Source organism: Lobosporangium transversale, assembly GCF_002105155.1.
Source record: "Lobosporangium transversale strain NRRL 3116 chromosome Unknown BCR41scaffold_4, whole genome shotgun sequence".
Lineage (NCBI taxonomy): Eukaryota > Fungi > Mortierellomycota > Mortierellomycetes > Mortierellales > Mortierellaceae > Lobosporangium > Lobosporangium transversale.
Window position 1 is genome coordinate 739,710 of NW_019028982.1, and position 111,314 is coordinate 851,023.

Below are 111,314 nucleotides of genomic sequence, written 5' to 3' on the forward strand. Positions count from 1 at the left end.
TATCGTCAGCAAAAATGCCTCCTTCAAGAAAATAGGGTTTGTTTGTTTGTATGTGCACTCTCAGGGAGTTGATGGTTGAATCTCTATGTACTCTCGCATGCACGCACACATCCCTAAGATAACCCTTAGATAGTCATCTGTTGAAACGTCGATCTTGACTCGAAAATTGTATAAATACCCTGCAACCTCACCTCCAATCCCCCTTTTTTTTATTCCTCATTCACATCCACATCTTCTCAACTCAACTCAGCTTTTCAACAAAAGAAAAAAAAATAAAAAATAAAAAAAAACAAACCCCTTCACAAACACACAACACATTCTTAAACTCCTTTCACTATGAAGTTCACCATTGTTATCGCTGCTGTCATTGCCGTGGTCCAGGCTGCTCCCCTCATCCGCAACGGAGGCAAGCCCATCCCTGACTCTTACATTGTCGTCCTCAAGGACGGCACCACTGTTGATTCCTTTGTTCCCAAGTTCGATGACATTGCTCGCCGTCAGAACGGCCGTGGTCGCAAGCCCACCATCCACCGCAAGTACAACAAGATCTCCGGTTTCGCTGCCAATGTCAACAAGGCTGCCTTGAAGGAGCTTTTGGCTTCTCCTGAGGTTGCATACATTGAACAGGATGCCATCTACACCATCCAGGGCTCTCAGACCTCCCCTCCATCCTGGGGCCTCACCCGCGTCTCTCAGCAGGCCCTCGACTTGACCCTTCCCTATGTCTATAACGATGCTGCTGGTGAGGGTGTCACTGCCTATGTTGTTGACACTGGTGTCTACATTGAGCACGAGGACTTTGAGGGCCGTGCTACCTGGGGCGCCAACTTTATTGACGGCTCAGATGACACTGACGAGAACGGACACGGTACCCACGTCGCTGGTACGATCGGTGGTACCTCCTACGGTATTGCCAAGAAGGTCAACATTGTTGGTGTCAAGGTCCTTGATGGTGAAGGATCTGGCTCAACTTCGGGTGTTGTTGCTGGTATGGACTGGGTTGCTGAGAACGCCACTGCTGGAAAGTCGGTCGTCAACATGTCGCTCGGTGGTACAAAGTCCAAGGCTATTGATGATGCTGCTGCTCGTCTTTTCAAGGCCAACATCCCCTTGATTGTTGCTGCTGGTAACAGCGCCACCACCGATGCCTGCACTGGCTCTCCCTCTGGTGCTGTCAACGCCTTCACTGTTGCTGCCTCAGACAAGGCTGACAAGGTTGCCTCATTCACCTCTTACGGAAAGTGCGTTGAGATCTTTGCTCCCGGTGTTGGCATTACCTCTGCCTGGATCGGCTCCCCCAGCGCCAAGAACACTATTTCGGGTACCTCGATGGCCACTCCCCACGTCGCTGGTGTTGCTGCTCTCTACCTCTCTATCAACAGCATCCCCACTGCCCAGGGTGTCTTTGACCAGCTCCTCTCCACCTCCACTGCTGGCAAGATCACCGGTAACTTGAAGGGTTCTCCCAACAAGCTCCTCTTCAACGGCGCTCTCAATGCCTCCGTCTCTGCTTAAGTGAAGAGTGATTGCGGAGAAAGATCATGGATTTGTCCTTTTCATGTATATTCATTTGTTTTGTAGATTCTTAAGGATGATTGATTCATTCGCCTTTTCTTTTCAATTCAAAATTTCTTACTTTCAGATGTAGTTTTTACGATTGATTCGTAATAATAACAACAACAACAACGACAACAACAACAACAACAAAAAAAGATAGATTCATTTATCTCATAATAAAAAAAAACTATGGGCGTTGATCGTCCGTTAGTTATCCTTAAAAAAAAACCCACCTTCATCTTTTTAAACACCTGATGATAAAAATATACTACTACAATTTCATTGTTCTTCTCCTTTCCTTTGAAAAAAAAAAAAAAAAAAAAAAAAAAAGACTATCCAACATTTTCCAATGCATGCCAGTGTTTGCGCTTGAACACAAAAAAAAAAAAAAGGGGGAGAAGGAGGACAGGTACAAGGGAAAGAATGAAAAGATCTTATTGGAAGGCTAACCATCAACGTGTCATGATTGTTAGTCATTAATCCGGTAGACCAAAGAGCTAAAATGGCATTGGCTTTTTCATTTTCATCCTTTGCAGTTTCAATGTCCGTGTCATTTTTATGCTATTCCTCCGTTTAATTAAAAAAAAAAAAAACTCTGTCCACCTGTGGGGAAGATCTCCACATTGTTTGTCTTTTGAATATAAAATACTCAGCCGCCCAAATCCTTAACGAAGAGGAGGGAAGGGGCTTAGCAATCCACGTGACATTCATTTTTTATAGATGTAAAAAAAATACATGACGTTTTCTTTTGTGGAAATACAACCAATCAATGAAGCCAATTAAAATTACGTCTGATAAAAATACTTTTTTTTTTTTTTTTTTTCTTTTTTTTGATCAAGCGAGTGGAGTGAGAAAATCTGTTAGGCCAATGATCAAAAGGTGTCGAGTCACTTCTGTAGTCCTGTAGTCTATCATTAACCAACAGACTTTAATTTTCCTGCACAATTGTACATCATCAATTGCTATTATGATTTTTACCTGTTTTGTCGTGATAAACTATGAATGTAATTTACATTCTGCTGCACCCTAGTCTGCGTACGTCTTGCACCGAACAAAGTAAGAGGGTTTGACCTCATTTTTACATACACACACATGCACACATAGACTAAACAGCTAAACAACCACTGATCATTATTTATCCATTCAAGGAATACATTCTACAGGTAATGGTAATAATAATAACAATAATAATAGCATTGGGTATAAGGTGGCAGCTTAGGAAAGTATGGACACACCAGGGATACTCACAATGGAAATATTATTTCAGGTCAAATAAAGGGAAATAGAGAACACTGTAGAGTCAGAATAAAGTAAATGGAATAAAGTCTCCCTGAATCCAAATGAGCTTCAGTTGAGGAAGAAAAGTAGGGCAGCTGTGTGGAGTGGAGCGAGTGGAGTAAGCAAAGAATGATTTTGGACAATGCTTTGGGTAGATGTAATTGCCTTTTCGGCTGGTAACAGCTTTTTTTTTTTATTTTTATTTTTTATTTTACTAAGGTATGGTATATGTTTATGTATAAATATATAATTTACATGTAATAATTATTAATGTTAGTTAAGAGTCTTTGCTGAAGTGAAGTACGGGCAAATTGCCTCTCTGGTCACACCTCCGTCCTTTTTTCGTTCTCTTTTTTTTTCTCACTTGGAATCCTTTTTTCTTTCTTTTTCTCTCACTGTTCCTTCCTTTTGATTTTTTTTTTTTTTTAATCACTTCCTCAGTGATCTCTTCTTTTCCTTCCTTCCTTCATTGTCCATTCTGGTTTTGTTAAAGAGACATCATCTTTATTGCTTTTGCTCATTCATACCCTCTCCCTCTCCCTCTTTCCCCCTCTTCCTCCTATCTCTCTCTATCTCTCTTCTCCCTCCAATTCGTTCTCTCCTCTGCTCTATACGCCGCTTCTCTTGTCTCTCGCTATCATCCCCGCAGCTCTTAAAATCATACCCAACTTTACAACACTTTGCATTTTTGTTCATTTGCAGGTTTACATTGTCTATCTATTATCCCTTTCTTCTTTGATATCATTATCATTATTATTATCATCATTATTATCTTGTTGAGCATTCGCAAGCACTTCGGCCATCATTTCAGTTACTGTTTCCTCCCTTTCTGCTCACTCTCATTTGCTATCTCACTTTCTATCACTCTTTCCTTTGCTCCTCACAGCCCGTACTATGTCCTTCTGTTGACCCATAGCGTTCTTCTTTCATTCCTCTTAATAATCGATCGAAAAAAGAAAACCTAGTCTTGAAGCAAAAAGGAAATATCACCCAAGCCATAAAGGAACCAACCATTCTTCCTTCTGCCTTCCATCATTTTCTCTCGGCTGTCCTTGCTTAACTCTTTGGACTTTTTTTTTTTTTTTTTTTTTTTTTTTTGGGCAATACTCGTCTTTACCTTTCCTTTTTCCCTCTTATTTCTTTCGGTATTACGCTGCTAAAATCGCCCATGGATTGGTCTCCTTCCGTGTCGATTGACGACAGCCAAGTATTTGCCACGACGACCGACTTGACACTCAGCAGCTCATCTTCTACTTCCAATACGAGTGTCAATGTCAACGTCAATGTCAATGTCAATGTCAATTCCAACAGTCTCATCGACATCTATTGTTCACAACAACGTCGTGAATATGTGGATCCTCATCTGACAGAGCACATCGCTGACCTATGTCTGCTAAAGCTGCAGCAAGCATCCTCCGGTCGGCATCATTCCCTGTTACGCCAGGTGCAGCTCACTTGGTAAGGGTGACCAACATGATATTCATACATCTGTTGTCTAAGCTTTCTGTCTTTGTTTTGTTTTTCTCTTTCTTTTTTTTTTTTTTTTTTGTTTTTTTTTTAAAAATGTGTGTGCTGCTGCTTGTGTTGTCTTTAATGTGACATGTTTGCTGCTGAGGTTTCTTTCTCTCTCTCTTTCTCTCTCATTGTACTGTACAAGCGATAATATTATATGATTGAGAGCAGGCTGTCGACACATTACTGCTGTGCGTCAATATCTTTATGAAATGTTCTCTATACTGTCTATCGGTGTATCTGTCTGTCTTGTCCTTTCTTGTCTTGTCTGTCATGGATAATTCTCATGATGAAAAAAGAAAGAAAGAAAAAAAAAAAAAAAAACAAAAAAAACTAACTTTTTATTTGTTTTTTTTTTTTTATTTTTTTTTTTTTTTTGCTTCTCTCTGCATGTAATGCTCCATTAATATCTACAAAGTATGCTGCATCGGATCAGAATGCAGGCATTCATGCGCCCAGTCATGACTGGCTATCTGCATCAACAGTTGCAGCATCATCCACATCTTGTACACGACCAACAGCAGCAGTTAGCTTTTGAGCAAAGCATATCCATGGCTCATCAGCCTTCAGGTTATGAATGGAGTCAGGATCCATCTCTTAGTTCCAATCAATTGGCTTCTGCCCTGTCGTTCGATATGTTGCTTAGTATGGGATCTTCCGCCTCCACAGTATCTACTTCCTCATCAGTTCCTGGTGTCTCAGCATCGTCGGAACTTACAGAGGCTGACCAGGACATGTTTGGCCTTGGACAGCCTCAGCAACATCATTCACTGTCTTCCATTCCCCTCGTGTCCTTCTCTAACGATTATTCTGCATCATCAACGAATAACTCCTTTCCACAAGATCAGATCTTGTCGTCGCAAGAACTTTCGAACCCCACAGCTATTTCTCTTTCTTCCATACCATCATCACCATCAATAACACCACTTTCACATCATCAGCCATCTTTGGTATCTGTTACAGCTCTTCCACAACAGACGTATTATGAGCTGTTGATGGCAGCTAACCCCAATGAGCCACTATCGCAGCTTCTATCGACGAATGCCACAGCTATGACATCTTCATCTTTTACTGTCACTTCATCATCGTCTTCTCTTGTCTCTTCAGAAGCGACTTCGTCTTATACAGTACTAGACGTCTCACTTTCTGATGCTATGGCGAGCAATGCATCATCATCGTCTGATTCTGTAACGGTAGACATTCCTCGCGCTGAACAGATCCTAAAGTCGGTCACCAGCACATTCTCCATGTCGAACTTTTCAGTAGAACCTAGTTCCGAAACCGAACCTGGACTTGGACCTGAACCTGAGCCGGAGCTTGAATCAAGAACAGAATCTTCACCGCATGTGCCTCAGCAGACTGTTCCATTGACAACCAAAGAGATTATGGATGCACTTTCTGGTCAGTTCCCAATTCAACCAATAGCATCTTTACCTACATCTTCCGAGTTAAACACGGAAGCTGTAGTGTCTTTGTCTACTTCGGCTACAATTGCAACGGAGACCCTTCCTTTGAAACAGAATGAGTTGTCTGTTGAGAAGGCTGTAGTAGATATATTGCCTTGTACTCTGTCCTCCACAAATACCATAGCTACCTTGGAAAGCTCTGTGTCCGAACTGACATGTGCACGATCTATGGACTCTTTAGAGTATCTGAGCACTGCTGATACTACTGCAGTACCTACCGACTCTGCTGATACTACTGCAGTACCTACCGACTCTGCTGATACTACTGCAGTACCTACCGACTCTGCTGAAGAGACATGTAAAAAGCACAGCGCTTCCGAATCACAGTCTCTAGCGGCGTCGTCGTCGTTTTCAGAGCCAAGGTCGGATGAATCATGGGACAGTGACTGCGATATGCTGAGCCCACCACCGCTTTGTCACCAGGACACAGACGCCGAGGATAGCATAGCCGCAACCGAAGTAGAAAAGGCTCTTGACAATGAAGACATGCATCGAGAATCGAGCGTAGATATTGATATGGGGGAGATTTCCCTTTCCTCACCTCCATCCTCACCATCAAGGAGCACACGTTCGCCAAAGCGAACCAAGAGCTCGCCAACGGGCAAGCGATTGTCCAGACCTCAGACTCGTCGATCTAGAGCAAAATCAGAACAAGAATCCTTGTCAGCTCAACTTTTAGCTGTAGAAGAGCCAGTTTTTGCTCTAGAGAGTGTGCAAGAGAGTGCTGTTCGTACGTCAAAACGTAGACGAGCAAGCGATGATGATGCATCGTCTTCATCCTGCTCCAGTCCTGAATCTTCACCTCCATCACCTAGGACCCCACCACCCCTTACGGAGCAAGCTATTCAGACTGGGGATGGTTCTGAAGACCACACATTCATGCAGCACCATCCTCATCATCAGCATAATGAGCATGGGCATGAAGAAGATCTATCGAAGCGTGCAAAGACTGAAGACGGCAAGGTTTGTGATGCAAGCACTGACATTGTTGTCCAGGAGGATACCGTTTCGGAGGCGAGTCAAGGGGATGCTGGCGTTCTCTCGTCTTCGCTTCTGACACGATATCCGACCCGTCAGTCCATGCGTATCCTTCGACGAACCACCAGCCGTATGCAAGCAGCAGCAACATCCTGCGGCGTCAATACGCATCATCCTCACCCCAACGGGAGTGAGCCTACCCTTTTGAGCAGTTCCAACAAGGTCACTGCAGCATAATTGCTTTTTTTTTTGTTCTCTTTTTCTTTTTTACTTTTAATAATTGTATAACGCATACCTGACTTATAATTTACGTCTGTAGTACCAGCCTGGTGCATTGGTGCGATCTTTTTGAATATCGCACCATGTCTCCTTTTTCGCGTTCATTTTACTCGTATATCCTATTGATTTTCTGTATCATTTATTCTTAATATTTTTAACTTTTTTTTTTTTTTTTTTTTTTGTTGTTGTTACTCGGACTGTGATCAAATCAGTCAACGTAGCATTTTTGTTTTTTTTGAGGTTTGTTTTTGTACATATACATCCTGATGCTCATCATTATTCTCATACATGCGCTCTCTCCGCCTGGGTGTATATCCATACCCAAACAATTTTTTTTTTTGCTTTTTTTTTTTTTTTTTGTTTTGTAGTAACGCTTTTTAGTTTTGTTCTTAGTGAATTCAAATAATTATTAATAAAAAAAAAAAAAAAAAAAAAAAAAAAGATACGGTGTTTAGTTGCACGTGCCATGTTTGACAACAAAGTTAAAAAGATCACTTTATATAGACATGCACTTACTTAACAGGCATGTTTGAGTAGATCCATCCAGCTCCGACTTGTCCAAGTCTATTTATTGGTCTGTTCTCTGTAACCTTGAAATGATACCACACAAAAGGCATCAGACTGTCTCTTTCACGTGTGCTTTGAGATGTGACACCAAAGCAGCCTATGGCTTTGTCTCATCCAATCTTATTTATAGGATTTTTTTTTAAACTTTTTCAGATAGTGGCGGCAGCCGCAATCTCAGGACAGTAACATCCTGGGAGAACAAGGAGACGCATGAGAAACTCTTTTTTTTTTTTTTTTTTTTTTTTTTCTTTTCTTTCGAATGCAACTTATTACGCAAGTACCACGTCGTCTCTACACCTTCTATCACGTACATCAACTTGCATTAATTTACACGATACTCTAGCAAAAAAAAAAAAAAAAAAAAAAAAAAAAAAAAAAAAAATATAGACAAGATCATTGGTAGTCAATCCGTTTCTTATTGATGAAGTTAAAACCATTTCAGAAAACCTTTCAATCTTAAGCTACATGCATATCAAATGGGCACATAGGGGAAAGGAGGAGGGGGGGGGGAGTGGAGGGAGTGGAGGGAGAGAAAGACTGATAGGACTCATTAGGAGATGAAAGGATGCAATACATTTATCAAAGGGAGGAGGGAAGACAAAATATATGTTGGCTGATGATGTCGAGGGCCGAAGAATAAGAATGTTGTGAAGAAGAGAAAACACAAACGAGAAGGGGAAGGGGTATATATATATCAGGAGGACGGCATCGACGGCGGCGAACGATCATAACCATAACCATAACCATAACCATGACTATGTCAACGATAAGGAGGATGGAGAAGATGAAGGCGATCACAAAGGGCAGCTAGTTCAGCCAATGTAGTATACGCATGTCTCTCCTCAAATAAAACATTTTTCCCAATAGGATTAGGAGAACTCATAGTGACTTTAAATGTCAGTGGCAATCGGTCGTATGTCTCTTGACGCGTTCGTGTAACATCTTTTCTCCTCACTGTTTCAGTTGATTTTGTGACCGCAGGTGTTCGCTTACCTTACTTAGTGCTGCGCCTGAAGCCATGAAGATTACGAGTATTGATATGCATTCGTTAATATACCTCACATTCCTCTTTGGAAGGGTACGAGAAAGCTAAAAGTTTTGGGCCTCATGTCCCACAAAAAGTTGTCGTGCGAAAATGCGAAAATGAAAAAAGCATTATATAAAAGACTATGATTGGTAGGCCAAAACAAGAATTGATGCTTGAGCAAAACTTTAAAGGGGAGAGGATCAGGGGGCACAAGCATTTGCTCTACAGCCTAAATATGTCATGTATTCGCGTAATGTCCTAATACGCTTGCATATGAGAGGTTTCCTAAATCTTATCTGGCATAAGCGATTGTTGTCATGAACAAGCCCATCGATGAACGCCCAGGAACCAAAAAATAAAATAAAAAAAAAAATAAAGATAAAAAAAATTCATAAAAAGTCGAGGGAATGGATGAAACGGGAATAGGATTAATACAGCCTGTGCTGCCTGTCCATTTACAGCAATGCCTTTTTTTTTTTTTTTTTTTTTTTTTTTTTTTTTTTTTCAAAACGAAGGAGTCTGCGATGACATGAAGTGTTGTGGTCTTTTGTTATTTGCGTCCAATGGGGCAGTTGCCCCAACAACAGTTTTCTTATTATTTTTTTTTTTTTTTTTAAGGAGTGGTTTACAAAAAAGCATATCGCACGGGACTCCTATTAGGTTTTGTGGTAAAGCTAACCACTGCAAGGAGACCGGAGTAGCTGACAAGGAGCCAGTAGTTACAAAAGCAAATAACTAGTTATATTAAGTAATGGTTAGTCCACAATGTCATTGGACTTTAGTCGCACCATCACTTTTTTTTTTTTTTTTTTTTTTTTTTTTTTCTATGAAGTAGGCAGTGCTCTGGAAAGAGCCAGGAAAACGAGGAGAGTCTATGTGAAGTATGGGCGTCTTAAACGTGATGTGCAACTACTATACATAAAAGCTAGAAATGGCGCATTGTGCAACTTTTTTTATTTTTTTTTTATTTTTTTTTTATTTTTTTATCTTTCTTTCCAACTCTCCTTGTTTATTTGCCTTCTTTTAACTGTTCAAGTTTTTAAAACCACATTATCAATCTATTTTCTGTAGAGAACACTACTACCTCGTCCACTATGACTCCAAAAGACATAAGCATAAGCAAAACAAAAGAAGCCCAGCTTAAAAGCAACGATGCCGTGAAGAAAGAAACGAAAGAGCAGCAGTACACATTTACAAACTGGGCAGGCAATCAACGAGCATGCCCAGCTCAGATTTTTCATCCTCAGACAGCAAATGAATTGGTCGATATCGTCCATTTGGCTAATGTAGAAGGCAAGAAGATCCGATGTACTGCCTTTGGATGTACATGGTCGTCCTCTTCTGTGGTAAATGAAGAAGGGTATCTAGTCAACATCACAAAAATGAATAGGATTTTTGACCCGGTGCACGTGGAAGGGAATGGCTGGACGGTCGAGATTGAGGCAGGGGTTGCCGTCAAGGACCTTGATGACGCCCTTAGGAAGCATGAACCACCGCTGGCATTGACTTCTAGCGTCGTTCTGAATTCCATAAGCTTCGGCGGTATCATTTCCCTTGGATGCCATGGCGCTGCTAGTCACGAATCAACTATGTCAGACCTTGTCACCAAGGTTAAGATCATTGATGCCTCTGGGGTCATGAACACCTTTAGCAAGGCGGCAGACCCACACGAGTTTTCTGCCGCTGCAGTGAGCCTTGGTCTTCTAGGCATCACATATAGTTATACCATTCGTGTGGAGCCTATGTTCAAGCTGAGGATGGTTAGCTCGAATGTCATTATATTGTTTTTACATTGTGAGTGTGAGAAAGAAGTGAGGTTCTGTCTAACTTTTTTTTTTTTTTTTTTTTTTTTTTTTTCTACACTTCTGATCTTTTTATATTTCTATAACTGGGCCTGTACTGGCTATTTGCCTTAAACCACTCAAGCGAGATTCATCACCCCCTCTAGTATACTATTTTGGGAGCCCCAAGACCTGTGGGCCGAGGTTGAAGGCCATGGTGCTTGGAAATGATCAAACAGAGATTTTTTATTGGCCATTCCATGCCAATGGGAAAGGTATGGAGTACGAACGTATCTGGCTAAAGGAATGGCAGCGCACGAGTTTACCTTGTTCAGGATCACGTACTGAGGCCAAGATCAAGAAATGGGCAGAAAATATTGGAATGAAGCTTGGTAATACCATTTACCGAGTAATGCTCCAGCGCCCAAGCATAGCGCCTCTGGTGATTCGAACCCTATACAAGGCCATTAACATGAATAAGGAGAGAGTACTGTATGCACCAGATGCTATTCATTATCAGTCGGGCATTGAGCATGTTCAAAGTGTGTGTACAGAGATGGGTATTAAAGCGGACGAAAATTTTGAAAACGTTATACATGCTTGGAACAAAGTCATTGAATTAGTAAGTGGGTATCTGGATGCTAGCTCTACTTTTTTTAAATCTCCCTAATTCTCGAAGACTAATTTTTATTTTATTTTATTTTATTTATTATTATTATTTTATTTTTATTTTTTATTTTTTAAAAAAAAAAAAAAAAAAATCATAATCCGTTAGATAGAGGTGTATCAACGCAAAGGCTCATTTCCTCTCAACATTGCAGTAGAGATGCGGTTTGTCAAGGCATCTCAAATGTTGATGTCAAATTTATACGATACAGATCCCAATGCAATTTATGCCGCAATTGAAATCATCACTGCTTCAGACACAAGTGACTTTGAGCATTTCGCCACCGAGATATCACAATACTGGATGGACAATTTTAAGGCTCAGTAAGTGCTTGAAAGAAGAAATAAACTGACTACTTTGATGTTTATGTTAAATGTAACGGAAAACTGGAAACAGTAGTCCTATGGTTGCCTTTGGTTAACTTTTTTTTTTTTTTTTTTTTCTATTCCTTGAATTGACTTACTGGTAGGCCACATTGGGCTAAACTGTGGGAGTTTTTACCAGGAATTGTTCCATATCTCCGCAGGGAGGCTGGTGAGCGGTATGATCAGTTTGAGGCCATCCGCAAGAAATATGACCCGCAAGGCATATTCATGAACCGTACATTTGCTGGACTTGTAGGACACTAGCTAATGAAGACGATAAATAATACATATATATATATATATTTTATTAAATTATAGCTAATAGTACACAAATCTTGAAGAACGCTCTCTCAGTTGCACCATGTTTTCAAGAGTGAAGAAAGTGGTGGATCTCGAATGATTAACTGATCACGAGGGACAATGTAGGATCAAGATGTTCTTAGTAGTAGGTGACAAGTGGGCGATGAGCCTCAATGCATTGCTTGGCTCTTCGCTCGTTGCAGCTTATAAGGGAGGCAGAGTAGGCTTTCCAGCGCTGTTATTTCTGTCCCACAGGAGGAATATATTAGCATTGTTGTCATTGTGACAGCCACCACAGTAACAGTCCTCTCTGGATTTCAGCTTTAGTTTGGGACTAAGTGATGGTGTTGATGGTTCTCCTGTTCCAATAGCCTCTTTTCTGCTCCAGCAAAGATACATCGGTTACTCATCTTTAAACTCTTAAGCTAATCTTAAATACCATTAACTTTAACTTAACTTTATCCTACCATATGCTTACCTTTGCTCACGTGTTATTTCCCTCATACACCACTTAGAAAAAAATACTCAAGCGTACAAAACTTCAAATATGCAGCCTGTGGCCTCATTTTCCCACTAGGTAAGGGCCCCCAAGATATTAACCGCATCGCTATAGAATTTAAGTAGCCGAAGAATCTCCCTTACGTTCGTATTCCGCATCAATCCAGTTTTACTATCATCGCTATCAGTAATATGATGATTGTCAAGAGAAAAGGTCATATATTCATCCAGTACAAAATAGATTTCCTGTAACTTGGATCTCAACGTTGAATTGTGTCTTCGGGGGTATTGTAACTTAATGACTATTCAGTACAGATCCCATGTAACCATAGGGTTTACAAGAGTTATGATGATCAATTAAGGCTTACAAGAGTTTTCCTGATATCTCTCACAGGCGCGCTGAACGATCCTTCCGCTTGTCATTTCTTAATGCCTTGAAGGCTAGGTGATAAACTAATAAGCGATTAGCACACAGAGCTTGTCCTTATCTGAGCAGGAGCAGGTTTATGTTGGTTAACAGTTGTCGTCCAATACGTTGAGGCACCATATGACAGACTGTGCTTTTATTTGTTCGTTAACCCAGGTGGATCTCAAGTATAGAAAAAATATACGCATCAATCAATCAATGATGTTATATCTATACAAGGCTATTGGGTTGTCACTTAATGAACTTGAAGTCCTCGGCCTTGATGTACATGGTAATCCTGTTATTAGTTTGCAGCTAACTTATAAGCCAGTCAGTCCCTTGACCTCTACTTTATTTCTTTATGTATTAGGCTTAGTTGGGACAATGTTTTCAGTTAAACTATTTCGAAGAGATTTCACCTCAGACCTTGCGTCCAAGCATGTTCTTCGCTTTCCAAACTCGCGACCTACATGGAAAGAATTCTTACTAGGAGATACAATTAACTTTCTTATCACCTTTGTGGTAAGCTCGAGTTTGATGGGATCTGGTAATACAGGCTGAACATATTTTATTCCCTTGCTCCATTAGAACTATATTATAAACTGTCGTGAACGTGTACTAGAACAGATAATTGAGCACTAAGATAGATAACATTAAAATTTCAGGAAAACATTTAAGGCCTTCTCTCCAGATTTCGGAATTTACTTCTTTCAATCCTTCCAAAAAAAAGTTGACAGAACAGCAAATATCAGAGATTTCAGGTGGCGACAAGCACCCCTAGCCCCCTCATTGCCAGTTTCGGAAAGGAGGGAAATTGATGAACATGTGGAATCCGAGGATGAATTATTTGACTTCAGTGAACACGTTGGAGCCTGAGGACGAGCCATTTAGTTTTAATGCAAAAGTTCAAAAACAAATAAAAATTTGAAGTGTATGATGATCAATCCTCAATTTCGATCGGCCGATATAAGAATTGGCCCCTGTATCCTAGTTGGGTCCATGACTTCATCTGGAGCCAACTGTCGCGCTCAGATTGAAAGGAAGGTTTAAAAAAGCGCTAATATGGTTTTCGTACAATGTGAATCTGAAATGTTCTAAAATTCTGAAAACTAGATGAAAGCAGAACAGTGTTTACATAAATTATGGACAGAATGAAAGAGAGAGAGAGAGAGAGAGAGAGAGAGAGAGAGAGAGGGAGAGGGAGAGAGAGAGAGAGAGACAGAGAGAGAGTCAGAGGTAATGGCGTAACTAAGCTCTTTGCCACAGGATGTGTATGCAAATGTGGCACTAGATGTCAAAGATCAGCGATCCCACTGTTTTTGCCACTGGGTATGGTAACCTCGAAACAGTAATGTAAGTGGTAAGAACGCCACCAATCTTACTGGAAGAGAATAAAAGTAGAGACTCTCTAGATAAAAGCATCCGTGTTTGCACCTTTAATAAATTACAAGCATGAGACAAAGAGCTATAGCGCGTAAATATATAGTATATATAGTAAGTCTATGAAGGCTTTTTTTAATTTTTTTATTCACGATCTTTTACAAAAACCAAGTCGAAATGCTATGCAAAAAGCATATTGGTTTGTCAAGCGTGTTGCCTTTACCATAGCAATCCTTCGCCCAGTAGTAAATGAAAAAAAAAGGAAGAAAACAATCTCGGTCCATGAGCTATAAAACTGGTGTTTGGTTTGCATTCTATTGCTTCTTTACCTCGCTGTCTTCTCTCTTTCCGCTGGTTCTTTCTCCTCTATACCATACCACTGCAATCCTTTTTTGCAAACATATATCAGAACACAGACGCTTCAGCTTCCACATCGCGTTCAAGAGTAAGAGCAGCACTTTACAGTTCATGTCAAACGTTAGTCCACTGGACAATTTTGGCTCTTTTCACATCCTAATATACACATACGTATACATACACGCAATCACCTTATATTAGATGAACCCTAACCAGGCCTCCCGTAGAATTATTGGTTCGTTCTACAGCGCGCTTTTGCAGCTAGGCAAGTATGATTTGAACCATTTGCCGATGCAAGACTATCCAACTTGGGCAAGACGAGTAGTTCATGCTGAACGCAAACGGCGTAAAGACAAAGGAGTAGAAATGCCAACAAGGTCTGAAAGGAGAAATATCCTAGATTTCGGCGAGGGGATTATTTCACAACCAAATGGCGATCAGCAAGGGTCAGTTGGCGATGACCAACAGCAGCTCACTAAGCAGAAAAAGGGGAAAGCCCCAAAACCGACTCCGGAGGAGTTTGATGGTGAATACCTTCATACTTACGTTATTGATGAAGTAACGTACGACGTCGTCTATGATAAAACCCTCAGTAGGACTGATGGGACACTTACTAAGAGAAACAGCAATGTCTGGGGACACTTTGTCTGCAAAACAGAGGATTGCGGGGAACGTAAATGGGACTCATCCGTTATCGCCACCAACCTGAGGTTTTGCAGGCCTCGCAAAGCTTACAAAGTCACGCTCCATGCTCAGAAGTGCAACCAATGCGAGCAGTATGCGGAGCCTATTGTGGAAGTGACGACCTTAGTTAAAAGAGTAGTTTATGTGTTGGACTTGTGGATGGGCTTCAGAGCCAAAGAGCCTCGTAAAGATAAGGAAATCAAATCCGATGGCCCTCATGATACTGAACGCTGCCATGGATGTGAAGTAAATGAGTGTCCATATGCAGAAAGGGAATGAGTTATGATATATCTAGGCCCTTTCATATTTGTGGACATTTACAAAATAAAAGAAGGAAAAAAGAAGAAAAAAAAAGCTTTCCTGGTGTCATTTCAATGCAGAGCTATGGCGCGTAGGCCAATCCGGGATGAGATAATTGTTGACTGAATGATCTTGCCAAGCAATTTGGAAATAATCCGTTGAGGTTAGGTAGAAGACAAATCTGCTTAATAATTAAGTGACCTTACTATCAATCCCCTTGATTATGAAACTGAGCAGGAAAAAAAAAAAAAAAAAAAAAAAAAAAAAAGAAAGAAGGAAAAAACTAGTTTGAGCCTACGTTAGGGTCCTCGCCAAAAGTATTCTTTCATTGTTTTTAAATTGGCTTTTTTAGAGTTCGAGATACCGTCCTACGATGGGTGAATCATGCATATTAGAAAATTTCGAGGAGTGCATGCCCCCTGATTGGCGAAGGCCCTTTTTTTCTTGTTTGTTGACAAGGCACAGAGCGCAAAATAAAATCGTTTGATGGCTTAAAATGGAAACAGGTGATTTTATTTTATCACAAAGTACAGCCCTCAAGGTATAAACTATGGCCACCATTTAAGTCTCTCTTTCGCAATATTGACCAAAAGAGTATATGAACCCGCTCCCCTATTAAAAGCCAATCCATCCAATGGCTTGAAGTGGATGTGGGGCGAACGTTAGAAAATAATATACAGCCTTTTTTACGCACTGCAGCATAATTTCGCATAATGGGAGTTCTTTTGTCCTTGTGTGTGGTTATAGTATTTGTATTTTTAAGATAATCATATGCCTGACAAGTAGCGCAAGTGGTGCGGTTGCTACCTTGCCTCTGTTTGCTTATTTGTTTATTTGATCAGCTCTTGATGGTTTGTTGTCGCGCTTAGTTGTTTCACACATTGTGGTGTATTGTTTCGAAGAAGATGATGTTTGAGACGCTTAGGAGGAAAGGTTATTCAAAAGATCGGATTGTTTGTTGCAGCAAAAAGGTGCTTCTTTTTGGTCACGACATAATTCATTTGTTATATTTTAGAATAACCTGTGCCTCTGAATGAGAATATAACATAGTGATATAGATTAACAAATGAATTGTGCTGTGACCAAACGAACCGGACAATATATCAGTCACATGTTATTAATACCGATTACCAAGGCAGATCCCCCGCGGGATGATCGATTCCCAATTTCACACGCACAGGTCCATGGTATCTGGTGATTATGTGTGGCAGTAAGTGGAGGCACAACTTTTTTTTTTTTTTTTTTTTTTTTTTTGTTGAGATCTAGTATATAAAGAGTGCTGTTTAACTTTATGAAAAACTAACCTTCAACTTCATTGATCCATTCCATACACCATGTTCGAGAAAACAGAATATCAAAACTTCATTGACAAAGTCAATAAGATCCGAAGCTATGGATTGAACAAGATGCTGACTATACCACAGATCGCTATCCTAGGCGATCAGTCGAGTGGTAAGTCAAGTGTCCTGGAAGCCCTGACAAGGCTCTCATTCCCTCGAAATATCGAAACATGGTAAGATTTACGCTCTTGGTTATCTTTTTGTACATGTTTAGTTTTGACATGTACATCTTTACATTTACCTAACGAACGCTTTCCTTCGTCTTTAGTACACGCTTCGCCACACAAGTAAGCTTGCGCCAAAGTCCGCGAAAAGAAATGTCCGCTCATATCGATGGCGAAGCTGCATTCAACAAGCAATACCAGGCGCAAGAGGCGGATTGGAATATCCATACAATTATTAGCGATGCAAATAGAATTCTATGCTCCTATGTAGAGATTAGCGAAAAAGTGCTTGAGATCACCATCTCTGGTCCTACATTGTCACCTCTCACTGTCATTGATCTTCCCGGTTATATCAATACAACCGTCGATGGGCAGGACAAAAGCATAGTGGAGACCATCCGCACAATCAACACCAAGTACATCAAAGACAGTCGCACTATCATCCTGGCAGTAGTTCCTGCTAATGTGGACCTGAACAATATTTTCGTGCTCGGTGAAGCAGAACGCTACGATCCAAAAAACGAGCGTACAATCCCCATTGTGACAAAGCCCGATACCGTAGAGCCAGACCTGCTTCCCAATTTGATCCAAACAGTGCTTAACAAACGCAAGCAAATGCGCCTAGGATACCTCGTCATGAAGAATTCAAGCTACAAAGACATTGACATTCCTTGGGAAGAGGCCAAAAAACGAGAGGACGAATTTTTTAAGTCGTCGGAGCTGTGGAATCAGGTGCCGGTTACAAGAAGAGGCCGAGTCCATGTGAAGGAGTTCTTGGGTGATCTCTTATATACCCATATCAAGAAGGAATTGCCGTTCCTGAGAAAGGATATTCTTGATATGATCAAGGAATGCGAAGATGAAATCACCAGCATGGGCCCACCAGTGTCGAGCATCGCCACAGCTAAGATTAAATACATTGACAATGTCATGAAGCTCAAGTCCTCGCTCATCGCACTTCTCGACGGCAACTACACCTTCGAGTACATCAACCAGAACAAACCAAGTCTGGAAAACCAAGATTCAGTGAGCACTGGCCACGGCGATAGTGAAGATGACATGGTGCCCCTTTCTCTCGAAGAGAGTAGCCATACCTTCCTTCGCTCGTCGTTACAAACCCTGTACCAGCGATACAATGCTGTGATGAACAAGGACAAGTATATACTTGAAAAGGACAAAATTAGTGAGCTGGTTCTTCGTTACAAGGGAAAAGAGCTACCCGGATTTATCTCGTTCACCACTTTCACACAGATTTACATGGAAACATTAGTTCGATGGAGCGACATGACCAAAGTCCATATCGCCAATATGCACCAGTATTTGTACAAGGCCATCTCTAGGTTCATAGCATTCACCGCAGACCCTCTTATCAAAGACACACTTCTAATAGAATTCGACAGATTCTATAGCTTACAGATAACAAAAATTGAGAGCGAGATTGAGAGCATCTTCATAGACGAGGACACACCTTTCACGATGAACAAGTATTATTACGATAACATCCTCAAAAGCAGGAAAGCAAAGGCGGAGCAGAAGATAGCAGAACTGGCGAAATTAGGCACTACACCCGACGAATACACCGCCGAGTATATCAAAAAACTTTTAGAACAACAATTGGAGTCGTATGGCAATCCCTCACAAATATCTGATGTGAACTATAACGAGGAACTTGCAGTTGAGGACCTACAAGAGCAATTGCGGTCTTACTGCAAGGTGGTCCGCAAGCGAATTGTTGATGTAGTTCTTCAACAAACTATTGAGCGGCATATGATAAAGCGAATTAACCTCTATTTTGAAATGTTAATCGCTGTCGACGAAGATACAATTTCGAGCCGACTCGTGGAGCCACCAGCAAAGCAAGAACGTCGGCAAGAACTACAAGACAAAGTAGCGGTCTTACGCAAGAGTCTGCTTGCATTATAGTATTTTATGCAGCATCCATTGAGTCAGAGCCATTTGTGTATTGATTCTTCAAATAAAGTTGTGGAAAAAAAACACTTGCGTGGGCAATTGGCCTGACCAAATTGAACCGGGCAATGTTACATAAGCTTTTTTATTTTTTTTATTTTTTTATTTGGAGCCTTGGAAGATTTAGTCTTCGCCTCTTGAAGTCGAGAGGGCGCTGAACATGGGGGGCAGGTCCACGTGATATTGTGCTGTCCAATGATATGTTTGGCTAGCACAGCAGTAGACTAGAGTCACTAGACTATCTTTTTAGTCTTTTCGGTACCGAGGACCGTGCAAACAATTCTCTTTAAATAATGCACTTCCCGTGTCGCAACTGGACTACTATCCCTTGTCCTTCTTTACTACCATCATTTTGATTTTAATCCAGGACACATTTTTTGTATCCTATCAATCAACTCTTCCCTTATCATTCTTTTTTTTTTATATATATTTAAATGGAAGCAAATGAAGATCACAATCTCGAACATACCAAAGTCACACCTGATGATGTGGTGGTCATAGAAGCGCCCCAAGGAAAAGGAGGACGGAGTTCTTTGCCAATCATCGGAATCTTCAATAAGAACAGCATCATGGAAGACAACGCGGTACTTCGACAATTTAATGACGCTCAGGGTGGCTGCAGTGAGCAGACTAATTACTTATTATCGAGACAGACAGCAGAGGGTCCGTGGTTGTGGGAGGACGAATTGCTTTCGTCCCTTGGCCTTATCCCTAGCTTTACAGCGCAGTCGATGGAGGTCCAAGATACCAAATCGTTGTCAGGAACAATTGCGGCAACTGCATTGGTCCTAAAGTACTTTGATAAGCAGTTGAAAGACGATTTAGAGCTATGGACAGATAAGTTCGCAAAGGGAGGAGCTTGGTTGCTCGGACAAGTGGGACCAAATAGGCTGGTGGAGCTTTTAGGACAAGCTGAGGAATTGATTTGTTGAATTTTTTTTAAAATCTTTCTAAATGTTTCATTCTAAAGTCAATAAACAGTCAGATTTTTCGTGGATACCATCTCGCGTGCTTACGCGAAGTTTCATGCTGCTTCGACACAAAAGCTCCGCCGTTTCTGTTATTTTTTTATTTTTTTATTTTTTATTTCTCAGCGGGCGCTCTTCCTAAATAGCATCAGTGTTTCCAGCTGTAGTAAAAATGACTTTTATTTAGAGGCACCGGACAACAGATCTTACACAATACTTCGATTCAAACTGCCATTAAGGCTTTCAGGTTTTGTAATGTCTCTGTTCTGAATTTACATTAATGCCTCTAATACTAACATAGATGGTGTTTTATACATATATGCAAAAATCGTTTTATCCTTCGTTTTACGTCAGTTATGTTTTACATAAAAACCGCATTATCACGAACACGAAAAAGAATAAAATGGGTTGTTACTTGTCGACATTAGCAAGGAAGGCTTCTAGGAAGGAAAGAGGCGTTTGATCACTCCTAGCGTTATTGGGAGCTGGTTCGCCTTCTACATTCAGGCAAAAGGAGTGAGTCGTAGCGATAGCGATTTATTTACTTATTTTTTTATAGCTGTTATTAATCTATGTGTGCAACCGAGAGAGGATGGTGGCCCTTTGTAAAGTAGCCGTTGTAATAGCCGCTTTGGGATCCAATGTGGCTCCAAGCCGCAAGGATGTTAACCTTTTGCTTGTGCGCCCTGCTTCATTGCGTAGGCTGATCTATCCCATCTCTGAAGCAAATGAGAGTCAAGTCTGTTAAGCTTATTCTCCGTGCCGTAACACCAAAGTTTATGAGAAGTAAGTTATTTCTTTTACCTTGTCTCTTTATAAATGGATACCTGCACTTGCCCACTTTGCATCCATAACAACGACTAGACTGATGAGGGCCGAGGGTTATAAATGGGCCGCGATCGCAGATAATCTTGTCCCTTACATCCTTCCACAAATCTAACGCAGAACAAACCCGTTTACAGTAGCTTTCTGCATCAACAGCGGGCACCATGTATCTTTCACATTTTCTGCAACTTTGGGCATAGAGCGTGACCTTGTAGGAGTTGCTGCTTTTAGAAAACCTTAGATAGGTGGCGATACAGGCTGATTGCCAACTGTGTCCGTTGCATGTTGATGTTTTACAATTGAATTTTCCGAAGATACCGAGGTTCCTTTTAAGCAGATGTTCATCGTCATCAATGGGATCTTTAGCGTAGAAAATCTGGTATGTTACTATTTTGATCAAATGAGTATGAAGGTGCTCACCGTCAACCTCTTTAATCTCTTCAAATTCTTCAACCTCTTTTGGAGTAAGTGCCTCAGGCTTTTTCTTTTCCTCTTTGGCGAGTATCTTCTTTGCTGATTCTGGCTCATCTTTGGTAGACCTCCGGTCCTTAGCTGCTCTTTGTTGGCTAACATCAGTTTTGTCGTCGCTATCACCCCTAGGCTTTAAGTGCTTCGAATGGACGGCGTTTGCAGAACCAAGGCTTGTTTTTGCAACATCAATATCTACTGTTTGTTTAGTCCCTTGATCATCAGATCTATCGTCTTTAGTATTAACCTTTCGTCCGACTATGACTGTATAGTAGTTTTGTAGCGGCCAACAGTTCAAATCATTCTTATTTCGGCTCCTCAGATTGTTGAGGGTTGGACCGAAAAGACTACGGTTAGGGCGGTGAAGCCAACGTAAGGAGTTCATCTAAAGTAGTTTAGATTTAACGAGTTTATAAAACCTAGTTTAGCCAGCGAACTTTGCAGCGTGATCGGCAAATATTCTTATAGAATGTTGGTTACAGAGGTTTCTTTCAATACAGCGGTTGTTTCTGGCAATAATGAGGGAGCTCTTTTTTTCTTTTTTTTTTTTTTGTCTTTCCTGATTAGCGAAGAAAAGCTGGTTTTTTTTAAAAAAAAAAAAATAAAAAAAAAAAATAAAAAACTACAGGCAGTGAGTGAGATGCACTGATGAAAACGGTGCTTCAAGTGATTAATCATTCTCGCGCCGTGGGAAACTGATATTCACCATACTTCTGATGTAGCATTATGCATTTCAGGCGACAAGGCCTTGAAGTCCGATAGCGATATTAGCAGTGAATTCTCTCTCTCTTTTTTTTTTTTTTTTTTTTTTACTTGTGAAACCAAGATGCCCAACCGATCCCATGCGCGCAAGACCATCGATGGAGCATTTCTCCATGCCTATATTATGGGACAAGATTCTTACCCTATTTCCTACGACCAGCATATCCGCGCTACAAAGTATAGAGCACTAGCCATCTATGGCTCATTCACTTGCCAGTCACTTAGTTGCGCTAGTCGCACTTGGACCTCAGGCATCATCGCCACTGAACTCAAATTTTCGAATGTTGACAACTCGTACCACACGACTATCCATTCACAGAGATGTAAGGACTGTGAGCAATATGTAGAGCCATCGGTCAATATAGACGATTATACAGAGAAGATACTGTGGGTCTTGGATTTGTGGAGAGGCCACAGGAAAGCGATAAAACAGACTGATAATAGAAGTTCGGATGGGCCTCATGGCGATGAACGCTGTCATGCATGTGTCGTTGGTTCGTGTCCTTGGAAGACCAGAAGACGCTGAAAGCCGGCGGTTGAGGAACCAATAATAGATATCTTCGCATCAACTTCAAAACAATAGCACATCCAAGAAAGCCATCTTTGGAGGAAAGATCAATATTGCAACAACATGGTCAATAAATTGTAAATTTCACGTCAATGAAGGCATTGAATACCTATTTTCATGTTGCACGAAGCGTTTATTCACAGCATACGATAATATTTTACAATAAAAAAAGCAAGGGGATCATTCTTCCTCATTATTGTTGGACCCCCTGCTTCTCATTAAAGGCCGCTTCCGTAGCGGCAGTGGCGGGCCTTTGCGACGATACAGGTGCATTAATTCCGTTAGTATCACCTAGTTTCATCGCTGCTGCCTGCTCCTTGGCCTCTTGCGCTGCCTTCTCGTCTGCACCAGAGCCGCTGCCCATGGCATCAAGTTTTTTAAGACCGTCTTTTCCTTCCCCTTCTACCTCTTCATACTCTCTCTTTTCCTGCTCCTTGCGATGGAACTCTTCAGGATCCTCAATCGTCTGCCCTTCGCCCTTAGGTACTTCATTCAACGCCTCCAGGGCCTTCAACTTCAAGATAATTTCTCGAATATGATCAATGCTATTCCAAACACGTTCCTGTTGGATTTTGCGAGCTTTTTTCTCTGCTAGCTTTTTCCTGCGTGCTGGTGTGCGGACCACTGCAGCTGTCAATTCAAACGACCAGATCTTGAACAGTTGGACCTTGACCACATCCAAAGCGATAAAGTAGGCAAAGGAGATGAGAAGAACTACGATTGCCTGAGAGAAAGGGATCTTGGGTGTCAGCCCTCCAAACACAACCATCAGTAGGGCAATGATCTGGGTGCCGATAATTACAGCCGCGAACAGAGGGGATGGAAGGTTTTCCCAAAAGTAGCCAGCGAGGCGGGTTGAAAAAATCACAAAGTGAGGCGCAGACGAGATGTGCAGATACATCACCGACTCGAGCTTCCTGTATTCCTCTGGCTCACTCTCGTGGACCGGTGCATAGCCAAAGTGCTTCCAGAAAGTAAAAAAGTGTGCAAACGATAGGGCCGTGAGGCAAATACCAAGGACTATGGACATTGTGATCAGTTGGCCAATACGCCATTTGTCAGGATGCGGCGAGAGCTGAGCATTGTCAACTGCAATCACCAATGTCGCCAAATCGTTCAAGATACAAATCAAAATCAGCAGGCGTGCAGGCAACGACCAATCATAAGCCATGACGACAATAAAGAAGAACATCAAGAAATGGACCGTAGATGTGATACGATAAAGAGCATAAGATCGCATGCGCTGAAAAATGGCACGAGACGTTAGCAAACCATCAACAATTGTTGATAGACCTGGAGCCAGCAAAACAATGTCTGCAGCAGAACGTGCTGCATCCGTGCATCCATGGACAGCGATACCAACGTTGGCTTTTTTGAGAGCAGGAGCATCATTAACACCGTCTCCGGTCATACCGACAATGATGCCGCGCTTCTGAAGTAGCTCCACTACACGATACTTGTGTTCTGGAATGACCTGTGCAAATCCATCGGCGCGGATACAGTGCTCTGTCACCTCTTCCTCAGACTTGTCAGGATCGGCCAAATGGTTAGCATCAAGAATAACACGGGTAAGACCCAGGCGATGAGCGACTTCTTTGGCAATAATCAATTGGTCGCCAGTCACCATCTTGACATCTACGCCCATATGGCGGCAGCGGGCAATGGTCTCTGCAGAATCAGGACGAGGAGGATCAATTAGCGAAATCATACCGATCAACTCGAATTCCTCAGCCGATCCCTTGCGAGTACGGGCAACGCCGAGTGCACGGAGGCCGCGCTTGGCTAGAGCATTAACAGCTCTAACGGCATCATCATCTCCTCCAACGAGGCGAATAATGACTTGAGGAGCCCCTTTGGCAACCTTGAATGTCTCGTTAGTCTCCTTGTTGATGACCGTAGCCTGCGTGAGTTTGGTATCAGGGTTGAAAGGCAGGAAAGAAGTGATCTTGTATCCAGGAATATCATGCTTATGAGTACGGTTCTGTAAGAGGGGCAGTTGTTCTTCAGCAGCAGTACGGACAGCGAGCTCGATCGGATCATTAGCACCAGCCTCAGCAGCAAGGTATGAGTACAAAAGGATATCCTCAGCAGTATAGTTGTTAGTCAGATATGGCTCGTCGAATGTGAGTTCGTTTAGGGTGAGAGTCCCAGTCTTGTCGGAGCAAAGAACAGAAACAGAAGCCATTTCCTCGACGGCAGTCAGGCGCTTTACAATAACCTGTTTGGCAGCGAGCTGCTTTGCCCCAACGGCCATGGTCACAGACATGACTGTGGGTAACCCAACAGGGATGGCAGCGACCGTCAGGACCAGGACACGGCCGAGTACAGTAAGGAAAGCACCGTCAGGTGTGCCACGGAAATGTACTAGCTGGTAAACCAGGATAATGCCAACAAGGACAACAGTAATGAGGATCAAAAAGTTTCCAATGCGATTAATAATTTTTTGAAAGTGGCCTTCTTCTGTGGTGATGGAGATCAGGTTGGCAGCACGGCCGATAAAGGTGTCAGCTCCAGTTTTAGTCACTATGGCCATCTGTTGGCCTTGCTTCACGATTGATGATGAGTAGACGACATCACCTTTCTTCTTGGCTACAGGTAGCGATTCCCCTGTCAATGCAGACTGGTCGATCATCAACTCAGCGTTTGTCTCTTCACCTGAGGCACCCATGCCAAGAAGACGTCCGTCAGCGGGGACAATGTCGCCTAGGCGCAAGACAATGACATCGCCTGGTACCAACTCAGTAGTATCAAGTTCAACCAAGTGACCATTACGCCAACATCGAGTCTTGAGAGCTAGTGTCTGGCGTAGTGCATCCAGAGCAGACTCAGCTTTGGACTCTTCAATGAACCCAATGCAGGCATTAACGAGTAAAAGTGCCAAGATGATGCCAAAGTCAAGCCAATCCTACATAGTCATGTTCACAGAAGGGCACGATTGTCAGCTGTCAACCCACTGAAAAAAAGTGCATATCGTTGCTTCAACGCGCTCCAAAGCCTTCGAAAGCCCCCCCCCCCCCTCCAAACTCTCAATGAACCTTACCTTAACAACAGCCGAAATGATGCAGGCGACCTCGATCAAGTAAGCGATAGCACCAGTAAAGTATCCTAAAAACTTGAGGATAGGGTTCTTTTTGACTTCTTTAAGTTCGTTTGGGCCGAACTCAGCCTTGCGTTTACCGACTTCTTCATCTGATAGGCCCTGCGTAGGATCAGTATGAAGTAGTGCCTCGAGTTCTGGAGAAATCTGGTCCGTATGCTCATGATGCTCATGCTCTTCCACCTGGAGGTTGCCACCTTTGCCATTTTTTTCGACCATTGTGTTAGTGGGCCCTGAGGGTGCAGCAGGCACAGCTTCTGATTTAACTGGCGCATCGTTTTTCACTGGCTGGACATTCTCTAGGTTAGCAGGTCTATCCTCTGTTGAAGCAATTAAAAGTTAGTTGTGTGGCACAGACCAACTGTGGCGAAGCACTACGAAACCCGTGACTGCAATATTATTCATACCCTGTGTCTTTGATTCTTCAGACACAATATGTCCGTGCTTGTCTGCCATGCTTGACTAGAATGTTCAGTAAGTTGACATACAGTCCTGTCTAGTTAGGAGAAGATAGAAATATAACTGTTATTAGTGATTGCTTTCTTTAGTATAAAGATTATCGAATCAATCATGTCGGGGCACTTGATGAAGGCGTACAAGCACACGTATACACAATCCCTCCTCATTCCTAGATGTCAAATGTAGCTACAGAATTGATAATAGAAGGCATAGGAATCCATAGGCTGCAGCATCTTGCAATGAGCAGCAGAATTCATAAAGATGTAGTTGTTTTTTCATATTTATTATTGAAGAACGAATACTCCAAAACTCATGTGAACATTTTAATTTCCAACTGAGAAACCAGATGAATTGAAGTACTCTCAGGATAAAAAAATGGACAATCAATGTCTTGGTTTGCATAAATGTTGGATATGAGCTCAAAACCTCACGTACAATGCAATGCAAGTTGTGTTGCTGTAAGAGTGTAAGAGGGCAAAAAAAAAAAAAAAAAAAAAAAAAAAAAAAGAAAGCAAGAAAAAGAAAAAGAAAAAGAATATGGGTGAATGAGTGTATGGTATAAATGTATTGGAGTATTCGATTTGGGGTATAGTGACAAGCAAGCAGGCAGGCGAACAAATGGTGGCACGAATTATGAATATGTGGATTGTCAAGAGAGAGAAGAGAATAAGCAAACAGTGTGCTTTAAATATGTTTTTTTTTATGATCAAACTGCACAGATGAGCATATTTTAAAAATGATGCATGTGGACAATGAAACCGATACACTAACTAATTTACTTTGTCTATCAACCTGCAGTAGTCGTTAAATCTTTACATTTTTCCGTTTGATGACTTGAGGACTGCCAAATCTTACACTCGTTAGACTAAAGAATATTGAACGGATGAATTAACTAACTGTCCAGAAGACTTTTATCATCCATAAGTTTCCTTCAAGAGTATAAAAGGGATCATCAAACATTTGAGTGGTTTACTTCTGACACACATTGCCAGGAACGAAAAAAAGAAGGGCAAGAAAAAAAAAAAAAAAAAAAAAAAAAAAAAAAGACGCGATCTTTCATAAAAGATGACTATTGTCCACCATCATCATGATCCATTTTTTTTTTTTTTTTTCCTTTTTTTAATCATAAATAGTGAAATATGGGCCTTGCACATCGTAAGGTGTGTCTTTATAGCTTGTGCAATGGGCGTAGTATGTGTAATGGGCGTTGTCTGTGGATCGGGTAAACATAAATCTTCCCTTTCGTCATGATTACCTGGATAGACAATGCAATGCTGTTAATGTTATTTCGAACAAAGTTGTCTGGTGTCTGTGAAAGTAAATGATTGTGTGTGACATCAAACCATCCTCTTTTGGAACAATTGTGCAATAAGCTCGGTGAGCACAATTGATGGACATAAAGCATTGATTATATAAAAAAAGAATGGCAATACAGCCTATCCATGCGAAAATAAGAGGCGTGGGCAAAGTGGCGAACAACAACTTTTCACTCAATGTAATGAAATATTACATATTAAACATCCCCACCCTAGTGTAACTTGTTGGTCATGTCATGTCATGTCTTGACAGACATTGGTCACTTGTTCAGACATGTTGTGATACTGCTCTAACAATCACAATTGTCATGCTGCAGAGGTTGGATTGTCTGTCAACTATCCATGTCACATCAAAGATGTGGCAACATTTGATCCGGTACTGAAGTGATATTTCGCATAAATAAATATATCCCTGCTACAAACTACCATTGCCTTTGAGATAGGGGGAACCAAGAGAAAGAAAGAGACGGTGTAAAGGCGCGTAAAGACTTTATTAAATGATTTATGTAGTAAAAATAATTATAAAACTTATAGTAGGCTACCACCTTCTAATTTCTGTTTCTCTTTCAAGAGCAAGCCAACCTGCCAATCTGGCATTCCACCACTATGAAGCCTATCAAATCCCTGGCATGCTTCGCGAAACAAAGTTGCATCGTGCTCTCGCTCTGCTTTTGCTAGGCTTTTGAGCACTCTCAAACCCTGGGACGCTCCAAAGTCAGGACAAGCCTCTTCAAAGTGCTCAATATCTGTCTCAAACACTATCCAGTCGCCCTGAGTAGCGCCCAGATGCGCAATAATAGCATTCAGGATATGATCTCGCGTTGTATATCGAAGGATCTCTTGCGACATGGTCTCTGGAATGATAGTTTCCTTGTAGAGCGAAAATGCTTGTGCATAGTTATGTAGAACACAAAGTTGCTCTGCTAGTCGTATCGTTGCATGCAGAGCTCGCCTATAGCAAAGTTTTGTGTAAGCTAAATATTTTGTAATATGAAAACCAGCCCAAAAGTTTAAGCATCACTGCAAATGTCGCTTACCCATCGCCAGCGCTTTGAAATAGCTCTGCTGCTTCGCGATACATCTCTGCCGCCTTCTTGGGATCTTGTGACTTAAGGAGGTCACCTAACTGATTGTAAATCTTGGCAGCTCTGGAGGCACCTCGATCATTCGATCGGAACAGCCTGGCAGCGTTCTCTAGACATTGAAGGGCAGGCCCTTAAAAAAAAAAAAAAAAAAGATAAGAGATCACAGCTCCTTGTCCGAGAGTCATCGCAGTGTCATAAACTCCGACTTCGTGGTACCTGTTTGCTTAACCATTTGGTACGCTTTGAACGCATCTTCATAGGCTCCTGCTGCTTCCATAAAATTAAACTGTGATCCGCTCTTTTCGTATAGCTTTGCTGCATCAACATACGCTCTGGCTGTCTCATGGTCTTGATATATATTGATTGAAAGCATACATATATATATATGTTTGTCCAGCCATGCAAAACATTCAAAAAGTGCCAAGAATGAGACAAATCATAGCTTATGGATGTTCTACACAGAAACTTACAGTCTTTATTGATTTTAGCTTGGACGGCCTTCTGTTTCCGGTCTTCCGCTTGAGAGGTCACTTGGGAAGTGCCTGCTTCTGAGAGCTCCTGTAACTCGGAGATGACAAACCATTGGTGAAATATGCCCAAGTACTGTCCTGAATCGTCATTGAGCGTCGCAAGGAGGAAGAAGTAGTAGTCAGTGATTGTATGATCAGGGACAGTAGGCCCTACCAAAGGCTCGAGGATATTCCTTGTAAACCATCCAGATCGCGTTGATGAAGACGCTGTGGAAGTGGAAGCAACCTTGGACTTGCGTCGGGTGGTGATGAATGGTGCAAATGTCTCTGACTTTGGTTTTGTCTGATTTGCGACTACGGCTGTTAAAATAACGAATATTATGGCCAACATCTTGTTCAGGCACGGACAAATTGCGGTCGAGGTAACGAGTTATTGAATTCCTTTGTCTAAATTGATAATCGCAATGTCCGTTATTGGCTTCTCATTTCCCTTCGTGAGAAAATGTCTTGGTAGATCAAGTAATGGAAATAGAGAAAAGTGAATTTGGTCGTTCTTTCACAGCCACTGAATTATTTATTGCATTATTAATGTTGCATAAAATGAGAAACCATGCTTTCTTGGATGAACAAAGAAATCGGTCGACTTCTTTCCTCCTCTCGCTTTACTATCTACTTCCTGCGCATCTTGACTTCATTTTTTTATTTTATTTTTTATTTATTCATTGCGCTCCTTGAAATTCGTCTCTTTGCTGCCCGCTCCTTGCATTGCTTGGAGTGGGCCTGATATATCTACCATCATTCTTATTCATGCCATGCTCCACCAATTGGAATTGTGCAATTTTACTTCAGGCATTACAGAGCAATGTAAAAAGGTCAGGGCCGAGCTATTAGGAGAGACTATCATACATAGGATTAAGATCCTTTGAGTTTTTATAAGTTTATTTATCATTCCGATTCAGGCCAGTTATATGTAAGAAATTGTTTCACGGCAATCGCGTCGCAAAAGTCCAGACTAGCATGAGTACCTTCTAACAGACGCTTTTTTAAGTTTAGGTCCTGTCCGTGATAGATGGCATGAAGCCTAACAAAGGTAAATGATAGTGTAAATGTAGAATAGCATTTGCTACCCTTGACTGGTATTGATGTCTTCAATTATTGAAAGATGAATTATTGTATTCTTTGACTCGGTTCACTGTTAGATCACACTTCTCACGGATGAGTTCAAGGGCTGCAAACATCCAAGCAATATAATCACTCACACCGCAAAAAAAAAAAAAAAAAAAAAAATTAGATGTATCAATATTTCAGTCAATCAAGAACATTTATATAATCGCAATCGAAGCTTCAAGAACGCCAGGAATTATATTTCATTCTTGAAAGCAATCAATACAGATACAAGGCACCAGGGTCGAGAGCTGATCCAATATATACCATTCAACAACTTTTTGCATTTTTTTTTTTTCCGATGAAGTTTCTGTTCTCAATCTCCCCTGTTCCTTTCGTCAGAACCATCAAAAAAAAAAAAAAAAAAAAAAAAAAAAAGGAAAATCCCTAACACAACAGTCCATACATTTTTCTATTACAGGTTTTTGTTTTGTTTGTTTTTGGGTTCTAAATGCAAGCAATTGAAGACATGGAATTATATACTTGATTGGCTTTTATATATATAATTGTGCACCACTACGATGTAAGTCCTCTTCATGAGACTTCTCTGTTGCTAAAGCTCTTCACTTATAATATCCATTGTTCTTCATGCTCTTTATTGAAGAATGAATTCTTCAGATTTTGTCCCATTCTATGTACATATCTATCGCGCTTGTATATACTACTGATAGAGGACATAATAAATATGTAATTTTTTTAAAAGGTTGTGGACCTATATCACATGTCTAATTTGCATGATGGCTGTTGACGGAGCTGGAAGTATTGGACAATCAAGGTTATCTCGTCGCTATCCACTTCATGGGTTCTTTTTTTAAAAAAAAAAAAAAAAAAAAAAAAAAGGAAAAAAAAAGCGTATAACAGGTACATGTACATACTTTTTAAGAAAACAAAGGAAGATTTCAAAAAAGCGGAAGGAGTGGCAGTTTTTTGGGGAATAAGAAAAGCTGAGCTGTCATTGGCCGAATTGGAGCATATTTAGCACGTATTTTTGCGTGATGTGATTGATTACATGTTTATGGGTATGAAGGATTAAATTTTCAATAATTGGGGAACATGCGGCGTTATAGTAGACCCATGGGGCGTTCCTTCAGAGCGGGAAGGTGAATTGATGAAACAATATTAGTTTTTTTCCCATCGAGAGGCAAAACACGCAGCTTGTTTGTACACATTTATTCGACTGCAGTGTGTGGTGCGTGAGCATTTGGGTAAGATAGAAAAAAAGAATAGGACCTCTGGCTTTTCTCCACGGAGACGAAAAAAAATAAAAATGTACATGTACGCCTCAGACACGCGTCCCATTGTGAATAGGGATTAAAAACAACAAAATGGTAGAAAAACACATATTTTCTACATGGTGTCTGGTATAGTTACAAGACAGAGGGCTAGGTTTATATGATGGTATATGACTATGTTCGTAGCATAAGACCAGGATCAATTCACATCTATGATGGATCTGATTGTTGTCAATGGTCTTGCTCATGAACAATGCATCCACCATAAAGTCTGTTTGATTATGCATCATCTGACACGCTTTCCAAATGATGAATTTCGATTTTCATTTTCATCATTTTTATGATTTTTAAAAAAATATTGACCCAAAATATTTTTTCGCGTAATGATCTTTTTGACGCGACTCTTTTTTTTTTTTTTTTTCTTTTTTTGTTGAATGAGTTCTTTATAAGCCGATGCATCTCGATTCCTTCTAATCTTTTTCCCTTCTTTTTTTTTCTTTTTCTTTCTTTTCTCTCTTTCCTCTTTTTTTCTTCACTCAACCGCCCGCTCACATTCACTCTTGTTTATACACCCGCTTCCAAAGCACACTTCCAACTAAACCTCTCTCCCTTATACATATACATATACTGTCAACATGGCCAAGGAAAAGAGTGCCAAGAAGTCCCCTGCCTCTGGCACCAAGAAGCTCTCCCCTTACAACAAGTTCATGAAGGCTGAGCTTGCCAAGCTCAAGGCTGAGAAGCCCGATCTCGGACACAAGGAGGCCTTCAAGGAGGTTGCTGCCCGCTGGAAGGATGCCGCCGAGAACCCCAAGAATGCCAAGTAAAAAAAATGCAGGAAGGGACTCTTTGTGAGCAGATGGCAATAGTAGGGAAGGGAAGGAGGATGAAAAAGTGGTGACAATGGTCCACACCTGTACCATAATCAACCCATCAGAAAAGTTTAAAAAAAAAAAAAAATTCAACGGCGGGAGGACCTTTGATAGAGGGCTCTATTATTCTCAGTCGTTTTGATGTTCCTCAAGTTTTCTTCTAGTGTAGACTTCAAGACTCCGAGATGATGGCTAGCAATCTATTCCTTTTTTTTCCTTCCTTACCAAACTTTTAAGTTGCCTTTTTTTTTCCTTTCTGTTATTTTTTTTTTTTCCTTTGAACAAATGTACCATTATTAAAGCCTTTTATATTTCCCCTTGTTCAAATACAAATCAGTTTGTCTTATTTATCGGTACTTGTGCCAATAGTACATAGTGTTATTAGGGGAACAAGCGTAAAAAAGAAAACTATGGATTAGAAGATGAACAAGAACTGTGCGACCAGTGCGTTGAGTTGGTCAGAGTCCTCCCTTTTTTTTCTTCTGATACTTGTGTATCCCTTTTTCCAAAGGAATGAAGGCGTGTATCGTATATAGATTTATACATATCAGCCGACAGAATGGTATTATGCGGCCTTATGCGATTATCAACGATGCAAGCATCTTTTGTGTTAAGGGAGAGCCTTTGTGCAAGCAAAAAAAAAAAAAAAAAAAAAAAAGCAAAACAAAAAAAAAAGGCGTACTTTGGAAACTACTTTACTATACTCAAGTAATTACCAACAGATGGGCTTCCATGAATCAGCATGGTAATGGATGTTCAATAATGAACCAGTTGACCCATCCGACCCACACTCGCTCCGCCTCTTTGTTTTTTACCGTTTTGGCTTTAACCACTGACAAGAAAAGTCAGGTGAATTATGTGGTAGGAAGATGCACGTGCGCTCAGCCACCGATCTATATCATAATATTGATGTTGGTTCGGACATTCAAATCAGTGTTTGAATTCTAATATCCCTCAAAAAGTTGGTTACCATTCAAATTCATTCATGTATCTGTAAATTTCTGTATATTACATTTGAGCAAGCATACATCCCATATTCAGGAAAGCTCTTTGCTGTGTACTCTTTATTTATGAATGGAGTATTCATTAGTTTGTAATGTATAAATGTATATGAATATTTATATAAATGAATATAAACATGAATATATAAAATTATGAACTGTCAGAATCAAAGTTGTCAATGTGGCGTGTGTCTATTTTTGTCCCTGGAGGTCACAGCAACCTTGCAGCTCAAGTTTCTTTCTCTTCATTCACTACTGCATTTTCACTCCATTCACCATGAGCATCTTCAATAGACATAGGGCTATGCTGGGTGCACTGCTTATATTTTGCATAGGGTCTCTACTCACCATGTCTGTACATCATCCAGTTTCTACTCACATATCTGACAACAGCAGTAGTAGCGGCAGTAGCAGTAGCAGTAGTAGTAACATAAAGGAAAACATAGGATGGACAGTTGTCAAATCACCATCTGGTTCTTCATCGTCATCGTTGCACGATCCAATACAGGAAGACAAGCTCGGTACTGGTGCACCGGGAACAGATCTTGAGAACAATAGTGAGCTCGACAAGGCACCTATAGACTACTCTTCCATGTCCGTTGATGCTCTCAAGCGACTCCTCCGTGGCACTATTATGGAAACAACTGAAAATTTACTCGATCCTGATCGACCCATTCGACCTAGGAGTCCAGATTATCCTTCAAGGCCACAATTGTCGCAGGAAGAAGAAGCGATTGAGGAAGAGCTACAACAGGAAAGCGAAATTGACTATGAGGAGGGAGAGTTGGAGCAAAGTGATTCTAGTACAGGTGATGAAGGGCAAGAAGAGTACTTGGAGGAGACGGAAGAGGACCAAGGGGAGGTAGCAGACGGAATTGAGGAAGGGCTAGAGGATGGCATTACTGATGACACAGATTCTTTACAGGATGAAGAGGAAGCAGAATTAGAGTCAGCAATTCCAGATCCTCAATATGAAGGGAGCGACCCAAAGTCAACCAACGAAAAACATCTACTCTCTGATTTTGATGTCAACAATGTACTATCAAGTACAGACAGCTATCTTTTATTTATTCCTTCTGGAAAGACCATTGAGGCTCAATTCTTCTCATTAATCACTTCACTCTGGATTGCAAGGCATTCAAATCGTACATTGATCATCCCACCGCCGATGATGGCGCCTCCTTCTCTCAATCACATCTATCCCTTTTTCGCAGGACCCAAGGGTAGAAAGCGACAACGCTGGAGCACGCTTTTTGATTTAAGAGTCATCTCTAACTTGCAGCCGATAGTTTTGATCGACAATACACGGCCAGTATTGCAGACGCCCTTCACTGCAGAGATGGCCCAGGAGGAAGAGACGCCAACAGTTAATCACCAGTCGGTTCCATATGAATCGCCTGAGGATGCAGTTGAGTTGGATGGAACTATAGACGCAACAACAATAAAGTGCCATGGTCCTCCTACTTCGAGCTCATGGAAAGCGTTGGATTTCGCCGGTCGACACTTTTTGAATCGATATAACCTTGTCGCCAACTTTGAGGTCCTTGATGATTCTTATTGGAATTTGAAGCCAGAGGCCATCCAGAGGAACTGGCAGGCACGGTTACAATCTCAGCCTAATAGTTTTGACATGGATGGTCGCCATCAACAGCTGGCATGTATCTCAGGCGCTGATCTTATCGGAATGGAGGACCCTGCTATGGAGCAAATGATTTGGCAAGAGATTGGTCTACAAATTCCGTATGCCGCAGGGATTCGGCAGTTGGGATTCCAAAGCGTAGCGCAAGCGCTGAGGGGGATTGAGAAGGATGGCAAATCCAGAGGCTATATCGGCGTCCATATCGACAAATTACCTTCTGAAGAATCCTGTCGCCTCAAAACAACTCCCAGCTGGGCCTCATCATGTCAATGGACGGTCAATCAGATCGCCAAGCGGATTGCTCTTCTCCAGCGGACTGAGGCAGGACCAAGACCTGTGGTCGTAACCACGACAGAGACAGATCCAGATGTGCTGACCAGGATCGATCAGCAACCAGGATGGTTTCGTATCAGCGAGGAAGATAATGTCGATGGCCTGTTTGATATGTCAAATGATGATTTGGGAGGATATGCGGCTGCAGTAGCACGATCCCATGTGATAGCCAACAGTGCTGTGTTTGTGGGTAGTCGTGAATCAGCGACCTCAGTCCACGTCGCGTTCCGGATCAAGAATGAAGGTCGTTTCAAGCAAACAATCCCACGGTGGGAACTGTATTAAACTCAGTTTTAATTGTAATAAAATTTATAGAAGACAAGCATCATGGAATTAAAAGAAAAAGCTGTGGACGTCATCGAATGGTGACGTAAATACGGCTACAAATGTGTTATGTCTACATCCACCCCAACCAGCACAAACTCTCTGCGACTGGCACAGAATGCATGCAGCTTTTCCTAATCAATTCTATTTTCAAAATTCATTGCAAGACATCATCTATTTCTTTCACCTTCGCCATCATCAACTTCGTATTTTATCACTTCCATCTTTATCGCTCATCTTCATTTCCCAATAATATAGCATTTGAATGCACTCCATGTACATGCAGCAAGCTGGGGCAAGGACTGGTCCAAATGACCGGTTCTATGCAGGAGGAATCAATGGCATGAGCAACAGCCAAATTGCTATGCAGCTTCAGCAGCAACAGTTGCATCAACAACAGCAACAGCAGCAACAACAGTTACACCAACAACAACAACATCAACAGCAGCAGGCTCAGGCCCAAGCTCAGGCTCAAGCTCAGGCTCAAGCTCAAGCTCAAGCTCAGGCTCAGGCTCAGGCTCAGGCTCAGGCTCAGGCCCAAGCTCAGGCCCAGCAACAAGTTCAGCAGCAACAAGCACAACAGCAACAAGTTCAGCAGCAGTATCGCTTGGCAAGCATTGAGGATGAGAAGATTTATCATCTTGTTCTGGAACTGATCCACCCTGTCAACCGTGAGCAAGCCCTTTTGGAGCTTAGCAAGAAACGCGAGCAATTCGAAGAGCTTGCATTGGTTCTGTGGCACTCCTATGGTACGTCGAAACACAAAATTATCAAGAATTATATTAATTGTTGCCACTGATCTGATGCTTGTCTAAATTCTGCTATGCTTCATAATCAGATCGTGTGATCCAAGTAAATGTCCTTTTCACCAAAAAAAATTAAATGGGAAATCACTAACCTCTCACTGCCTTTTTTTATTTTATTTTATTTTATTTTATTTTTAATCATATTAGGTGTGATGGCTGCTCTTCTTCAGGAGATTGTTGCAGTGTATCCATTGTTGGCGCCCTCAGGATTGACGGCTCATGCCTCGAACCGTGTTTGCAACGCGTTGGCGCTTCTGCAATGCGTCGCTAGCCACCCAGAGACTAGGGGACTGTTCCTAAATGGTGCGATATTTCAAATATAAAGCAGTATACTAATAGTAAAGCTTGAGATGAAGTATTCATTTCCGTGTATCTATTATGTTTCTAATCTTTACTGGTTTCCTTCTTTTAACATTTTTAGCCCATATTCCGCTGTTTCTCTACCCTTTCTTGAACACCACCAGTAAGACTCGGCCTTTTGAATACCTTCGGTTGACTAGCTTGGGTGTGATTGGCGCTCTTGTCAAGGTTAGAATATATATTTCTAAGGTGCATTATTTATATGCCAAAGGAACTTTGTTCCCTCGCTAACCGATATTCTCTTCATAAATGTAATGATTTTTTTTTTTTTAGAACGATAACACGGAGGTTATTACTTTTTTGCTTTCGACTGAAATTATCCCGCTGTGTCTACGCATCATGGAAACAGGAAGCGAACTTTCGAAAACTGTATGTTTTCAAAAATTGAAGGAAGCTTTTTATTATTATTATTATTACTATTATTATTATTTATTTATTTATCCAACAGGACTGATGGTATTGGTACTGAAAACTCATTGGGGTTCTCTTTTTTTTCCCCTGGCTTATTTTATTTTCCTAGGTTGCAATCTTTATTGTGCAGCGAATCCTTCTGGATGACATGGGACTTGCCTACATTTGTCAGACATACGAACGATTCTATGCAGTAGGCACTGTTTTAAGCAATATGGTTCATCAGCTTGTCGACACCCTTGCTGTGCGCCTACTTAAACATGTTGTTAAATGCTATCTTCGACTCTCGGACAACCCAAGGTACAATAACAAGAGTCAGCAATATTTTGATGTCCTTTAATCTGGAATGGGTTAAGTATGGCTTTTCAAATAACGCATGTTGCTAATATCAATCTTCTATGGCTTACAATTACAGAGCCCGTGAAGCATTGCGTCAATGCCTACCTGAGCCTTTGCGTGATGGGACCTTCGCTCAGTCCCTGAAGGATGATCTTGCCACCAAACGATGCCTGACGCAACTGCTGATCAACTTGTCAGAAAATGCGCCCGCAAACTAAAGTGTTTTTGTGGTGTGCCTGACTATATATATTGCGTTAATTAATACCCAACTCCTTAATGCTGCCTCTAACAACTGGTGAACCCGTGGACTTGTTCTTCTTTTTACTTTTATTTGTATCCTCAACTTTTTTTTTTTTTTTTTTTTTTTTTTTTTTGGCTGTACCGCATCTATTTTTTTTTATCCTTTTATTACATTTTTTTTTTCGTTTTTCTGTCCTCACTTTGCTTAACCTCTTAAAATGTACATATAAATGCATCAAGGGACCATTTGTTTAAAAAGATACTCATTTAATTAATAAATAGACGTTATTTGTTTCTCACGTTAGTATAATTGTATCAAATGTGATAAATAGTAAAAAAAAATATAAAAATAAAAAAAGGGTCATCTTCAGTGGTCAGTATGGAGGATATCACTGTTGTCTCTATGAATTTTGTTGACGCCAATGGACTTCTTGAGAGCTTTTTTAATTTGTTCCTTAAAGTTATCGGAGCAGCCGTTCAAGACATTGTGGAGACCATTTTTAAAGACGTCGGCTGCAAGGTCTTGATAGCTCTTGTGATCACGGATCATGGGATAGAGGCACTCACAGATACTAGTGAGGGCACCGCCAGAGACAGCATTGATACCCGCTTTGACTGCCTTTACAATCCAGTTATCCTTCTCGCACCATGAGCCTGAATTCTTGAGCTGGTTAAAAATGCCCTCACCAAACTTGCCTTGGAAAATCAGCTTTAAGTTTTCCCAATAGGAGACAAAGTAATTCTTGATGTCCGAGAAGAGACCATTCTGACGAAGGAGCAGGTTCTGGCGCTGCTGTTGACGACGTGTAGCTACAGTAGCAGTGGCCATCTTGTTGTCCTGCTTGGAGCCAGGGTTGGTCAAAGGAATGTCGGCAAAGATGTCCTCTATTATCTGGTTCAACTTGGCTTGGGGCTCGTCACAGAAGATCTGAAGGTCAGGATCAGCCGCTACACAGGCTGCTTTTCCAGAGCCATGATCTTTTCTGGCTGCTTCAACTTGATAGATACAGAGAATCGCGATCGCACAGGCGAATATAGTAAAGTGCTGGATGAATGAGGATTTCATTTTTTTTTTTAAAAAAAAAAAGGAAGTTGCAAGGGATTAAGAGGGTAGAGGGATAAGGAAAGTGAAAAAGTCCTTGAGAGGCCAGTCGTTATGCGATGGTGAAAAATCAATGATAAGGGAGAGAGGATTAGGGTCATTTTATACATCAATTGGTTCTCGCACTGGTTCTTGTATCTAAGGTAAAAAAAAAAAAAAAAGAAAAAACACTCGTGTGGATGCTCTCCTCTCTCTTCATGACAGGAGTACTAGAGCTGTCTTGTAGTCCTATGAAATTTCAATGGCACTCGATTCTTTTTTGTAGAACGGTTGGTGAATGTGCTAGTGTATTATATTGTTCTTCGACATTGCAGCATGCAGTATGCAGCATGAGCCCCATGATAAGCGCGAAATAACGGGTCGGTAAGTGAAATCAATGTATTACCATGTGTACCTGAATAAGGGTCAGGTACCAGATATAATGTATCCAGCCTTCCCTGTTTTACGTGTTTTGAGCAAATCATCACATTTTTTTCTCACATCTACTTTGCTTTACTTTCCTTTTTTTTTTGAGAGAGAGAGAGAGATGTACACTATCGAATACTTACTATAAGTCAAACTCCGGAAGGCGTCAGAGAGCGTAAAACCAAGGAATCACCAAGATTAAAGCCAACCTAAATATAGGGCATCTGAATGTAGTCGAAGAAAGGAAGCGTCAACTTTTCTCTCGTACAACACGTAGATACTTTCTGAACGACCCTATTTTCAGTCCCTTTCAGGCGCAAATCGTCATCTCTATTCTATCTTCCATCCCTCCCAAAGTGTTTTTCGTGTCTTTTAAAAAAAAAAAAAACTGCTGATCTAATGTTGTACATCGTAATACATAGTATATTCTTTTTAGTGAAGAGGGCAAATTGCCTCTTCCGAGTTTGTGCTCATTTCTTTTTTGACAAGGTAGGATGGAGGGCGTCTCGAATGTTTGGTTATACCGTAGGCAAGGCCAAGCACTAGAATATACAAAGTAAGAGCTTTTTTTTTTTTTTTTTTTTTTTTTGGAAAAATCCATGAGAAGGTTAACGCGTGGGAAGTACCTGAATGAACTTTATTTTTTGAAATAACCTTAGTTCGTGATTATCTCTATAAAACACATTGCTTTTTTTTTTTTTTTTTTTTTTTTTTTTTTTTATCAGGGAGTTATGTTGGTTACTCCGTTCGATACAAGAATAACCATTGATCCTTAAATGGTATATGACCAGCTCATTTTACTTGTTATACATTTTTATAGGCATAGCTGCGGTTAAATTATATTATGTATTTTATGTATATTACTATGCGTCAAGGCGACTTCAAGATAAAAAATACCTCAGAATCGACCCATGGGCACATTAATCACTCCATGATCAAAGAATGCGCCAACCACCACTGTGCCATCCTCTCGACTTTGAGGAACACTCTCACGTAGTCGCTCCACAAACGCAACGGCTGGTCGGATGACTACGCTGATGTGCGCTGGGTCTGATCGTACTAACGATTGATGCCCGCTGGCAGAAGTTTGTAATGCATTATTAGTCGCACTCGGATTTGGAGGAGGGATCTTCCAGCCAGTGAGGCCCGCTCCTCCATTCTGAGCACCCTTGAGGTATCCAGGAATGAGTGGCACAGAGTTGGCCGTCGCTGCCGCTGCCTTCTTACTCCTGCTCCCACTTGAGCTACTACTTGAGCCTCCTGTAGCCCCATTACTGCCCTGGGATGAAATAGGTGTCCCATCAGGATTCAAAGCAGGCAATGGGTTGTTGGCAGGTGTGCCTGCAAGCACTTGAGCATATTTGTCTTGGATCAGACCAGAGAACGCGACTGAGGGGCTCTGTTCCGTCATTTGCGCATATACTTGAGGTAGCGCTTTACGAAGTGGATCAAACGTTTTCGTGCCGACTTCATCGTTGTAAAGTCCACATAGCGTCGATGATCCAATAGAATCTGTAAACTTAAATAGCTGCCTGTTCTTATCACGGTTGTTCTTACGAGAACGCAATAAATCTGAACCAGTATCCTGTCCAGGGCCGCCCAAGAAACTATCAGGACCATCCATAGATTGATTGGTGTCCATCAGATAATCTGAAAGTAAGCAGCGAATCTCTGTCAGCATTGGTGTCCAGACATCAGCAAATGTGTACATCTTGACACCAACGAGCCCCATCTGCTGTTGCTTTAGATGGTCCCCTTCAAGACGCTAAAAATAAAATAAATCAAAAATAAATAAATAATGGGGAACATCGGCTATTTAGCGTTGTGTTAGTTTGAGATAGGAAGGTTGGCAAAGATATAGTTACAACATACTCTCAACAAGCGTTGCCCTGCGACAAGTACTGTGCTGTGGCCTTGCGTGACACATTCCAGTTTTGAAAAGAGGGTCCAGAACAGATCTCTCAAAATTTCGTTCTCATTATTCTTCGTTGCTAAATATTTTTCATCATCTTCATCGTCATAATCGGAGTCTCTAGTATTGATTGTCTTAAGAGCTGATGCGTTCCGTCTAGAGATTTTTTTTTTTTAAGAAAAGAAAAGTGAGCCTCTGTGAGCAGGACTACATTTCTGAAATGTTTATGGTGACTGCATTCAAATGCGATGGTTAAAAACCATTAAATATGATTCCCTACCTCTCGTTCACCTCACTGATGGTTTTATCAATCATTTGGTATGTCTCGAGTGGGACACGCTGGAGAATAGTCTAATAGAGCAGAGCACAAACGTGAAACAAGATTGGTTAGTATTGTCGAGCATTATAAATAAAAACCCGCAATCATGCAAATTCAAAGAGGTATGATTTTGTTATGTACCACTATGGCATCCTTGAACTTTCCAAGTAGTCCCAGAGACTCAACCAAAATTTCCAGATAATATGTAGAATCAACTTCTGGGTTAATTTCAAGATCCTCTGTGATCTATATAAGCAATTAAGAAAGAAAGAAAGAAAAAAAAATGAATGTCGATCATCGGAAAATAATGGACGAAATAGCTGTATGTATCCGGTTCGTCCAAATGTGAGCTAGTGTACCATTTCGTCGTCCAACCGCACTTCATTGCCGGGTTTGGATTTAGGCTGGAATCCAGCATTGCGTTTGAGTCGATCGTTGCCCAATTTGGAGAGGTCTTTGCTGATTCTGAAAGGATAGTTATAAAAAAAAAAAAAAAAAAAAAAAAACCAAGTCAGTTTTACATGCCTCAAGGTTAATTCACATTGATAATGACAGTTGAATACATCTTATGAAATGAAATGTCATACCCATCGAATATTCCCCTTTCCGTTGATGGTACTACATGAAGGAAAACGAATTGTGTTGGATCCCAATGTTAGTTGGTTGCTTCCGAAAAAGTAAAACGCAAAGTGATATCAAAACTCCTTATTCTCTCGGAGAAGCCAATGTACATGCTTCCTGCCCAGTGGTATATGCGGCCCATCGACTGTCGCAGTAAGGGCTCTTCAAGTAAAGGTGATTATGAAGTTCTTCCATGAGAATCTCTGCCAACGACTATCATGAAAGAAGGGATAAAATAAATAGCCACTGATTAGTTAAAATACTTCCAGCAGAAATGGCCTTATTCATACGCTGCAATGCTTTTAGCCTCCTGTCCTTGGACACATCCTGTTACCTCATATTGCTCGTTAAAGAATCGTGTTAGATCTGATAAAGCCCCCACCGAAGTCATTTCTGGTTTAGATATTGTCTTTGAACATGAAACTAGTAACTTGACCGCCGCTAAGAAATGCTTTTCGCGGATAAAAGTCTCCAGTTTAGCGGGTGCCTGCTTCAATTCTTCACTAATGGCTCGAAACAAAGTAAAGTAACGGAAACGGTTTATATGAACATACAAGGTTATGGAAATAGATAATGCGCAAGTCAAGTAAAGATAGCGGTGACCTTAACTGCCTTACATTTCATCCAACATTTCAATCATGTCTTTATACTGCTGACTCTTGTTGTACAATTGCACCAAATCTGCATGTCGTAGCCGAAGGGATTCTTTAGAATTTTTGAGATCCATGCGCAATTCTTTAACACGGCTTTGGGAGTCTGAAATACTGTCAATTACTCCACCATATGTTCCAATGGATGCATTGAACCCCTGATATGATCCTAATGACGTTTCGTGATCAACGAATGGCAAATGAAGACATTGTGTCAACAACATACAGTCGTTCGTCTTTTAAACTGCGCTGAAGTGCCATTGCTAGAATAGCATCCATATCTGAAATACCATTGACGACATCCTTCAGTGCTCGTTCGATATTTCGAAGGATTAACATGAACATATCATAGTCCTTTCCGAGTGAACTCCCGTCCATGAGCTCCAATGCCAATGGTACAGGATTAAACTATTAGGATGTCACGAAGCAGTTAAAAAGTTAGTTAGTAAAAGTTAAATTAACCAAATTGAAAATGGCTATTCCCTAAACAATCTTTTGCATACATCTGGCTTTGTCATGAACTCCCATTCATCGTTCAAGAGATCTAACAGAGTAAAATAAAAAATACATCAGATGAAGTCCTTCCATGTGTCTGCAGCAAAAAAATTATGAGGAAATTCTTTTCACCTCGAATATCAATGGTGCTTGGGTCTATGATTGGTTCGACATATTGGTCATGGAATCGGTATTCATCTCGATGTGCCATTGTTGAGTTTTAGTGTTTATTAATGATGTAAAGAGAATTAGGAGTTCTTTTCAACTCGAGCTCTTGTGCCGAAATTGTCACATGACTATTCATCATGGTCGCACGAGTGCAGAGGGACCCAGACCTTTGAGGCGAAGGTATTGGCACAACAACCTGGGCGAGGGGAGAACTTCCTTCTTCTTTCTCTCTCTTCCCTACACTATCCATACTCACGCTTCCTTGCCAAAAAGATATACAGTTCATGAATAATCAACCTCACACTAAGAAACCCAATCAAACAGAGGATGTCTTTCATAGTCAAGGTTCAAGGCATGCACCCGCTCTGACGAGTCACGTACCTGGGCCACCAGTAAATATCTATCCTACCATAGTTCCTGGTCGGCACCAACCAACGTTACCACATACACAGTCAGAGTATCTAAAATCCATACCAATGATGCATGCTCATGGAATGCCTTCGTTCGTGCAGACTTCATATTATCAATCCATGGATGCTGGCTCTAATATCAATCCACCGTATAGAGACACTGATGCCGATACGATCAATGTCCAGCAACAACAGATGTGGTATGCAGCTTCCCAGCACATACAGTCAGCCGAACACCATTCCGATACTGCACTGTCCCATCCGCAATACGAGGTGAGCTTACAGGACTAAGATCTTTCTCACTAAAGGAGATTACTGTAAACAACAGCCTAACTTGTTTGTGGTATTTGGGGTATTGTACCCCAATCTTAAAACTCTAATGACCAACATAATTTCGTTCCGCCGAATACATGATCCTTTAGCCACATGGAAGTCCCGAAGTTGATTTCTTAAACGATCTCCTCTTTAATAGCCCAAGAATAGCCTCGTCTCGATTCGCCCATCAATCATTGCAGCAACAGCAGCAGTTTCATGATGTTTCCTCCATGTCTTACATCCCGGTAGCGGTTTCGACTGCTACAAACCGGCAACAGCAGGTGCGCCAGGGCCATCAGACGACCCACATCGCTACATCTAACTCAGCTCCTCCTCTTGCTGTTTCACACTCGATTCCAGAATATATCACACAGCAAGTCGAGCAACAAGGAGGAGCACATCTTCTCATCGATTCATTGTTTACCCCAAGAACCCGGCCAGCGGTCTTGAGCCATATCAATGTACTTCATCAAAGGCCAGATTCTATTGCTCAACAAGATGGTCCTCTAGGAGAGGTATGTATGTTATTGCTGAAAACCTGTCTGCTGTCATGTTTCTGTAAAAAAAAAAAAAAAAAAAAAAAAAAAAAAAAGAGTGCAAGGGGCAGACTCAGTAAGAACTATATCATTTTGTAACTTAGAGCCCTCATCGGCAGACGAGGACACAGTGGGAAATGGCATATAGAGGGTCACCTGATCAAAGCTCTCCTGAGTGGGAGCGGGTCGAAATTGGGTTTTCGGACTGGGAAAAGGTATCTCATGGGTCGTCACCGGGCTTCTCTGAATGGGAGCAAGTGGATTTTGGCGCTTCTCCGAGGAGTCCGGACACGCTATCTGGATCCCCAGAAGATAGGCGGAGTACGCACTACATCCCAGCAGGCAACCAGCAGCATCCTAGTCCGCCCTATATGATTCCCGATGCCGCGTACTTCCCCCCGACACCGTCCACTAGACCAACCGAAACAATTAAATCTGTTGCTAAAAGCAAGCAAACTGCAGGAACCAAGAAACGAAAAAAGTTTGATATTCAGGAAAAGCTAAAGATCATTGAGTTCGTTGAGAACAATCCAGAAATGACATTAAGTGAATATGCCACGCACTTTGGTATAGCCAGAGGCACTTTAGATGGCATCATTAAATCCAAAGATAACCTCAAAGCAAGCCTCAATCAACTACCACGAACAGATGCAGTGCTAAATGCACGCAACCGCACTGAGCCGCGAAGCCGATTTGTAGAGGAGCTTCTACTGTCCTGGATCACGCATATTAGATCTCAGCATATCCCTATTCAACGTAAGAATATTGTCGCACAGGCAATTGCTATCCATCGGATGCTCTCAGGCTTGTTCCAAGCACCACTCGCAAATATAAAGTTTTCTGATGGATGGTACCAAGAGTTTTCGAAACGGCGATCCATCACTTCCTATGAAGCTGTCAATGCCAACAGGAATTATGCACTGGAGGAGGAGGAGACGGCTCGCTTCAGACAGATACTTGAACAGTACAGGATGGATGACATTTATGCATGTGATGCAACTAGTATGTTTTCTGTCCCGGTATGCACCTCGACGGTACATCCTAATACAGCATGCAAGCTGCTGAGTGCTGAAGACAGAGACCAGGAGAGAACGAGCTGCGTTTTTGGGCAAGCAGTTTCAATTGTACTCTTTTGCAACGCAACCGGCACAGGAAGGCTTGACCCTGTCATGCTTGGTAAGCAAACAGCATTTTGATAGGAGAAGCTAAGGGTGCTTGCTTGACTTTAATTTTATACTTTATTTTTGTTTGTGTTTTTTGAAAAAGAAGAAAGACTTGAATAGCAGATTCTAACATCCTTCGTCTCTGTGCAATGTTGCAAATCAAATAGATCGACTATATCAGTATGTCCCTGGTCACTATGGCGTTAGGGTCTTGCGAGATCAAGATGTAAACAGGATGCCATTTACTGAGTGGTTGCTCGCTTTTGATAGCGTGCTTGAGCGCAACGCGTTGCTTCTTCTGAGCCAGGAGGTGTATGATCAAGTCAAAAGTGCCTTGCCTGCCTTCCGTTACCTCAAAGTCATTCCTGCTCCTGCACACCTCAACGCGCTGCTACCTATGCGGGCAGGAATTTCAAAGCATTTCAAGGCTTACATCAACATCATACAATTTGAAAGAACTCTACGACGCCGTGACACTTATGGAGACACCTACAGCATTGCGTGGGGAATGGTGGGGAATGCAGCTATTAAACAATCTTTCTCAGTTCTTCTGAGAGAAGTTGGCTATTTGGAGCCACAGAGTCCCTTGGTAATTCATGAGTTGGATGAACTCCAGGCCACGAAAGATAAGTTGGACAACATACTGAGCCATGCTCATAAGAATATGCATAAGAGCATTCGTCAGTATTATTTCAATCAGGACAACGATATTGGTCCATCTGCATTCCTGTATGAAGAAATCATGAAGATGCACAAAAGCTCGGATGCTAGTCGATACCTGCTTGGAATTGAAAACAATACCCGGCCGTGGGAAGAATGGTGGAAACATGTTGTGATCTGTTCCGGATCGCCTCTGTAAGATAAAAAGTTGATTAAAATATGAGTATTGCAAAGTCAGAAAAATTGCTGAGTGATGAGTGGGTACATGAAGGAAAGTACAACCAAGCTGCTGTGCACTTTTGAAATAAAAAAAAATGACAGTGCCACTAGGTTAAAACAGTGTTCATCACAATTTACTATCGAGGCGAAAACGAGGGACGCGCTCCGAGTGTAGTGGCCAAAATTGACACTTTATCTCGTTCCCTCTTCGTTACATTTAGTTTTGTACCCAAGTTTTACTGAGACCATTATGCATGTGAGGAAGGCCATCATGACGATATTTAGAGGAATGAAGGCTGAATTCAATTGCAGAGTCCCCAAGTTTTCCATTCAAAGTAACCGAGCAACCCCTGAACACATTCTTAGTTAACTATCACCGAAATCTTTTAGCCTCAAAGTACTAGCGTCTATGCCCGCAATCGGAAATGAAGTGCACCTTTTTATGTATGTGCAAGTAGAAGGAATACAGACCCATGGTTCTGGCCAGAGCAAAAGAATTGACTGTTCTTGACGTATTCATTTATCGTTGCTTCTTTCTCCACATCGGACAAGGCTCAACTACTGCACTGGACTGGGCCAAACCAGACACAAAATACACTCCTAAGAGAAAATGCGCCTGAGAGAAAGAAGGTATTTGACAGCATCTTTATTGCTGAGGAGCAATGACCTACAAACTCATTAATGCAGATTGATTGAGTGATCATTATTCATTCACATCTGCTTAACACTGTACAAAATAAATTGTAAAAAAAAATGACGTTCAGTTGAGCAAATAAAAAAAATAAAAAAAAAAATGAATTGCTGTCAATAAAACAATCAACAACGCGAGTAAACAAATACAATGGATGACGAGGGTAGGGTCATTTTAAACAAAGACAGGGTTGGGATGCCTTCCTTCTCGTTCAATGGATCAAAGGCGATGCAGGATAAAATAGTTTAGATTATTCCATCGCCACACACTCCAACTTTCCAACGACATCATCCAAAAAATCTAGCAACTATGCTAAAGCATGTTATGCTTTGCTTAGTATGCGTTGTACGCTTCCAAAAAAGAGTTAATGTTCCTGTTAAACCATATAAAGGCAGGGCGTGAATCCTTATTTCTATCACTCTCACGCCCTTATTCTGTCTCTATTCTCTTTGCTTCTCATTGTTCATTTCTCTCCTTACTGCAACATAGCACAAATAACAAAATTCCCCTTCCCCAAATCTATTGCCATGTCAGCAAAGTACAGGCTGTTGAATAATGTGTACTTCCTTGGTGGATTCGCAACCATCGGCGGGTAAGCTACTATACTGTTTCAAGAAAAAAAAAAAAAAAAAAAAGAGAGAAAAATTGCTTCGTTCGTCGAACTCGTTCTTACACATTATTAATAATGTATTTTTTCTGCTATGGCTTATTTAGCATGCTGTTTGGTTTCGACATCTCATCCATGTCTGGTGTCGTAGGAACGCAGCGGTACCAGGAGTACTTCAATCACCCATCGTCATCACTGCAGGGCGGAATTGTCGCTTCCATGGCCGCAGGCTCCTTCTTGGGTGCTCTCCTGGCTGGTCCATTGGGCGACAAGATTTCACGCAAGCGCACCATCATGCTTGCTGCCTCTATCTGGATTGTTGGCTCCATTATCCAATGTGCAACTGTCAATGTTGGTATGCTCATTGTCGGTCGTATCATCAACGGTATTGCTGTTGGCCTGGCTTCCATGATCGTCCCTGTGTACCAATCTGAGATTGCACCCAAAAATATCCGTGGGCGTATTGTATCGTTGCAACAATGGGCTATCACTTGGGGTATTCTCATCCAATACTTCATCCAGTACGGCTGTTCCTTTATCAATTCCGAAGCTGCGTTCCGAATCCCCTGGGGTGTACAAATCATCCCAGGTATCATTCTCCTTGCTGGAATCAGCTTCTTCCCTTACTCTCCTCGCTGGTTAGCAGACCATGGACGTGGCGAAGAAGCTCTTGAAGTGCTCGCCATGTTACGAGCAAAGGGTAATAAGAATGATCCTCTGGTCATGGCGGAATACAAAGAGATTGAGGATGCTATTAAATTCGACAGGACTCAGGCTGCGCGTTCGTATGCAGAGCTTTTCCGCAAGCCAAATGCTCGTCGCGTCTTCCTTGGTATGAGTCTCCAGTCCTGGTCTCAACTTACGGGCATGAATGTGGCCATGTATTATATTGTTTTCATCTTCCAGGGCGCAGGCATCACTGGCCAGAACGCCAATCTACAGGCATCTTCTATCCAATATATTCTTAATGTCATTATGACCATTCCTGCGATCCTGTTTATTGATAAATGGGGTCGTCGTCCTGTTCTTTTAGTTGGATCCACCTTTATGGCTCTCTGGATGTTCCTCATCGGAGGTTTGATGGGTCGTTTTGGTGGCCCCTCTAACTTTGAAGGTAACGAGACCACAACATGGGCTATTCAAGACAATGATGCTGCATCCAAGGCAGTAATTGCTTGCTCTTATCTCTTTGTCTGCTCATTTGCCATCTCTTGGGGCCCTGTTTCATGGACATATCCAGCCGAGATCTACCCACTCCGGATCCGTTCCAAAGCAGTCTCGCTCTCAACAGCATCAAACTGGGCATTCAACTTTATTTTAGCTTATGCAGTTCCCCCACTGCTGGAAAATATCCAATACAAGACCTATTTTATCTTTGGAGCCTTCTGTGTGGCCATGACGATCCATGTCTTCTTCATGTTTCCAGAGACCAAGGGTCATACATTGGAGGAGATGGATGAGCTCTTCAATTCAGATGTTCCTGCATGGAAGACTCGAGCGCAACCCCAGTCGCGCTTGGATAGTGATATTGAAGAACTCCGAGCACAACAAGCGAATGAGAAATCAGAGGTCGAGGAAACAGATATTCGCCGCTCAAATGATCATCAATTGCCAGCATCGCACCATGATGAGCCTGTACAGCCTTTGCATCAGCTTCAGCCTGGCAACCCTGTCACAGAGACGAAGTAAAAAAAAAAAAAAAAAAAAAAAAAAAAGTCGTGGCACATTGAAGTCAATTCTCTCCAATGCTACATTAAATGACTTTTCCAATAGCAGACAGCCCTTATCCTACATTTATTATTTTATATTTTAGTATTTTACAATATTAATTAAAGTATTATTAAACTTTCTCTTTGCTTGATACAATGATACAAAGCATCAGTGGCAATGACAAAAAAAAAAAATTGGAAGTCCTATTTGTGAGAGCAGTCATTAAGATTAAATCAGGCCTTAAATTTTTGGCCCGGTTTGAAAATAAAAAATAGTGTCCCATATGCGCAGATGAGCTTTATGAGACTGTGAAATATGGGTATATATTCAGAGCACTCCCTGCAGCCATAGGAGGTTCTTTAGTTAGTCGGACGTGAATCAATATTAAGTATTGATTTACCTTCAACATATTCCAAGCTGGTAATCATCCGTTGTGGATTGTCAAATATGTGAAACCATCGGTTCATTCCAGGCGAGAGTAATAATATTGAAGGCACTCTGAGCAGCCCTTGGTTTAATTCAATCCAGTGTGCTGCATTAGTTGCGTCAACATTTTTCTTTCCTTCATTTAGGAAAATAAGTAATTTGAGATTATATTCTCTATTTGTCTTTATTATTGTTGGTATTGTTTGAGTGCTGTGTCAAATCAGCTTTTAGTCTTTCTCAGAAAGAACGATTGCAAATGAAAATGGTTCAAATGCATATCCCGTACCCTAAGAACCAAAAATATCCAAAACATCCTAGTTAATATCTTAATAATGGAGACAGAGAATTGATATGCAATATAAAGAGACTGATCTGTGAAGACTAACCAGGTAAAACTTGTTATTAAACTCGACCCAGTGCAATCGCAGAGCATGAAGGAATGCAGAAAGTCCCTCCATGCCTATCAGAATAAAGACCGTCAATGTGAACCATACTGCGAACATTATAACAGTCATGATTGCTCCTAGGGTTCCCGTAAAACCCCATGCCATACCCAAAGTCATCGTCCATAGAACTTCAGACAGCTGTGCATGGGCCAAAGATAGTGCCCACAATCGTAAGTACGATGCCGTGTTGGATATACAGCCCAGACAAAAGTCAATTGTGTGAATCACTTGGTGAATCAATTCTTCTGAAAACTCAAACTCTTCCTCGTCATGTTCTTGACTACCATTGGTCGTGTCTTCCTCTGTCACAATAGTACTATTACCATTGTCCCCTTCATCCGAACGGTCGCTATCAGCACTGACACGGGCATTGTTCTCAGAAGGTTGATGGTAACCCATTGCACGGGCTCGATTGTGCTCATGCTTTAGGTAATAAGGCTTCAAAAAGAGCATCCACGGAATGCATACAAATGCGGTAAATACAAGCAACGCTTGTATGAAGCCCTAGAAAGCGAAAATGCAAGTATACGCGGTCTTTGTTGGTGAGAACATTCAATGTTTTTATAAGCCCTAACTTGTTCTTTCGTTAGACGTTACCTGCCCGGAATATAGCTTGTCACCTTCGTTGACGGATCCTGGACTTAGAAACATATAGATCATTGTGTTGAGCAAACTGGGTGGCGAGTTATGCAGCGGTTGGCCAGCAGCATCTGTTTCAAACCAATTGACAGTCCACTTGTATAAGATCATGATTACCAAGTATCCAAAGAGGCATTGCATAAATAACATTTGAGGAATGAAGCCTCCAATGATATCGATTGGCTTGCGGTAAAATTTAGCATTGTAATACACCATACAGATGCCAAAGGACATATGAATAACGCCCAAGATGACTGACATCTTCATTTTGTAGGAATTTGTGAACAAGAGGTAGTTTTCAGCTCCATGCCACACATAGTCAATACCAAATGGATAGGTATACTCAGTAGGCTCTGCCACCAAAAGAGTTTTACCGTCATAGTCTTCAGGTACATCGAGACGCCAGCCGGACTGGAACAGTGGAAGAGCACGGGAAAAGATGTCATTATACATCATCCCCGTAAAAATAGAAAATACACCCATCAACAAGACAATGTAACGTCCCCCATAGACCATTTGAAACATCTGGAATGCGATAAGAAAGCTCATGGTAGTCAGTTGAGATTATTCTCGCTGTGACATTTATTATTGAGATAATAAAAAAAGTGTCACCTACCTCGCCTTCAACGTTGGCAAGCTTGCGTTCATTCAGAACTAGGAACAATCCCGCCAAAACCACCAAGATGGCGTGGCCTACATCTCCAAACATCACTGCAAATAAAAAGGGGAAGGAGATGATGGTAAATAGGCCTGGATTCACCTCGCGATATTTGGCCATACCGTATGCATCCACAATCGCTTGAAATCCAGCAGTAAACTTGTTGGTTTTGTGATAGGTTGGAGGTTCTTTGTGAGTACGCAGTTCAGTTAGAATGGGTCGAACTGTCGATCCAGAACGTTGACTCACTGTTCGCAGAGCTGCCTGGATAGTGCCAATCTCATTTGTTGGGCACCATCCCTCCGCAACCAGACATTTGCGATTGATATCGTGGTTGAATTTATTCATAGTATGGTACGTCGCCTTTTCCTTCTTCACAATTGTTATCCACGCCGCCAAGTCAGCTGAAATACGGATAAGTTCCTGACGACGAGCTTGTGTTGTATTGGTGATGACAGAGTTGAACTCTTCAATATGTCTTAAAGTGCCCGACAACGCTTCCCTTCTCTGCTCTGTAGATGAATCAATAGCATATAAAGTTGCTCCCATTGACTCTGCAATCTTTTTAATCTTAGCCAGGATCTCGCGCCCATGAGCAAAGATGATGAATACGCTTTTCAGCGCTGCCACATCCGTTGCAGGATCTATAATTGATTCCTTGATGTCTACCGTATTCATGTACAAGTTACCGCGAAGAGAACGCCACAGGATACGTTCAAAAGTCTGCAATCTGTTTCGAGGAATAACACCAGTGACATTGCCAAGGGTGAGACCCAAGCCTTGCGCCTCCTGTGAAGGGCCCGTTTCCAAATCATCTAGGAGTCGCGCACTTGGCTCCTCCAGTGAACGACGAATCTCATCCTGATTTGAGACAGCCTAGAAAGTGACATTTACAAACGTACAAATGCTTAAATTCTTTAGTTAAAGGGACTTGACAGCTCCTCCATCCCTATATGAATGCACAGCTTTGGAGAGGCATCCTTTTACCTCCTCAAAAAAGACTGCAGCTTCTTGCAAGACATGCCTAAGTTCAATCAACTCCCAGTGTCGTCGCTGCATATTCTCATATGAGGCATTCATTTGCAACAAACGACTCTCGTGTGCTGACAATCGTCTCACAATGTCATCCAGCTCTTGACGCGAAGGTGCGTGTGCCACATACGACGAAGTCGTTGTCGATTGAATCGGGATCTCTGCCTTCTCGATCTGTGATGCGAAAAAGCCTATTATAGTAGATCATGACGACGATCAGAGTAAAAGTCAGTCTTTGCTGCTATTTATGGGTATTTAAAGTCAGTCTCGAAGGAGCGCAAGTAGAATAACCAGGCATTTAAACTTACGCAACTGTCTCTCCATCTCATCGAATTGCCGAATTTCATTCACGAAAGCTCGTTGAAAGACATTTACACCATCATTTAACTGTTTCAAATCAAATGTTAATTAAAACACCTTGTCGATCAATAGAGTAGAAAGATATATTGTTACTGTAATTGCGGAGTGAATTAATTAGACGAGTCGCTTACATCCCGGAATTGGATCATTCCTATCTCTCCCAGCTCTGCGACCGTAGGCTGTGCTATTTCTGATGGAATATACAGCTGGATCAGTGACATCTCCTCGGACCGAAAGAGAGCAGATTCTGTCATTCTGCCTTGAGAATTGACCCCACTACCACCTCGATAAAGGTTGCGTCGATCTTCCTGATCCTCAAAATGGTTGCGCCCTCGCCTTTCTCGGCGTGGGAAACCAGTTGATGAAGGAGAAGGTCGCGCTCGAGGATCCGGCTCCTGTTCGTCCATAGCAGAATCAGGCTCTCTATAGCTACTACTACTGCTGTTGTTGACAGGCGATCGCAAACGATTTATGAGGGCCCCAGGTGCACCAAAGCCGCCAGTCGTCAGCGCTGTGGCGATAGAGGTCGAAGCCGAGGTATCGAGGGCATCGTCATCGTCATCTGGTGGCCGACTGTAGCCGTTGTTGATGATGCCACTGTTGCCGCTAGACCCTTGAGGAGGAGGAGGGTTCCGTTGGAGCGAGTCCAAGGGCAGGTATTCGCCGCCGATGGGCTTGAGGAAGTTGGAGATGCGCTGAATGATGGAAAGTAGATGAAATGAAAGAAGGGGAGATGAAAGAGTGATGAAGTAGAATGCAATAACGTTAATGAAAAAAAAGGCGGGAGATGGTGTTGTATGCTATGCTTGTGCTTCGAGTGAAAGCATTTTAAGACAAAGTGTAACAAAACAGAGGGAAATGAAATTCTTGGACAAGCCGTGTGGAATCACAGAAATAGCTCAAATTACATCAACAATTTCCCAGTGACAAGCAAGGAGAACAAGGTTCGTTGGCGCCATATTCGCTTTAGATACTGACAGGATGGCCCTTATTTTTAATTGAGTTTATTATGATGGGCCTAGTTTTGGCTGGTCATCGATTTGCTGCTGACAAAACCAGTTTCAAGGCTACGTTCAACAAACAGCATTTTTTATTCTAGGAGTGACATCGGCAGCGTGCACATAAATGTGCGCTTTGTCCAATGCATTGGAACAAATCAGCATTTTTAGTGTTTGGAGGGTATGTTTGCAATAGTGCTATAAGTAGGTACACAATCCAACATACTTGGGTAGAACCATTGTTTCAATGGCTCCTCTACTTGGCTCAATCTAATTGATCCAAACCAAAGTGTCCTGTTAGATTTTCTGTGTGTTACACAAAAAAGGTGTCGACTTATGCAAGAACATCGCAAAATATAATGCTGCGCCACAAGCAAGCAGCCTGTTAAATATCGCTCACGCCTCCAACCATTTTCTTTACCCCTTTTTTTCACCATCATTCCCTTTTCTCTTTCCTCTTTCCTCTTTCCTCTTTCAACTCTCTCTCTTTTAATTTAAGCAACAAAAAAGAAAATGCAAATATTCATTTGTGGACTTTCTTCTGTGGGCAATCATAACAAATATCTGCCCTTAGTTGACATCAAAGCCCACACAGAGATCCTGGCCCTCAACTCTCGCACGAAACTCACTCAAACTTTCATCAATCCGTCTAATGACACCATTCCTGAATTACAATACACTTTCCCTCTTTACGATGGTGTCAGTGTCGTCAGTTTCAATTGCCAAATTGGTGATAGGTTCATTAAAGGTCAAGTTAAGGAACGATTCCAGGCCAGAACTGAATTTAATGACGCTGTCGGCCAGGGCAAGGCTGCCGCGCTTTTGGAGCAGCTTCCCGATGCGTCGGATGTCTTCACTAGCTCGGTTGGTAATGCGCCTCCAGGGTCGACCATTCTTGTCGAGATCACGTTCATTGGTGAGCTCAAACACGATGCGGAAATCGATGGTACTCGTTTCACTATCCCCACGAAAATCATGCCGCGGTATGGCCATTATCCAGTTGAGCTCTACACGGGTGCCCATGCCCAAAAGGCTACAGGGGGTGGCCTTCAGGTCACAGTTGATATTATCATGCCCGACCAAAAACCTATTCAACAAATCCAATCACCTAGTCACCCTATTGCTGTTTCTATCGGCACCACTTCTATCGCTCCCAACGCCACGCCCACCATGTCTAAAGCATCAGCAACACTCAGTCTTGGTACAGCAGAACTGGATAAAGATTTCGTCATTCATGTCTTGGCCAAGGACACAGGCGATCCTAGTGCTATCCTTGAAACCCATCCTTCTATTCCTAACCAGCGGGCTCTGATGACCACGCTTGTCCCTCGGTTTCAACTTCCTCCAGAGAAACCAGAAATTATCTTTGTCTGCGACCGCAGCGGTAGTATGCACGGAACAGCAATGTCATTAGCAAGATCAGCATTAAATGTCTTCTTGAAGAGCTTGCCTGTCGGTGTAAAGTTCAACATTTGCTCTTTCGGCAGCAACTACTCCTTCCTCTGGGATAAAAGCCAGATATATTCTCAAAACACATTAGATCAAGCTATCAATTATGTAAAGGAGATGGAGGCCAACATGGGGGGCACGGAGATGTTTCCGTGTATCAAAGCGACAGTGGAAAAACGAAGCCAGGATATGCCTCTGGAGATCATGTTGCTTACCGATGGTGAGATATGGAACCAAGATCAGCTCTTTTCGTACTTGAATAAAGAGGTTATGGAGAGCAAGATGCCAATCCGCGTCTTTACTTTGGGTGTTGGTAATGGTGTCTCTCATGCACTGATCGAAGGTGTTGCCAAGGCTGGAAATGGGTTCTCGCAGACTGTGGGCGAAGGCGAAATGATGGACAAGAAGGTGGTTCGCATGCTCAAGGGTGCACTCTCACCTCACTTTACCAATTACACACTGGAGGTGAAGTACGGCGATGCTACCGAAGAGAACAGCGGCAAGGTAGATGAGGATGACGAAGGGTTTGAGATGGTTGAAAGAGTGACAGACAGCCTTGAAGTCAAACTAAATATTACGAAGGAAAAGAAGCCGATTTCTCTCTTTGACAAGTCTATTGACCTTGATAAGACCCCCTCCGATGGCGATGAGGATCTGCCACAATTGGCTCCTCCAAAGCTGCTGCAGGCGCCACATGTCATTCCTCCACTCTACGCTTTCAACCGAACAACTGTATACCTCCTCATGGGCCCTGGATCCAACCCAAGGACTCCAAAATCTGTAATCCTTCGCGGAGAGTCATGGAGAGGCCCACTTGAGCTTGAAATCCCCATCCAAGTCCTTGATACTCCTGGAGAAACCATTCACCAGATGGCTGCCAAGAAGGCTATTGCAGAACTTGAACAGGGCCGTGGCTGGGTTACTCAGGCCAAGGACGACAAGGGCACTTTAATCAAGGCCAAATTTGGTGGAGCGGTTTTTGAACGCTTGGTTGAAAAAGAGGCAGTTCGCTTAGGTATTCAATTCCAAATTCAAAGTGAATGGTGTTCATTCGTTGGAGTCGAAAATACGCCCCAGAGTGAAGCAGCAAACAATAATAGCAACAGAAACTGGGATATTTTCTCTCCGCCGGCCTGCAGGGACATTGATCAGAATTTAATCCAAGCCAGAGGAGTAGGATCAGGCTTGGGTCATTTTCAGAGCTTTGGCTACTCTGCAAATGGTTCAGTGGGGTTAGCTTATCCTAGACTTAGAGGCGGTGCCCTGCCTATGGCATATACGGCACCCATGGCTCAGGCTCAACAACAGGCTCAACAGCCTCAAATATCATACAGAGGTAGCGATTTCGTGACAGGCTTTGGCGCCGCAGCTTGTCAACCTCCACCCCCACCGCCAGCTCCAGGGTCTGGAATGACATTTGGTTCGGCACCAACCACTTTTGGAAGTTTTGGTTCGGCTCCAGCCACTTTTGGATCAGGCTTCGGTTCAGCCTCAATCGCTTTTGGAGCAACAACATCAGCCGCTTCTGGAGTACCACCAACCACGTTTGACGCAGCCCCAGCTGCTTTTGGATCGGCCTCAACCGCTTTTGGAGCATCACCAATCACGTTTGGCGCAGCCCCAACTGCTTTTGGATCGGCCTCAACTACTTTTGGAAAAGGTTTTGGTGCGGCTAAAACAATAGTTACAACAACTTCATTTTCTCCAGTTGCTGCTACTGCAGAGAACCATTTGGAAACGTTACTCTCCTTACAAACATTTGAGGGGTCCTGGGAATGGAAACCTGAGCTGTTTTCGTGCCTTGGCCTTAAACCTGATGATGTTTCACAAAACTTGATAGCCAAGGGCATTAGAGATAATAGCTCTTCTTTATTGGCGACATTTGTGGCTACTGCTCTATCAATCAAGTTCTTTGAGAAAAAGTTGGGTAAGGAGAAGGATGTCTGGGATTTGGTTGTTCAAAAGGCAAGATCATGGATAGAGTCTCATATAGGAGAGACTCACACAGAAGAACTCTTGAACAATGTCGATGAACTGATTGAGTAAGAATGGCAATAGCAATAATAGTAATAACGAGACTAATAATATGATAGTACGTTAAATAATATTCATCTGAACAATAAATCCCAATGGGCTAGTTATGGTCACAGAAATCATTTGATGATAATTCTCCATGACGACAAAAGCAAGTTTAGAAAAATTCTCGACCATCCTAGGTTGTTAAAATCTGGCGTGGACACTATTCCTGAAGTTTGCCTGTACAATGTCCTCGGCGATCCTAGTCACTTCTCCCGGTATGATCTTCCTCCAGAGGAACCATCCAAGCATCGGATAAATAGACAAAGTGAGACACTTAAAACTGAGCAGTCCTTGTATGACACAAACAGTAATTTTGAGTTTTGTAGCCAATACAAGTGTTCCTTCCATTCACAGAATCATTTTCCTCACTTGTTCATGATGTTGGTGTATAATGATCACTACTTTATGCATCATGGATTCAAAATCATTAAACACTTTGCAAATGAGTCTTAGTCTAGAATCAACAAAAACTTTTTTTTATTCGATCTTTTGATCATGGTATTTCAATTCTTCCTCTGTCAAAACAATACCAAAGTATTTCTCTAGTGCATCCAATCGATCCTGCTCCTTGGTGAAGACGATTGTTTCTACGTTGCCTGTAGCTGTCCGGATCTTGAATTGCTTGTCCAGCAGCATATATATCTTGCCATCCAATGTGGCCTGAACACACCAGAATGAAGAGTAGAATACGGATTTGGGTGAATGACAGGTATAAAAGTTGCCCATCTCGCAATCAATCTCATAAAATTGATCCTCCGTAAACGCATAGCATGGAACCCACTTGTCCTCACCCAAGTATTCTTCCATCAACCAAAGCTGCTGAGGAGGATTTCCTAACAATTCCGGTTGTGCCTCATTATGGACGGTCTTGCTCATACGACGCTTATGTCCAAAATATTCGACTACAGCACCTTCTTTCAACGGGATTGGGTAGAATGAAGTATTGCCGAAGCCAATGTCGAACAGGTATTTGGATCCATCCTTCAATCGCACGATGGACACTCGATGAGAGAGCATCTGGAAACGAATGGGATCACCGTAATTCAAAGGCTTACAGACACGAGCTATCGTGAACTGAACTGTAAATCCAAGGCCCCGAAGGAGTTCATACGCAAGTTTGTTGAGAGAAAAACACCATCCACCACGGTGCTGATTGATGATGCGATCGTAAATCCCTTGAAGAGTGATATCTACTTCACGAGCCTTTGTTAACCGTAAACTCAAAGTTTCAAATGGGATTGATGTGACGCATCGGTATTCCAGTTCACGAAGGGTCTCATATGTTGGCTTGGGTAATTCATCCGGATTTTCTAGTGGGTAATTAATGTGTCGAAGAATATTGAAGAGTTGCTCACGGGTGAACTGTTCCTGACTCACTGCAACTGTCATGGAGGCTGTAATTATGAAAGATATAGAGGATAAAGATGAAAATGAGTGAAGAGAAAAAAAAAGAAAATGAAAAAAGAAAGATAATTTTTGACGAAATGAAATGAGCTTGAACTGAACTTGGGAGATTCTGCGATCTTTTTAACGTGTTCTAGTCTTATCGATCAGCGCCGTGAAATCTTACAAATGTCAAATGTTTAATTAGAGTTGCACTGAGGCTTAGCACGATTCCGCAGTTTTTTTTTTTTTTTTTTTTTTTTTTTGATAACAAGGACCCTCAGGGTAGCACGATTCCGCAGTTTTATGTCAGCAAGAGGAACATTTTTTTTTTCTCTCTCTCTGGGGAAACGACTACGCAGCTCCCTTTTGACAAAAAACTTCAACGGACTGTGACTCAATCCACAAATATTGGCAGGAACATCGTCAATTGACAATCTATCTCTTTCCAGGAACACAGAAAAACCCTATTTAAGGCATCAAGTGGATCAGTCTCTTTTTTTCCTTTTCATTATTATTTGTTTCCCACGCTCTTCCCTGATACCAAAGCACTTTCAAATACACATACCAAAGAAAAATAAACCCCTCCCACCTAGAAACCATGTCTCCTTCTGATCAAAACGCCGTTGCTACTCACTTCCGCGCTCTTCACAAGCCTGGAAACCCCTTGATCCTCGGCAATGTCTATGATGCTGCCACTGCATCCATCATAGTTTCTGTCCCTTCAGCTAAGGCTGTTGCCACTGCCAGTTTTGCTATTGCTGCAGCAGAGGGCGTTAATGACGAAGATCTGACGCGTGAGCAGAACTTTGCTGCTATCAAAAAGATTGCTGCTGTAGTTGTTCCCAAGAACTTGCCCTTGACCGCAGACCTATAAGATGGATATGACGATGTCAAAGCCACGATCAAGGAGGCCATCGCACTAGGCGTTGTAGGATGCAATTTGGAGGATGTTGACAATAAGACCCATACGTTGAGGACTTCGGAGGATGCAGTCCATCGAATCAAGTTGGCGCTTGAGGCCGCTAAAGAGGCTGGTGTACCTGAATTTGCTGTCAATGCCAGGACAGATGTCTTGGGCTATGGTGGTTCAGTTGAAGATGCGATTGAGAGAGGGAAAGCTTTTTTGGCTGCTGGGGCCAACACAGTCTTCGTATGGGGTGGGCCTCGTGGTCGTGGCGTCTCACGAGAGGAAGTCAAGGAGCTTGCCACCGCATTGGATGGGCGATTGAATGTCCTTCTACGTTTCGGTGAGGGCTACTTGACGGTCCAAGAGCTGAGGGAGATTGGCGTTGCTCGTATTAGTGTGGGACCAGGTCTTTTCAGAATTGCCACGAATGCGTACAGGGAAGCAGCCGAGTCACTCCTTGGAGCCTAAGTAGTCATAATCGACACATATAAGGGTGTGACAAGTAGTCCTCTGCTAACAAAAGAATAAAATTTATAATTTAGTCAATCGCACTTTGTCGTTGGCGGGTATAGAAATTTGGTTAGCACCGTGGCTCTATAATATTCATGGATGCTGGCATGCATCTTTTGACGAGCCTCGAACAGAATATTGCCTAGTCAGGCTTATGTAGCTTTGATTCCATAAAACTCATGAACCCTCAGCTGTACCGTGGCCCTAAGTGAACTTACTTCCTTTAGGGAGCCGAGAAACACTATTTAATAGCAATGCTTCTCATTATCTGCTATGCGATATTGTAGCCATTCCCACTGGCTTCAGGAAAATTCAGGGTTCTTTCAAAATGGATGGTAGTGTAGCCCTTGAACTACTTCGAGATTCCTATCCTCAAAGGCAGTATCTGTGCTAAGGTGTGCAGGCAATGGCGCCTTTGAGTCATCAAAAGTCGCTCGATTTGGTCATAAACTGCATTACTCAAAATAAAACTGTACATTGCGTTCAAACCTCTATTCAAAAGCAAATTACTCCTCGGCAAGCGTCTTGTACATGCCTTGATTTGTAAGGTCATTGTGATATAATGGCTAGGAAACAACGTATTGGCATGACATACCTACTCATATCATCACAATAGCATAAGATTCAGGATAAAATGAAGTTGAAATGTGTTGTCTCATCTCCCGTACAGTGAATAATAATAAAAACTGCACTTAAAAACCTGCAGTTTCTTTTGTCACAACATCACTTGCATGGTGGAAGAGTATGATCGAAACTGTGGAGCCAAAAACCACGCTTTGGTCTTTTCTTCAGTACTAAACAATATGCATGCCAAGGACATGATACTGTATGTAATGTCGGTAATGCCGGGGGAAAAACAGAGAGTGTGAGTGTCAAGCCATTTCAACCAATCAAAGAAACAGTAGTATAATTTTATCATGGTTTAACTGAGGCATGTTCTGATCGCAAAATAACTATTGCACTTACTCCTCTGAACAATGATCGAAGTTATATACTTACTTTATTTGCCTTCGTAACCTTAGCTGTCAAGCTAGTAGATACGCTGTGTTTTTTCATCCCCTTGTCTTTCTCAAAAATGAAGGGAAAAAAATCAGGGGAAATGATATGGATCGATTATTTTTTATTATCTTTATTATTATCTTATTTTTCATATCCTTTTAACCACTCACAATGGACTTAATGTTACTTCGCCAAATAGCAAAACAACCAATGTAATCTACCGCATGCCCCGTAGCTTCCTTTTTTTCTTTTTTCTAGTGATTCATGCAAGACCTACGCGTAGAAAGTTTGTTTGAAAAAAAAAAAAAAAAAAAAAAAAAAAAAAAAAAAAAAAACCAATGATTATTGCCATGCGTTATCCATGCTGGTATGCTCATGAGGTGGTGCTTTTTTTTTTTTTTTTTTCCTTTCCACTATCCTTTGTGTAACAAATCTTATCACATTCTTTGTGCAGAGAAGCATGGACCATTACACGCACAATAACAGGATTTTGGCAAAGCTTTTCTTTTTTTCCTTCAAGTAAGGGGTGGAAATGTAGGAAGCTAGAGTTGGCCAATGGAAAATAACCGTGCTTCGCCTTGCTGTGCCGAATTCGCCTTTCGTAGAACTATTGCAACATAGGCAATAGAGCTCTAGGCGCTACATCTTTAACTTTCCTGAAAAGTAACAAACTGACCTGTCTTGGCATTTTCATACCCCCTCCCCTGGATAAATGTGCTACAACATACCAATAAGGAAGGTAAAGAGTCAATGTAGCTATATGCATTTATATACTACAAACAACATCATTTTTACTGAGAATATAAGAACTGCTTCTTTGTGTTTTTGAATCTTGTCTCTCACAAATAAGCAATCCATTAAAAAAAGAAAAAGAAAAAAAATGGCCCTTTCTTCTCCCATTCCTCTCTCCCCTCTTCACGAAATGATGGAAAAAGAATCCACCACTAAATTCATTCCAGATGTCGAAAAAGAGCTGGAGGAAATCAAGGTCTTCCTAGTCGAATCACTTAAAGAGGTTGAGGACTATCTTAACAAGCTCACCGTTTCTCTTTATAGAAGCACCACTTGTGAGTTACAGGTCTTGACAAAAGACCTCTTGGATATTGTGGAACGATATTACAACCGTACACTCCCAGATCTTTGCAAAATCGTTGATCAGATCCGAGCTTTGATGACCCGGTACGAGCACGCTTTCGAAGTCTTCGTCGATGAAGCCAAAGACACCATTTCGTCCTTACAAGACCTGATCAATATGGTCCCACCTTTACAGAGAGCCCACGAAGAAGCCGCGAACGGCTTTCAAATCATTTCTTTCAGGGCGCAAGATCTGATTGACAAATACAACGAGGCCTCTCGCGGTCATACTGAGACTCCACCCGACATAAAATTGTTTCATTTGGGTTAGGTACTCTTGCTTTTGTGGCCGTACCCTGTTTACCCTTGGCCCCCGTCGCAGGGACGATCAAATTGGCTGGTACCATTGCAGTGATGGCCGCAAGTAGCGGAAGTGGTGTCTCTGGGTTGGTAGCCAAGTATGACCAAGACTGAGATCTATAGCCAGGGCGTTGCCTACTTGCTGAAGCTGGAAGACTGTAATAGAGGGATCAAAGAACCCATTGCTGAAATTGGGAACAAGCTCTATGCTTGCAAGAATTTATTAGAAGAGGTGAAGAGCCACAGCAACCTAATCATGGTCGACAAGTATGCAGTGGATGTTCGGAAAAAAGAATACGAATGCGCGAAATGGAAGGCAGTGGCGATGAAGGAACTCTGTAATAGCATAATGTGCCATACGTATCAGATTTCCAAGCTTGGAATGACAGCTGAGTTTAAGAGGAAGCAAATCACCGAAGCAGCCTCTGCTGCTATCTGATATGGTGAATTAGCTATTCTTCTTTGTATATAGTTGTGTACAGGGACAAGCGTTTATAGGTTTGTTGCCCATATAGTGTCCAATGTGTCGAGGGAATAAAAAGCAAATGATGGCCCTATTGCTCTCCAGAAGCTTTTTTTTTTTTTTTTTTTTTTTTTTTTTTTTTCAATGCACCTTTGTATAACAAACCCTTTCACGAATTCCTGTGCGAACAATAAACTGGGGCTTCATTTTTATTTTTTTCCCTCATATCATGGGTAAAATGTAGGAAGTTGCAATACATGTATGGACTGCATTTTGCAGCATCTCCCAAATAGAGTTGAGCAATGAAAAAAATCATTTGCATATACCATTGGCTTTCACTATCTGCTTCCTTGAATGGTAGTGTTACATGGAAGGCAATGTGTCAATGTAGCTTTATTTATACTACAAACAACATCATTTTTACCTATTCCTTCTTTGTCATTTTGATTCTTGTCCCTCACAAATAAGCAATCCATTTTTTTTTTTAAAAAAAAAAAAAGTTCTTCTCCCTGCTTCCATTCCTCTCCCCCTTCTTCACGAGATGAAGGAAAGAGACTTTAGCTCTACATCTATTCTGGCTATCAAAGAAGAGTTAGAGGTAATCAAGGTTTCCCTTGGCGAAATCCGTAGATCGGTTGGTGACCATCTTAACGAGCCCGTTGTTTCTCTCCATGGTGCCTCCATTAGTGAAGCAAAGGCCTTGACGATTGGGTTCTTGGATTGTCTAGTACAATATTCCACGGAAACGCTTCCAGATCTCTACAGGGCCGTTTATCAAATCCAGGCTTTGACGACGCGTTATGAGCACCCCTTCGAAGTCTTCATTGGTAACGTCAATGACACCATTTCGCCCTTACAAGATCTAATCGATTTGGTTTATTTTTACGGCAAGGTCATAATAAAGCCGTGGGGCACTTTTTTAACATTTCTCTCAGGGCACAAAGGCTTATTTACAAATACAAGACGGCCTCTCACGGTCACACTTGGAGCGCTAAGGAATACGGAATTACTGCCGCTGCGCTGGGCGCCCTTACCATTGGAGTTACAACGCGTCCGCTTGCCATCGCTACACGGACGGTCAAAGTTGCTGCTTACAGCGACGGTCGCTGGTGTCAGAGGTATTGGTGGTATTTAATGTTTATTGGCATCCGATAATGACGAAGCCATGGATAGGATCTATAACCTGGAAGCCACCAACGTGCAGGAGCTGGTAAGATGTAGCATTGAGGTCGAAAGGCCTACTGTTGAAATTGGGATCAAACTCGATGCTTGTAGGGAATTACTAGAAGAGATGAAGAGATACAACAAGTCGATCACTGCCGGCAAGCATTTGGAAGATAGGCAGAAAGTAGAATACAGGCTCGCGAAAGGTGAGGCACTGAATGTGAGGGAACTCTGTGATAGCATAATGTATTGTGCGCATCAGATTACCGAGCTCAGAAGTTGTTTGATGTGACAAAATAACTATCTTTATTTGTGTAAGCTGTGTAAAGGAACAAGCGTTTATCGGTTTTGTTGGCCCTATTGCTCTCCAGAAGTCTTTTTTTTTTTATACAAACTGGGGTTTTATTGTTTATTTTTCCTTCATATCAGGGGTGAATGTTGAAAACCACATGTTTATACACTCCAGTCTCACTGTTTTGCAAAATGTGCAAAAAAGTGGATTTTATATACGTTCTGCGATGCTCATTGGCTAAATTCACATTTAATTCAAAATATTTATTCTAAAACCACAATTCAATTGGCTGATTTTTTGCTTGTCTTTCTCCTCTTACCCTTTGCCAGCCAATTTAAAATAAAAATTTTTGAATTAAATGTGAATCTAGCCAATGAGCATCGCAGAACGTATATAAAATCCACTTTTTTGCACATTTTGCAAAACAGTGAGACTGGAGTGTACTTTATTGCATAATCTAAATAGAGTTGACCAATGAAAAAAAACCGTGCTTCGCCTTACCACCGAGTGCTTTTCATGGTAATCATTTGTGTCTACCATAGAATCTCATAATGGGCACTTCATATCTATCTTTCGCAGAAAGTAACTGCTTTGGCATTTTTTTATTTTTATTTTTTTGTGCGCAGGTGCTTCATGCCCCTTTCCTGGATCAATGTGTTATAGCATGCCAATAAGGAGGGTAAGGAGTTTGTAGCTGTATATATAACAACACCTTTTTTACTGACAATATAAAAACTGCTTCTTTGTACTTTTCTTATCTCATAAACCAGCAATCCATTAAAAAAAATCAAAAAAATAACCCTTGTCCCTTCTTCCACCTCTCTCTTCCCTCTTCACAAAAAGATGGAAAAACAGCCTACCCCTAATTTCATTCCAGATGTCGAAATAGAGTTGAAGATAATCGAGTTCTTTATTGTCGAAGCTCCTGACTATTACGAGATCTATCTTGGCAAGCTCCCCAATTCGCATTATGAAGCCCCCGATTGCGAACTAAAGTCTTTGATAAAAAAATCCCTGAGTACTATGAGAAAATATCTCAATGATACGCTCCCAAAACTTTGCAACTTCGTTAATGACATCCGGGGTTTGATGACTTGTTACGAGCACACCTTTGGGATATTTGTCGGTGAGATCGAAGGCACCATTTCATCCTTACAAGGCCTGATCGATAGAGCTGGGCCTTTACAAAAAGTTCATGAAGAAGCCGCGACAGACCTTTATGAAATTTTGCTCAAGGCAGGCGATCTGACTCAAAAATACAAAGAGGACTTTGATAAGCATACTAGGAGCCGTAAACTATTCGAAGCTGCTTCTTTTGGATTAGCCATCTTTGCCTGTCTGGCCATACCTAGTCCGGCTGTGCTCCCCGTTTCAGGCGTGATAAAGATGCTTGCCACTGCTACTGTAACGATACCCACTGGTTACGCGAGTTATTTCCTTTGGGGAAAAGCCAAGAATCACCAGACCGTGGCTACCGAGTATGACCAGAAAGTCATCAAGTTGAAGGACCTGCTGAGCACCAACGATAAGTTTAGAAAACCTATTGACGTTATTGGCGGCAAGTTTGCTGATTGTATGGAAACACTAGGATATCTGATGACCCTCAGCAAGCCGATGGCCAAAATATATGAAGAGGATGAGAAGAAAGAACAGTATGTGGAAATACAAGCCAAGGCGAAGGCGATAAGAAATCTCTGTGATAGCATGAAACGTCATCCGTATCGGATTTCCAAGCTTAAAATCACAATTGAGTTTAAGATGAAGCAAATCACTGAGATATAGCTATTCGTTTATAACCAAATAGTGTTCATAGTGGCAGAATAATAAAAGCAAATGATGATCCTATTGCTCTCCAGAATTATATTTTTCTCCCATATCATGGGTAAAAATTAGGAAACTTCATGTGCATGTACAGTACTCTGTTGCATAATGTAAATAGAGTTGACCAATGAAAAAATCGTGCTTCGCCTTGCTACCGAGCGCCTTCATGTCCCCCCTTGGATGACTGTGCTACAACATGCTAAAGGAAGGCAAAGAGTCAAAGTAAAGCTATATTTATGCTAAACAACACCCATACTTATTGGCAATATAAAACTGCTTCTTTGTATTTTGATTCTTGCTCCATTTAAAAAAAATTCTTTCCTCTCTTCCACTCCCCCCTCCGCCTCTCTTCACGAAATGAAGGAAAAAGAGCCTACCATTAAACTCATCCAAGATATCAAAGAAGGGTTGGAAAGAATCAAGGTCTTTCTTGACCAATCCCTTAAATGGGTCGATGACTATCTCAACAAGTCCGTCGTTTCTCATTATGCAATCACCACTAGTGAACTAAAGGCCCCAACAACAGATTTCTTGGGCATTGTAGCACACTTTTTCAAGGAAGAGCTCCCAGGCCTTTACAAGGTCGTTGATCAAATTCGGGATTTGATGACTTGTTACGAGCATACCTTTGAAGTCTTCGTCGGTGAGGCTGAAACCATTTTGTCCTTGCAAGGTTTGACCAACATGGCCCAATCTTTACAAAGAGCCCATGAAGAAGCCGCGAACGGCTATACTGCCATTTGCCACAAGGCAAAAGAGCTTATGGACAAGTACGAGGCGGCCTCTCGTGGGTATACTGCCACCCATAAACTATTCAAACTTGCTTCTTTTGGGCTAACCATCTGTTCCTGTGCGACCGTACTTCGTTTGGCTTTGCCCGAACGTGCGGCTAACATGCTTATTGGTTCTACTGTAGTGCTATCCGCTGGCGTCGGGAGGCAATTCTGTGAGTTGAAAGCCGAGGTTTGCCAGACCAAGGCTACGGCCTATGACCAGGAAGTCACCAAATTGCAGAAACTGATAGACAACAACAAGGAGTTCGAAAAACCTATTAGTGCAATTAGCGAGGAGTCCGATGCTTGTATGGTGTCGCTAGCGGAGTTGAGGCACCTCAGTAAACCGCTAATTGGCGAAAAGTATGAAGAGGGTGACAAGAAAGAAGAATACGAGGCTGCGAAAAGCAAGGCAAAGGCGATAAAACAACTCTGTGATAGCATAAGGTGTCATCCGTATCAGATTTCCAAGCTTAAAATGACAGCTGAGTTTAAGATGAAGCAAATAGCCGAAGCAGCCTCTGTTGCTATTTGATGTGATGAGTTATCTGTACAGAAACAAGCGTTTATAGGCTTTATTGGCCATATAGTACCCATAGTGTCAGAAGAATAAAAGTAATTGATGGCTCCATTGCTCTCCAGAAGTTTTTTTTTTTTTTTTTTTTTTTTTTTCTTAACTATCCTTTGAATAACAAAGTCTTTCACGGATCCCTGCGCGAACAATAAACTGGGGGTTTATTTTTTATTTTTTTTTCTCTCAGATCAGGGGCGGAAGTGTAGGAAACTACATGGACTGTACATGTACTTTGTTGTATAATCTAAATAGAGTTAACCAATGAAAAAAACCATGCTTCGCCTTGCTACCGAGCGCATTTCATGGTAATCATTTGCATATACCATTGGCTTTCACAATGGGTACTACAAACCTCTATCTTTCCCGAAAAGAAACAAACTGACCTGCCTTGGCATATTCTTGTGCGTAGCCACTCTATGCCCACTCCCCTGGATGGTGGTGTTACAACATGCCAATACGGAAGGCAATGGGCCAATGTGGCTTTATTTATACTAACAGCAGCACTATTTTTGCTGACAATATAAGAACTGCTTCTTTGTCAATTTGATTCTTGTTTTTTAAATAAGCAATCCTTTTAAAAAAAGAAAAAAAATGGCTCTTTGCCTTCCCTCCATCCCTCTCCCCCTTCTTCACGAAATGAAGGGAAAAGATCTCAGCACAACACTCATTCCAGATATCAAAGAGGACTTGATGAAAATTAAGGTCTCCCTTGACGAATTCCGTAGTTGGGTCGATGGCTATCTTAGCAAGCTCGAGATTTCTCTTTGTGGTACCCCCATTGGTGAAGCAAAGACCTTGACAATTGAATTCTTGGTTTGTCTAGTACGATATTGCACGGGAACACTCCCAGATCTTTACATGGTCGTTGATCGAATCCGGACTTTGATGACTCGTTACGACCACGTCTTCAGAGTCTTCGCCAGTGAAGCCAAAGACACAATTTTGTTTTTAGAAGACCTGATCGAGTCGGTTCCAAATTTTCGACAAGAGCATATAGAAACGGCGAAGATGTTTTTTAGCATTTCTCTCAGGGCACAAAAGCTTATTGGCGAATACAACGAGGCCTCTAGTAGTCACAATAAGAGCGCTAAGAAATACACCGCTGCTGAGGGTACTGCGTTGAGGGTTGCTAGCGCTGGGCTAGGCGTCCTTGCCCTTGTGGCTATACCCTGTCCGCCTTTGGCCATCATTACGAGGGTGGGCCATGCTGCTGCCCTTACAACCGTGGTCGCTGGTGCCGGGGTCGCTTGCTGTTATACGGCAGCCACCCATAACTCGGGCAAGGCTAGGGTCTATAGCCTGGGAGCTACCAACATGGGGGAGCTGGATAGGTGTAGCAATGTAATGAAAGAGTCCGCTTTTAATATTGGGGACAAACTCTACGATTGTAAGAATTTACTAAAAGGGGTGAAGGACCACAGCAAGCCGACCACTGCCGGCATGTATACAGCTGATATCCAGGAAGAAGAATATAGGCTCGCGAAAGGCAAGGCAGAGGAGATGAAGAAACTCTGTGATATCATAATGTATAGTGCGAATCAGATTACCCAGCTCGGAATGACAGCTGAGTTCAAGATGAGCCTGCTTAAGTGACGAATTAACTATCTTTATTTGTGTATAGTTGTGTACAGGAACAAGTGCTGATAGGTTTTGTTGACCATGTAGTGTCCATAGTGTCCAGAGTGTCAGAAGAATAAAAAACAAAATGATGGCCCTATTGCTCTCCAGAAGATTTTTTTTTTTTTTTTTTTTTTTTTTCACTATCCCTTTGTATTACAAACCTTTCGCGGATCTCTGCATGAACAATAGACTGGGATGGTTTCTTTTTTGTTATTTCCCTCAATCAGGGGTAAAAGTAGTGTACAGTGCGCCCTTGACATAGTGTCGAAAATCGACATTATATCAAGTTTTCATTCCTATTCATTTCAATTCAATAAATATATCAAACTCCATTTTTTACTTTTTTTTTCACCAGTATGAATGAGGTAGTAAAAATGGAGTTTGATATATTTATTGAATTGAAATGAATAGAAAAGAAAATTTGAAAGATGAAGCAAATAATCGAAGCAGCCTCTGTTGCTATCTGATGTGCTGAATCAGCTGTTCTCACTTGTATATAGCTGTGTACAGGAACAAGCGTTTATAGGTTTTGTTGGCCATATAGTGTCCATAGTTTCAGAAGAATAAAAAACAACATGACGATCCTATTGCTCTCCAGAACTTTTTTTTTTTTTTTCTTTTTCTTCACTGTACCTTTGTATAACAAACCCTTTCACGGATCGATCCTGCGCGAACGATAAACTGGGGTTTGTTTTGTATTTTTTATTTTTATCCTCATATCAGGCGTGAAAGTGTAGGAAGCTGTAATACATGTGTGGACTGCACTTTGTTGCATATCCCAAATAGAGTTGACCAATGAAATAAAATCGTGCTTCGCCTTGCTACCGAGCGCTACAAATCTCTATCTTTCCCGGAAAGAAACAAACTGACCTGTCTTGGCATCCTTTTGTACGTAGCTACTTCATGCTCTCCCCCTTGGATGATTGTGTTACAACATGACAATAAGGAAGGCAATGAGTTAATGTAGCTGTATATATGCTACAAATAACACCATTTTTACTGACAATATAAGAACTGCTTTGTTATTTTGATTCTTGTCTCTCGCAAATAAGCAATCCTTTTTTTTTTTTTTTTTTTTTTTTTTTTTTTTTTAAAAAAAAAATAAGGCTCTTCCCCTTCCTTCAATTCCTCTCCCCTTCTTCACGAAATGAAGGGAAAAGGCCTTAGCACAATACCCATTCCAGATATCAAAGAAGAGTTGGAGAAAATCAAGGTCTTCCTTGACGAATTTCATAGATGGATCGATGACTATCTTAGCAAGCTCGTCATTTCTCCTCACGGTACCTCTATTAATGAAGCAAAGACCTTAACAATTGAATTCTTGGGTTGTCTGGTACGATATTCCACGGAAACGCTCCCAGATTTTTACATGGTCGTTGATCAAATCCGGGCTTTGATGATTCGTTACGAGCACACCTTGGAGGTCTTCATCAGTGGAGCTAATGATACTATTTCATCCTTACAAGTCCTAATCGATTTGGTTTCGTTTTTTCGGCAAGAACATATAGAAACGGCGAAGGTGTTTCTTAACATTTCTCTGAGGGCACAAAGGCTTATTGACAAATACAAGGCGGCCTCTCATGATCACACTCAGAGCACTAAGAAATATGGAATTGCTGGCGCTACTGGGCTGGGGATTGCTAGCGCTGGGCTGGGCGCCTTTGCCTTTGTGACTATGCCCTACTCGCCTTTGGCCATCGTTTTAGGCGCGACCCGTCCTGTCCTTACAGGGACGACCCATACTACCCTTACAGGGGCGATCCATGCTGCCCTTACAGGGACAACCCAAGCTGCTGTCCTTGCAGCGGTGTTCGCTGGTGCCGGGAGTATCTGCTCTTTATCGGTATCCGCGCACAACCGGGACGAGGCTAGGGTTTATAGCCTGGGAGCCACCAATATGCAAGAGCTGGACAGGTGTAGCAAGGAGATCAAAGAGTCCATTTTTGAAATCGGGAACAAACTCTCTGCTTGTAAGAACTTACTAGAAGGGGTGAAAAGCCAAAGCAAGCCGATCACCGCCGGCATGTATTCGGAGGATACCCAGAGAGAAGAATACAGGCTTGCGAAAGGCAAGACAGTGGAGATGAAAGAGCTCTGTGATAGCGTAATGTACAGCGCGCACCAGATTACCGAGCTCGGGATGACAATTGAGTTTAAGATGAAGTTGTTGATGTAACGAAATAGCTATGTTTATTTTTGTATTGTAATGTACAGAAACAAGCGGTTATCGCTATCTATTGTTGGCCAAATAATGTTAATAGTGTCGGAAGAATAAAAGCAAATGACGACCCTATTGCTTTCCAGAGGATTTTTGTTTATTATAGTTATTATTATTATTATATTTCACAATCCTCTGTATAAACTGTAGGAACCTACATGGACTTTACTTTTTGTTGCAAATTCTAAATAGGGCTGGACAATAAAAAAATCGTGCTTTGCCCTTGCCACTGAGCGCATTTCATGGCAATCATTTGTATATACCATTGGCTTTCACAATGGACGCTACCTGCTTCATGCTCCCCTTCCTTGGATGACTGTGTTGCATGCCAATAAGGCAAAGAGTCCATGTAGTTATATATACTACAAACAGCACCATTTTTTTGCTGACAATAAAAGAATTACCTCTTTTTTATTTTGATTCTTGTTTCTCACAAATAAGCAATCCATTTTTTATTAAATAAAAAGGTTCTTCCGCTTCCTTCCATTCCTCTCCCCCTTCTTCACGGAATGAAGGAAAGAGACTTTAGCACTACATTCATTCCAGGTATCCAAGGGAACTTGGAGGAAATCAAGATCTTCCTTGATGGATTCCTTAGATAGGTCGATGGCCATCTTAACGAGCCGGTAGTTTCTCTTTATGCAACCACCACTAGTGAAGTAAAAGTCTTAATGAATGATTTCTTGGGTTTTCTGGTAAAATACCCCACGGAAACAGTCCCAGATCTTTACAGGGTCCTTGATCGAATCCAAGCTTTGATGACTCGTCATAAGGACACCTTCGTAGTCTTCATCGATGAGGCCGAAAACACCATTTCACCCTTACATGGCTTGATCGATTTGGTTCCATTTTTACGGCAAGAGCATACAAATCCGTAAGGGACTTTCAAATCATTTCTCTCAAGGCACGAAGTCTTATTGAAAAATACAAGGATGCCCTTCACGACCACACTGAGAGCGCTAAGGAATACAGAATTGCTGCCGCTGCGGTGGGTACCCTTGCCTTTGTTGTTACAAACCGTCCACTGGCCATCGCTACATGGACGATCAAAGTTGCTGTCCTTACAGCGGCAGCAGCTGGTGTCGGAGGTATTGGAGGTAATTGCTGTTTGTTGGCATATAATGACGAAACCATGGATAGGATCTATAACCTGGGAGCCATCAACATGCAGGAGCTGGACAGGTGTAGCAAGGAGATCGAAGAGTCCATTTTTGAAATTGGGATCAAACTCGATGCTTGTAGGGAATTACTAGAAGGAGTGAAGAACCACAGCAAGCTGAGCACTGCCGGTATGTATTCCGAGGATATCCAGAAAGAAGAATACAAGGTCGCAAAAGGCAAGGCAGTGGAGATGAAAGAACTCTGTAGTAGCATAATGTATTGTGCGCATCAGATTATTGAGCTCAGAATGACAGCCGAGTTAAGGAGAAGTTGCTTGGTGTGGCGAAATAACTATCTTTACTTGCGTATAGCCGTCTATAGGAATAAGCGTTTATCGCTATCTATTGTTGGCCAAATAGTGTTAATAGTGTCGGAAGAATAAAAAGCAAATGATGGCCCTATTGCCCTCCAGAAGTTTTTTTTTTTTTTTTTGAAAGTTAGGAAGTAATGATACATGAATGGACAGCACATTCTAAATTTGACCAATGAAAAAAATCGAGCGCTACAAATCTCTATCTTTCCCGGAAAGAAACAAACTGACCTGTCTTGGCATCCTTTTGTATGTAGCTACTTCATGCTCCCTCCCTTGGATGGTCGTGTTACAACATAGCAATAGGGAAGACAATGAGCTAATGTAGCTATATATACTACAAAAAATACCGTTTTTACTGACAATATAAGAACTGCCTCTTTGTCACTTTGATTCTTGTCTCTCACAAATAAGCAATCCATTTAAAAAAAAAAAAAATGGCTCTTTCCCCTCCTCCCACTCCTCTCTCCCTCCTTCACGGAATGAAGGGAAAAGACCTTAGCACAATACCCATTCCAGATATCAAACAAGACTTGGAGAGAATCAAGGCCTTTTTGGACGATTTCCTTAAATGGGTTGGTGACTATCTTAACAACCTCACTTCTCTTTATGCAGCCGCCACTCGTGAAAAGAAGGCCCTGATAAATGAGTTCTTGGATTTGGTGGAGCAATATTGCGATAAAACACTCCCAGCCCTTTACGGAATCATTGATCAAATCCGAGTTTTGATGAATTACTATGAGTACATCTTCAAAATCTTCATTGGTGAAGCCGATAAAATTATTTTGGCCTTAGAACGCCTGCTCAACGAGGTCCTGCCTTTACAGGAAGCTCATGAAGCTGCCATTAAGGGCTTTGTAGGCATTTCTCTCAAGGCAGAACAACATGCTGAAAAATGGACGAGAGCCTTCGATGACCACACTAAGATTGCCGAGAAATGCGAAGATGTCGGAGTTACCGGGCTGGGAATTACTGCCGCTAGCCTAGGAATTACTTTCGCTGGTTGGGCCGCCTATACCCTTGCAACTATATCCTTTCCGCCTTTGGCCCTCGTTACAGGGGCGACCCAAGCTTTTTTCCTTGCAGGTGCGACCCAAGCTGCTGCCACTGCAGGCACGACCCAAGCTGCTTTACTTACAATGATGACCAATGCTGCTGCCCTCACAGGAGCGACCAATGCTGCTGTCCTTGCAGGGGCGACCAATGCTACTCTCCTTACAGGGGTTAAAGCTGCTGCCGTTTCAGCGGTGGCCACTGGCGCTGGGGGTATTTGCTCTTTGTCGGTAGCCGCTCATAACTCTAACAAGGCTAAGGCCTATTTCTTGGGAGCCACCCATATGCTGGATCTGGTCAATTGTTGCGAGAACCTCATCGGACCCATTGTTAAAATTAAGGGGGAGTTCAATGACTGTAAGGATTCACTAGAACAGATGAAGGACCAGAGTATACTGATCGCTTTTGGCAAGTATCCAGAGGGAAACCGGAGAGAACAATACAAGACCGCAAAAGGCATGGCAATACAGATGAAAGAACTCTGTAAGACCATAGCAGCTGGTGCGGATCAGGTTACCGCGCTCAGAATGTCAGCTGAGTTAAGGAAGAAATCCCTTGGTATGGCGAAATAGCTATCTTTACGTGTATAGCTGTGTACTGGAACAAGCATTTATAGCTATTGTTGGCCATACAATGTCCATAGTGTCAGAAGAATAAAAACAAAATAATGACCTTATTGCTCTCCAGAAGTATTTCCTTTATTTTTGTTTTGCTCTTTCATTTCATTTTTACACTTTTCAATTATTTTTTCGATTTTCTTCCTCCGGTCACCGCAGACTTGTTCTCAATCCTTGGGATTTTGACCAACGATCTCGGAGGCTGCCTCGAGGAATTTGCTGAGGCCCCACGCCCTCTGCCACTTGAACGAGTAGGACGAGCGGTTTGGGCAGAAGCAGAGGAAGCGTTACCCTTGCTATTACCAGCGTATTCTTCGTCGGTTTGGTAGCCTTGATCCTCATTGTCATCGCCCAGTCCTCGGCCCCCCTCTATGGTTTCTTCCTCTGTATCATCTGCAAATGCGGTTCGAGCATTTCGCTTCGTACCTCTTGTAGGTGCTTTTGTGTTCTGGATAGAGCCAGAAGGTTTTTCGTCTTTTATGGATGACCGAGTAGGCCTAGGACGAGAAGAGGAGCTTGGAGTAGTGCCGGCTGTAGCAACACTATTTGAAGATTGCGAAGCCTTCCCAGAAGGCTTTGGCTTCCTGGCAGGTGCTTTTCTTCTTACAGCTGCCTTTATTGTCGGGTCGGAAGGGGTAATGGCATCAGATGCTTCAGACTTGCCCTTGCCCTTACCCTTTGGTGTTGGTTTGGCAGCGGCAGAAGCCTTGGTTGGGGCTGAAGTAGCAGGTGCCTGTTCTGAGGTTGATGACAGCGCCTTATCTTTGCCTTTGCCTTTGCCTTTGCCTTTGCCCTTGGTGCTAGGTGCAGCCTTGGCGCTTTGGCCGCCCTTGTTACCGCGTCCGACGGCCGCTGTAGTGGCCGAGCTCTTTGGCTCCGCAGCTTTCTTCGTCGTTTTCTTAGTCCCCGAAGGCGCGGATGGGGATGTGGATGGAGGCGCAGCTCCTTCAGAAATCGGGGAGACAAACGCAATACGAGCATAATTGCTGTTCCTGTAACCGAAGATCCCGGAGTCCATTCCTTGTCGAACAGCCTGTTTGAAATGTGGCTCTTGAGAAGCCTGAGGGATGTCGAACGAGCATTCGATGTAGCGCTTGAGAAACGCTCGTGTAGATCCCTCCTTTTTATTTTCCGTTCTGATGCCGCGCTGCATAAACAAACAAATTGAAATAGGGAACCCAAGGTGTTAATGAGGGCCTTGGGTTTCATATAGACCATACACTTTTCTTACATCGGTCAGAGCAAGTTACTTACGCTGATCATGTTAATATAGTTCGACACAATGTCGCTGTCGGCTTGGGCCGCATTTTGAGCAGCACGAGCCCTAGTGATGCGCGTGGCTACTGCGGTGCCCTTGCTCTTGGCTTTAGATGAAGTTGGCTTTGAAGGAGGAGCAGGATTCGTAGCTTTGGCTTCATTCGCTTTGGTCTGTTCTTCGCCATCTTCTGCATCCTCACCATCTTGGTCATCTTCATCCTCGGCTTCCTCGGCATTATCATCTTCTTGTTCATTTTCGCCCTGCTCTTCCTCTTCCTCTTCATCCTCTTCCTCTACTTCTTCTTCTTCCTCCTCTTCTTTTCCTTCTTCCACCTCTTCCTCTTCGTCATCGTCCCCTCCTTCGTCTTTGTACTCCTCATCATCTTCATTTTCTTCGGCCTGCCCTTCATCTCTTTGGTCTTGGCCATTATTGCCATCCTTACCATCATTGGCATCCGCCCCTTCTTCTTCAGCTCCATCCTCTTCACTTGCTACTTTTCTACCTTCATCGCCATCGTTACCTGCTCCTCCATACTCCTCTTCATTATTCTCGGTTTTGAGCGCCTCCTGATCAACAGCTGAGCTGTGCGTAGCTTTGGACTTTGACTTTGACTTTGATCTAGACTTGGGTTTGGGTTTGGGTTTAGGCTTGGGTTTGGGATCTGGGATTTGATGAGCGTTGTTATTGTTGTCATCATCAAAGGGAACCACAGTTGTTTCTCGGCTAAAGAGATAGTCTTCTAGGCTTGGATTCAACTTCTCTGTCTCGGCTTCAGTGTCTGCTTCTTCCTCAGTCTGTGGAGCCCTTGGACCAAGCTGTGCTGTCATCTTCATTTTGCTTGAACTGCTGCCACTTGCCGTCATTTGGTCCGAATACCGGCCATCGTAATTGGGATGGCTCTTCACGCGTATTAAAGCCCGTTCGAGGCCTTCGATTACATCCTCGAGACTCTCTATTTCCCCTGGCCCTTGCGAGAGTAAAGGTGTTTTGGCAGTAACGACTACTTGTATAGAAAAAAAAAAAAAAAAAAAAAAAGTAAAGCAAGACAAAAGCAAATATGAAAATTGAGGTTAACGGAGACAAGTTTTCTTAGTAAATTATTCTTACAACAAAAAAAAAAAAAAAAAAAAAAAAAAAAAAGTATTTTGAAATTATTACACTTACTGTCTTGGGTAGAAGAGGACACGTCGTACGACGGATCGTTGATGGTGGCGTCCTGCGGAGTTGTAATTTCCAAAGGCTCGGATCCAAGATCTAGATCCGCGCGAGATTTGGCGCAGTTGCCCATGATTTGATGGCAAGCGGTAAAGTAATGTGAAGGAATGTTGGAAGACTTTTATTTTATTTTATTTTTTTTATTTTTTAATTTTTATTTTATTTTTTTTTTTTAAAAAAAGATGGTTTCAAGGTTGTTACACTGATTAGGTGAAAGCTGATTCTTTTTTTTTTTTTTTATGTTTTTATTTCTTCCTTTGCATTTATTAGAAAAAGAGAAAAGGGTCTTAAAAGGAAAGGAACCAATGTTTATATCAGACATCAGACATCAGACAGCAGACATCAGATGATGGCTTTTTTTACTTTTGATATTTACTGGAGAACATCTTCGAAGCATCACTGTGGATACGTTTTTTTTTTTTTTTTTTTTTTTTTTCTTTCTCTTTTTCCCAAGACTAATTAATTATATATTGAATCCTGACATGCGCGGGGAATTAAAAAGACGGAAGAGAACTCGCTGTGGTATACAGTGTACATGTGCACTGTGTATATAAAAAATGATATTACAAGTGTGTTGAGAGAGGACATTTTGCACATTCGTTCAGAGCAACGCAACAGTATCATCAGCAAATAATAATAATAATAATAATATCCGATGGTCGCTTCTTAAAGAAAGAAATTGTGGTCTTTTTTTTTTTTTTTTTTTAAAAAAAATCCATCTTTCCCTTCCACTGAGTATCCACATACAAAGGGTATAATAACCGAGTGCGTGTATATAGTGTCTTTTATAGATATATATTTATTTCGTTTCTATTTTTGTTATTGGCTTCTTGCTGCACAGGATTGGGCCATGTTCTTCAACATTGAAGAACAAATCTCTTTGCTGTCTGGTGTACCATTGTCGCATGACGCAAACTTCGCCTCCGCCTCTATTTTACATCTCTTGTAGGACTCTCTGTTCCTGATGTCCCTGGTATTCCTGAGACTCCTTTCCTCACTCCTGGTGACTATTCTGGCAGGGCTTTGATGAATCGCATCCACAGAAAGGGGCATAGGCATAGGTATAGTGTCTACATTCGTCTCACCAACAGAGAGTAGGCCAAGCACCATTAGAACAGAGATGAAAATGAGGTTGGAGCGGATAGTTTGCATGTCTATCTGTATCTACGATCGTATGTCTTTTGCCTCTTTTTTTTTTTTTTTTTTTTTTCCTTGTGTGTAAAATGGCTACTCAAGGACTGAGGATGGGTAAAAGAATATTTTGAAAAGTAAAAGAAAAGAGAAGAGAGAGAGAGAGAGAGCTTTTACCATATTTAAAGGGATTCCCATTTGGACCCAATTGTAAATGATCTCTTTTATATCCCATTCCTGAGAAAAAACATCAAAAATAAAAGCATTGACCATTTCAGACAATTAACGTTCTATTAAGATTTGTCAATGTGTCAATGACAGTAGAATTATTATGATTGGCAAGAGCTCTGTGATACTTCAGAACACATACTTCAACGGTCTCTCTCCTTTTTTTTACGACAATGAGTGTGTGCCACCAAATAAAGCCTCCTTGCTCTTGGTCATCTCTCAATTATTTGTCAATTACATATATATCCTGATGGCTCTTTCAAACGCCAACTCCTAGTTTATTTATTATTTTCAATGCTTGAGTATGGTGAGTGAGAGTATGAATGTGCAGGTATGCGAGTGGAGAGTGGAGAAGAGGGGAGAGGGCAGGTATGGAGGAAAAAAGCTAAAGTAATGTATAATAAGCAAATTGATTTTTTTTTTTTTTACAATTCAGACAAAAGCTTGCTATAAAGCTTGAGACCGCTCTGGATAATCTGCTTCTCTCCCACGGCGCAGACTTCGCCATAGTATGCAGGGCCGGTAAGACCCGACTTCTTCAATGCTTCCAGATCATCCTCGGCCGAGGTCTGATCTGAGACCTTGTAGGCATCTGCACGAAGGTGGATCACCTTGAGAATAGCCTCCAACACAGCCTTGCGAATCCTGCGGCCAGTCTCGTCCAGAGGCTTCACCTCGGGCTTGGGTTCCTCCTCATCCTCCTCAAGGCCATCCTCCTCCTCAAGAGCGCGACGGAGGAAGATGTCGTTGAAGTACTCTGTGGCAACCTCCAAGCTATCCTGAATCTTTACAAACTGATCCTTCTCCATGAAAATGACGTTCAGCAACATCAACAGACGGTCATCGATTGTTCCGTCGTGCATCATATACATGATATCACGAGGGAAGTCATCCTCGTCCTCTTCCTCTTCCTCTTCCTCTTCATCAGAGTCATCATCCTCAGCCTCCTTCTTCTCATGTGTATGAGCGTGGCTGTGCCCATGCTCGTGATCGTGATCATGATCATGATCATGGTCACCGCCGCAGCAACCATCCTCCTCAGGATCATCTTCGCTAATGAAGGTATCCTCATTTTCCAAGAACCAGTTGAGACGTTCCTCCACAAGAGCCTCGTCACCAACGATTGCAAGGGCGGTCTTCTTGACCATGTCAATCTGAATGGTGGCAGTGTCATGGGCATTGTCGATCTCTGCAAAGCCATACTTGGACAGGAAGATCTTGTTGGGGAAGGGGCCGTAGTGACGAGTAATCTCTTCACCCTTTTTAACATCCTCATCCAAGATGATGTCGCATGTGTCATTGATCTCGTCCTCCCAGTCTTCATCATCGCTGTCCTCCTCATCGTCGTCACTACCGCTCTGGGCCTTTTTGGCAGCAGCGCGCTTCTTGCTTGCACCAGATAACTCGGGTGCCTCTTCATCATCCTCCTCCTCATCTGAATCAAGCTCATCCAAGTGCTCGCACGAGAGGGCACCACAGATATCACAGACATCCTCATGGGTCAAATAGTCAGAGTTGGGCTCGGCTTCGTGGTTCACTCTATAGACACAAAAATAAAAACAAACATTTAGTTTTGTCATCATTAAAGATTGGATGTAAAGACAAGATGGTAGGTTCATGTACAACTTACAGGTCAGCAAAAGGGACAAGGGCAGAGACATGGAAGTTATCGACATCCATAGCACGAGAAGAAACATGGGCGGTCATGAGCCTGAAGTGCTCAAAGGAGAAGAAACGTTCCTTGACTTCCTCTGTAAAGATGTCGGGGTGCTTGGCGAGAAAAGGGATTACAATCGAGTCATAGTCCTCACGCATGTCCTTCTGTAGAAGATGAATCAATGAGGAAAAAAAAAAGAAAATCAAGTCAGTATTATTATTATTATTTTTTTTTTTTTGGCAAAGACAACAACGTAAAGGGCGTTGTGTGATTGCCGTGTATCGTCATTGTTAGACAAAAATAGGAAGAACACATGGTCTTGTTCAACTGCTTCTGGTTCACAACTGAGGCAAACGATCATACTTTTGTGTGTGGCGAATAAAAAAAATAAAAAACAAAAACAAATACAATAGCAAACAAACAAACACATACAACATATCCTTTTTTTTTTTTTTTTTTAAAGAGAAAAGAAAAAAACGACTTACAAGGTCAGTCTCGATTTCGCCATAGACTTCAGATTTCTTCATGATCTCACGAACATCTTCAGAAAGATCGGAGGCGATGAAGGGACGACGACTGTCCAACAATGAGAGGTAGACAGACCAGAGAGAGTCCTTTCCTTTGGAATGCTCATACATGCATGCGAGGGTCAGGCCAACATAGCCCTCAATATCCTCCTCTTCCAACAAGTTGGCGATGCCGGTGGACCGAACAGACAGGACAATTGTCTTTGGTACCTGGATCGCTGTTTTTTATGTATATATTTTTTTTTATGCCGAGGAGAAAAAAAAAAAAATTGGATTGAGTAAACTGGAATATTGAAAGACAAAAAAAAAAAAAAAAGTGCTTTCTACACAGTCGATAGAAAGGGGTGGACAAGATGTTTTACCTTCATAACCAGCCTGGAGATCCTTTTTGGCATAGATCCCGAGACCGTGTTTGCCTTCACGGATCTCGATGGCATCACGGTCCCAATGAATCTCATTCTCTTCAGCCCAAGCAAGGAATGCATTCAGATCTGATGCAGACATTGTGAATTATAAAAAATGAAGTGAAAATAAAAATAAAAAAAGGAATGAGGTGTGAATGAGCAGAAATAGAGAGAAGAAGGAAAGGAAGAATAAGAGAGACAGGAGAGGCAAGAGAGAAGCAGGAAAAAGAAAAAAGGAAAAAGAAAGAGAAAGAGAAAAGAGTGCAAGAGTATAAAAGTAGGAAGCAAAAAAGGGAATGAAAAGACGACAGCGTAAACACACACACTTTCTTTTTTTTTTCTTTTTGTTTGTTTGTTTATTTTTTATAGTTTTTATTTTTTATCGTTTTTATTTTTTATTTTTTAACGTTCAACTGATGGGGATAGAATGAGTAGAGTGAATGAAGGTAAATTCAAAAGACATGCTCTTCTTCCTTCCTTTTTAACCTTTTTTATTTTCTTCTTTTTTCCTTTTTTATTTTCCCTTTTTATTTTTATTTTTATTTTTATTTTTATTTTTTATTCCTTGTTCTTTGTCCTTTGTCCTTTGTCCTTTGGTGGTTGCACGCGTCTTGTGGATAAAAAATCAAATCACACATCATTTTATATTCAAATCAACTTCAAACCAAAAGCGCTTTTGCTTTGCTTGTTTGCTTTGCTTTGCTTTGCCTTACTTATTTGTTTGCTTGTCTGCATGCTTGCATATGGTGAATAGGAATGTGTGGAATGTTGCCATCTGTGTGAATATCTTGCCTGGCATTCCTCATTTCTCAACTTTCGATGGACGATAAGCTTTTTTTTTTTTTTTTTTTTTTTTGTGTCTGGACTACCGATATCTTTCATTCTTTTAAACTTCCATTAAATACTAGTCTGCATTAGGCTAATACATTTTTTTTCCCTTCTTTTCTTTTTTTAATAAGATCATCCTTACTAAGCATCACTGTGTTCATCTATTTACGACCCCAGATCGTTCCAAACCATCCACTAGAGGATTCACTCTGTTGACGAGGATGGCCTGCTCTTTCTGCCAGTGCATCATGGTTATAATCCATGTGATTGAAGGCAATATCAAAGAACAGTGGTTTAGCCGGGATCGCCTGCAGTGTCGGCGGGAAATCAACTAGATGGGGTACCAATGGGTTACTCTTCGATGTAATCGATGTTGGATACGTATCCAAATGCTTGATCAATGCAGGCTAAAAAAAAAAAAAAAAAAAAAAAAAAACGTGATCCAATTCCAGTTGATTCGAACCGGTCATTAGTCAATAACGTCTATATCCTTTTTTACAAACAAACCAAAGCAATGAAATTATACAAAAACACATGATGTATACCTCATCCAACGACTTGTCATTCAAGTCCATAGACGACAGCTTCTCCTCAAGACTTTCTTCTTGTCCATGTTCCAAATACCATGCCGCATGCACCTGACATTTCCTGCCCCGGATCTTGCTCTCCATTTCCTTCAACTCTTCCTCGGTCACATAAAACGAATCAGCCTCATGTTTCCCAATCGTCCTTCCGAGTTCGCTACGGATCTGTGTGGCATAGCTCTGTGCACGATCAAACAATGCAATGGCCTCAACATGACGTGACAGCTTAAAGTACGCAGTCGCTGTGAAAAAGCATCGCCAGCCCTTGTAATACAATAACGCCCTCTCCACCTTCCTCGACAATTCCACATCCGCTGCAACTCCTGGAAGCTCTTGAATAGCTGCCAGATTCTGAAATTTCATTATAAAAAAAAAAAAAAAAAAAAAAAAAAAGGTTATACGTTAGTGTCCTGCTTGCAATAAAAAAAAAAATCTTTAAACGATCAGTCTAGCATGAATTTTACCTGCACCACGTTATCATATGCCTTCACAAGGTTTTGATATTGAACATCCTCGTTCCGATCCGCCGTTGTCTCCTTTCCTTCAAGCCTGTTATAGATATCCTTAGCAAGGAACAAGTTTCGCTCGATCGTATGTCTGAGACTCGAGTAGCTGATGTAACTCGCAATCATGTTCAGTTCCGCTGTATTCTGCTCTGATTTTGAAGACCTGACCCTAGCTGCTGCAACCTATTAAAATACCCAAAATCATAAACATTTTTTCCTTTTGTATCAGTAAACAAGCTGAATATGATCTGTTGCTATCCAATTTTTTTTTTTTTTTTTTTTTTTTTTTTTTTTTAAAAAAAAAAAAATAAAAAAAAAAGCCATCGATTGGAGTCAGCAGCCAACTTACAGCATCCTCTTTGAGCGCCTTCTTGATATGTTTCTCTGCTTCAGCATACGCCTGCAAAACCTTGTCAAATTTCTCCAACTTCGCCTCCTTGGACGCTCCCTCCACATGACTGAGCTCTGCAGCAGTCTCCTGCGCTTTAAGGATAGCAGTCGCCAGCTTAGGATCCTTCAACGGTAACTGTTTTGATCTCCAGGTGATCGAATGCAAATCCTGGGCTCTCGCCTGTCGTGTCTGGCCAATAAGATGTTCAATCTCACGCATCAACACATCTGATCCGGATCCTTTATTCACCGCTGACATCTTGACAAGCTCCTCCACGTCCACAACACCATCCTTGGAAAGACGAAGACGGTATCCACAGAATTTGATATTCGGATCAATCTCGTCCATCGCAGCATGACAAAGTGCTTCCTGATGAGATGTCCCTGCGAGAGAGAGTTTGTCATAGATGGCCCGTGCAGCAGAGAACTTCTCAAGTGCACCCTGCCATTGTTGAGCCTGAAAGAGCACATATCCAGACATGAGTGCAGCATATGCTTGGGCATCCAATGCAGTCCTAATATCCACCATCCCTGTCTTGGCTGAACAGATTTCTTCCAATTGTTGAGCGAACTTTGCAGCCTTCTTTAGCCGGTTCATGTAGTGGCTCTGCTTGCGACTGTCATCCAATGCGACTGAAAGTCCCTTGATCTCCATGGCATAGCCCCAGGCACGCTCCGCCTGGAAGAGTAACAGATGTAAATACCTGTAGATCGAAAAAAAAATCCATTAATGAGTAGAGCATTAGATGAATATTGACTTATCCTTTTCTCTGCCTTCCCCTTCTCCCCTCCATTCTATTCAAAGGGGCTTTTGCAATGACATTGTCATGTAAGCCATACTTTTCATCAGTCACAGTTTCAGCAGTGATAGGACGAGCAACAAAGCTTTTATCTTTCCCATGGGTGAATCCGAGGGTCTTCCTGATTCTGTGAAGTCTTTGCGTACAATGGTGTCTGTACCGGCCATACTCCTGACGACGCAATCCATACGCGTTTCTAGCTTCGTTTGTGAGCGACAAGACTGATTTTGGATACACATTTGAAAGAAAAAAAAAAAAAATTAGTTAGTTACGGGATCACGAACCGATATCATAATTGCTTTTCCCTATAACTCAAAAGACCAAAACACGTTACTATCGAGCACGAAGGGTGCACCAGACTTGGCCTTGGGTTGATCCACGTCCATGAGAATTCCTGTTTAGATGAGATCAGCTAATGGTCAGGAGGTGGAAAAACAAACAAACAAACAAACAAACAAAAAGGTCCTTTCCTTCTTATTACAAAGTTGTTGGAAAGCCTTTCAAAGAGCCCTGATCCGTAGCTCTGCTGTATTTTTTTTTTTTTTTTTTTATTCTTGCCTTTGAAAGTTTATATTAAATGTGCAAGAGGATTGAACTTGATGAATGAATTTACTGATGACACATTGCTCAAAAAACTGCAATTCTGAAATTTGCACGTGATATGCCCATATTTGGTGGCGTTTTTTTTTTTTTTCCTCCTTTGTAGTTTTGAGCTTTAGCATAGATCCCTAACTACATATTATCATAAATATATATATATATATATATATATATTTATAACCAACCAACAGACAGAAGAATCAAGCTATCCAGCAATTAATCAAGACCGAAATGTATAAAAAATGACTGGTGACTATCTCTATCCCCAAAGACAAATTCTCGCTGGCTTCGTTTCGTTAAAATGGCCACACACACCCAAATTGTTCTTCTACATAAAAGGCCCAACTCTTGACAGCAAAGAAGTCACCGAAAATAAAATAAAATAAAACAAAATAAAATACATGTAAAATAAAATAAAATATGTCGGGCAGTGCTCTGTGGCTGTGTACGTTTGGAAGTCCCTCTTTTACTTTTTTAAAATACGAATTTGAGATACCGTTTAGGTGATCTAAAAAAGAATTTCTTAATTTAAACCGATCATATGAACAGAAAAAAACTTAGCCCAATTCAATTCACTGGAAGCTCCTGCATCTTGAGACATTTGTAGTTTTGTAATGGCACAAGGAAAAAAAAAAAAAAAAAAAAAAAAAAGACGAGCATGAAAACATGAATAATCTGCATATGAACTTTACTCACACAAAGAGACGGAGAAACAGAGGGAAAAGAATGAGACAGAAGGAGAGAAGGCCGAGAAAGAGATGAAGAAGCAAAGAAAGACGTGGAGAAAGAGAGAAAGAGAGAAATGAGAGAAATGAGAGAAATGAGAGAAATTGAGGGAAAGAAGAGAGATGAGCTGGAATAGAGATAGATAGAAAGAGGGATAGAGACAAAAAGAGCGCCCTTTCGTTGGCTGAACGAAGGAAAATGCACCACCTGCCAACCTCTACCAGAAGCTCAATCCTTTCCCTCATTAACATTCTGAAGATGATTTTTGAAATCATCAAGTGTTAACGCTGGATAATTTATAAATTTTATAAATTTTATTTTTTTTATGACAATGTAGGACTCATGGGGTGCATGTAAAGGTGCTAAAGATTCTGAACACAAGCTATGGAGAGGGACCATTCAGCAAGTTGTCTACTGCCGCAAGTTTTGATGACTAGAAAAAAGAGAGGGCTTCAATGGCATTGAATTTAGCCGTTAGACATGTAATCAGAGAATGAGGAAAGGGGGTGCATTCTCCTTTTGGAGTGATAGCATCAGCTGAGAGTACTAAGCGTTGGCTGTGGTGTTTGCTAAGGTATGAAGAAGATCAAGGCACAGCCTGTCTAACAATTAAAGAGCCCGTGATATGCATGTAAATGTGGTCTGGGCTTTGTGATTGGGTGGCACCAAGCCTACTCCAACGCCAACACCAATCGCCACGACCTGACAGGAGTCGAGGGTAATCATAATTTATAAAAATTGAAAGGTTGAAGATAAATATAAATAAACAAATGCTCCACTCTCATCTCCCCATACCTCTGTCTCCCCAAGTCTATCAATTGGTTCGCATACAAATGTTCACTCACCAATCTTTAGTAACTTTTCCATGCATCAAGAAAAAAATAATGGAAACGGCGATTTCATCAAGGTACTTATTAATAGGTTCCTTGGCACAGGCGATAGCGATCCTGATCGTCAAAATGGCCCAAGGGCAGTAGCACGCGATAATTCTGGCGATCTCGCTTTGATGGGACAACAAACATCTACCGGGGAGGAGGACAGCATCAAAAGAAGACAATTCAGTATCGCAAATTCGTCGGAGCAGCCATGAGCACGGAAGACTCGTGGAAAGGGAAATAGATTTACGCACCCATCACAATATCTCCTGGCATGCTGGGGCAAGGCCAAATAGGAATAGTATCCTGGAAGACAATGTGGTATTGAGGCAGTTCATCAACTCACAGTTTGACAAGAAAAGAATTGGGGAAAGCATTGTGAGATTACGAGACTATGTCATCTCTCAGGTTTATCAGGATAGAAGTGCGCCAGACTTGTCGTCAATGCAGACACCTGAAGGGTCTTGGCCATGGAAAGATGAATTGTTCTCGTATATGGGCCTCATTCCTGCGATTGTTGCAGCTACAATGGAGATCCAAGACACAGAATCACTCTCGGCGACAATTGCAGCGACAGTTGTAGTGATAAGGTACTTTAAATCTATTGAAGGGGAAAATGGCGGCCTATGGGTTTACACGTATCGAGCGTCCAGCTGGCTGGCAGAACAAATAGAGCCAAGCCAACTTGCAACCCTCTTGGATCAAGCCGGTGATCTATTTTAATGATGAAAGATAAAAAGCAATAAAGATCTGCATTAAATTGACAAGGAAGGTCCAAAATGAACTGAGTAATAGCAATGCTATAAACAGTAAAATACATACGATAATGAATCTCCTTCACTAAAAGCCTGCTATTTAAGCAAGCAAATACGCCACATCCTTATTTTCGCTTTCAATTTGATAAGTATTGAGAACACGCTAATGTTTGTTTTTATCGAGTGCTGCAGCGCAGCATGTTTCACATTAATTTAATTCCCCTTCACAAAATCAAAAGTATCTCTTCAACTCTACCATCCAATCAAATGCTCTAATCTTTTTTTCCAAGGCGCAGCTCACCCTATTCTGTTTATTTTCCATCTCGTCCTGCCACCCTCTGCTGTTTAGTCCAAAACTACAGGCCCATCTATCTTGTCAACACTACATAAGCTTTGGAAGGAAAAGAGAAGGAAAGAAATCGAAGGAGATGAAGCCAATAAAGGAAAAGAGGCAGGGGATCAATTAATAACATTTGCAAACAGTGGACAAGATTAGAATGAGAGCCTCGTCTCATAAAGTAATATTTTCTTTTTTTTTTTTTTTTTTTTCCTTTTTCCTTTTTCAGAGACAATGGTTCTCACCGTCTATTGTGCATGTAAATATTAAAATATGTCTCTTGGCAAGGACCAATGTTTAATCGAAACAGTCAACAGCAACAGCTGCCATGATCTGATAGAATTTTCATTTATAAAAGAGGTATTTCATAAGCCCTCCTTCATTTCTTTCCTTTCTTTGTTTATTTTTTTCCTGGTCTTCATATCTACATATCTCCGCTTATTATTCCTGTCCCTTCAAGTCTAAAAAAAATGGAGACACACTCACAAGAAGTACGAGAAATAAAGGAAACACTGGCGTATATAGAGAATGGGACCACCGTAAGAGTTAGTGTAATACTGAAGAGATTTCTCAGTTCTCAAATCAAACTCAGCAGTCAAGCTTCGGAAGGACACGACAATCCTTGGGACTCTAATGTCTTCGACCCTCAAGTAGATGAGGAGACCACAAATATGAACAACATTCTTGGGACTGGCGAAAGCGACCCCAATAACCATAATGACCAAAAAACAGCAGAACGAAATACTTCTTGGGGTTCAGGCCTCATGGGACCGCAAACACTCAGCATGAAGAACGACAACGCCAGAGAAGGCAAATCGGTATTGCCAATGGACCAGATCCAATACGAAGAAACTAAACCGATAATTAAGTCTATGAACAGTATCCAGGAAGGGACTAAGATATTACGACGGTGTGTCATTGAAATTTGTCAAGAAAGAGGCACGTTAGACTTGCTGTCAATGCAGACCTCTGAAGGGTCTTGGCCATGGAAAGAAGAACTGTTCTCGTGTATGGGTCTCATCCCTACGATGGTTGCAGCTACAATGGAGGTCCAAGATACAGAATCACTCTCGGCGATAGTTGCTGCAACCGTAGTAGTGATAAGATACTCTGAATATTTCACAGGAGAAGATGGCAATCTATGGGACGCTTACACGAGTCGAGCGTCCAGCTGGTTGGCAGAACAAACAGAGCCAAGCCAACTTGCAGGCCTCTTGAACCAAGCTGGTGATCTGTTTTAAAGATTGTATAATAAAATAAAATGGTCAAAGCAAGCAGGCAATCCCATACTTCCTGGCTCAATGATCTTCTCAATATTGACTACAGAAAAGAGCAAAGAGTTAGACAGCGCATTGTAGCTATGCGTTCTTTTGTTGTTGTCAGATACGCGCTTGGTATTGTACTCGGTTTAACATTATGAAGAAAGCAAATGAATTGGTTGATATATGTATATCCCCAAAGAGCAAAGAACCGTATTTTTCTAAGTGGAAGCGTTGGTTACGAATATTCTCTGCCCTCTTTTCATCTCTCTGCCTGACTAGACTACCACAGTTGGTTGATCTCTATCAAGTACACGCCGTTCGGGCTATTTTTTTTTTTTTTTTTTTTTTTTTCCTTAATCTGTTATTGTTGTTTTTACACCTCAATATGCAAGCTTTCCATTTCCATTACAAAATTTTATTTCATTAGAAATGCACTCATGGTAAAGTTATATTTCCTTGTTATCCATGTCTTGGTATCATAGCTTGGCGCACGAAAAACAGGGAAAAGAACGCCGTCCATTCCGCCGAGCATCTTCGGAAAGCCTTTTTCCTCTCTGGAATAGCGGCGTATCACTTCCTTCTGCTCGGAATTGGGTCAGACGACAAACCGAGATGCTAACTCTGCATGCAATGGCTTTGACACCCCTCGATGTATAGTTATGGAAACTACCGCGGCCAACACTGGAAAGCAGTACCACCATAGCAATTGACACGCCAGAAGAGCCAAGGAGCTTTAAAAATCATATCTGCAAGCACTTTGCAATTTGTAAGGTAGTTGCTTCCCTGGACGAGCTCCAACAAAAGGTCGAATTGGACCCGAGAGACATGCAAAATGTCAAAGTGGTTGGACGTGTATTGGCCGAGCACTCTATCACGAATGTCGATTGAAAATGAGATAGGGAGACGTGATCTAAAATATCAACTGTTTCTTATTTTATCATGGGGTTGATTATATTTCTCAATAGCCTCGAGTTTTTTCTTTGGAGAAAGGATGTCAGATTGCAATGTATCTCGGCACTCTCCCTCGCAATTCAACAGGAGGTGTTGCTTTTCATTCGATTGAGGCGGGTTTCAATGAAGAAGTGAGAATAACAGTGGGAGCACATTGTTGTAGTGGAATGGGGCGTGGGAGCGGGGGAAAAGAAAAAAGAAATTCGAAGATGAGAAAAACCTTAATTGTATTCAAAAATTGTATTTGGCTGTGCTATTCGTATCACATTTTCGACAATCTACAATCTACAATCTCCAGAATTGAGAAGCCCCTGGAAAATTGTTAATCAACTTGCATTCTGGGGGACTAAAAACAATCTTGGATATTGCTTCGCCATAATTTAAGCATTGACCTAATCTAGAATATAAACAAAAAAGAATTTATGTATATCATCCCCTTTTTCATTTCTTTCTTTATCCATTTTTCCTTTAATGTCTCCATTTATCTTTTCTATCTCCAAAAAATACAAAATAAAAATACAAAATGGAAACTACCCCACAAGAAGCAAACATAACTAAAGCCGCCGACAGGCTTCTCGCCCCCGATGATAGCAACTCCGATTGCTACAGTGACCAAGAAGCGGAATTGAATGATTCTTGGGACTCAGATGTTATGGAGCAACAAATATCCAGCATGAAGGAAGACAGTGTCGAAAGAGAAAACACAGTGTCGCCAAGGGATCTAGAATCATCAGAGTTAGAATTGCCAGAGGATGTAGTAATGGCACTGAAGCTCGCCCCTGAACACCACAAAGTGTTTCTTCCGAATTTGAACAGTGTTCAAGAAGACAATGCGGTATTGCGACAGCATGTCATTACTCAAGATTGGGACAGTGGAAACACGCTAGACTTGTGGTCAGCGCAGACATCTGAAGGGTTTTGGCCATGGAAAGATGAGGTGTTCTTGTATATGGGTCTCATTCCTACAATAGCAGCGGCTACAATGGAGGTCCAAGACACAAAGTCACTCTCGGCGACAGTTGCGGCGACCATTGTGGTGATAAGATACTTTAAATCTATTGAAGGGAAGGATGGCTTCTCATGGGAAGATTGCACGAGCCGAGCATCCAGCTGGTTGGCAGGACAAATAGAACCAAGCCAATTTGCAAGTCTTTTGGACCAAGCTGATGGTCTGTTTTGACGATATTAAACATGAAATATAAAATAAAATGTTTATTGATTGCCAAAGGAGATCTCATCACCTGTGATAATTAGCACCAAAAAAGAGTGTAGCTATAGTTCCTTAGGCTATCATCTTTCCACATTCTTCTAGTCGTCGCTATACACTCCTTCGAACTGACACCTTTTTTATATATATGTACTCTTACCTTTCCAAAAAAAAGAAAAAAAAAAAAATGAGGATCAACAATTCAACTCACAAAAAGTATAGCTTAAGTTGTTGACAGGTTCTCAGCGCAATCACGCACTCCAATGAATCACCATAGACTCGAACAGTATTCGCGGGAACAACGCTAAATTATGGCAGCACAGCAGTCCACATTTTAACAACCACCGTTACAGCATTTGAAATATAATGATATGTAATTGCCTAATTCAGGCCTCATTCTTTATGGATCTCATCTCTACGGTAGTTACAGCTACAATAGTGACCAAGATACTGAATCGATCTCGGTGACGGTTGCTACGGTAGCAATAAGGCGCTCTAAATCTATTCCGAGGAAAGATGGCGGCCCATGGGACGTTTACACGAGTCGAGCGTCCAGCTGGTTGGCAGGACAAACAAAGCCAAGCCAACTTGCAAGTCTCTTGGACCAAGCCGGTGACCTGGTTTAACGATGGGATAAGGGAAAAGAGGTCAGCAATAATAAATAATTAATAATTAGTAATAAATAATAAACAAAAGCAACATGCAATGATAAGGATGTCCAATAAAAATGAAAGACCCATGTTACAAAGTAAAACAGGATGATTCTGCGGTTATTTAAGCAAGAGGACGTGTTTTATCTGCATTCTTACCTCAGATCATTTTGATATTTATCGAGAACGCGCACTTTAGGGTATCGGCTTTTCATCTCTTTATTATTGCTATTCAACACTTTTACTTTTCATTTTTTTTCTTCCTTTAGTAGAAATAAATATGTAAATGGGATGAGCAAATTCATAAGGTCACAGGTTTCTCAGCGCCAATAGCAGCGACCGCATCAATTAACATTTTAATAACCACCATTACAAAGCTCAAAGTGTAATAGCATGAAATTATCCAACTCAGTGCCTGCCCCAAACGGTGGTTACGAACTCGAATATTGCGGCAGCATGTCATCCTTCAAGTTTATCAGGGCGGAAGCGCGCCAGTATTATTATTAATGCAAACATATGAAGAGAAGGCTCTTAACTATGGAAAGATGAACTATTCTCGTGTATGGGTCTCGTTCTTACGATAGTTGCAGCTACAATAGAGGTCCAAGACACAAAATCACTCTCGACGACAGTTGCTGCGACCGTAGTAGTGATAAGATACTCTGGATCTATTGCAGAGGAGGACGGCAATTCTCGGAGCTTCTACGCAAGTCGAATGTTATATTGGTTGGCAGGGCAAATGGAGCCAAGTCAACTTGTGAGGCTCTTGAATCAAGCTGGTGACCTTTTTCAATGATAGGAATTAAAAGTTTATCGACCGAGAAGGTCTGAATGACCTTTTTGGCAATTGTTAGGTTTGCTAATAGCGGTAGCTAAAAAAAACTATTTGGTGCCATGTGGCAATGCATTTTCCTTGACCAAAAGGCCTGTGCTTCTATTGGTATTGATGTCTCAAAAAACGCTCTAGCGTCATTTTCAATTTGTTATTTAAATATGTTTTTATTGCGCGCCATCACCCAAGATTACTACTTTCTTGTTTTATCTCATCTTTCAAAAAAAAAAAAAAAAAAAAAAAAAAAAAATGAAGGCAACAACTGGAGATCAAACACTTTGTGTTGAGTCGGTTACCGAAAAAGACCAAAAAGTCCGAAATGTTGAACATTCGGAAGTGCCGATGGCAGAAATATTCAGAATGAGCAATATCATGGAACACACCGTGGTACTCCAACAGCATACCAGTATTCAAGGTGACAGTACTGAGCAGATCAAAACGTTGTTGTCGATGCAAACATTTGAAGGGTCTTGGCTATGGGAAGACGAATTACTCTCGTCCCTTGGTCTCATCTGTGACATCGTAGCACAAACGATGGAGGTTCAGGACACAAAGTCGTTGTCAGGAACACTTGCAGCAACTGCATTGACTATAAAGTATTTTAATATATATTTGAAGGCAGACATGGATGTTTGGAAGTTGGAAGTCGAAAAGGCGAGAGCTTGGATAGATAGACAAGTAGGGCAAGTTAGACTAGCAGAACTTTTGAGCCAAGCTGAGGAGCTAATTGCTTAAGAAAGAAATAAACGATGTCTTTTTTCGTGACAGTGTGAGGGAAAAAAAGCCCGACATTGCAACAATACCTGAGCCCCCGATTTGGCTCCAGTTATGACAGCAGCCAAAATATGGCGGCACAGAATAGCCGTCGAAACGCAGCTATCAATAGAGCTCCGGTAAACACAGGAACTTCAGATGATGTAGGATGGATTGAAATATTATTGGTGTTGCTATACGGCCACATTTCTCTACTCGAGTAAGACTCGACAATCAAATACAAAGAAATATCTCAGTCAGCCGTGGCTAATGCAAACAGAGTTAAAGAAGACAGTGCGTTCGATGTTGCGACAGCACATTGGCCAGTTTGATGAAAGTATGTTAGCCCTACTATTAATGCAGACGCTTGTGAGGCCTTATTTATGGAAAGATGAACTACTGGCGTGTATGGACCTCATTCCTTCGAGAGTTGCAGCTACAATCGAAGTCCAAGATAGAAAATCACTCTCGGAAATGATTGAAGCAACTGCAGTAGCGGTAGGGTAAGCTGAATATAGTATGAAGGGAGATGGCAACCAGAATGCTTTTAGTAAAGTGCATCCCGCTGGCTAAGAGGGTAAACACAGTCAAATCAGCTTGCGGACCTCTTGAGCCAAGCCGGTGTATTCTTTTATTGACGACGAATTTTTTTCCGATTTTAAAGGAACGTGCGTCTGCTTTCCCCACGTGCACACAAAGCAAGAACCCATCCCAGAACCCTTGTTAGTATCACTATGTGTTTATATCATGACCAGAGTGAGCCAGTCAGAGAGACATTCGAGTAAGTGATCAAAAATCAGGCGAGGATATAGAGTCAAGAAAGTATAAACTTGGAAGAAAGTGAATTTATTTGAAGAGAGAAATGCCGCATGTTTAAAATGATTAACAAGTTCTTCCATAAAGTTGTTAAGCGGATCGTGTGAACGATAAATACATTTTTATTCCTGTGTTTAAACATTGGCACAAAATACGTTCCGTCCTTCCTTTCATGTTGCCATCTTTATGACTTTATTTCCCACCTCGATCTGTTTTTTTTTTTTTTTTTTTTTTTTTTTTGGACCCATTTGATCAAAAAGAAAAAAGGAGCTATACGGCTATATGCGACAATAATGATTTGTGCCTAATTCGATCCATCAACTTGTCAATGCAAACAACTAAGGGCTGTAGCCAATGCAAACAGCTGAGGGCTGCAGCTAATGCCCTGACTATTTGCGTCTGATGGAATCTAGACCATCTATAGTATACCAGCCGTTGAGTAAGCAAAAAAAAAAAAAAAAAAAAAAAGGGGGGAAAGAAAATCACGGCCCTGAACTCTCTGTTTCCGTTTACTCTTCTCTTCTCTTCATTCTGCTCTTTTTGTCATTTCGTCCCCCAGGCAAATACCGATCGATTATTGTACACACATATACTAGCTGGTCATCTATTTAATTTCCTACTCTTCAAAAAAAAAAAAAAAAAAAATCAAACCAGTTATCCCTTCATGACACGGAAAAGTAGGCTGAGAGGAAATCCGAATTTTAGCCGGCCCATACCAAAGACGGGTGCCTCGGATATAAGCAACACCGACGCGAAAAAGATCGTGCGAAGGCTACCTGGCTCGAGTATTAAAAATAATAACAGTATTAAAGAAGATGATGTGATATTGAGGCAACATCTCAGTTCTCAGTTTGACCACAGCAACCACAGCAACCACAGCAACCACAGCAACCACAGCAACCACAGCACTCAAGGAGTGAAAGTATACATTAGTCCTAGAGACACTGATGTTTATCGCCCTCAAGTAGGGAAGGGGGGCACACTTATGGGCAATACTCCAAAAGGTAATGCGATATCGCAGCAGCACATCTACCCGCAACCTGACAACGGTCATAATAACAGCCATGACGTCAGAACCATAGGTGTGAATAATGCTCAGGAAGCCAATGATACCTCTCGGGTTTACCAAGGTGGAAGCGAGTCTGTCTTGTCAATGCAGGGACCTGAAGGGTCTTGGCCGTGGAAGGATGAGCTATTCTCGTGTATGGGTCTTATCCCTACGGCGGTCGCAGCTACGATGGAAATCCAAGATACTAAATCGCTCTCAGCCACAGTTGCTGCAACAGCTGTCGTGATAAGGTACTTTAAATCCATCGCGGGGGAAGATGACAACCCATGGGACGCTTACACTAGTCAAGCGTCCTATTGGCTGGCAGAGCAAACAGAGCCAAGCCAACTAGCGAGCTTCTTGGATCAAGCCGATGACCTGTTTTAATGAATATAAAATAGGGTATTCTTACGGTATGGTATGTTCTACTGACTATAATACTAATAGAAAAGAGTTTGACACCACGTGTCTGTGAACCGTCTTTGAATAAACAATCAATGGCTCCATCTGTTAAAAGTCCCTCAACCCCCTCATTTTTTTTTCTCATTTCCTTTTTAAGCTAAGAACCAACGAGATTGAGTAGCTTATAGGCATCATGTTCACCAAGGCACATGCAATTGTGGTCCGTATGGCCTTTGATGCAAAAGTAATGGAAGACTGCCGTATAGGAGGACAATGTACTCGAGAGTGTTAATGGTCAATGGGTAATAATCATATAAATGGCCATAACCGAAAGAGCGTTGATGGAGCAGTAGCAATCCTGGTAATGGTGGTATAAGATGAGGACTATAATGATAGACCTGTCTATACAAGATAAATTGGTATTAGTCATAGTCATGCAAATGAAAGCTCGATATTTCCTTGTGCTTTGGTAAGTTGCAATGACTGTATATGAACGCTGTCGAGTCAAACGCTTGATGAGCCGTGATTATTGAAAGCAGAACTATTTTTAAAGCCTTGCTTGTTTTTGAGGCAGTAAGAGAGGGTGGGTGCCTAAGATGCCTCATCAACCTCGAGGAAGCTTTCAGCAATCGAATTGATGATCCAATATTTTGAGATAGCACTGAATATTACTGGGAAACAAAACGTCATGAAGGCAATAGTTAGAAAGAGCAAAAAGGCTAACAGGATTCATGGGCTTTACCCATGACACGATCGAGAAAAAGCAATTAGTTTTCAGAGAGAAAAGGATGTAAACTTTTTTTTTTTGAAACAATTGAGAGTAGAGATATATTACGATCCGACGATCAGTTTGTTCCGCATATACCATTGCTGTCAATTTGGCAGATTAGATGGTAATGACAGCTTGGCTCAGCACAATTTCCCACCTTGTTTGCACACCCCCCAGCTGGAATATAAAGCCCATGGCATGTCCTTTCCCCTCCCCCTTTTTTTTTTTTACGATATTTCCACAATCCTATCATAGGCTTTTCCTAAAGTCCTTTCATACCTTCTTTTTTTTTAAAAATATAAAAATCACACCGGATACTGAGGCTTTTGAGTGGACACTGAACAACGAGACCCCGCCGGATCATGCTGATTGAACCCATTGCGTCAGTCATCAGAAAAAATGGCAAGGCTTTGGAAGCACAGGAACATGGAGATGAAAAGGAAAAGGAGGTGGAGGTGGAGGAGAAGGTATCTATGCTGGAAAGATCTATGGGGAACATTAGATCTACAACCATAAGCAACAAGAAGGGTGATCCAATATTTTGTGAGCATGTTATGGTTACACTCATCCCTGGCTGCCTTGTCCATTCCTCGTTGGTATATGCAACTGATGACTTGCGACCATGGAAACGCGAGCTCTCATCATGCCGTGAGTTGCTTTCTGAGGTAGAACCAAGGTCGATAGAGGTTCAAGATATCCCGTCAATATCGGGAACACAATCGGTAATAGCCTTAGTGGTTTAATGTCTGGAGATTAGGATAAAGAGAGATGGCTACTTCGGGAGCTGGATATCAACAAAGCAAGGTCATGGATGACGGCATAGGGGGAGGGGACAAGTTAAACAAAAGGATGTGATTTCTTCATTTTGGGCTGTGTGCGCGTGAAGATCACCACTGTTACACAAGAGGACAAGCAGCAGAAATTAGTGGTTCCGCGGACAAAAATAAATTGATCAAGGGGAACTTTTTTTTCTACCGTCCAGAACTGAAGAAACTTTATTCATGTTCAGTGGCCTTCCAATGACTGTCTGGATAGGATTTCCTATTCAATTACAGTTGTAGACTTCATGTTTTTACCTCGATTTAAGAAATGAAGATTGAAGGATGTGGTTCTAAAATTGTTTAGTTTAGTTTTTTTAAACTGCCTGGGTGGCTCAATTCAGCTGGATTCTAAAAAATACTGAAAGTCATTGGGAGGACTCAGCACATGAATTTTTCAAAAGGCCAGCATGGGAAGGAAAGACAAAAATAACTGGTAACTTTGATTAAGAGGCTCGTAATCTATAGCCTCGAACAGAGGAAATAGGGCGTTTACAATGTGGAGATGGAATTGAAAAGAGGAACCGAGAAGTGATCGAGGGCTATTTGCATGCAAATGTCTTTTTTTTATTTTGAAACAACAAAACAAAAATCAATAAATCTAAATGTCACCCGTTTTTATTACCCCCTATGTCACCTGTTTGATAAAAGTATTTTTTACTTTTTTGGAATCTTCCTTTTATATAAAAATCGTGCCTTTTGAAAGCGCTGTAGAGACTGCCGGGAACAAATTGTGCGACAATGACAAGGACTTTCATTCATTAGAAGATGCAGAAGATTGAGGCACCCACTATGGTGAGGAGAGGGCATATATATCACGGGTACAAATAATGATGTTTAAGTGAAATAGAAATGATAAAAAGGCGGTAATGGTGTTGTGGCTGGTCATTAATAGTTATTTTAATTTCAGGTTATTTTGTATCTACTAATCGGGACATCCTGTCGAACTACAGCTATAAGAATCTTTGCGCAAGTCCACCTCACTTAGATAGCACCACAGTCAGGCCTGTAGGCTAGGTTATAAAAGCCAAAGAAACGGACTAAGGAAAAATGCAACCCCCCTCAGAATAAAATTTTAACCTCCGGCTGAGAATTCCCAAAAGTCCCCCCGTCAACATCCCTCTTTTCGGAATTCTTACCCCCCCCCCGTCACCCGCACAATTCTTATCCCCTCCGTCAACATTCTGGAGCTGATTTACAAAAAAAAATAAAATATAATAAAATAAAAAGAGCCCTACTACTCTTTGTCCTGTATCTTTTGCCCCTTAAGCAAAGATACTCTATTACTTAAAACACTTTTTTTTTTTTTTTTAATTTTGTTATTGCTATCGCTATTAAAGTCAAAAACGTTTCAAATGGAGCTACTACGGGAGCTATTATGGGGACCTAATAATAAAAACCATGAAAACCACGAGCCATGAGCGTGAAGAAAATAAGAACTCCAAAAACTTGTTTGGTTTTTTTCTCGGATGCGAGATGAAACAATTAATGATGATCACTAAGCAATAAGAGGGTCGTTGACAAAGTTCTCGCATTATGATCTGGAAGTGCTACAAAGGACGCACTATCCTCATTATCAGAGTAGCCATGGGACATATGTGTGACCTCTTTTTATTCCTTCTGACCGAGAAAAAACTAAAAATAAAATAAATAAAATCTAGCGTTCGCTCTGATCTACTCTCTATCTAGTAACGAGTGAAAAGAAAAGGGAGGTGTGGGAGGGACATATGTCCCATGGCTACTCTGATAATGAGGATAGTGCGTCCTTTGTAGCACTTCCAGATCATTATCCTCGTAGCCATGGTCCATATGTGACTTCAGAGCGAACCAAAAACAGACGTCGTCAAATTTGAATTGGTTTTGCGGGAAACACGGTAGTGTTTGTTGAAAACCTTGTCAGACGACCAATTCCCTTGAACCATGATATCTTGGGTTGATACGCCAGCGATGGCTGCCAAGGTTGATCCTATAGCGCGTGGCTTTGGAGGAGGCCGTTTCGACGGAAGATTTGGAATTCGACGTGTGATTTCATTCATAAAAGTGCCTATGGTACTGACCCTAAGGACTTTAGACTTGTCTTTCACAAAGCGCATAAGAGGATTGAATTTATAATCCTGATCTTTGTGGTGCTCGATTTCGAGAGGTGTGTCCGCTATCCGTCTGGTGTATTCTGTATAGGCCTCGACTGGGCAAATTTTCTTGTCGTTAGGGTGTCTACCTACGAAGATCGACTTTATGATGCGCTGCCCATCGCGTCGCTCCTTAGGGAAGACTATGGTAAGGAGAAGACCCTTTTCATTGGTCTCTGACTTTGACACATCGATGCAACCGATATCATCTGGCCGGAGAAACGCACAAACGCCTAAGAGCCAGCAGAGCTTGCGAGAGAGCTTAGGCATATCAAGATCCACATTGTCCTCCATGCGGAAGTATGAAAGGATGGGTGAAATGTCGAGTGCGGATACGTGCTCCATTTGAAATACGCCAGTACTTTTCATTGCTGCCATGAACCGCTGAAAGTAGATATTGCCTGTGATCACGGATGTGTCGTCGTAAAGCTTTAAGATGGCTGATTTTTTGTTAAGAGTGGTATTCCTACTCCAAGAATAGATAATCCGCGCATGGCATAAATAGTTAACTACAGCAATTGCATTTGGCGTACTAGGGTCGAAGCCTTCTTGTTGAGCCCATACTGCGAAAGCCTCTTGAGTTGGCAGATATTGTCGACGTGTTTTGCTGTTGGCACCTGCTGAATCTAGTAGAGTGATAGCGGATGGTGAGAGTCCTGCATCTAGATCTTTACGTCGCCTCTTATTCTCCATGCTGTCAATGACCAGAGTGGATTCTTGCTGAGGAGATCGCTTGCGCTTCCGACGGCTGGTAGGACTGCTTCCCGAGGGATCGGGATTGGTGGTGCTACTGCCATCTCCTTGATGGTTGGGAACCATATTGCACTCGGCCACCATGGGGTTATTACTGTTGCTGTCAGTTTCTGGGTCTGTATCCTCTCCAAGATGATTGATAGAAGATTCCATGGGGGGCAAATGTAAAGGTTGCCCATCTCTGTCCAGTTGTGTTGAAGGGCGTCTATCTTCAGAGCAGCTGGATGGAATTTCCATGAGACAAATGTCGGTAGCTGTTTGTTCTGTGCCGACGCAAATAGGTCCACCTGATGTGGCCCCCATTGGTGTTCCAGTTGTTGAAAGAATGGGCGACTGATCCTCCATTCCAATTGCGATATCATTCGCCGTGACGGTGCATCCGCTGGGTTGAATGCAGATGGGATGTATGTCGTCCGAAGTCGAGTCCCCGTTGCTAGGCAGTGACGCCATAACGTGTCCGCTAGTCTCATTAGTTCCGGAGACCTCGTCCCTCCGAACCTGTTGATGTGTGCAATCGTTGTCGTGTTGTCGCATATGATGTTGATCATTTTGCCCTGTGTTATTGGTAGTTGAACAGCTCGAAGAACTGTCTGTAGTTCCTTCCAGTTGATGTGGTGGTCTTTCTCTTGTGGAGTCCATTTGCCACTCCATGTTTGATTGTTGATCACGATCCCCCATCCGGTGTCCGATGCATCCGTGTATATGTCCATTTGTGTCTGTTGTTGAATCCATGACAGACCATTCCATGACGTCAATTGCTCCTTCCACCATTGAAGGTTCTCCTTGGCTGGTTCCGTGAGGGTGACCGTGTCCGACCAAGAAGCTCCCTTGGCTTTTAGTGCTGTGTTCTTGAGGTGAAGCAGATTCCGTGTCATGAATCGCGCTGGGAACACTGCCATAGATGTTGCCATTGCTTTCCCGACGAACGAAGAAAGTTCCCTTAAAGAAGTGGCGCCTTTTCGTAGTAGCTTTCCTGCCTCGCGCCGTATGTCCCTGACTTTGGATTTCGGAACTGTGACAGTCATATCCCGGGAGTTGATGGTGAAGCCTAAATGGTCTATTTTCTGTGACGGGATCAACGTAGACTTGGCTTCCTTGATGAGGAATCCTAGCGCTGCCAACTTGTCTTGCACTAGTTGAGTGAACTGGATTGATTGTTCTTTGTTCTTGGCTAGGATTATCAAATCGTCTAGGTACGCTGATATGCGAATTCCTCGTCGTCGTGCCCATTTGAGGAAAGGCTTGAGAACTTTGGTGAACACTAGCGGAGAGAGTGAGAGCCCGAAGGGAAGTGTACGGAATTGAAATTTCCGGTTCTTCCATTGGAACTGTAGATAATGACGATAATCTGGATGGATTAGTACGTGAAGAAATGCGTCTGATAGGTCGATGCTTGTCATAAAGTCGTTCTTCTGTAACATTGCGCATACTGTCGTCATCGTCTCCATTTTGAAGTGCCGCTCTGAGACGTAGGCATTCAACGGTCTTAGATTTAAGACTGGACGAATGTCCCCGGTTTTCTTGGGGATAGTGAATATTCGGCTCTTGAAACCAGGGCCCGAAGCGACCTCTATTGCTCTTTTGGCTAAGAGTGCGATTACCTCTTGATCGATCGCCTTCTCTTCCTCCGCTGCTACTCGAGCTTGGTACGCTGTTGAACTGGATATCGGTGGCCGTTTGTGGAAAGGGATTTTGAATCCCTCGGAGACGACCGACTTGACCCATTCGTTGTCGGTTATGAGAGCCCATGCTTCTCTGTAAATCTGTAAACGGCCACCTACTGCTGGCCTGCAGTCTGTGCCTGACTTGTCTGGTTGGATTGAGGGGTTTGGTAGCCTCGGCCTCGGCCTCGTCCCCCTCTCCTTGGATTTTGGCCTCGCCCAAAAAAAGAACCATTGTCATTTTGATAGTGGGCGGTCTGAGTTTGACCCGATGGATGAGATTGGCTAGAATTAGAAGTGGGTCTGTAAGTATTTGCGCTAAAGAAACTCCGGTTTTGAGTCCTCCTGTTGTACGCCCGTTGTCTTGTCGGGTTAGTAGCCTGACGAACACTCTTTGCCAATTTGCTGGCTTCAATGAAGTCTGAAGTAGAGACAATTGGTGGATCAACTGTGTCCTTGGTGACTGAAATTTTGTGCGCTTGGTAAACAAGGTCCTCCCTGTCGCTTGACATTTGCTGTGCAAGGTGTGCAATATGTTCACGCATTGTCTGTGCGAGCTGTAAACACGCTTGTGCGACCGCAGGGTCAACTTCGTAGGAAAACATTTCCGTGGCAAATTGATCAAGTGGTCTTGTAAGGTTTGCCAATCGTGATTGATAGCGTGAGATTGTTTTGTCCATGGAACTGTGGTGAGAGGAAGAGTCGGGCCAGTCAATGAGTGCCGATTTGGGTGCAGAATAGGTTTGGGTTGTGTTTTTGGCAAAAGACTGCATCTCTTTAGCCATTTCTGTTGCATATGCAAGATCGTCTGCACGGTTTCCAGATTTATGTTTGAAAAAATCTTTCCCGTCCATTGCTGGGTAGTGGACGAGAATGGAGTCGTCAGGTGTAATTTCGTAAGCTGGTTCTTTTGGAACCAAGTAGGGGTTCGATCGACTGGATTCAGAGCTAGTCGAGAGAGCCTCAAGCCGGCTGGTGAGTGTAGCCAGCTGGCTCTGGAGAGAGTGTATAATTGGATCAGAAGTGTCATACTCGCTCATTTGGAACTTCAATACGCTGGATGTGTTCCTGAGCGAGAAAAAAGAAGATAGAGAGTAGATCAGAGCGAACGCTAGATTTTATTTATTTTATTTTTAGTTTTTTCTCGGTCAGAAGGAATAAAAAGAGGTCACACATATGGACCATGGCTACGAGGATAATGACAATCCCACATGAAATGATAGCTCACTCACGAATAGCGAATAAAAAATCAGCCACACAATGAACTCAGTCATCAATTTAGAATAACAATATGTTGGATCCTGGTTTGCGATAATAAGATAATGATGAGCTGCCCTGGTGTAATATTTTTGCGTTCTTTCGACCCAGCTTGAGGTTTAAGGGCAAGTTTGTCCTTATTGCGGTGGCATGCTTAATATATATTATCCTCACTGCAAACAATAATTGGCATTTATCACAGCGAGAACCGACCTATGATGTGCTCTTTGCTTTTTTTTTTTTTTTTTTTTTTTTACAAAACTATGGTGCCTATTTAAGTAATCAGCATCTTCGGCTTGAGCCCCTGAAGCAGACTAGTGATCACTACTACTATTATTCGAGTACTCAAAGGAATGGATAGGTGATTGCCACTTGCCCGACTGTGTTTTGGAACTACTTTCTATTTGATCATTTATCAATGAGGTTTAATGAAAGTGGACACTAAAATATTACTGTGCATAAATAAATCTTTTCCCTACATACATGTCCATTTATTACTACTTACAAGTAGGTTTACAACATATATGTCCTACATCGCACTCATCGCATATACTATAAGTTAATCTATGCCCATTGCTGTCGATTATTTCTTTCTCGTCCATTAACGTTAGGAGCTCTTTGAGAAGACTTTCTTTCAAGTGTGTCCTCGCTTCTGCCTCAGACGGATCCTTCTGTAGGCGGCCCCTGTTCTTATCAGAGAGAGGTAGAGAAGAAGGAGGAGAAGAAGATGAAGATGAAGAAGAGGGCGTCTTGAGCTTGAATGCTACGCTTCTGATTATCCCGAGCCTTCTGCTTGCTTCATAGAGCCCAATCCGTGATGGGGCAGCAGCTGGTATACCTACTGCTCCACGTTCTTCGAACAGTTTCTTATTCACTTCACTTAAACCACCTACTCCTTGAATGGACGCATTCTCTGCATTCAGAACCATCTGCTTCGATGTCCACCTTAAACGATATTGGCATTGATTATGACCTTCTCTTGTATCTTCCCCTTCCTTTTCTGTTTCTGTTGTTCCTTCCGTCTTGCCTATCGTATCATTAAAAATATGCCACGTCCAAATTGAGCCATCATTACAACCTGTCATCAGGAAGAAGCCGCCACTGCCTTCTGTGAATATCCTCCAAGTGAGAGTGCTAGTGTATACACCGAAATATGGAATGACGGCTAGACATTGGCCTGAAACTGGGTTCCACAGACGTACTGTCATGTCAATGCTGCCTGTAGCAAGATACATGGGCTTAGTGTCACCAACATCATTATCATCTGGCGGAGAATATTCCATGACAGCGACAACACTGCTATGCCCCTCGAGTTTTTGCAACACCTGTCCTGACTCAATGTCAAGTACACTCACTGTCCCATCAAAGCCCCCTGAGAGGACTTCGCGTTGCCAACTAGATGATGATGGTGGGAATGCCAAAGAGGATTGCTGTGAATCAAAAAATATTTTACGGCAAAGTTGACCTGTTGTGGTATCCCAGACAAGCATTTCCTTGCTGGATCCATTTGCAGCGATATAACGACTATCTGGTGAGTATGCGATGCTATGCGTGAGGTGAGGGATATCCAATGGACCTTCTAATGCGCGGACGAATTTCCCAGAGTGTGCAGACCATAGCTTGAAAATACCACCGGAAACACATGCCGCAATTTGTTGACCATCGGGTGAAAATGAAAGCCAATATACGTTTTCATTGGTTTGTGCTCCTTCGTGCTGTTTCAAGCTGAAAGCAATCTCTTGCTTTTGTGTATCCCATATAGAAATAGTGCCGTCATAATTGCCGAAAGCAAGTTGGTAGCCACTAGGAGAGTAATCTAACCCTTTACATTGAATGTCCTGAAGCTCTTGTCGTTCCAAGGCGTAGATCAGTTCACCCGATCTTGTATCCCAGATGTGTAACGTCTGGTTATGGTCGCGGGAAGCAAGGTGTTGACCAATCGACGAATACTTGACAGAGTGGATTCCTCCCTTATGACCTCGCAGCGTACGGATAATATCTCCTGTTTGCACATCCCACAACCGTACTGTACAATCATTGCTGCCTGAAGAGATCTGCTTTCCGTCAGGGGAGATAGCCATACAGTTGATTTGCTTAGTATGACCATATCGAGTCTCATTGTTGGAACGGGCAAGCTGGGAGTCCCATAGGCGTATCGTTTTGTCTTCACTAAACGAAGCAATCTGATGGCCACTTGGTGAGAACGCAACAGAAAATACCTGGCTTTTATGACCGTAAGCAGTGTTTAGCAACTGGCCAGATCTCGCATCCCACAGTCGGACTGTATGATCCACATTACAAGTCGCAATCTGTTCCCCATTTGGCGAAAATGCTAAATCTTGAACCCTGGAAGCATCGGTTGTTTCGAGAGCATGGATGAGTTTACCCGTTTTTGCTTCATACACAGAAGTTGCAGTGTCATTCATCGAGACGATATGCAGACCATTTGGAGAGAACCTAACCTTCGGGTCATATCCAAACGGTTTGACCACCACCCACTTCAACATGCCTGTTTGAGCATCCCAGAGACGTACAGCGCCCAATTCATTAACAGAAGCGATCCATTGGCCATCAGGTGAATATGTGATACCAGAAAGACAGTCATCAGGGTCATTGAGTACCAGCTTTAATTCTCCTGACATTACATCCCACACACGTACCGTCATATCGTTACTGGCGGACGCAATCCTGTCTCCATCTGGCGAATATACCACGTCCACAACTGTATCTGTATGGTCTCCCCACTTGTGCTGAACCGCTCCCGATTGCGTATCCCATATATACAAGGTACAATCTTCGCCTCCTGAGGCAATTTGGTGCCCATTTGGTGAGTAAACTATGCAGCGGACTTTATCTGAATGACCTTGATGGCTATGAACAAGGTCACCTGCTGCTACATCATATACTTGGATCATATGCTTGTCATTACAAAAAGCAATGTGCTGGCCGTTAGGTGAGTATGCGAATTTGAAAGAGAAGACTGATAGGCCGGGCAGTGTTTGGAGCTTCTCCCACGAGGAAGAATCGTAGATGACAATTGTCCTATCGCGTGTGATAGCTGCAAGGGTCGTCCCATTTGGGGAGTAGCTGCCCCATCGGACCCAGGAGCTTTCTTCAATAACTGGCCATTCGCCTAATCGAATATCTATCATCCTAGAGTTACTCATGTCTGCTTTTCGAAGCCAGCTGCGATGCATCTTGGCTTTTCTCAAGTCTGCTCCCTGCAGTTGACAAGAATCAAAGATTCCATTGCTCAGATCTGCTCCCGGAATCCGGATTCCCTGCAAGCTTGCGCCAGTGAACGATACTCCCGCACGAACCAAGACTGTGATGGCGTTAGCTGCTGCAACTCTCCATTGGCTGTCAGTTTTTGAGCATTCCACATATGCGAGTAGCTGCTTTTTAAACATGGGCTCCAGCTGGACACGGTCCACCAGGAACTGAAGGATCGATGGCTCATCTACAAAGCTCCTCCAGAATAAAGGTGAAGTTGCATCAGGCACAGCTGGATCAGCATCCTCCTCATCCTCCATACTGTCCTGATTTTCAAAACTTAGAATAGAACTGGCGCTATTTCGGCGTTGAGAAGCTTCTGCTGATGCCTCGGCTATATTGATGTTGGTAGCTCTTCCTTCCTGTGGCTCGAATATGGCACGAGCTAAGCTGTACTCCAGGATGGATCGATGAACAAATCTGTGCTGGTTGCCGGTGCGCTTCAGCGGCGAGGCTTCGCGCAGAAGGTATTTTCCATTTTCTCGGCTAAAGAACTCTTCTTTCCATGTGCCCTTGTGCTTGAAAGGTGAGTAATTCACAACTGGGTTACCACTTTGGTATCGATAGATTGCAATAGCCAGATCTATTAGATATTGAATCCCATTTTGTGCAAAGCCTTCATCTGATAGAATCTGGAATGTCCTCCTGTCTTCAACTCCTAAAGACTCATATACTCGATTCTTGCCTCGCTCAAGCCAAAGCTCCACAAACTGGTCGTACAGTGAGACGCGCCTAATCTCCTTGCCTGTAAGACCATCATATGGGTCTACCATTCGAGGAAGGACATCCAATGATAGTGATAGTAAGAATGGGTTCTTCACGAGCTCTTTAAGGCTTGGTACTTGCTGGAGAGCGCGCTGGTAATCTTTAACACGCCACAGTGGGTCCTTAGACTCTACATAACGCTTGATAAAGTCATCAATCTGAGTCTCGGTGAATGGAGCAATAACAGCTTCTTGGAATAATTCAACCTCGGCTTGGCGATGGCGATTTATAGGCATAAAGCGGCCTCGATAGTCTTTGCCAAGGTACTCACTGCGACAGCTAATCACCATTTTAGCATGCCACCCTTCATGTTGGTTCAGTCGATTGGTTGTGTGCAAGTTGTTGGCCTGCTTACTTTCGTCATATCCATCACAGATCAAGATAAACTTGCGATTCACCTTGAGCTCCTTGATCTGAGGTTCTGTAAAATCAGCCTTTCGCAACTGCTTGGCGACGAGATCCCGTTCAGGGTTGGCAATAGCTGGTAAACTGATGTAGAGAGGGATCCACCCTGTTTTATTCTTATAGCCCTCCCACAAATACCGCTCTAATGTGAGATTGAAAGTAGATTTGCCTGCCCCAGAATCACCCTGAACGAGGAAGACTTCTCGATCGCTCGAAATAAAGTCCTTAATCTTGTCCATCAATAAAAATACATCGTCATCACGGGCCTGAAGGGTGGCTTTAGCAAATAATGGGATATAGAAACCTTTATCATCTTGGCTGGTGATGCGCTGCCGCTTGAGCTGACGTAGACTCTTCTCAACATCAGGTTTCTTCTGAACACGATCGAGCAATGATGGGGATGCGGGCGGGGGTAAAGTAACAATGATTGGATATTGGCAAGGCGGCTCGTTCATACAAACTCTGTAAAGCTCTTGCTTACGGATGTCGCCATCATCAGCCAGTTCTAAGAGTACTTCCTCAGCAGCTTAAGGATATTATAAAAAATTAATCAACCATTAAAAAAAAAAAATAAAAAAAAAAATAAAAAATTAAATGATTAAAAGGAATAGCAAGAATACAAAGACTAACTTAATCCAGCTTACCTTGTAAATTATTAGTAGAATGCGATGAAAGTTTTTTGAGAATGATGAGTATCCATTGTTTGATGTGTGCATGGCTACCCCAGTCTGAGTCATTTTTGTAAATCTCGCCCAAGAATGAGACTGCATCTTGTCGTGTATCCATAGCCCAATGTAGATTAGCCGCGATTTGTCCTAAGCGCTGACATAGGCCCCATTGAAATGCCGGGTCCAGCCGACAGGGCACCTCACATACGAAATCTTTGAACTTTGTAAGTTCGCCTGTCTGCAGAAATGCATCCGCCATTCGTAGCGCTGGATACCATGCGGTCTTGCGAGCAAAACTTAAGCCTTCCTTCATGCATTCCATGAATGTTGATCCGCTTCCTACCAGTGATGTCGTACCATCATAAATAAGTTTACTCAGGTTCACAATATCAACCAATGAAGGTAGCTGGGTTTGAACCTTCTCTAGCTCATTTATTAGTGTATTGATATCAAGACCCTTGACTGCGCTCACGACCCCGAATACACCTCGCAGAACCGCTGATGTGCGCCGCAGAAAAGTCTGCATGGTTGGTTCATCGTCAGGGATATATTGTAGTGCTTGAAAAGCATAGGCGGCATAGTAAACCAGGTAAGGATCCGAGCTATTTTTCAGCTCACTCAAGTACGCCGATAATGGCTCATGGAGTTGTTCACGCTTGAGACCTGTGACTTGGTTGCCAACCATGGTGTCAAGGACATGGGAAACTGTGACAGTCAATCGATAGATGTGATCGCTCGACTGGAAATGAGTGTCCTGTAGGCGGGAGCTGAGGATATTCAAAAGCGTGACAAGGTCATCGGATTCAAGGTGTTTGGGGTGACCATGCTGCATCGCCTGAGCCAGCCCTTCAAGCAGATGTGTATCGAGCATGATATTTTGGTTGATACCATTGGCGAGCGTCATTAGTAACTTTCTGAAGTGAACTTGTTCAAGGACTGGAGCTAAGGAAACAACCTCTGTGACAGTGGCCTCAGCCTTGACCCCGTCGTTGATGAACATATAAAGCAGATCCACCGCTAGGTTGTGTAACCGCTCTTTTTCATCTGTGTCATTTGCTCTAGTTAGAGACCATTCCCGCTCAGGCTCTGTGAGATCACTCAGTTGGATAGGAGTGTTTGGTAGTAGGCTGAGACAGTACACAAGCTGGTTGACGTTATTGAGTGGTTCGTCAGCGTTTGGCAAGCTGTATTTAGCGACAATTGGAGGCATATCCTTGTCAAAGATATCAGCAGGGATCGTGGCTATGTTGCGAGCTGGGACATTAGCTGAACTGACGTTCTTATTACTACCGTTGAAACCCCATTTTTCGGCTTTCCTGTAGCTCCTCTGAGCTTCTTCTGGATGGCCCAATCTTTGAAACATTTGTCCATGCTCATAGTAAGCAGCAGCAATGCCTTCACGCAGCGACGCCGTGGCTTTATCGGCAAAAGAGGTAGAGTTGAGAAGAGCCCTTTTCGCAGACCTGGGAATCCTTGAAAGCGCTCTGTCTGCATCCATGCAAAATTCCAAGACAAGGGCTGGTTGACCTGTATTCCTACGGGCGGTTTCCATATACGAGTTGGCGAGAGCCAATGCGATAGATGGCGATAAGTCACTACGTGAATCGCCAAACATGGTTTTGATCTTACACTCTATTTATTATTTTAATGAAGTAGATTATAAAGATAAAATGTATTTAGCGATCAGGAGCTGCGTGCAGCAGCGAGCGAGTTGTTGGGACAATGTTTAAAAAAAAAAAAAAAAAAAAAAACATACGTTGATACGTTGGAAATTTACTTATAAATCGTGAGAAGAAAGGTTAGTGAATGATATATTATGATGGATAGGATAAGAAAAGGCGAGAGGTAGAATGGGGTCGAAAACTAAGAGAAAAAGAATGATAAGAGTGTGGCTGGTGTGTACAAAAACTTAAAGTGTAATAAAGTGGGCTCACAAGTTCAACATAACAAACAGGGGGAGGCAAAGTAAAACAAATGGCCTTGCAGTTTAATTAATTGTTTTGTAAGTACAGCAGTGCAATGTTTTGAGGCGAAACATAGATGGCACATTACTTCTGCTGTTCAACCTCGATATTTTTTTAACATCAAGTTGCCATATTATTATATCTTTATCATTGCAAGTAATATATAGTCATTGAGGTGCATACTATCTTACCATTGTTACCATTCAAGAATCCATCAAGGCCATCGACCATGCTACTGACGGTATCACTCAGTTGTTGAACACCTACTGACGACTTGAAGATCTTCTGAAGGATCAAGCGCAATCCAAAGAGAGTACTGTTCCAGAAGGAAGAATAGCATTAGCAGACATAAAAGGGACAAACTACTTCCGAAGGACGACGCACTCGCCGCTTCGCTATAGTCTATAGCGCAAGGAATCGCTTCAATCTCCCTAAGGAAAGGCTCAAACCTATCTTTGCGAGCAGGCCCATGCGAAGTGACAATCATGTAATACAGGTATATCCCTAATCTGGGAAATCAGGGTAAGAGTGCGCGGTTTTAGATTGGGGTGGCTGCCGGGGTACAGGGTTGTAATGGGTCTTGCAACGAGTCTGACAATCAGCACTATCGAAAACAAAAGTATAAATAGTATATCTAATGCTCTTGACAGAGGGGTATGTCCTTGGCATGGTTTCGGCCAATATAACAATGACGACCGATCATTTCCATACAGATATTCAAAAGAGATTTGTATTCTGGTACATTTGGGGCCCTGAACGTGCCATCAGTAATGACCACTTAGAACTGTTGGGCGCTGCCGATACCAAACTATGCTCCCCTCGTTGATAGAGTTCGCCACTTGTCCCAGCTTGAGGATAGGACCTATCAGATATCAGAGACTATGGCGTTTGTGTTTGGGTACAGCAATGTATACATCCTCCCAGACAATTACAAGATCCAAATGGCCTGAAGCGCCAGCGGAAGCAGCTTAGGTAACAAAATGATCGTCAGTGAAATACTCTGTATATGGTGTGCCCAGATATTTAACAGTAACACGCCTATGATGTGGCTATGGTAGCTATGGCTCATATCTCGGTCGCAAGACAAATTTTATTTTTGACCGCGAGCTGGGCTACTTTCTAGAC

The 111,314-nt window shown here is 42.0% G+C and overlaps 36 protein-coding genes across 36 annotated transcripts; 26 read left to right on the forward strand and 10 right to left on the reverse strand.

Moving 5' to 3' along the window:
* The first annotated feature begins 3,941 nt into the window (after positions 1–3,941).
* Positions 3,942–7,208, forward strand: BCR41DRAFT_154767 (hypothetical protein). The gene is made up of 3 exons (XM_022019613.1): positions 3,942–4,293; positions 4,766–5,748; positions 5,995–7,208. The coding sequence occupies exons 1-3, from the start codon at positions 4,004–4,006 to the stop codon at positions 7,026–7,028; spliced, it is 2,307 nt and encodes a 768-aa protein (XP_021885109.1). The 5' UTR covers positions 3,942–4,003; the 3' UTR covers positions 7,029–7,208.
* Positions 7,209–9,758: 2,550 nt separating this feature from the next.
* On the forward strand, positions 9,759–11,741 carry BCR41DRAFT_392709 (hypothetical protein; the record flags this gene model as incomplete). The annotated part of the gene is made up of 4 exons (XM_022028484.1): positions 9,759–10,424; positions 10,591–11,067; positions 11,221–11,435; positions 11,582–11,741. 4 exons carry the CDS (start codon positions 9,759–9,761, stop codon positions 11,739–11,741), a joined length of 1,518 nt encoding a protein of 505 aa, XP_021885110.1.
* A 1,162-nt stretch (positions 11,742–12,903) lies between these two features.
* Positions 12,904–13,557, forward strand: BCR41DRAFT_367735 (hypothetical protein; the record flags this gene model as incomplete). Its single annotated transcript, XM_022026329.1, has 2 exons — positions 12,904–13,203; positions 13,360–13,557. The coding sequence occupies 2 exons, from the start codon at positions 12,904–12,906 to the stop codon at positions 13,555–13,557; spliced, it is 498 nt and encodes a 165-aa protein (XP_021885111.1).
* A 415-nt stretch (positions 13,558–13,972) lies between these two features.
* BCR41DRAFT_392710 (hypothetical protein) lies at positions 13,973–15,381 on the forward strand (the record flags this gene model as incomplete). The annotated part of the gene is made up of 3 exons (XM_022028485.1): positions 13,973–14,029; positions 14,471–14,506; positions 14,620–15,381. 3 exons carry the CDS (start codon positions 13,973–13,975, stop codon positions 15,379–15,381), a joined length of 855 nt encoding a protein of 284 aa, XP_021885112.1.
* Positions 15,382–16,724: 1,343 nt separating this feature from the next.
* BCR41DRAFT_419175 (P-loop containing nucleoside triphosphate hydrolase protein) lies at positions 16,725–18,842 on the forward strand. Its single transcript, XM_022029719.1, has 2 exons — positions 16,725–16,915; positions 17,011–18,842. Exons 1-2 carry the CDS (start codon positions 16,737–16,739, stop codon positions 18,827–18,829), a joined length of 1,998 nt encoding a protein of 665 aa, XP_021885113.1. The 5' UTR covers positions 16,725–16,736; the 3' UTR covers positions 18,830–18,842.
* Positions 18,843–19,187: 345 nt separating this feature from the next.
* BCR41DRAFT_411779 (hypothetical protein) lies at positions 19,188–19,806 on the forward strand (the record flags this gene model as incomplete). The annotated part of the gene is made up of 1 exon (XM_022029458.1): positions 19,188–19,806. The coding sequence occupies exon 1, from the start codon at positions 19,309–19,311 to the stop codon at positions 19,804–19,806; it is 498 nt and encodes a 165-aa protein (XP_021885114.1). The 5' UTR covers positions 19,188–19,308.
* A 279-nt stretch (positions 19,807–20,085) lies between these two features.
* Positions 20,086–21,520, reverse strand: BCR41DRAFT_367739 (hypothetical protein; the record flags this gene model as incomplete). The annotated part of the gene is made up of 3 exons (XM_022026330.1): positions 20,086–20,134; positions 20,258–20,339; positions 20,647–21,520. 3 exons carry the CDS (start codon positions 21,518–21,520, stop codon positions 20,086–20,088), a joined length of 1,005 nt encoding a protein of 334 aa, XP_021885115.1.
* A 441-nt stretch (positions 21,521–21,961) lies between these two features.
* Positions 21,962–22,423, forward strand: BCR41DRAFT_367740 (hypothetical protein; the record flags this gene model as incomplete). The annotated part of the gene is made up of 1 exon (XM_022026331.1): positions 21,962–22,423. The coding sequence occupies one exon, from the start codon at positions 21,962–21,964 to the stop codon at positions 22,421–22,423; it is 462 nt and encodes a 153-aa protein (XP_021885116.1).
* Positions 22,424–22,658: 235 nt separating this feature from the next.
* BCR41DRAFT_300250 (H(+)-ATPase) lies at positions 22,659–25,781 on the reverse strand (the record flags this gene model as incomplete). The annotated part of the gene is made up of 2 exons (XM_022020553.1): positions 22,659–25,370; positions 25,506–25,781. 2 exons carry the CDS (start codon positions 25,779–25,781, stop codon positions 22,659–22,661), a joined length of 2,988 nt encoding a protein of 995 aa, XP_021885117.1.
* Positions 25,782–27,808: 2,027 nt separating this feature from the next.
* BCR41DRAFT_383826 (soluble NSF attachment protein) lies at positions 27,809–29,486 on the reverse strand. The gene is made up of 4 exons (XM_022027506.1): positions 28,893–29,486; positions 28,639–28,770; positions 28,375–28,552; positions 27,809–28,289 (listed from the first exon to the last, which is right to left on the reverse strand). Exons 1-4 carry the CDS (start codon positions 29,281–29,283, stop codon positions 27,866–27,868), a joined length of 1,125 nt encoding a protein of 374 aa, XP_021885118.1. The 5' UTR covers positions 29,284–29,486; the 3' UTR covers positions 27,809–27,865.
* A 2,437-nt stretch (positions 29,487–31,923) lies between these two features.
* BCR41DRAFT_392717 (hypothetical protein) lies at positions 31,924–32,235 on the forward strand (the record flags this gene model as incomplete). The annotated part of the gene is made up of 2 exons (XM_022028486.1): positions 31,924–32,111; positions 32,226–32,235. The coding sequence occupies 2 exons, from the start codon at positions 31,924–31,926 to the stop codon at positions 32,233–32,235; spliced, it is 198 nt and encodes a 65-aa protein (XP_021885119.1).
* Positions 32,236–33,407: 1,172 nt separating this feature from the next.
* Positions 33,408–35,478, forward strand: BCR41DRAFT_346732 (hypothetical protein). The gene has a single exon (XM_022022950.1). It carries the CDS (start codon positions 33,439–33,441, stop codon positions 35,416–35,418), a length of 1,980 nt encoding a protein of 659 aa, XP_021885120.1. The 5' UTR covers positions 33,408–33,438; the 3' UTR covers positions 35,419–35,478.
* Positions 35,479–35,593: 115 nt separating this feature from the next.
* On the forward strand, positions 35,594–37,717 carry BCR41DRAFT_346733 (cell differentiation family, Rcd1-like-domain-containing protein). The gene is made up of 6 exons (XM_022022951.1): positions 35,594–36,206; positions 36,411–36,566; positions 36,685–36,791; positions 36,897–36,992; positions 37,144–37,334; positions 37,450–37,717. Exons 1-6 carry the CDS (start codon positions 35,723–35,725, stop codon positions 37,589–37,591), a joined length of 1,176 nt encoding a protein of 391 aa, XP_021885121.1. The 5' UTR covers positions 35,594–35,722; the 3' UTR covers positions 37,592–37,717.
* Positions 37,718–37,859: 142 nt separating this feature from the next.
* Positions 37,860–38,802, reverse strand: BCR41DRAFT_346734 (hypothetical protein). Its single transcript, XM_022022952.1, has one exon. It carries the CDS (start codon positions 38,677–38,679, stop codon positions 37,981–37,983), a length of 699 nt encoding a protein of 232 aa, XP_021885122.1. The 5' UTR covers positions 38,680–38,802; the 3' UTR covers positions 37,860–37,980.
* Positions 38,803–39,898: 1,096 nt separating this feature from the next.
* On the reverse strand, positions 39,899–43,346 carry BCR41DRAFT_419181 (Sec8 exocyst complex component-specific domain-domain-containing protein). The gene is made up of 12 exons (XM_022029720.1): positions 43,250–43,346; positions 43,126–43,166; positions 42,913–43,030; positions 42,590–42,791; positions 42,307–42,475; positions 42,083–42,185; positions 41,939–41,969; positions 41,711–41,816; positions 41,493–41,597; positions 41,313–41,383; positions 40,993–41,188; positions 39,899–40,885 (listed from the first exon to the last, which is right to left on the reverse strand). The coding sequence occupies exons 1-12, from the start codon at positions 43,326–43,328 to the stop codon at positions 40,019–40,021; spliced, it is 2,088 nt and encodes a 695-aa protein (XP_021885123.1). The 5' UTR covers positions 43,329–43,346; the 3' UTR covers positions 39,899–40,018.
* Positions 43,347–47,715: 4,369 nt separating this feature from the next.
* On the forward strand, positions 47,716–50,176 carry BCR41DRAFT_379948 (general substrate transporter; the record flags this gene model as incomplete). The annotated part of the gene is made up of 3 exons (XM_022027241.1): positions 47,716–47,871; positions 47,994–49,408; positions 50,169–50,176. Exons 1-3 carry the CDS (start codon positions 47,807–47,809, stop codon positions 50,174–50,176), a joined length of 1,488 nt encoding a protein of 495 aa, XP_021885124.1. The 5' UTR covers positions 47,716–47,806.
* A 28-nt stretch (positions 50,177–50,204) lies between these two features.
* Positions 50,205–53,992, reverse strand: BCR41DRAFT_346741 (V-type ATPase, V0 complex, 116kDa subunit family). Its single transcript, XM_022022953.1, has 7 exons — positions 53,289–53,992; positions 53,106–53,184; positions 52,753–52,988; positions 51,724–52,641; positions 51,066–51,632; positions 50,409–50,972; positions 50,205–50,309 (listed from the first exon to the last, which is right to left on the reverse strand). The coding sequence occupies exons 1-7, from the start codon at positions 53,562–53,564 to the stop codon at positions 50,250–50,252; spliced, it is 2,700 nt and encodes an 899-aa protein (XP_021885125.1). The 5' UTR covers positions 53,565–53,992; the 3' UTR covers positions 50,205–50,249.
* Positions 53,993–54,589: 597 nt separating this feature from the next.
* BCR41DRAFT_383833 (von Willebrand factor type A domain-domain-containing protein) lies at positions 54,590–58,136 on the forward strand (the record flags this gene model as incomplete). Its single annotated transcript, XM_022027507.1, has 2 exons — positions 54,590–57,646; positions 57,698–58,136. Exons 1-2 carry the CDS (start codon positions 54,669–54,671, stop codon positions 58,134–58,136), a joined length of 3,417 nt encoding a protein of 1,138 aa, XP_021885126.1. The 5' UTR covers positions 54,590–54,668.
* Positions 58,137–58,160: 24 nt separating this feature from the next.
* Positions 58,161–59,223, reverse strand: BCR41DRAFT_383834 (hypothetical protein; the record flags this gene model as incomplete). Its single annotated transcript, XM_022027508.1, has 1 exon — positions 58,161–59,223. Exon 1 carries the CDS (start codon positions 59,070–59,072, stop codon positions 58,161–58,163), a length of 912 nt encoding a protein of 303 aa, XP_021885127.1. The 5' UTR covers positions 59,073–59,223.
* A 187-nt stretch (positions 59,224–59,410) lies between these two features.
* On the forward strand, positions 59,411–60,444 carry BCR41DRAFT_419187 (carboxyphosphonoenolpyruvate phosphonomutase-like protein; the record flags this gene model as incomplete). The annotated part of the gene is made up of 2 exons (XM_022029721.1): positions 59,411–59,863; positions 59,945–60,444. The coding sequence occupies exons 1-2, from the start codon at positions 59,668–59,670 to the stop codon at positions 60,442–60,444; spliced, it is 696 nt and encodes a 231-aa protein (XP_021885128.1). The 5' UTR covers positions 59,411–59,667.
* A 1,921-nt stretch (positions 60,445–62,365) lies between these two features.
* BCR41DRAFT_367752 (hypothetical protein) lies at positions 62,366–62,890 on the forward strand (the record flags this gene model as incomplete). The annotated part of the gene is made up of 1 exon (XM_022026332.1): positions 62,366–62,890. The coding sequence occupies one exon, from the start codon at positions 62,366–62,368 to the stop codon at positions 62,888–62,890; it is 525 nt and encodes a 174-aa protein (XP_021885129.1).
* Positions 62,891–63,019: 129 nt separating this feature from the next.
* BCR41DRAFT_392729 (hypothetical protein) lies at positions 63,020–63,358 on the forward strand (the record flags this gene model as incomplete). The annotated part of the gene is made up of 1 exon (XM_022028487.1): positions 63,020–63,358. The coding sequence occupies one exon, from the start codon at positions 63,020–63,022 to the stop codon at positions 63,356–63,358; it is 339 nt and encodes a 112-aa protein (XP_021885130.1).
* Positions 63,359–63,923: 565 nt separating this feature from the next.
* Positions 63,924–64,517, forward strand: BCR41DRAFT_392730 (hypothetical protein; the record flags this gene model as incomplete). The annotated part of the gene is made up of 2 exons (XM_022028488.1): positions 63,924–64,209; positions 64,318–64,517. The coding sequence occupies 2 exons, from the start codon at positions 63,924–63,926 to the stop codon at positions 64,515–64,517; spliced, it is 486 nt and encodes a 161-aa protein (XP_021885131.1).
* A 1,164-nt stretch (positions 64,518–65,681) lies between these two features.
* BCR41DRAFT_367753 (hypothetical protein) lies at positions 65,682–66,620 on the forward strand (the record flags this gene model as incomplete). The annotated part of the gene is made up of 1 exon (XM_022026333.1): positions 65,682–66,620. One exon carries the CDS (start codon positions 65,682–65,684, stop codon positions 66,618–66,620), a length of 939 nt encoding a protein of 312 aa, XP_021885132.1.
* Positions 66,621–67,016: 396 nt separating this feature from the next.
* BCR41DRAFT_392732 (hypothetical protein) lies at positions 67,017–67,967 on the forward strand (the record flags this gene model as incomplete). Its single annotated transcript, XM_022028489.1, has 1 exon — positions 67,017–67,967. The coding sequence occupies one exon, from the start codon at positions 67,017–67,019 to the stop codon at positions 67,965–67,967; it is 951 nt and encodes a 316-aa protein (XP_021885133.1).
* Positions 67,968–68,597: 630 nt separating this feature from the next.
* BCR41DRAFT_367755 (hypothetical protein) lies at positions 68,598–69,599 on the forward strand (the record flags this gene model as incomplete). The annotated part of the gene is made up of 1 exon (XM_022026334.1): positions 68,598–69,599. One exon carries the CDS (start codon positions 68,598–68,600, stop codon positions 69,597–69,599), a length of 1,002 nt encoding a protein of 333 aa, XP_021885134.1.
* Positions 69,600–70,773: 1,174 nt separating this feature from the next.
* On the forward strand, positions 70,774–73,387 carry BCR41DRAFT_392734 (hypothetical protein; the record flags this gene model as incomplete). Its single annotated transcript, XM_022028490.1, has 4 exons — positions 70,774–71,730; positions 72,447–72,686; positions 72,776–73,208; positions 73,317–73,387. 4 exons carry the CDS (start codon positions 70,774–70,776, stop codon positions 73,385–73,387), a joined length of 1,701 nt encoding a protein of 566 aa, XP_021885135.1.
* A 365-nt stretch (positions 73,388–73,752) lies between these two features.
* Positions 73,753–74,940, forward strand: BCR41DRAFT_411789 (hypothetical protein; the record flags this gene model as incomplete). The annotated part of the gene is made up of 1 exon (XM_022029459.1): positions 73,753–74,940. The coding sequence occupies one exon, from the start codon at positions 73,753–73,755 to the stop codon at positions 74,938–74,940; it is 1,188 nt and encodes a 395-aa protein (XP_021885136.1).
* A 169-nt stretch (positions 74,941–75,109) lies between these two features.
* On the reverse strand, positions 75,110–77,531 carry BCR41DRAFT_392736 (hypothetical protein; the record flags this gene model as incomplete). Its single annotated transcript, XM_022028491.1, has 3 exons — positions 75,110–76,132; positions 76,240–77,246; positions 77,408–77,531. The coding sequence occupies 3 exons, from the start codon at positions 77,529–77,531 to the stop codon at positions 75,110–75,112; spliced, it is 2,154 nt and encodes a 717-aa protein (XP_021885137.1).
* Positions 77,532–79,082: 1,551 nt separating this feature from the next.
* On the reverse strand, positions 79,083–81,647 carry BCR41DRAFT_419188 (hypothetical protein). Its single transcript, XM_022029722.1, has 4 exons — positions 81,364–81,647; positions 80,960–81,219; positions 80,448–80,638; positions 79,083–80,356 (listed from the first exon to the last, which is right to left on the reverse strand). Exons 1-4 carry the CDS (start codon positions 81,503–81,505, stop codon positions 79,243–79,245), a joined length of 1,707 nt encoding a protein of 568 aa, XP_021885138.1. The 5' UTR covers positions 81,506–81,647; the 3' UTR covers positions 79,083–79,242.
* A 637-nt stretch (positions 81,648–82,284) lies between these two features.
* BCR41DRAFT_383837 (hypothetical protein) lies at positions 82,285–85,104 on the reverse strand. Its single transcript, XM_022027509.1, has 7 exons — positions 85,072–85,104; positions 84,848–84,907; positions 84,554–84,734; positions 83,673–84,417; positions 83,282–83,506; positions 82,779–83,168; positions 82,285–82,640 (listed from the first exon to the last, which is right to left on the reverse strand). The coding sequence occupies exons 2-7, from the start codon at positions 84,897–84,899 to the stop codon at positions 82,395–82,397; spliced, it is 1,839 nt and encodes a 612-aa protein (XP_021885139.1). The 5' UTR covers positions 84,900–84,907; positions 85,072–85,104; the 3' UTR covers positions 82,285–82,394.
* A 1,600-nt stretch (positions 85,105–86,704) lies between these two features.
* BCR41DRAFT_419190 (hypothetical protein) lies at positions 86,705–87,437 on the forward strand (the record flags this gene model as incomplete). Its single annotated transcript, XM_022029723.1, has 2 exons — positions 86,705–86,913; positions 87,002–87,437. The coding sequence occupies 2 exons, from the start codon at positions 86,705–86,707 to the stop codon at positions 87,435–87,437; spliced, it is 645 nt and encodes a 214-aa protein (XP_021885140.1).
* Positions 87,438–88,225: 788 nt separating this feature from the next.
* Positions 88,226–89,104, forward strand: BCR41DRAFT_346747 (hypothetical protein). Its single transcript, XM_022022954.1, has one exon. The coding sequence runs from the start codon at positions 88,277–88,279 to the stop codon at positions 89,045–89,047; it is 771 nt and encodes a 256-aa protein (XP_021885141.1). The 5' UTR covers positions 88,226–88,276; the 3' UTR covers positions 89,048–89,104.
* Positions 89,105–90,542: 1,438 nt separating this feature from the next.
* On the forward strand, positions 90,543–91,852 carry BCR41DRAFT_392741 (hypothetical protein; the record flags this gene model as incomplete). The annotated part of the gene is made up of 2 exons (XM_022028492.1): positions 90,543–91,188; positions 91,617–91,852. 2 exons carry the CDS (start codon positions 90,543–90,545, stop codon positions 91,850–91,852), a joined length of 882 nt encoding a protein of 293 aa, XP_021885142.1.
* A 1,105-nt stretch (positions 91,853–92,957) lies between these two features.
* On the forward strand, positions 92,958–93,443 carry BCR41DRAFT_392742 (hypothetical protein; the record flags this gene model as incomplete). Its single annotated transcript, XM_022028493.1, has 1 exon — positions 92,958–93,443. One exon carries the CDS (start codon positions 92,958–92,960, stop codon positions 93,441–93,443), a length of 486 nt encoding a protein of 161 aa, XP_021885143.1.
* A 1,498-nt stretch (positions 93,444–94,941) lies between these two features.
* On the forward strand, positions 94,942–95,712 carry BCR41DRAFT_392743 (hypothetical protein; the record flags this gene model as incomplete). Its single annotated transcript, XM_022028494.1, has 1 exon — positions 94,942–95,712. The coding sequence occupies one exon, from the start codon at positions 94,942–94,944 to the stop codon at positions 95,710–95,712; it is 771 nt and encodes a 256-aa protein (XP_021885144.1).
* Between the last annotated feature and the right edge of the window lie 15,602 nt (positions 95,713–111,314).

Excerpts from the sequence above, each read along its gene's own strand:
- BCR41DRAFT_154767 (XM_022019613.1), top strand. The coding sequence starts at position 4,004 with ATGGATTGGTCTCCTTCCGTGTCGATTGACGACAGCCAAGTATTTGCC. Across the intron at positions 4,294-4,765 it reads CGCCAGGTGCAGCTCACTTG|TATGCTGCATCGGATCAGAA; the intron begins GTAAGGGTGACC and ends ATATCTACAAAG. Across the intron at positions 5,749-5,994 it reads GATTATGGATGCACTTTCTG|AGTATCTGAGCACTGCTGAT; the intron begins GTCAGTTCCCAA and ends TGGACTCTTTAG.
- BCR41DRAFT_419175 (XM_022029719.1), top strand. The coding sequence starts at position 16,737 with ATGTTCGAGAAAACAGAATATCAAAACTTCATTGACAAAGTCAATAAG. Across the intron at positions 16,916-17,010 it reads CCTCGAAATATCGAAACATG|TACACGCTTCGCCACACAAG; the intron begins GTAAGATTTACG and ends CTTCGTCTTTAG.
- BCR41DRAFT_383826 (XM_022027506.1), bottom strand. The coding sequence starts at position 29,283 with ATGTTGGCCATAATATTCGTTATTTTAACAGCCGTAGTCGCAAATCAG. Across the intron at positions 28,553-28,638 it reads CCAAATGGTTAAGCAAACAG|GGCCTGCCCTTCAATGTCTA; the intron begins GTACCACGAAGT and ends TTTTTTTTTAAG. Across the intron at positions 28,290-28,374 it reads TTTCAAAGCGCTGGCGATGG|GCGAGCTCTGCATGCAACGA; the intron begins GTAAGCGACATT and ends ACTTTGCTATAG.
- BCR41DRAFT_346732 (XM_022022950.1), top strand. The coding sequence starts at position 33,439 with ATGAGCATCTTCAATAGACATAGGGCTATGCTGGGTGCACTGCTTATA.
- BCR41DRAFT_346733 (XM_022022951.1), top strand. The coding sequence starts at position 35,723 with ATGCACTCCATGTACATGCAGCAAGCTGGGGCAAGGACTGGTCCAAAT. Across the intron at positions 36,207-36,410 it reads GGTTCTGTGGCACTCCTATG|GTGTGATGGCTGCTCTTCTT; the intron begins GTACGTCGAAAC and ends TAATCATATTAG. Across the intron at positions 36,993-37,143 it reads GAAGCGAACTTTCGAAAACT|GTTGCAATCTTTATTGTGCA; the intron begins GTATGTTTTCAA and ends TTATTTTCCTAG.
- BCR41DRAFT_346734 (XM_022022952.1), bottom strand. The coding sequence starts at position 38,679 with ATGAAATCCTCATTCATCCAGCACTTTACTATATTCGCCTGTGCGATC.
- BCR41DRAFT_419181 (XM_022029720.1), bottom strand. The coding sequence starts at position 43,328 with ATGGCACATCGAGATGAATACCGATTCCATGACCAATATGTCGAACCA. Across the intron at positions 43,167-43,249 it reads AAGCACCATTGATATTCGAG|ATCTCTTGAACGATGAATGG; the intron begins GTGAAAAGAATT and ends TTACTCTGTTAG. Across the intron at positions 41,598-41,710 it reads TGCGGTTGGACGACGAAATG|ATCACAGAGGATCTTGAAAT; the intron begins GTACACTAGCTC and ends TTGCTTATATAG.
- BCR41DRAFT_346741 (XM_022022953.1), bottom strand. The coding sequence starts at position 53,564 with ATGGACGAACAGGAGCCGGATCCTCGAGCGCGACCTTCTCCTTCATCA. Across the intron at positions 52,989-53,105 it reads TGAGATGGAGAGACAGTTGC|GCTTTTTCGCATCACAGATC; the intron begins GTAAGTTTAAAT and ends CTACTATAATAG. Across the intron at positions 52,642-52,752 it reads CTGCAGTCTTTTTTGAGGAG|GCTGTCTCAAATCAGGATGA; the intron begins GTAAAAGGATGC and ends GTCACTTTCTAG.
- BCR41DRAFT_419188 (XM_022029722.1), bottom strand. The coding sequence starts at position 81,505 with ATGTCTGCATCAGATCTGAATGCATTCCTTGCTTGGGCTGAAGAGAAT. Across the intron at positions 80,639-80,959 it reads GCGAAATCGAGACTGACCTT|AAGGACATGCGTGAGGACTA; the intron begins GTAAGTCGTTTT and ends CATCTTCTACAG. Across the intron at positions 80,357-80,447 it reads CTTGTCCCTTTTGCTGACCT|AGTGAACCACGAAGCCGAGC; the intron begins GTAAGTTGTACA and ends TTGTGTCTATAG.
- BCR41DRAFT_383837 (XM_022027509.1), bottom strand. The coding sequence starts at position 84,899 with ATGGACGTGGATCAACCCAAGGCCAAGTCTGGTGCACCCTTCGTGCTC. Across the intron at positions 84,735-84,847 it reads TGCACCCTTCGTGCTCGATA|TCTTGTCGCTCACAAACGAA; the intron begins GTAACGTGTTTT and ends ATCCAAAATCAG. Across the intron at positions 83,507-83,672 it reads AGGCGCTCAAAGAGGATGCT|GTTGCAGCAGCTAGGGTCAG; the intron begins GTAAGTTGGCTG and ends GTATTTTAATAG.
- BCR41DRAFT_346747 (XM_022022954.1), top strand. The coding sequence starts at position 88,277 with ATGGAGACACACTCACAAGAAGTACGAGAAATAAAGGAAACACTGGCG.